Here is a 135,360-nt window from a genome sequence, read left to right as displayed (position 1 = left end):
TAGGTAGCAGGAAGCACTGTGCCCCTCACCCCCCTCCTCTAGCTGCAGCTGTGCCCCATTCACAGTCCTCTGCTGGAGCTGGGTCACCAGGCAGGAAGAGCACTCTGTGGCAGAGAGTGTCAGGGCACGAGGCGGTCCTCCCCAGCCGCCTCCCTGGAGCTGCTGAGAAAGGAGGGACCTGGCCTGAGACTCACGTCCTCCTGTTTCCGGGCCAGCTCCTCCAGCAGGCTCAGCACTTCCTCATCAGCCAGGTCACAGGGACGCTGCCCCTGGGTGGGGGGAGGAGAGGAACAGATGACAAATGAGGGGCAGGCACCTCTCTCCCACCCCACCCGCCACCGCCTGGGCACTGGCCTCACCGCATGGGTCAGAGAGTCCATGCCGCCACCGTGCTCGGCCAGCAGGCGGCAGGCGTCCTCCACGCCCCAGTGGGCCGCCGCGTGCAGAGGAGTCCAGCCATCCCCATCCCGGAGCTCTGGGTCATAGCCTGCCTGCAGGAGCAGCCTGGGGACGGGGAGGTTGGGGTCAAGGACCACAGTGGGATGTCTGGGCTAAGGGCTGACAAGCCAGCTGTGCTGTGGCCATGGTACCAGTCCGTACTATATCCCAGCACTCCTGGATCCACTGGGGAACAGCCACTGCCCAGGCTTCTCCCGCCAAAGGACCCTGGGCCACCCACCCTGGCCAGCCTCTGGAGCCTGGTCCTCATGCCCAGAGAGGAAACTTTTCAGGTCAGCTGGTATGGGATCCAGGGGCAGCCCCAGAGGAGGTGGGTGCAAGGCTCCCCCTTTCAGGCCTCCAGCCTGTGAAGAAGAGACCCCCCCCCCCCAAAGGGGCCATCTTGGGGCCTGAATGCTGGGACCCCGCTGGCTTGGGCAGTGGTGCTCAGTGGTGTGATGCTCACACACCACACGGCTGGAGGCTCCGCTGGATGCCATGGCTTAGGGGTAGGGCAGGACCGCTCATATCCCACCAGGTGCAGGAGACCCCCTGACTGCAGAATAGCCTGGCCCAGCAACTCCTGGCCAAGCCAGCTCACCAGCAAAGGGTCATGTCCCCAACAGCTCAGTCAAGGCCACAGGCAGGATTGTGAGGCCAGAGAATGCCTCAAATTCAAAACAGGGTAGGAGGAGCCTAGTTTGAGTCTGTCGTAAGAAAGGCAGCTGGGGATGACCCCCGGTGGCTGGACTCCAGGCACTCTGTGGGCCCTGCAGACTCTGCCACTTGCCTCCCGCAGGCTGTATTGGACCCCTGGCTTCCGTGTCTCCACGCACCTGTGCCTTGGGCCTGCACTGGCTGTCCGCCCACTTGGTGCCTGTGCCGGGGCCTGCAGCAGGTGACCCCTCTCACCAGCTGCCTCCTGACCACCAAATCCCACGCAGGCCTCTCCCATCGCACTCATCTTCCCTGTCCCTAGTGTACACTTCCAAGTCACGGCCATCAACTGGAATGCTGCCACCCCCAGAGGACATGGGACAGTGTCCAGAGCCACTTCTCACACCTGGGGGATGTGCTTCTGGCATCTCATGGGCCAGGATGCAGCTTAACGTGCTACAGAGCACAGGAAGGCCCCTGAGCAGAAAGGCGGAACCCAGCACGTCTCCCCAGCGGGCCCAGATCTATCCCATCACCGTGCCCCCAGCACCTAACAGGTATCAGAGACGAGCTTACTGCTACTCTCCACTTGTCCTGTGGTTTAGCAACACTGTGCACTGAACCAAGGGCCTCATGCGCGCTAGGCCAGCACTACACCACTGAGCTACACCTTACACCTCAGCCCTTTCTTTCCACTTTGAGACAGAGTCTGGCTAAGTTACAAAGGCTAGCCTCAAATTTGTGATCCTCCTGCCTCAGTCTCCTGGGCAGCTGGGATCACAGGCAAGTGCCACCATGTTTGTCTTGTAGTGAGAAATTGCAACACACCTTTCACAGTGCCTGAGAGAATAAGGGGACACACTTCTGGGACACGGAAGGTCTAACAGCACATTTACATGGCCACCATGAGCCCAGCACAAATGCCACACCTGGTAGTGCAGTTCTTGCCCAGCTTACACACCCTGGTATAATTCAAATACCACAAACAGGACAGCTGGGTCATACAGGGTCCATTTTCTTTTCTCTTTTTTTCTGGTACTGGGAATCGACCTCATGGGCACCTGACCACTGAGCCACATCCCCAGCCCTATTTGTGTGTGTGTGTGTGTATTTTGTATTGAGACAGAGTCTCACTGAGTTGCCCGGCACCTCGCCATTGCTAAGGCTGGCTTTAAACTCGTGATCCTCCTGTCTCAGCCTCCCCAGGAGGTGGGATTACAGGTGTGTGCCACGTGCCTGGCTCGGATTTAGTTTTCTGGCCACATAGTGCAATTAAGCCAGGAGATCAGTAATGAAATGATAATTAGAAACTTCCGCAAACTTGAAAATTAAGGACCCACTTCTAAATCCACAGATCAAAGAAAGATCACAGATGTTAAAGTTCACAGTGAATGACAATGAAAAGACCACGGTGCAGCTCAGCGGTGTTCAGGGGGAACTCGCAGGTGCGGCCTGGAAGTCGCAAAGAAAAGTACAGCAGCACAGGAGCCAGAGACGGCAGAGGGCTGCGGCTGGCTCACCTCATCACCTCGATGTAGCCCTTGGCGGCGGCCACGTGCAGGGCAGAGGCCCCCGTGCGGGGATGCCGGGCCTCGGGCATGGCGCCCCCGTTCAGCCAGCACCTGGTGTCATGGAGCAGCAACTCCTCCTCGGCCCGCTTGGCTGCCTCCACATCCACACCTGGAGCACGAGAAGGGGTAACAGGTGGGCCTGTGCGTGGCCGCAGATCAGCAGGAAGGGCCAGCCCTGTGCGCCCCCAGGGTCTCTGGCAGGCTGCTGAGCGCCTGGCCCTTCTCCCATCCAGTCAGGGAGCCGCCTTCACTCTTTGCAAAGGAAAACCCAGCGCTCATTGAGCAAACCCAGGCTTGGTGGGCACCCACCCTGCATCACCACAACCCAACCCAAGCACAGCGGGTAGGAGTGTGACACCAAGCAGATCGCCACACGCTGGGCACGTGCCCCGCTACTCACCACCCGCAACTGCACTGCCCACCAACAGGTAGAGCAGACAGCTCCGCGGGCTGCTAATACAGGCACAGGCTCCCGAGGCCAGAACACTGAAAAGCTGGCTGCGCATGGCTCCAGGCAGGCTCAAGGGGCCGGCTGACCCACCGTCCGCTGTCAAGAGCACCTCCAGAGATGGGAGGCGAACAGGTATCTTTCTAGGGACTATTTCTTCCCTGGGACGACTATCCTGGCCTATTGTGTGTGGTTGCAGTGTTGGTAAGGAGACCATGCCATTAAGTTTTTCCTTTTTGCAGTACCAGGGATTGAACTTGGCACTCAACCACTGAGCCACATCCCCAGCCCTACTTTGTATTTTATTTAGAGATAGGGTCTCACTGAGATGCTTAGTGCCTCTCTATTGCTGAGGCTGGCTTTGAACTCACTATCCTCCTGCTTCAGCCTCCCAAGCCATTGGGAGGTGTGCACCATCATACCCCGTGGCTCATGAAGTTTTTTTAAAACTGATTACAATATGAAACAATATTTGGGGTATACTGAACTAAATAAGCATTTCTTTATTTAGGCATTTGGGTATGAGCCCAGGGGCACTTAACCACTGAGCCACATTTCCAGCTGTATGTATTTTGTTACCAGGATTAAACCCAGAACACTTAACCACTGAGCCACATCCCCATCCTTTTTTATATTTAGATACTGGGTCTCACTAAGTACTAAAAATGGCTTTGAACTCACCATCCTCCTGCCCCAGCCTCCTGAGCCGCTGGGATTACGGGTGTGTGCCACTGTGCCCAGCTCTTTTTGAGACAGGCTCTCACTAAATTGCTGAGGCTGGTTTTAAACTTTCATTCCTCCCATCTCAACTTCCCAAGTTGCTAGGTTTACAAGTGTGGCTACTGCACCTGGCTTGTTTACTTCTGAAGCAGGGAACCTAGGGTACGATGCATGCTAGGCAAGCAGTCTACCACTCAGTACATCCCTAGCCCTAAGATAAATTATTAAGATTAATGTTTTTTTTTTCTTTGCAGTGCTGGGGATTGAACCACTGAGCTATGTCCTCAAACCTTTTTATATTTTGAGACAGGGTCTTACTAAATTGCCTAGGCTGGCCTTGAATTTGCAATCTTCCTGCCTCGGCCTTCCAAAATCCTGGGATTATAGGTCTGTCCCTCCATGCCTGGCACCCCAGTTTCTTTTTATTGTTAAAAATGCATCAACTTATGTGTAACTGATGTAATTCTGCAATCTGTATATGGGGTAAAAATGGGAGTTCATAACCCACTTGAATCAAAGTGTGAAATATGATATATCAAGAAATTTGTAATGTTTTGAACAACCAACAATAAAAAAATTTAAAAAAATAAATAAAAATGCATCAACTTAAAATTTTAGTCTTTTGGTCACTACATTGCATTTCCCCTGGATGGCAATTGCAAAGAACCCTCATGTACCACCACCAGCTTAAAAAGTAAATATTACAGTGGGGCATGGTGATGCACTCATGTAATCCCAGTGACTCTGGAGGCTGAGGCAGGAGGATCACAAGTCCACAGCCAGTCATGACCCTAAGACCTTGTCTCGAAAAAGAAAAGGAAAAAGAAAACCATTAACACAGAATGTTAATGGTTAAGCACCCCTGGGTTCAATCCCCAGTACCAAAAATATAAATATCACAGAGCCAACATGAGGGCTGTGTGCCTTATCCCAATCTCACTCCACTCCCTCTGGCCCCCGAGTTTGCCACAATGAATATATGCTGTTGCTTGTGCCCTGACTACATATGGCAAACTTCTGCCATAAACCAATAAATGGGATCCAACACATGCAATCCTGGAAACTGTGATACTGTCCTGGTCCTATGGAGGCCAAATCCACCCAGGCTCTAGGTCTCAGCTCCAAGATGGTCAGTCGGGCCTTCTGGGTGACTGCAGGGACAGTGACTTCAGGCCTGTCTCCTTGGCTAGAGCCATCTGGTGCCTGGAGGGTCCTGGAGAACACTGGGGTGACACTGGACACACCCCCTCACCCCACCCCTTCCTCAGTGGAGCCCCCTGTTGGGACACAAGTTCTCCCACAGGGAGGGGAAGGCGGAGTTCACTTTCTACTTGGCCAGCAGCGTGCCAAGCACAAGCATGCACACGTGTGCGTGTGTCGCCTTCTCTAACTCACTCTGCTCCCTCAACCTTTGCTGAGGTGTTGGTGAGGTCTCTTGCTTAGCGTTGGCAAACTGTGGTCTGCAGGCACGGGCACCCGTTTTGTTTTTCGCTTCTCATGGTGGTGGTAAAACAAACAAGACAAAACACACCATTTCCCTATTTGAAAGGGCAGAGTCCTTTGGGGATATCCACCAAGTGTGCAACCAGTGCTACTACCCAGGCCTCAGCGTTCTGGTCATCCCAGATGGAAACCGAGGGCCCACTCGTGCCTCCCGAGACCCCATTGTGCCTCAGCACCTCCACAGCCAGCCTGTTCCAGAGGCCACCTATGTTTGCAGGCGGAGCCTTAGTGGCACACAGCCACCCATGCCTGTTCTTTCTCACATGACCCAGGCCCTCTTCCCTCTGCAGCAGCTGGGAGACCAGTCAAGACATCAGCCCTGGAATGTCTACTGTCCAGCCCTTTTCAGAAAAGGTCTGCTGTCCCCTGCTCAGATCACCCACTGGTAGGTCACTGCTTCATCCATTCTGTCTTTGGAGTGGGCTTGAGCCTCTCGGCACTGCCAAAAATACTAGAATGACTTTTTTAAATGTTTTAATTTTTTGAGATAGGGTCTTGCAAAAGCTGGCCTTGAACTTGTAATCCTCCTGCCTCAGCCTCCCCAGACACTGGGGTTACAGACAGGCATCACCATGCCCAGCTCTGATTTTTCTGGGGAGGGTTTTTGTGGGGTTTTGTTTTTGTTTGTATTAGGGATTGAACCCAGGGACGCTTAACCACTGAGCCAATCAACAGCCCTTTTTACTTTTTGAGAGAGGGTGTCGATAAGTTGATGAGGCTGCTTTTGAACACAGGATCCTCCTGCCTCAACCTCCCTGAGTTTTCAGGGTTATAGGCGTGACCACCACGCCTAGCTGGCAGGGGATTCAAGGTTACCCACAGAAGTGGAAATCACCCGGGACTGTCTGTGGACTGGGCTCATTTTACTGGCTGCCCTCAGGTCAAGAGTTCCCATGGTGTGAATGGGTCGCATTTCATGTATCCACCGTCAGGTCGCTCAGGGCTGTGCTGTGAATGCAGTGTGTGCACCGTTTTTCTGACTTGCACCAGGGTGGAGAACACCCTGCCTGCCTCAGCACTCCACTCCCTGGACCAGGGGCCTGAGGTAAGCTGGCCTAGGCCCCTGCTGTCGGAACCTCCACTGCACAGCAGCCCCAGAAAGGGGAACAGGGAAGGGGACGGCTGCCTAGGACAGAAGGAGCTGTCAGGAGGACCAGTCCCCAGGGGATTCTCCATCTCCTGGATGCTGAGGGCCAGCAGGAGGGACAAAAGCCTCTTTGCAGCTGGGGTGCAGGCTGCAATCCAGGCCTTGCAACTGTCAGCAGAGGCCCTGACACTTGGGGCCGTGGTCTTGGGGTAGCATCCCAGCCCAACCCCGTAGCTGAGGTCCTTCCAGTAGTGCCACTGTCCTTTGTTCCTGGCTAATCCTATAAGCCAACATTTCCCAACCATATATTGTTCCTCAGCCTCTCCTTTGCCCCACAGCAATGGAGTGTGGGCCCCTCTGAGAAGCTGGGGTCAACTACAATTTCTGCCATTTCTTCAGATAACACAGAATGTTGGACGTTCATGCCCCACCCCACCCCCAGGTCTGGGGACTCCAGGTGAAGACCTACAAGGGGTGTGCAGTGACTGTCCTTGTTGGAGACGCCAGCTGCGTATCAGGGGCCAAGAGTTCAATCTGCAGCAGTCTCAAAGTGGCTCAGAAATGGGATGGAGAGAGGGAGGAAAGGAAAAAAAGAAATGCGTTTATGTCTCTATGTATGGGAAGAAGGAAGTGAGAAGGAGGATGGGAAGGGGAGTGTGAGCATGCACACCATCAGAGGACCCTCAACACTGGACCCACCTGGGGATGCCCAAGAGGGGCATCCACTCAGAAAGCAGGCTAGTGGGTGCCTAGGGCTTGGGGTGGAGCTGGGGGAGGGCTAAGGCCTGTGGGGTTCCTCTCATGATACTGACTGCACAACTCTGAATGTAGTAAAAACCACTGAATTGTGCATTTCAAATGGGTAGATTACAGGATATGTGAATTATTTCTTTAAAAACTGCTTTTAAAACAGTGACTATCAGCAGAGGTTACGCGGGCATTCATCACACTACCTCTGTGAGAATTAAGTTTTTCCAAAATAAAGTAAGGAGACGGGAGGGGAGAGCCCAGTTCTGCAGCTGACGGTATGGCCTCCCCCACTGAGCCCCAAGGGCAGCTCCCAACCTCCCATGGCCTCCATCCCACCTGCTCAACATGCCAGCGCCCAGCCCATAGGCCTCTCCACCCCGGCAGAGACGTGCAAGGCAGACGAGCCGGGAATCTGGGCACCACTTCCAGCTTCTGCTCCTCGCCAGCTTCCCTTACCTCCCAAATGGTCCTCCAGACCCACAGGTAGCACTGTGCCCGCACTGGGCCCTGACAAGGTGACAGGTGCATTGTCCCTGCTTTATGAACTAAAGAAGCCGAGCTTCAGGAACACTGGAGTCAAACAGCTGGCCACAGGTGGCACTGGGAACCAAGCCCAGTCAGGCTGCAGAAGCCACACTTGCAACCAGGGCTCCTCCGGGGGCATCCCTCAGGTATCCCCTGCTCCCAGGGACCAAAATGGGCTGCTCAGCATCCCCCACCCAACATGCTCCTGGAAATCCTTGCTTCTATCCCTGAACTGGGGAGCTGTGGCCCCTCAGTTTACACCAACCAGCCCCTGAACACACTTCTCAGGAAGATGAGGTACTCGCACCCTCACCTAGCCCTGGAGAGCCTTTCTAAGCAGGACACCCCCTCCCGAGAGACACAAGTGCTACCACACAGAGACTGAACAGGCTCCTGAACCCCACTGGAAGAACCCAGGGTACACAACCCTCAGACCTCAGGGGAGACCAGTGCCCAAAGACCCCTGTAGGCCTCTGCTCCCCCTCAGAAAACACACCACCTCTGGCTCTCATGCAGCCAACAAGGGGGTGCGCTCTCCCGTGCACAGCAACCTGGGAGACCTCCCCAAGCACAAGCACTAAACCCACCACTTCACAAACAGGAAACAGAAGCACAGAAATGCCAGAGAAGCCTGGAGGTGGGCTGGGCCTGCACCCAGGCAGCCTGATACGGCAGCACTCGACCTGCATGTAACACAGAGGCCCACCTCGGTGGGCGATCTCCGCCTTCAGCAGCCCCTCCATGGCGTCCGACTCGGCCAGGTCCAGGGGCAGGTCACCATCACTGTTGACGGCGGCAATGTTGGCCCCATGGCTCAGAAGGTACCTGGAGGCAAGGGCAGGTCAGGGCTGCCAGGTCTGGGCCCACCACCCAGTCCAGGTCCTGCCCACCCCCTGCCTCACCTAGCAATGTCCAGGTACCCACAGGAGGCAGCCACGTGCAGGGGTGTCCAGCCCTCATTGTCGGCCTGGTTCACAGTGGCACCCTGCTCCACTAGGAAGCGCACCACCTCCAGGTTCTCGTCGATGCAGGCCTGGGGTGGGGACAAACCCATCAGTTGGGCCTCACCTTGTCCTGCATGGAGGCCCAGCAAGGCAGGACTCCTGAAAAAGACCACGAAGCAGACCCAGGGTCCAGTGAGAGTGGCCCTGGAGAAAAGGGCCCTGATGGCCACTAGCACAGGCCCTGAGGCTCCTCTGGTCACCCAGCCGTTTAAGCCAGCTGGGTGTCCAGAGTTCAGTGGAGACAAGAGGACTTCAGCAGCCTGAACAGGACCCAGATAGAGAAGGGACAGGATACCACATCCTGTATGGAACGCCTCGATGGCACTGTGACAGAGCACAATCCACACTCACTACCTGCAAGACAGGGCTTCCCGTGTTCTAAGGGGTGAGGCCCAGCCAGGCTGGAGAACACTTGGCCGCAGACCCCCCAGGGACTATCCTTGAGGGGAGCCAGGACTCTGCCAGGCTGGTAAAGTCACCACATCCCCAAGACAACCAGGTTCGAGGGCAAGATTCCCACAAGGGGCATGTTCCCTGTGCCTAAGGCCCAAGCAGAAGGCCCTCTAGCAGCCAGAGGCCTACTGTGCACTTGGCCATCCTTTCTGATCCTCCTGCCCTGAGCAACTGAAAGCTCAGGGAAACCAGAGCCCGCACCAAGTCAGCACAGCACTGAGGGCCAGAGGAGGGAGTGGGGCTGGAGTCCATGTGGATGTGGGTGAGCACTGGGACCTGAACTGGGTTCAAAGGAAAGGGGATGGGCATGAACTCTTTTGAGTCCTCAGAATAAATTAACCCTCCAACTCCCTCTTCTCCCAAACTACCCATCTGGAGAAAGGGGAGGCAGCTATGAGGGCCAAGAGCATGAAGTCATGGAAACTCAGGCTGCAAGAGGGGGGCCACATGTGCCCTGGGAACGGGATGAACTCTGGGCTCCGTTTATTTCTACGCGGTTGTCATGGTGATGGGAGGGGGGGCAAGGAGGGAGATGGGTCTTTCCCTTTCAAGGACCTGGCCAGGCACAGGCATCCATGTGAAAGATGCCTGAGGCCTGGGCACCAAGGACCTAGAATCAGGCCCAGTTCCTCCTCCCTCAGACCCAGGGGTCCAGGCCCAGCCTCCTCCCTCAGACTCAGGGGTCCAGGCCCAGCCTCCTCCCTCAGACCCAGGGTCCAGGCCCAGTTCCTCCTCCCTCAGACCCGGGATCCAGGCCCCAGTCTCTCCCAGCTCAGACCTAAGAATCCTGGTTCACAGCCCTACTGCTCCAGACCCACTGGTGCACAAGCAGGGAGAAGGGAGGAGAGGACCGGTCTTGCCCACCCTGAGGCAGGACTGAGGCGGGAGCACTCAAGGAACATAGCCGGCCAGGTAGTGGGGGCTTGGGACCAGGCTCAGGGAGGATTCCGCCAGGTGGAAAAACTAGCTCAAACTCTGGAGTCACCAGGTTATTCCTGGTGCTAACACCAGGCCAGTCCCAGGAAGCTGGTCCCCCACACCCAGGCCTGATGGAACCTCAGCTCTCACTGGCCTCCACGCTGAGGGAGACTCCCCTCTCCTCAGACCACCCAACCCTTCAGGCCTCCTGCAAAGCCCGGAGGGTAGGCTCGCCAGGGTTCGCGGCGGAGGAGACTTGTCTAGGAGGCCGCCTGGTGGGAAAGGAAAGAGGGACCCCCTGAGTCCAAGTAAAGGAGGTTGCCTGGGGCCTGGGGGATGCAGAGGAAAGGGGCTAAGGAGCCCTCGCAGGGAAGCTCCAAGAGGAGCCAGGGCACGGGAGACGGAGAAGGAAGGGAGACTCCGGTGCCTGAACCCTTCTCCTGGCCTGGTAAAGAACTCAGACCCAGGGAGGGAGCCTGCTCCAGAGAAGGAAAATGTCCCACACAGCACTGGGGCTTCCGCAGGCAAGGAAGGCGCAGCGTCTCCCCAGGGGACACCTGTGACACGCCAGACACACCAGCCCCAAGAAGGGAGCTCTCCATACATGAGCTGCCCCCACCCTAACCTCCTGGGGAGGGGCTGAGGGAGGCACAGAGAGGAAAGGCTCTAGGGGCTGGATCAGCATCAGGCCTGCGCGCGCGGCTGCTCTGGCTCTTCCTGGGAGTCTGAGAAGGTCTGGCGGAGCCTCCCAGCTCCACGCCCCGCCTCAGCCACGCTTTCTTTCCAGGGTCTCCTCTGCTTTCTTCAGTAACCAAACTACAGGGGGCTTAGCAAGGCGAAAAGGCGAGAAAGGGGAGGAGATGGGCTCTGCCCCCAGAGAAGGAAGCTGCAGCCAGGAGGGGGTGCTGAACAGTTCAGGAGCCCAGAAGGAAGGACTGGGGACGGGGCGTTCTGTGCCAATCCTGCTCCTGGTGGCACCAACCTGATACAGAAGCAAACAGAACCAGAGGAAACCCTGGGAACATAAAGTGGCACTAGCTCTAAGACACAGGCAGCAAGCAGGGTGTCTTTAAGGGGACAAGGGGCTCTGGAGGGGGAGGCTCCAGAACCCCTGGGGAGGTGACTTGACACCAGGGTTCAAAGCCTTCAGAGGGGGAAGCTGCCCAAATGAAGAAAGTGAGAGGTGACCCAAATCCACAGAAGGGGAGGGTGTCTGGGCAAAATGACCAACAGAATAGAGAAGGAGCTCAAAGTCAGAAGTGGGATGCTTTGAGGGTGCCAAGGAAAGGGGAGAATGCAGAGGACAAACACCCCAACAGAAGGCCCAGCTGGGAGGAAAAGGGAGAAGGAAGAGAGAAACTGAGTCCCAGGGTACAGCAGATATGGGAGGTGACCCTACAAGGGAAGATGTGCCTCGAGGAACGAGGTACAGAGCTTAGACGCCGCTGGCCGAGAGGGATGATCCTAGGGCAGCAACAGCCGCGGCAAAGGAAAGGAGGAGTGTGGCATAGGTGCAGCCTGACGGTGGCACTGAAGGATCTGAGCCTAGCCAAGGAGGTGGCCAGGCCAGGCGCCGCAGAAGGAAGGAAGCACAGGCCCACGACAGAGGGGGATGCAGCTCCGTGGAAGTAGGACCTGCCTTGAAAAGGGAAACTAGGCCAGCGTAGGCATGGACGCCAGCAGACCCGCAAAACTAAGCGGTACCCGTAGGAAAGTGATGGCAGACTAGATGGCAGAGAGGTGGCACCGGTGGAGGTGGCACAGACGAGTGAAGGGCGAGCGGGGTCGGGAAGAGGGCTATGGTGCGACCCGCCAGACTGAGCTGTCAGAGATGGCTCACGTCCTGCGGAGGACCGCGCAAGGTGTCAGGGGCCAGGACAGCGAGAGCTGCTCAGCACAGGGACAAGGAAGCTCGAGGCGGGCCGGCGAGGCGGGCTAGCAAAGCGGGCCGGAAGACGGGGCAGCACAAGACTGAAAAGCCAGTGCCGGGAGCAGCGGTGGCTCGGGCCCGGGAGGGAGGACGCCAGGGCGGCGCAGACGAGGGCGGGCGCTGACCTGGTGCAGGGCGCTGATGCCGTCGGCGTTGGTGGAGTCGAGCACTGCGCGGGCGGGCGGCGGGGCGGCAGGGTCGGGCTCGGCGCCGGGGCCCGGGTCCGCCGCGCGCAGCATCAGGCGCGCCTCGTCCAGGTCTCCGCCCGCGCAGGCCGCCAGGAACTCGGCGGCGCGCTCGAAGCGGACGGTGCGGGCGCGCCGCTCCGCAGGGCCCGGCTCGGAGCCCGCCCGCGCCCCCCACTGCCGCAGCTGCTCCTGCCGGCGCTCGCGGGCCGCCGCCGCCGCCCCCGGGCCCGCCGCCGGGCCGTCCTCCCCCGACATCGCGCCGCCCGCCCGCCCAGCGAGCGAGCGAGCGAGCGCTCTGCGCCGAACAGCCGCCGCCGCCACCCGCCCCGGGGGCCGCCGGGAACTGCTGTTCGCCGCGCTCCGCCTGGGGACCGTGGCCCGGCGCGCTGACGTCACGACGCCGTCCCAGGGCGCGCAGGGAAACGGAGTTCGCAGGGCGGAGAAGCCAAACGCCCGATGGGAAGGGGCGGGGCAGAAGCGGGCCGCGGGGATCGCTGGGAAAAGGAGTCCCTGGCGCAAGTTGCTCTGCTTGCTGTACGCGGAGGCACGCTGGGAAGTCGCGGCTCCAAAGCGTCAAACGGGATCCGCCTGGAGGAAGGCGTGCACCGTGGAACGCTGGGAAACGGACTCTACAGGGTGCCCCACGGCATCCTGGGAAGCGTAGTGTGAGATATAAAAGGACAAAGGCCGGGGATTCTCCGCCCACCCCAGCCCCGGCGCGCTGACGGGCTAGCTTTATATTCAACAACTTTATTATGGGCCTTTATTTATGCGGGCCTGGGGGCCGGGGAGATGGCAGCGTCCTGAAAGACAGAACTAGCGTGGACAATCACGACACCGACTTTCCACATACAACTTCCTTAACCTTCCTCCTTCCACTAGAAATACGCTCACGGGGGCAGGGGCTTTTGTCTTGTGTGGGTGCTATTTATTCTCAGTGGCTGGAACTGAGCTCACAGCCCGCGAGGGGAAAAAACTTGAATGAATGGACTCCCTAGGCCGTGGGAAACGCCGGGGCGCATGGGAAATTGAGTCTTCAATCCGGAAATCATTTAAAGGCAAAGCACCCCCAGCTTGCCACAGGGTGGGTTGGGGAGCGCGCCTCGGGCTGCCGGGGAGTAAGACTTCAGGTGTAAAATTACGGCTCTGGGCTAAGAGCCAGGAGGACACTGGGAAATGTAGGCCTCAGGGCCACGCCCCAGAAGTCCCCAGTCCGCACACTAGGCACACTATGCACTGAGGAGCCCCGCAGGTCAGCGACCCCACCAGTGCTCCCAGCCACGGAGCCCTCCGGGGAGTGTAGTCCCAGCTCCCCCGCTCTAGTTGCACGGTGGGATTTGTAGTCCGGAACGAAGTGCTTTCGTGGGCTTGGAAAGCCGGTGGGGTTTTTTGTTGTTGTTGTTTTTTAATATTTTTTTAGATGCTGATGAACGTTTATTTTATTCATTTATTTTATATGTGGAGCTGAGAATTGCACCTAGTGCCTCACACATGCCAGGAAGCGCTCTGTCACTGAGCCACAACCCCAGCCCGGTTTATGGTTTTTGGTTTTGGTTTTGGGTACTGGGGATTGAACTCAAGGACACTAAACCACTGAGCCACATCACCAGCCCTTTGTTAATGTTTTTGTTTTGTTTTGTTTTTGTTTTTGTTTTTTTGAGACAGAGTCTTGCTAATTTGCTGAGGCTGGCCTCGAACTTGTGAACCTACTAACTCAGCCTCGACAGTCTGGATTTATAGGCACAGGCCACTGCACCCGACTTGGGCAGTGGTCTTAATAGTAGACCCAAGACAGAAGCATACCTTGGTGTTAAATATCCCGCACCCAAATCCAAACTAGGAAGGATATGAACACTTTGATATAGGAACACAAAAAAGCTGCCAAAACCTGGACAGAGGTGATAAACTTTTTCCCAAGGACACTGGAGCAGCACGTCCACTATGAAATCCTTTAGCTTATGCAGAGACGCTACTGATGCCATGAAGCTGGGGATGGCAGGCCGTACATATAAAGAGTCAGTCCCATGGATCTTGAGTAGTAGTTGCGGAACCCCATCCTCCTTTCCTCAGGTTAGCAAGAAGTAAATCGTCATGGTGCTGTTCAGTGTGGGGGGTGTGTTTCTGTGGCTCTTCGTAATTGTAATGTGTTGAAATTGTGTGTGTTTATGGTCCTGTCTGTGGTTGGACGTGTCTTGTTTATGAGCACTGCGATTGTGTTTGCAAGGGTTCATGTAAATATGTCTGTGTTCTTGCAACTATTATTATTTATGTGCAGGAAAGACACTTTGGGGCATCTGGTCAACCCACCCAGTGGTCTGTGAGACACATCTCAGCATAAGCGCTGTTAGTAATCTTCACATCAATTGCTAGCTTTATACTTCAACAACTTATTTTTTTATGGACCTTTATTTTTTTTTTTATCTTTATGTGGTGCTGAGAATTGAACCCAGTGCCTCACACATGCTAGGCAAGCACTCTACCACTGAGCCACAACCTCAGCCCTCAACTTCTTTTTTAAAATCCTGTTCTACCACAATGGTTGTGAAATCCAGCTCTGGATTTGACCATCCTGAGTTTGAATCTTGTCTCTACTTGCTTCCTAGCTCTGTGACCTGTGGCTAGTCTGTGCCTCCTGCAGCTGGAGAGATGGTGCCAGCATCATGCACCTTCACCCTCAGGTCCCACAGCATAAATCTCCCTCTGTCTTTGTTTGTTTGTTTGTTTTTGCACCAGAGATTGATCCCAGGGGCTCTTAACCTCTGAGCCATATCCCCAGCCCTTTTTGTTTTTTATTTAGACAGGGACTCACCTTGTTGCTTAGAGTCTGCCTAAAATGCCGAGGCTGACCTCAAACTTGCAATACTCCTGCCTCAGCCTCCAGAGCCCCTGGGATCACAGGTGTGGCCAACATACCCAGCTCTGCCCTTCTCTTTCTGGTGCTGAAGTCTTCACACTTCTCAGGACTGCTGTTTTCTCTCAGCACTAACAGTGGAATTTTGGTGCTTTACCTCAGAACCCCAAGGCCCCCCCAACTGCTAGCAAAAATAAGCTCAGAACGATAAGAAGAAACTTTTCCGTCTTCCCCTGTGATGGCAGAAAAACAAACACTAGTCCGCACAGTAAAGATGGTTGGATAAGCGGGTGAGCTGAGAACACAGAAGTAACAAGCCAACTCCTATAAGGCTCAGAGCAGAGGGGAGACTCTGGTGTCAGCTCCAATCTCTGATTTTAAAACTCTCCTTAGAAGAGTTATTTGCACAGAGAAACAGTTTAAGAGAGATTATATCATCAGGGACATCCAGAGCTGGCCTGCCTGTGACACACTAAGCTGGGTCTCCAAACTCAGCCCAACAGGAAAGAGACTTTGCAACAGGTGTCCCCAGGAACAGTACCCTCCTGAAGGCTGGCTTGGCTCTGGGCCTGGCGGAATCCTCCCAGCACACAGCAGTTGCAGAGAGGGAGTGCGACCTGGGTGGGAAGCCGGCTCTTCCAGGTTGCTATCTGTCCCTGCTCCTGTCCAACCACTGTCCTGTGCTCCCCTCCCCCTTTCCCATAGGTCAGCTCCATGATGATGGCAATGATGACGTTTTCCCTGTTTCTCTTCCACCACTGTAGATTCAGGGAGCAAGAGCCTGTCTTTACGTCTGTAGGATGTCCCTTTATGTCTTTATGTCCCTTCCAGAGACACGACCAAGTCTGACTCATAGGTTTGTTCCCACCCCTAAGAACCTGGGTTATGGTCCTTGGGAAGGAAGTGAATGAGTTCCATGTGCAGGTGCTGAAGTCTAGACACCTGTGTTGGAGTGGAAGGAACTGGCCAGGTCAGAGCTGAATAACACGGCCCTTATTTTGTCTGGTGTGGAAAAGCACCCCCTAACTGAAGACTGAGCCACGGATTCCCACATCCCGGCCTGGCCGGGGATGACGCTGCCCTACACCTTCCCTCGCTGAGGGCCTGCTGGGAGGTATCTGCCTTTGGGAGTGGCGGGAGTGCATAGGGTCTTGGAGGGCACCTATCCAGGGAGGAACTGCTGGGTCATGGGCAGCCCGGTTTCACTTCCTGAGCACAGCTTTGCAGAGTAGCTGTGGGTGTCCACCCCTGGGGGAGTGCCAGGGTCCCACCGCACATCATTTTGGTGCTTCCTGGTGACTCTACCAAGCAATAGCTACTTGTCAAGCACGAGCAGATCGCCCACCCACATTAACACCAGAGCACTGAGAGGTGCCTCGGGGGAGCCTTTATTTCAAGCCACAGACGGGCGGAGCCCTCCAGTGCTCCCAGAACCTCGAGGGGGGCCGTCCGAACTCCTCACTTCCAGAGCTCCTCACTTCCAGCGGCCTCCAACTCGGCCCTTCCCTGCCCCCTTCCGGCTGTGGGACAAGGAGGCAGTATCAGGAGCTGAGGCTTCCCAGCCTCTGAGATGGGCACAGGCCCTTAATTCAGGAATTCCACCAGGGAAACACCCACCCCTGCCCAGAGGAAGAGGTGGGCAGATTGAGGGAGCACGGGAATGGGGGACTGTGGGCGAGTTCAGGGTGACCTGTGGTGCAGAGAAATGCCCATGGGGAAGGGTGGCCTGCGGGTGGGCGACATGCAAGGCAGGGCGGTGGCGGGGGTGGGGGCAGAGAGCGGGAAGCGCAGGACATCTGTAAAGCAGGCTTTCTCCACCAGGCACGGGTGACCAGGCGGCTCACTGTGCATTGTGGGTGTCGCGCAATCTCACCAGGGGCTCCACCCCCTGGACACCAAGTTGTGACAACCTGAGTGTCCCAGCATTGCATATGTCCCCTGCGGATCAAGGTCTCTGCTTCCCCCCACACCCCCCCCACCCCAGGCTACATGGACACAGAAAAGGGACTGAAACCGGAGAGTGGAGACAGGACAGAGAAGGATGCCCTGAGAGCGAGGGACCAGGGAGAAAGCCCGGGATCTGCCAAGAGGCCTGGGTGGGAACCCAGCCTGGCTGCGGCTGGGGACGCAGGGACTGAGCCTCGCACTTACAACTTCTGGGCGTGGCTGATGCGGTTGTAGAGCACGTTGATCTGTGGGGGCAGGAGGCAGAGGCTGGGAAGGCCGAGGGGACACCCGCCTGCCCTGCCCCTCCTGCCAGCCCCGGGCCAGCCCGGCCTCCAGCAGGGGAGGCGCCCACCTCGTATTTCTGCTGCTTCAGCTTCTCCATCAGGTCGAACTTCTCGGACTCCAGCTGGTGTATCCAGTCCGACAGCTCCTGGGCCTTCTCCCTGGAGAGGCAGGAGGGCGCGATGGAGGGGAGCCAGGCCGCAGAGACAGAGAGCCGCTTGGGCCCAGAGAGGCTGACAGCACCGCAGAGTGACACAGCCGGCTCCAAGCTTGGCACTGTCAGTCCTGGAAGCCAAGGACTTTCCATCTGTGCTCACTCTCTCAGCAACCATGGTCAAGAGCTGCGGCCCCAGACACGGGAAGCCCAGGCTCCAGTCCTGGCTCTAGTCTCTCATTTATGACCATGGCCCAGGGACTTCTCTAGAATCTCTAGGATTCCTCCCCTAAAAAATGCAGAAATAAAACTGAAGCCAGGACGGCTGGCTGTCTACCAACCGTGCCCCTATCCATTCTCCCTTTCTTCTTGGGAAACAACCCTGTGCCATAGGCCCAGCGGACAGGCAAACTCTCCACCCTCCTTGCAGGTAGGCGAGGCCAATGGGATCAGAGTAGCTCGCTGGCTTCAGCAAAGGCCTTGTGGCTCTTTCCTTGCAACCTCCTTCTGCTGCTTGGTGCCCCAGCAGCTATACTGGACCATGAGGTGATTTCGAGGATGGGAATGTTGGACTAAGAATGGTAGAACAAGAAGACAGGCGTCTGTGTCTCTGGTGATTACACACCAGCCATGGACTACTTTCCTTCAGATTTCTTCTACATGAGAAACAAACCTCTGTGTTTTAGGCTGCTGTAGGCAGCCTCAGCTACTACAGGCCAAATCTGACCGAGCAAGGTCCAGGGCTCTGAGCCACAGGGGGTGAGGCAAGGCGTGTGAAGTGCCTGGCACACAGGGAGCCCCCGGAGAGCCAGCCCTCCTACATCTGTTCATCATCATTAGCGTTCCTAGTCCCCTTTGGCTTCCCCGGGAGCTCTCCTCCATGGGGTACAGGTGGTCCCCCGCGGGTGCAGGTCCCTGAATTCCCTCCACAGTACCCCACCACTCCAGCTGCAGCACTTCTATTGTGTTAGCAACTGTGTGGGATCCGGCAATCACAGAGCGCAGAGGGTGTGCTCCCTCTAGCAGGTACTACAGTCACATGACAAGGGAGCTCGGTACCTGTGGGGTCCATACAACGTCCTGCTGGATACTGAGGGACACCTGTATTTTATTTAAAAGGCGTATAGCCCCTTATGCCTCAGTTTCTCTCATCCAATACATGAAATTTTGTAATTTGAGATTCTCAAAAAATACGATTGAACTTGAATTATGAGTAGGTGTGTAGCAGGGGGAAGGGGGAAAAGGAAGAAATAGGAAGTATGAACACCATCACCACATTGCTTTACGCCAGGCCCCGTGAGGGTCTTTACGTGAACCATGTGTGGGGAGGGTGCACACACAGCACAAAGGACGTCCAAGCCAACCTGCGCAGCTTGGGAGGCTGAGGCAGGAGGATGGCAAGTTGGAGCCCAACCTCAGCAACTTAGCAAGACCCTGTCTTAAAGTGAATACTAAAAAGGGCTGGGGATGTGGCTCAGTGGTTAAGCGCCCCTGGGTTCAATCCCTGGTATGAAACAAAACAGGATTTCCAGTCCCCCTGCAACACCTGGCCCTGGACTATAAACCCCCAGCGTGCCACAGGAGTGCGGGAGCCGGGACTACTGGGGGCCCAGGCGGGTCGCTGACACCTGGCTGGGCCCCCTGTGCGACCCTGGACTTCTCCGGACTGGCCCTACGGACTACATTTCCCAGCATTCCTGTGCACACTGCCCCAATTCCAGTGAGCTGCTCACCTTGGTAATTTGAAAGTGTTTACACCACGGAAATAGGCAAGCTGAGCCTAGACTCCACCCCAGGACAGCTGACCATACACCTTTACTATCAAATCACTTCACAGCACAGTAGCAAGTACAGACCACTACACCAAACTGCTCGGGTTCAAGGCCCGGCTCTTCCACGTGCTTGCTGTTCAGCCCTGGAAAAGTTGCTTCACTTCTCGGTGCCTCAGGTTCCTCACCATGAACGTGAGGATGCCAACAGCGCCCACCTCATGGCTGTGACTCCCCCACAGGGGACTGCTATTTATTGTCCTCACCACACTGACCCCCTCAGAGCACCTGGAGGGGGAGCATGCAGACTTTGCTCTCATAGAATCGTTGGGCCAATGAGAAGCAGGAGTCGGAAGCTAAAGCTCAGATGACCCAGCCCCTTCAGAACCCAGGCCAGCGCACAACAAGACACAGGGGGCCCAGAGGGACAGGCCTGGGGACTTTACCCCTGTGGGGCAGAGGGAAGAGAAGAGCGTGCAAGGCCACAGGGCTCAGCCAGAAAGTCCCACCAGATGGCGGCTTGAGCGCGGAGGAAAAGGCGCCCCCAGCACCTCAGAAACAGCCGTCCAACCCCAGGCCAGGCCCCAGTCTCCATCCAGGGGCAGCCTGGACGTGGGTCCCCTGGAGCCGCACGATCCAGAGGGCAGCAGGAGCCAGAGGGGCTGCACATGCCGAGGTAAAGCAGCACCCGGCTCAGATCCAGAGCACTGCCCACCCAGGCTGAGCGAGGGTCCCTCACGTCCCCTCCCGCACCCAGGTGCCCCGCCACACACCGGAGCTGGTCCTCGCCCAGGTAGTCGATGTCCAGAGGCTTCTTCCGCTCCGACAGGATGCGCAGTTTCATCTCCCGACCTGTCTGCCGCTTCCCACGCTTCTGCTCTGCCTGGGAGTGGGAGAGAAACTGAGACAGGCCAGGGGTCCAGGCCAGCCTCCTCCCTCAGACCCAGGGTCCAGGCCAGCCTCCTCCCTCAGACCCAGGGGTCCAGGCCCAGCCTCCTCCCTCAGACCCGGGGACCAGGCCAGCCTCCTCCCTCAGACCCGGGGTCCAGGCCCAGCCTCCTCCCTCAGACCCAGGGTCCAGGCCAGCCTCCTCCCTCAGACCCAGGGGTCCAGGCCAGCCTCCTCCCTCAGACCCAGGGTCCAGGCCAGCCTCCTCCCTCAGACCCCGGGACCAGGCCCAGCCTCCTCCCTCAGACCCAGGGTCCAGGCCAGCCTCCTCCCTCAGACCCAGGGTCCAGGCCAGCCTCCTCCCTCAGACCCAGGGTCCAGGCCAGCCTCCTCCCTCAGACCCAGGGTCCAGGCCAGCCTCCTCCCTCAGACCCAGGGGTCCAGGCCAGCCTCCTCCCTCAGACCCAGGGGTCCAGGCCAGCCTCCTCCCTCAGACCCGGGGTCCAGGCCAGCCTCCTCCCTCAGGCCCAGCCTCCTCCCTCAGACCCAGGGTCCAGGCACAGCCTCCTCCCTCAGACCCGGGGTCCAGGCCAGCCTCCTCCCTCAGACCCAGGGGTCCAGGCCCAGCCTCCTCCCTCAGACCCAGGGTCCAGGCCCAGCCTCCTCCCTCAGACCCAGGGTCCAGGCCCAGCCTCCTCCCTCAGACCCAGGGTCCAGGCCCAGCCTCCTCCCTCAGACCCGGGGACCAGGCCAGCCCCCTCCCTCAGACCCAGGGGTCCAGGCCAGCCTCCTCCCTCAGACCCAGGGTCCAGGCCCAGCCTCCTCCCTCAGACCCAGGGTCCAGGCCCAGCCTCCTCCCTCAGACCCGGGGACCAGGCCAGCCCCCTCCCTCACACCCAGGGTCCAGGCCAGCCTCCTCCCTCAGACCCAGGGTCCAGGCCCAGCCTCCTCCCTCAGACCCAGGGTCCAGGCCCAGCCTCCTCCCTCAGACCCAGGGTCCAGGCCCAGCCTCCTCCCTCAGACCCAGGGTCCAGGCCCAGCCTCCTCCCTCAGACCCGGGGACCAGGCCAGCCCCCTCCCTCAGACCCAGGGTCCAGGCCAGCCTCCTCCCTCAGACCCAGGGGTCCAGGCCCAGCCTCCTCCCTCAGACCCAGGGGTCCAGGCCCAGCCTCCTCCCTCAGACCCAGGGTCCAGGCCAGCCTCCTCCCTCAGACCCAGGGTCCAGGCCAGCCTCCTCCCTCAGACCCAGGGTCCAGGCCAGCCTCCTCCCTCAGACCCGGGGTCCAGGCCCAGCCTCCTCCCTCAGACCCAGGGTCCAGGCCAGCCTCCTCCCTCAGACCCAGGGTCCAGGCCAGCCCCCTCCCTCAGACCCAGGGTCCAGGCCAGCCCCCTCCCTCAGACCCAGGGTCCAGGCCCAGCCTCCTCCCTCAGACCCGGGGACCAGGCCAGCCCCCTCCCTCAGACCCAGGGGTCCAGGCCAGCCCCCTCCCTCAGACCCAGGGTCCAGGCCCAGCCTCCTCCCTCAGACCCGGGGTCCAGGCCAGCCTCCTCCCTCAGACCCAGGGGTCCAGGCCAGCCTCCTCCCTCAGACCCAGGGTCCAGGCCAGCCTCCTCCCTCAGACCAGGGGTCCAGGCCAGCCCCCTCCCTCAGACCCAGGGTCCAGGCCAGCCTCCTCCCTCAGACCCGGGGTCCAGGCCAGCCTCCTCCCTCAGACCCAGGGTCCAGGCCAGCCTCCTCCCTCAGTACACAGGGTCCAGGCCAGCCTCCTCCCTCAGACCCGGGGTCCAGGCCAGCCTCCTCCCTCAGACCCGGGGTCCAGGCCAGCCTCCTCCCTCAGACCCGGGGTCCAGGCCCAGCCTCCTCCCTCAGACCCAGGGTCCAGGCCCATCCTCCTCCCTCAGACCCGGGGTCCAGGCCCATCCTCCTCCCTCAGACCCAGGGTCCAGGCCCAGCCTCCTCCCTCAGACCCGGGGTCCAGGCCCAGCCTCCTCCCTCAGACCCAGGGGTCCTGACCAGCCCCCTCCCTCAGACCCAGGGTCCAGGCCCAGCCCCCTCCCTCAGACCCGGGGTCCAGGCCCAGCCTCCTCCCTCAGACCCAGAGGTCCAGGCCCAGCCTCCTCCCTCAGGCCCGGGGTCCAGGCCCAGCCTCCTCCCTCAGGCCCGGGGTCCAGGCCCAGCCTCCTCCCTCAGGCCCGGGGTCCAGGCCCAGCCTCCTCCCTCAGACCCGGGGTCCAGGCCCAGCCTCCTCCCTCAGACCCGGGGTCCAGGCCCAGCCTCCTCCCTCAGGCCCGGGGTCGAGGCCCAGCCTCCTCCCTCAGGCCCGGGGTCCAGGCCCAGCCTCCTCCCTCAGACCCAGGGGTCCAGGCCCAGCCTCCTCCCTCAGACCCGGGGTCCAGGCCCAGCCTCCTCCCTCAGACCCGGGGTCCAGGCCCAGCCTCCTCCCTCAGACCCGGGGTCCAGGCCCAGCCTCCTCCCTCAGGCCCGGGGTCCAGGCCCAGCCTCCTCCCTCAGACCCGGGGTCCAGGCCCAGCCTCCTCCCTCAGACCCGGGGTCCAGGCCCAGCCTCCTCCCTCAGACCCGGGGTCCAGGCCAGCCTCCTCCCTCAGACCCGGGGTCCAGGCCCAGCCTCCTCCCTCAGACCCGGGGTCCAGGCCCAGCCTCCTCCCTCAGACCCGGGGTCCAGGCCCAGCCTCCTCCCCCAGACCCAAGGGGCCAGGCCTAGCCTCCTTCCTCAAAACCAGGGGGCCAGGCCCAGCCTCCTCCATCCAGAACCAGAAGTCTGGGCCCACCATTCCCTCCCCATGGAATATAGACTCCCGGCCCCTGCAGGCTGAACACACCTTGACCAGGTAGCCCCCAAAGTGGGCCCCCATGTTGGACAGAACCTTCTTCTTCTTGGCATCGTCCTCTGCTCTCTTCTTGGCCTCCTCCTCTTCCTTTCGCATCTTCTCCTCCTGTGGGGGTGGGGGGTTCACCCACGGCCTCCCTTTTCCCTTGCAGACTAAGGGGGAGGCCCTGGGATGCAGCAGTATGGAGCATAGGGAGGAAAGTCCTGCCTCCCCTCCTGGCCCGGCTGTGTGGCCACCCACACAGTCCTCCCCGGGGGCTTGAATGTCCTCCCAGCAAACACTGAAGAATGGGGGGGGGGTGCTGGCTTCTCCTGCGGCCTGCAGCCTGAATGGCCCCGTGGGCTCTGCTGTGAGCCTCGCCTCCCTGGTCTTGAGAGGCCAGAGGTGCTAACGCCAAGGTGTGGGGCATACAGAGGCTGGTGGCCGGGGCTGGGCTGGGGTTCAGTGGTGCAGCACTTGCCTAGCATGTATGAGGCCCTGGGTTCCATCCCCAGCACCACAAAAAAGAAAAAGGGCCGGCCGGGCTCCAGGCACCACAGTGCTCCAGCGTCAGCAGGGCACCTTAGAGACCCGGGCTCCTGCAGCTGAGCCCCTCCCCTCTGAGGGGTGGTGGGACCATGGCTTCTGCAGGCCAGCCTTCTCTCCCCATCGCCAGCTGCTGCTGTAATCTGCAAACTTAAAGCAATGCAGTTCCGGGGTTCACCGAGGGGTGAGCTGACCTGGTCCTCCAGGCTCCTGGGAGACGCCCTTCCCACCTTTTCTAGCTCCCAGGGGCAGTGCCCTCCCACCCGGCCTCTGGCTCCCAAGGCAGCAGGCAGCATCTTAAATCTCCCTGGCTCTGGCCTTCCATCCTCCCCCTCCTGAGGACCCTGGCGCAAGGGTGGCGGGAAGATGCAAATCCACAACCACCTTCCAGATCCTGATCTGGTCTCTTCTGCAAAGCCTGTTGGCTGGGCATAGTTGCACAACCCACAGACTGTGGGCCTGGGGTGTGGGCACCTCGGGGGCATATCCTGCCTTCCACTGCACCCTGCTCTCAGCCTTAAACAGTGGGTTGCGTGAGGACCCACTTCTTAATGCCAACACGGTGACATTTCAAACCACCCTACTAGCACCCTCAGGGGTCAGCTGTGGCCAGGGCTCAGCTCTGTGGGGGAAAGAGCAGCTTCAGTGCCTCCCTGGATTTGAGCAGAGTTGAGGCCAGGGCTGCTGGTGGTCACTCCGCAGGGTGATCAGCCATTGCAGTTTGCATGAGACTAACAGGATGTGGAAGTTTCATGGCTAAACCCAGGAAATTACCAGACAAGCCAAGAGGAGAGTTGGTCACCCTAGTATTTACAGAAAGGTGGCCAAGGATTGGACGAAGAAATGCCGTCTGTGGTGTCTGAGTCTCCTGATCCAATCACGCCTGAAGCAACGGCAGTTCTAGGCTTTTTTTTTCTTTTTTTTACCAGGGAGGGAACCAAGGGCACCTCCCCAGCCCTTTTTGTTTTGTTTTGAGACAGGGTCTCACTGAGGCTGGCGTTGAACTTGCAATACTCCTGCCTCCGCCTGCCAAGCGCCTGGGACCACGCGCGTGCACCACCCGCCTTTCCTTTCTGCTGAACCCAGTTAGGGTTGAGTTTCCATCCCTTCCAACAGAAAGAGCCTTAGGTGATACAGCGTAGGGACTTCCGCAGAACCACGGAGAGTGTCAGGAACGGGAAAAGCAGCACCCCACCAGGAGGGAGGGTGCGCCCCAGGGGAGGGGAGGCACCCACCGCCAGCTTGGCCTGCCGCTCCCGCTCCTTCTCGGTTCGGAAGCGCTGCTGCTCGGCTCTCTCCGCCCGGCGCCGCTCCTGGGGGCAGGAGGATGAGAGGGTGGGAGGCGCCCTGCCGTCCCTGCCCAAGCGGGGCCCGAGGGTGGAGAGGAGGCCGGAGCGCCCGTTCCCGCAGCCTCCGCCCCGGCTCCGGACCAAGGGGAGCTCACGTCCCCCAAGATCCGGCGAGGCGCCGCGCGGGGAGGGCGGGCGCCCCAGTGCCCCACTCACAATGCGCTCCTTCAGCGCGATGAGCTCCTCCTCCTCTTTCTTCCGCTGCTCGAAATGCACGTCGATGAGCGTCTGCAGCTCCAGCAGGTCTTTCTCCATGCGCTTCCGGTGGATGTCCTGCGGGGCCAGGGGGACCCGCTGGAGTCGGCCGCAGGCCCCCGGTGTCGGGGTCCCAGCTGACGGCACGGAGGGCCCCCGCAGATGGCGGCAAAGCAGCGTGTGCGCGCGTCCAGCGAAGGCAGTGGGCAGCGCCTCCCTAACCCGCCGGGGCGCCGCTCTGGGGACGGCTGCTACTTACATCGAAGTCCACACGCTCCCCTTCTGGGATCTTCGGGGGGATCAAAGGAGGAACCACCGGACGGCTGCGGGGCAGGTGGGGACAGTGAGCGGACCGACCTCCCAGACGGGGTTTTATACGTGATGGCGTTTGAATATATTAGGTGGAATAAACTGCGCCTGGACAATTCATGTCACCTGCTTTTGCAGACATTTTTAAATGTGGCTAATAAAGCATTTCAATGACACATGTGGCTTGTGTCCTGTGTGTGTGTGGGGGGGGGCTGTCCTGGGAGTCAGCCCAGGCCCTTCTCTGATTCTCTGCCACCCCGCACTCCCCACCTCCTTGGAATGCTCCTTTCCTGATCTGCCTCGACCTCTCCTGCTATCCCTTCCCCAGGAGCCTTCCAAAGAGCCTGCCCTCTTCTTCATTCAAAGGACACTCTGGTGGTCAATGCCAGGGGCTTCCGTGTTCTCCCTGGTGTCTGAGGGGAATTGGTTCCAGGATCCCCAGTGGCTGTCAAACTCCACGGACTCTCGCCTTCCTCATATAAAGTGGTGTAAGGCTGGCATGTGACTTATATGTAAGTCATCCCTAGATAACTTGCAGTACCTACTACAATGTCAGTGCTGCGGGACTGGTGCTGCTTATCGAGAACACTGTATTGTTTAGGGAATGATGTCAAGAGAAAAGCCTCTACGTGTTCAGTAGACACAATTGTTCTAACGTCTCTGATCTGCACCCGTGGAATTCACAATCCCGTGGTTCCCCGAGGAGGCCACTGTGCTGAGGCTGCACCAACTCCATCTCCAGCCCACCTCTCTCCTGAGCCCAGACTCATGTTGATGGACACCTCCCGAACATTCTGTACCTCCCCACCCCGGGCCCCAGCAGAGCTCAGCAACTTCTGCAGGCAGTCCCAGCTCACTGTCCCTTTGTTCCCAGCCCAGAGACCCTTGAGGACTGTCCTTGTCACCTCTCTCCCTTGCCCAACAGCTCATCTAACCCAAGTCCTGTCCCTTTACCTGGATTCTCTCAATCTGCCCCTTCCTTTACATCCCACAGCCCCCTGCCCCAGCACAGTCCTCTTTCCTTCCCACCTGAACCAACCTCCCAGGCTCCTCTCTGGCCTCCCTGCCTCCAGCTTGTGGCTCATCCTCCTTTAAGACTCCAGAGGGACCTTTCTAAACTCCTGATCTGAATCCTTCCTCAACTTGGCCCTACCCTAAATACAAGTCCAAGCAACTGGCCAGGATTCTGACCCTCCCCCATCAGGCCCCTGCCAGCTTCTCCAAACCTCCCCTCCTCTCATCTTCTCATACGCATTCAGCAGTCCATGGTGCCCTGGTTGTGCCCCATGTCTTCACACCCCTGGGCCTTTGCACTTGCTGTGCCCTCTGCCTGATGCTCTTCCCCTGACAAACTCCACCCCCTTCTCCACAGACCTTCTCTGGCAGGGAAACTCATCTGCGTTCTCATGTACTCTCTCCACTAGATCTAGCCTTTCCGTGGCTCCCCAGTGCCCTGGCCTCTACAACTCGGCTCCTTCTTGCACACTGAACTCTAGGTATAATGAAATTTGCACTACTTCCCATCCAGAATTGATGCTTCTGGTTTCCTTCATACTTGGATGGCTGCTTCCTTGCATCTCCAAGCCTTGTCCCCAATGTCACTCTATGAGCTCCCACAGCCTCCACTGATCTGCTTAGATTAGGATGCTCACTATGAGAATGACTATCAGTACCCTGGGCTGGTTTATATGCGGCCACTAGTCTCGGCACACACCCAGCCTTCTCTCCTACAATGTCCCTCCTACCTCCTGTCCACTAGAGGTGACTCCCAGGAGAAGCCTTCCTGGAATGCCCAGAGCAAGAGCAGGGCCCCCTGTCAGGCTCCTCTGGAACCTGGGCTCCCATTACTGTCCCTGGGTCTATTTCACCATTATGGTGGCAAAGAGGGTCTGCCCTTGCACACCCGTGTGAGGTCCTGGAAATGCAAGCTGAGAGGTGTTGGCTTAGGTTGGGGTAGGGTTAGGTTAGTCGCCTCATTCCCATGCCCTGTCTTTTCTACCTTTTTACACCCTACCTCTGGAGGTGGGGGAATGTTTAGGAGCAATGTTGGGTACCCCAGCCCCACCCCATAGAGTCTCACCTTGGTTTGGGGCGCTCTTCTTCTGGGGATAAAGGGGGATACAAAGAGACAATTAGGAAGAGTTATGGGGTGAAGAACCTGATACCCCGTAGGGAACCCCCAAGCTTCTGCCCAGGGCACCAGGGAAAGACTCAGAGTCCAGTTCTGGGGAAGGGGCACAGGGAGAAGAAGGGGGAGAAGGAAGTCGGGTGGCCATAAGAGAGGAAGAGGATCACACGCATCGGATATACATTCAGCACTGGTGTGGGGGTCCCACCCCCTCTCCGGAAACCCCAAGTCCAAAGCCCAGACCCACCTCTCCTTATATGCCCAGAGCTCCTGCCCTCCTCCTTCAAGACCCGGCGTGGCGGGATCCCAATCCCTGTCTTCTTTCAGGGAGTTCTGCTCCCGGCCCCTCCCCCCTTGGGACACCCCATTCTTACTAGGATCCTCGGTTCAGGCCCCAGCCTTTGAATGTATATGGGGAGGGAGAGAACGGGGTGGGCGAGGAGGCGGGGGGCGCGGCGGCGCCTCTCGGCGACCGTCCCACCCTTCCGCAAGCTCCTCTGGCTGGGGAAGAAGGCGGGGGTCGGTCCCTTTAAGGAAGGGAAAGCGCCCAGGCCACAGGCCATTTCCCTTCGCGGCCACCAGGGGGCGCGGGGCCCGCGGGGCTTAAAGGGCCGGGCTGCGGGGCGGGAGCTGGGGCTGCGGGGCGGGAGCTGGGGCTGCGGGGCGGGAGCTGGGGCTGCGGGGCGGGAGCTGGGGCTGCGGGGCGGGAGCTGGGGCTGCCGGGCGGGAGCTGGGGCTGCGGGGGCGGCGGGTGCAGGCGCCGAGGACGTCGCGCGGCCTCGGGAAGCGGGGCAGCCGCGTTACCTCGCTCTGCCACCGGCTCCGGCTCCTCGGCGGCTGGGAGGGGGACAAGCGAGGGCGGGGAGGCCACGCGGGCGGGGGAGAGAGGGGACAGCGGTCAGGCCGGGCGCGGCGGGGCGCCCCTTCCCACCGCGCGGGCTCCGCGCGGGCCTCACCTTCCTCCTCCGCCGCCGCCTCCTCCTCTGCGGGGCGACCACACAGCGTTAGGAGCTCCGGGGCGGCCGCGAGTGCCCAGACCCCGGGCTGCGGTCTCGGGCGCCGGGACGCTGCGCCGTGGCTGCGGGGCGCGGGCGGGCGGGGGCCGGCAGGGCCCGCGGCGTCCCGGGAGCCACATCCGCACCGGCGCCCAGAGGCGGGGGCCGCCGGCGTCCCCACCCCCGGCCGCCGGTGTCGCCTCACCTTCCGCCTGCTCCCTGAGGACCGGGCGGGGGGAGAGAAGAGGGCGCGTTAGCCTCGACTTGGGGCGGGAGAGCCTCTCCGTCGCCGAGCCCGACCCTCCCGCCAGCCACACTCACTCCTCGTATTCCTGCTCTTCGGTGTCCGACATCCTGGTGGGACCTAAGACCAGAGGGAAGCGGCCAGTGGAGCGGGGTCCGCTAGGAAGAGGCTGGGTCTGGGCACCTGGGCCTGGGGCAGGAGCGGGGGTGGGGGCCCGGAATCCTAAATCCTGCTGGAGGACCTAGGGTGGAGGTGTGGCCCCAGCCTGGCACCGAGGCTGCAGGCCGCCCCCCTCACACAGCTGTCTTCTTTTGTCTGGTGACAGGCCCAGGGGAACCCGATAGGAGTGGGGATTAGGAGGTATTGGAAAAGGGACCGTGGCCTGAAGACAATAGCTGCCCCACCTCTAGTGCTATTTTGGAGGGATGTCGTAGTCGGTGAAACTGAGGACATTTCCTAAGAAGGGATTTGAGGAGTGTGGGGGGGGGGCCTTCTGTGACAATTAGTCACACCCGTCCCCTCTCCTACCCTCACCACCCCCTGGGCTGTTTTCTCTCCCACCTGTCTCCTCTTTTCACCTTCGCCCATATCCACTGACCGGGTGCATGCCACCAAGAGCAGCTTCTGTCCTCAGGCCTCATCCTGACCTGAAACACCCAGACCCCCACCCCAGGATCCCCCATGCCCCACAACACCCAGGTTAAGAGATGCCCAAATCCCCAAACCCACAGATTCTGATGCCCCTGGTCAGAAACAGCAAGTCCTGTATCTCCAGATTCTGAGGGATCCAATCCATGATGGTCCCGGCAGTAGCCTGACATCTTAAGACCCCCCAGGCCTTGAGACCTCGAGGTGTGAAAAAAAAAATCGCCATACCCATGCTCAGAGCCCAAGTTCCTGACACCCAAAATTATGGCATCACAGTTCCAAACCTTCCGAATCGGCGGACACAACATCTTTGTATGTGGTGCTGAGGATCGAACCCAGGCCGCACGCATGCCAGGAGAGCTTGAGCCACATCCCCAGCCCCCTGCCCCAGTTTTGATACCCTCAGAGTCTGAGTCCCCAAATTCTGATACCCAGACTGTTTCACCTTCAAGCCCAGATATCCCCAATTTCTGAGATTTTCCTGAACTCTAAGACCTCAGCAGTCCAAAGGAGGGATTCCTAGATTCTAATCCTGTACTTTCCTCTCCATCCCCAGTCCCCCTGAAGTCTGAGCCTCCTGAATTCCCAGACCTCCATACCTCTACCCCTCCCCCAAAGACATGAGCCACGGAGACCACAGAGCACAGACCCCTGTTACCTAAGGCTGGGTCCGCAGATGCTGTAAACCGTAGACTGGGCTGTGCCAGGGCAGGATGCCTCTGGGGGTTTATAGCTGGTGGTTTATAGCTGTGGCTCAGCCCCGCCCCAAGTCAGAGGAGGGGAGAGAATTCCTTTGCTCAAACACATGTCCTTTGGCTCAGAGGCTGCCCTGCCCCCTTAGATTCAGGGTCCAAGCACCCTCTGGCTGCTCCCAAATCCCTTCCCCACCCGACAGCACCCCCCTGGAGACGCTGGCTGGATCAGGCACCCCCCCCAAGCTCCCTTATAGCACCAGCATCCTTTGCTGTCAAATCCCCAGGCTGCAAGTAAGGTCCCTGGAGACTCTACCATACCTCCCTAGTGACAGAGGGGCACGAGCGACGCTTCCTATTTCCATCTCTGTTCCCTCATCCTGTGTCTCTCTGGGCCTCCATTTCTCCATCCTCAACCCCCTGCCTGCGGTCTCTGCCTCTCATCTCTAGCTTTCCATCTGCCATTCTCTGTGTGTGTCTTTCTCCACTCCTGTGTTCCCCTCTGTGTCTGTCCATCTTTCTGACTCCCCCTCCCCACCCCCACCTCTTTGTCTGTCACCCGGATTCCACCCTGGTGACAACAGGCACTAAAGACTGGCAGCAGGTGTGTGGGGGGAGGATGGGGTGTCAGGCTGGTAGGACCTCATGCTCCCAACCCCCACCTCCATCTGACACTGATCTTTTTTGGTGTCCTCTTTCCCCCCTTTCCAGCCAAGCCGTGACCTTGAACTCCGGGGAAGCCAGCCTGGGAGTGCAGGCAGGCTTGGGCACCCCTCCACCCTGCCTGCTGGAGACTGTCCCTCGTGGTCTCCATCTTTGTGGTTTTGTTTGCATGCATTTCTCAGGGTGTCTCTTCAGGTCTCTCTCTTTGGGTCTCTGGCCCCCTCTGTCACTACAGCCTCTCTGTCCCCGCCTCTCCCTCTGGCCTTGTATGTACTGCACCCTCTGCAGAAGAGCTGAGAACACCCATGGTAGAAACCCAGCTTGCCCTGACCTGCTGGTGCCCCCTGCTTTCCATCTTTCTCATGACTCAGCCCCAAGGCAAAAGACACAAGGTCACTTCCAGCTCCCGGAGCAGCTTTTATTCCTCAGGGCCATACTCAGGGCCACAGTGGTGGGTAGGGAGGCTCAGCCCTCAAACTTCTTCTTGCGGCCTTCCATTCCGCTCAGCGCATCGATGTTCTTGCGCCAGTCTCCTACCTCCCGGTTCTCCTGGGGGGGGGGGTCAGAGGTTAGGGTCTCCATCTGCTCCCTGGCTCACTGGGTTACTACCCTCCCACTTCCTGTCTCCCTCCCACACTTCCTGCCTGCTTCCTTTACTTCTCTTCCTGTTACACTCCTGTCTCTTCCTTCTTGTTTCCCTCCTGCTCTTTCCTCTTTCAGGGACTTGCTGTTGCTCTGTGAACTTCCTGGACTCTTGCTACTTCCTGTCTCCCCTCCTCTTCTGTCTTCCACATGCACTTTGTGACTCTCCCATACCTCCTCCCCCTCGGTGCCTCTCACCCCAGCTCCAAGTGCCACCTGCCCTCCAGCGAGGTCCTAGGGTGGTTGGCCTCAGCACCCCCAGCATTGCCCTCCTGGCCCTCACCCACACTCACCTTCTCGGTGTCTTCCTTCTTCACCTGCTTGAGGTGGGCCCGCAGGTCCAAAGATTCCTTAGCGCGGGCCCCCAGCAGTGCCTGCATCATGGCATCCGCAGAGATGCGAACCCTCCGCAGGGTGGGCCGCTTGAACTTGCCACGAAGGTCAAAGATCTTCTGGGTCAGATCTGCAATCTGCAGTGAACATAGGGGGAGTGGAGGTGCCCTGCTTCCTCCTCCCCACACTCTCCCACCCTGTGGTCTCCTCCTCTCCCTGTCCTGCCTCCCAGTACCTCGGTACCTAGGCCTTGCCCACTCTTCCCAGCTCAGACCTCTATTCTGGAACTTAGAGCCCTCAGTGCGATGCACCCTCATCTCTCAAAACTTCTGACACACCACTATCCTGGAGGGACACACGCATTCCCGGGCCTGGCCTGGACTCACTCACCCAAGGGTACCCACCGCTCCACCCTCCCATTCCCAGCCAGACCTCACCCGGCCCTGCAGGTGCTGTCCCAGTGCCAGAGCAGCCTTCCCAGGCAGACTGTTCTCACTCTTCTGCACCCACGCTGCTCACAGCGTTCTCCTGGGTCTCTTGGGACCCACAACCAAAGGCAGCTGCAATAGTCAGGCTGAGACCACAACCCCAGCCTCTCGCCCTACCCGGCAGGTGCCCAGAGTGCTCAGTGCTCCCACCTCCTTAATGTTCTTGGTGACCTTTGCCTCTACGTCATATCTCTCTTCATCCACCTTGTCCACGCGGGCGTGCAGCTGGCGGCACAAGTCCTGAGGGGAGGGCACCGTGTGTGCTGTGGGAGCAAAGCTAGGGACCAGAATTTCTGAGTCTGAGGGAGGAGGGCTGGGATCTGGACTCCCGGGTCTGAGGAGTAGTAGTTGAGGCCTGAACATGTTGTCCAGAAGGAGTAGGCCGCCTTCTGGACAGCCGGGAGTCCAGGGGACTGTCAGCCAAGCGTTCTAGGGGCGCGGAGTCCTGAGAAGCTGACCGGTTCAGGGCTGCAGGGATGATGTCTGGGTTTTGAAATTGCAAGTGACTTCCATCAGGACTTCTGTACCCCCGGGGCAGGGCAGGGGTCCCTGCCTCGTGTGAGCAGTACCTGTAGCTCCGCGAAGCCCAGCCCGGCCAGCTCCAGAGGCTGGCAGCGGGTGCTCAGAGCGCGTGTCTTCTCTCCCCGCCGCTCTTCGGCCTCCCGATCCAGCTCCTGCTTGGCAATCTGCAGCATCAGGGTCTGCAGAGGGGCGGGAGGGACCGCGGTCCCCCGAGCACGGGGATCAAACTTTGTCCTGCGTGTCCCAGCCACCTGGCCATCCAAGGTTGGTCTCCTTCCTTCAAAAGCTCCTCCCCTCCCGCAGAGGGATTCCCCAAATCAAGGCAGCCCCTAAGGTAAAGCCCCCCACCCGCCCACGTACCCGGAACCCCGCCCCCCACCCCCAGCACATTCACACCTTGAGCTGCAGTTTTCTTGAGGCGGAGATCTTAGACTTTTTCTGCCAGGGGGACATGTTGAAGGGAAGATGGAGAGGATAGATCCGAAGATGGGTGGTGGGAGGGAGACACCCCCCACACCTTCAAATTTCAGATGTGGGCCCATCTCCTAATTGAACTGGAAGCCGTGCCCCTCGGACCCACCGATCTCGGGCTCTGGCTCAAGCTAGGCACCGTCCACTCGCCTCCTAAGCCGTGCTGTGGACACGGGAGCTCCGCCCACAGGTGGGTCTCGCCAATCCGAACCTGACCCTTCTGGAAACTCCGCCCCACCCTCCTGGGCGTTCACTCAGCCCCAGAGATGGAGCGGGAATTTCAGATTCCATTTCGGGGATTCTAAGTTCCATCCCTAGAATCCTACGTGACCAGAGTCTCCCGGGTCGGAGGACCGGCCCCGCCCCTCTCCCGTAAGGAGTGGGCCCCGGGGGATTCCGAACCCGCGAAGCCCCGCCCCGTGGAGGACCCACCCACCTTGGCGTGCGGTTCGGTGGCGTAGGCTCGGTAGTTGGCGGAGGAGCGTCGTCGCACCGGGGCGGGCGCGGGGCGCGGGTCCCCGGCCTGGGGGTGGGGGAGCGGGCCGCGTCACCACGGAGACCCTGCAGCCTTCCACGTACCCGCTCCCTCATGCCCCAGCCCCTCCCCGCAGCGCCCACCCGGACCGCAAGGTCCCCGCCCATGCCCAGGACGCGCGGGTCTCACCGCATCGCTGCTGCTGGAAGGAGAGAAACAGGAGCGGGATTAGCGGTGGCGCGTGTCTGTCCCCGAAGTTCCATCTCCTAAGGCCTCGCAGACCAAGAGACCCAGGCAAGCAGCTCCCCCTTGCTGGGTCCCAGGAGTCGGATTCCCACATTCTCACGCATTTCCACCCAGGAGCCCACCCTGACCCCTGCTCAGGCCGGGTGTTGAGCCTCGCTGCTCCTACCCTCTCAGGCACGCTGGCGGGCGCCCACCTCCCCTGCCCTCGGGCCTCAGGGTCCAGGTTGTCCAGCTTCACTCACTCAGCCATGCAGAGACAGACGGGGGTCTCAGGAGACGGAGAAGGGGTACCGGGGCTCTATGAGGAGGGTCGACCCTGTCCCGGTGACCTTGGAGGTCCCAGACGTTTGTCTCCTCCGGCTGCTCAGGCCTCACGGAGGACACTGAGATAACAGGCGAGGGCAGACTAAATATACTGCTGTCTCCTCCCTCTGCTCAGCATGGGAGGGAGATAACGGGGCGCGTGAGGGGTGGGGCTGGCCACCCTCCAGCAGAACCACCAGGTCACCTTGGTGGCCGGGGAACCCAGACCCCTTTCTGCCCCCCCCAACTCTGGAGATTCTGACTCCTTCCCACCCAGACTCAGAAAAAGTCCTGGCTCCATGCCACTCCTCCCTCAAACCCCCCTCCAGAGACCAGTCCAGGCCCCAGCCCCTCACTCAACTGCAGTCTCCAAGTGTGCTAGAACTTTAACCCTTTCACTGTCTAGTCAGTTCAGGAGCCCCAACCTGTTGGCCCCTCCACACGTGTTTATTAGTCCCAGGAGCAGGTGTGGGCCCCATTTTCAGGCTACAGCATTGAGAAATGCATCCCTAGTGCACTTGGAAACCTAGGGTGTCCGGTCTCCTTGGCTCTGCCCTCTCCCAACCCTGAAGACAGACTGTTGACAGGAAAGACACTAGAACACACAGTGAAGAGGACCCAATACTCTTTACTTGAACCACCTGTGAGGTGACCAGCCCCAGGGGGAAGGTACCCCCAGGCTAGTGAGGAATGGGGCTTCTGGAGAGAAGGCAGGGAAGGCCGGGGCCTGACATCCAGGGTGCAATCAGGAGCCTGGGTTTAGTCTGGGGGTGGAATCCGGGATTCTGAGAGAACAATGTAGGTTTCTAGGGATCGAACTTAGCATCCCGAAATGGAATTTGAAATTCCCCGCTCCATCTCTGGGGCTGAGTGAACGTGAAGGTCGAGCTGCGAAGCCCCCGCAGAGGTTTAGAATTGTCGGAGCGGCTCCAATTCCAGGGTCTGACTTTGAGTTAGGGATGGGGCGCTTGATCCGGGGTCGGGGCAGACTCTAGGTTCTGGGCTGGACTCTCGGTGGTCAGCGCCTCCTGGGGCGGGGCTGGGACCTCTGCGCTGGAATCCTGAGGCTGGGAGGACAGCCGGGGAGACCCCGTCGCTGGGGCTGGGTCCGCCCTGGGCACGCTCACTACTTCCAGGGGGCAGGCCAGGACTTCGCCGGGTGCAGGTTCGGATTCCACAGCTGGGTCCTGGCCGCTGGGGGCAGAGTCCCCGGACTTGCAGAAGCGCGCGAAGGTTTCAGAGGGGCTGGCCCCAGTCTGCGGGGCGAAGCCGGCCTCTCGAGCTAGCTCCGAGACCCGGGCGGAGAACGCCTGCAGCTGCTCGGGCCGCAGGTCCACTAGGTACCTGGAGCGGGCAGCCGCATGAGGGAACCGGCCCGGGAACCCGCCCGGCCCAGACGTTCCCACCCTCGCTCGCTCGGCTGGCTCACCGGGCTAATTCCACAACCAGGTTCCCACCGGGGGACACGCAGGCCCCGAGCTCAGGGCCGAGGAGATGGACCATCCTGCGGAGAGGAGAGGGGAGAGGCTGGGGACGCAGACCCGGAGGGAGGAGGCGGCTGCTCAAGTCCTGGGTCCTGGGAGAAGAGGGGCTGGGCCTGGGCCTGGGCCTGGGTCCTAGTGACCGTAGCTGCCTTCCCCTTACCCGCAGGCCACGTAGAGAAGCTGGAACCGGCCCTGGTAGCAGCGCTTGTGGTGGAGAGTCTGTGCAGAACCGAGGGCCAGGAAGTGGACCGTGAAGGATTCCCGGGCAGATGCTGCTGGGAAAGGGCCAAAAGGGGTCACTTCTGGAGGGTGCAACCCTGAGGACAGAAACCCAGACAGACACAGAGACACGCTCAACTGGGCAGACACAAGCCTGAAGATGACATCTGTAAATTTTCACCCTTTCTCTGAGGTGCATTTCTGTAAAAGTCTGGAAAGGTTGGCTTGGCCGAGAGAGACGCATTTCACAGACCAAGCAACTGAAACTCAAGGGAGAAGAGTGGGTGACCCAGAGCCACAAGGGGCATCCCCTGTAGAAGGGGACAAACATCCAGGGAGAGGATGGTTAGAAGGGACAGCCAGAATCCAGGAGGGAGCTGGGCAGCTCCCTGTTGGGTCTCTACAGGTAGCTGAGAATGCTCCTGGGCAGACACGCAACCCAAGGCCTTAGAAGAGAGCCAAACAAGGAGAGAGAAAAAGAGACGCAAAATCAAGGAGGAGAGGTCACCTGCCTAGGTGTGCCAAACCAGCTCAGGCCACGCTCGGATGCGCAGTAGCTGGAGCTGAATCAGCCTGCGGTTTACCTGAAGTCCACGGCTGCGGCTCGAGGCGCAGCTCCTCTTCCTTGTCCCCCTGGGCGGCTCTCGGTCGCCCCCAGGCGGCCACTTCGCGGAACAGCTCTGTCACGTTGTGCTGAGTGATCTCCCCAGCGGTCTGTTGGGAGAGGGGTCGTGGCCAGACCCTGGGGCTAGGACCGCGAGGGCAGAGCCAGGACGCGGGGCGGGACTTGAAGTGCTTGGCGTAAGCTAGCCTGGGCCTAGAATTTCGGGCGCGCTAGTACGCCCAGGTTTGAACTAGCACTGCGCAGGGACCCGACAGAGCCCGCAAAGGCTTGCGTGCGCAAAGTCGTTGGGGGCAGGTCCTTGGAGGGAGTCGCCTCACTCACACTAGGACCCTGTTAGCCAGGGGTGGGGCCTGGCAGGAAGAGGCGGAGCTTGGGAGGAGTCCAAAGCCTTGAGCGTTGGTCCCCATTCAGCGACCCCCTCCCACACCTTGACCGGCTGTCCATTGCTGGTCCGCAGCAAGCTCTGGTCATCTGCCTCAATGCCGAAGGCCACGAAGGGTCCGGTGGCAATGTCCCCCCAGTACCCACGCGCTGCCACGCGCTCTCCGCGCTGGAAAAGCAGGGAGAGAGGAGGCAGGTGAGGTCCACGTTGGGGACCCTGACTACTCCTGGGTCCATGAAAAGAAGAAGACCACACCAGATGTGGATACACACGTGACTCAGGAGGCGACCAGATGCCAGAGTCCTGTTGGGCACGTGGTAGGCGCTGGAGTCTCTGAGTTCAAAGGCCACACCTGTGTCCCTCCAGCGTCGGAATTCGTGGGGGTGGATAACTTGGGCCTGGGGTAGTGGCAGAGAAGGGAGGCCTGAGTGAACCTGGCCTAGGGTGTCCTGGGCCGTCCCCCTCAGACCCAGCCCTCCTCCTTCACACCCCGGTCCCCGGCACCTCACCCCGCGGTCGTGCAGCTTCATACGCAGGTCCCAGTCGCTGACTCCGCGCCGGGCGTCGTAGCGGGAGCCCAGGTAGTGGCGCAGCCGCGAGTCCCAGAGGCGGCTCATGGGGAAGGCCTCGGGCCCCCTCTCCCCTCCGGACCAGAAGCGGAACACTGCCTCCAGGGCATCCCGCTCGCGGAACTGCGCGGCCAGGCACGCGTGCGGAGGAAGCGGGGAGCGCGGGATGCAGGAGGGCAGCTTCTCCTGCCTGGCCCTCCCTTCCTTCCCCGGAGGTGGGATAAAGAACCGGGGCTCCGAGAGCAGAAGCCGGCCGGACCCCTAGGGTAAACCCTACATGGGAGCAGGGAGCTGCAATTCGAAATTCGAAGCTCCCATCCCGCTCCATCAACGCAGATCCATCAGGACTGCCCATTTCCACACTTCCCGAAGCTACTGGATCCCAGGCAATGACCGGGAGATTGGGGCAGCGGCAGCACCTTGAGCGCGCGAAGGCTGAGCCAGGGCAGCTGCTCCGCCAGGCGGTCGGGCTCCGGGACCAGGTTCGCTAGGCGCTCCGCCTGGGCACGCACCAAGGCGGCCACCGGGGGGCGCAGCAGCGCGTTCCCCCACACCTCCAGGAAGGCCTCGCTCCGCTCTGGGGGAAGGCCGAAACAACAGGGAGCCAAGTGAACCCAGAGATCAGGCCCCTGACATCTATTACTGCACTGTCACACCGTGAGCACGAGGATTCCCGGCAGACCTCGCACCGTCCCCGGACCTACTCCTTGAAGGACAATCACTTCTAAACTAGGGCTCGAGCCTATTCTTCCCTTCCCCCAAAGGGAACCCCAAGCCTGAGTTTCATGTTTAAACTCCTTATCTTTAAAATAGAGAAAGTGATCTGCACATATAGATGGAGATATGCGCGTTTTAAAATGTAGAGTTAAATTGTTTGACTTTAGTTTAAGAATTTTATAGGATAAAACCATACCTTTAGTTGTACACGAGATATACACATATATCATGTTGTATGTGCAACACAAAATAGAGATATATAGAGGTGAAAATATAGTTTCATTTTACTTAAGAATCTTATAGAAGAGAACTATAGATCTTTAGGTGGTTAATTAGATTAGTTCTAGTTGTTTAAAAACCTTTTAAAAGGATTATTGTGCAATGTATTCTAAATGCTCTGGGCTTTTAATGACAATGACTATCTATAATAATGTTAAAAATAGTAACCTCCTGGGGGTGGGGTTGAGGCTCAGTGGTAGAGCCCTTGCCTCACACGTGTGAGGCCCTGGGTTGGATCCTCAGCACCGCATAAAAATAAAAAAAATAAAAATAAAGGGTATTGTGTTCATCTACAACTAAAAATAAAAAAAAAATTTTTAAATAGTAATCCCTCAAGAGTACTGAGTTGATGTCCTAAACTAAGCACTTTATGCACTTTCTTCTCAATCCCCACAAGAATCCTATGGGTGGAGAAACTTTTAGGAGCCCTAGCTTATAAATGGAAGAGTGAGGTCCAGAAAAGGGTAGACTCCAGCCCCAGGTCACACAGCAAATCAAGCAGGAATTTGAATGCAGCCTGATTCTAGAGACTTTAGACACTAGGCTGAAGATATTACCAAGAATGACCATTTTCTGCTTCTCGATGTCCTGGACACTTGATACCTCTCTGACATTCCTGATCTCTTGCGGCCCTCACCCTCCTTTTTCTGTAGGTTTTTCTCCTAAAATTCTCTGTGGCTCCAGGAGGTAATATACTTAGTCCCATTATACAGTTGGGAACTAAGTTTCTAAGACTGCAAATGATGAAGTAAGGGAGAATGACTATAGTGTTTAATTATACCACTGAAAGGGCAGAATCCCTGTAGGGAGAGGAGACTAGGGTCAAAATGCCTGGGTCTTAGCAACTGACCTCGAAGCCCCATCTTCTCCGGCTCCTCCAGGGCTAGGCTGAAGATCAGCATGTGACGTGCCACAGCTTCCAGATTATTCTCTAGCACGTAGAACTGGAAGGGTGGACAGGGCAGGACAATTCTGAGACTCTCATCTCTAACCCTTAGAGGCCAGGAGAACAGGCCCTCAGCCCCCTTCTTCCACCAACCTAGGAGTCCTGATCAGGTCCCGTCCTTCACACACAGGAGCCTAGGCCTCTCGAATGCTGCCCTCACCACTACTGGAGACCTGATCTTTAAACTTCACCAAGAAACTGAACCCTTAACCTTTGAGCCACATTCCCAGCCTTTTAAAATATTTTATTTAGAGATAAGGCCTTGCTGAGTTGCTTTGGGCCTCACCAAGTTGCTGCCACTGGCTTTGAACTCATGAACTCTTGCCTCAGCCTCAGCCTCCCAAGCTGATGGGATTACAGACATGCATGGGCCTGATCCCTAAATTCTTCCTCCCTCTGACTCAGCAGTACCATATGCCAGCGGCTTCCGTCCCCAGGAAAATGGATCTGGCTCCCACCTTCTATCTCCTTCAGATTTGGGACTCCGGCCTCCAACCCCTTTTTTTGAACCAAGCATTTTTGAACGCAATTCCCTCTTCTCAAAGACTCGGGAATCTGAGCTCTCATCTTCAACCTTCTTCCATGACCCCCAAACCCAACTCACATTAAATCTCCTTCGAGGCCACAGCGCTGCCCGTGCCAGGGTCCTCAGAAGATGCCGCCCATCAACCGAGCCCAGCAGCAGCACATCTAGCTCAGGGGTCTTGTGCGCCGTATCTGCCTGCGAGTCTGGGTCCACAGGAGGACCTGGCAAGACGACGGGCTCGGGCTGATGGCCATCAGGGCGGCTCCTGCAGTTGCCCCTAGAGCTCAACTACCAATCTAGCAGGCCTCACGCGGGGCCTGGGTTCCCAGGGGAGCTGAGCCTCTATGCATTCTGGGATTCGAAGTCCGCGGAGAGGAAGGACACTGGAGCGCCCGCGCCCCTTGCCGTTGAGCCGTGGGGACATTGGGCGACCCTGCCAAGGACTCCCGGACTACAGGTCCTAAAAAAAGTCTGCGCATGCTAGGAAGGCACCGCTGTCTCAGGCCCTATGTGGTCCCAGGGTAAGGACTCACTTTCAGCCTGCAGGTCCAGCGCCGGGGACAGCCCCCACCAGCACACCGAGCCGAAGCCAGCGCCGGAGCCCGCCGGTGTGGTCATGGCTCTGCGGGACAGACATTCTGGGAACCCCACACTCGTACAGCCCATCCCCTTCTCACCGCCCTTCACTCCTCGCCCCTTTGATCCCACGGGACCCCCTCACCTTTGTCTTTCCAAGTATGCGGACCTCCCCTTCCCGGTGTCAGGTGCTGTGCGGCAGTCCAGCGCACCGGATCGACCGCTGCGCAGAGCCCCGCCCTCTTCTTTCAATCAGCCAATGGGAGCATGCGGGCTTGCACCGCCGCTATCAACCGACCAATACCCATGCGTGAGGTCTGCCCATTATGAACTTTTGACCAATAGGAGAGTTGAGGAACCGTCTCCGCGAGAACAGGGGAGGAGGGCGTGTGGACGCGGTTGTCAAGACGATAGCGCGCGCGGAGTGGGGACAAGGCTGCAGGTTGCTGGGGAAGGGGCCGGGCGGTCCAAATTTGTGGGAAGGAGAAGGCCCGGACTGCGGCTTCAAATTAAGGCAAAACGGAACAGATCTTAATAAATGAACTAAACAGGTGGCCTCTACTGCAGACTGCAAACCTCTGGGTCCCCTTTTCCCCTCACACACTGGGACTGCCTTCACACAGGCCTTCTAACAAGGTAGGCATCAGGGCAGCTGCTCGTATATTTTTGGAATTTCATAGTGAATTGCTACTCACATTTATTATTTAAAATTATATTAAAGGTAAAAATGCTCAAAACTCATCATTTAAAAAATGTTATTATACTTTACTATTATGATGCCCTAGAGGTTACTTACGTCTAATTATATCCATAGAGAAGAAATGTTATTTTAGGGTTGGTGGTATGCCTCAGTGGTACAGCGCTTGCCTAGCTTGTGGGAAATATCCTGGGTTCCATCCTGAAGGCTGCCAACACATACAGTATGTGTATATATAATATATATGTAAAATAACTTTAAAAAAACAGCCTGTTAAATATAGGTGTCACCAGCACCTGTCTATATAAATAAAGTTCTCTTAGAACTGGAACCAGGAAGCCAGGGCTGGTGATGCATGCCTGTAATCTCAGCGATTTGGGAGGCTAAACCAGGAGGATTTTAAGTTCAAATCCAGCCTGGGCAACTTATCCAGGCACTGTCTCAAAATAAAAAAATAATAAATTTTTTTTTTAAAAACCCAGGGCCCAAGACTAGAGGAGGTTGGCATGTCTAAGTGCAAGGTTGTTTTATTTATTTTTTAAAGTGCAAAGTTGTATCCTGTGTTCACATTTTTAAAATTTTCCATTGTGGATTTTCTTTTTGATGTTATTTTTATTTTAAACAACTTTGCATTAAAGTACCATTTATTTGACTGCTTTGCTTGATTCATCTTAAATTTGGGGAGGCTCATCCAGGCCCTAGGAAATACTGTGATACTGTATTAGTAGGCTTTTTTTTTTTTTTTGTACTGGGGGTTGAACCCAGGGGCACTTTACCACTGAGCCATACCCCAAGTCCTTCTCATACTTTATTTATTTTTTTAAAAATATTTATTTGTTTATTTATTTTTTTAGTTCTCGGCTGACACAACATCTCTGTATGTGGTGCTGAGGATCCGCATGCCAGGCGAGCGCGCTACCGCTTGAGCCACATCCCCAGCCCTCTCATACTTTATTTTGAGACAGGGTCTCACTAAGTTGCTGAGGGCCTCATTAAGTTGCTGAGGCTGGCCTTGAACATGTAATCCTCCTATCTCAGCCTCCTGAGTCAGTGGGATTAAGGCATGAGCCATCCTTCTTGGCTAGGCATCTCTTCTTAATTCCATATTTAGTGACTTTACATTGGCTGCTTGAAATCAACTATGGTGGGGATATTTTCTTTTCTTTTTTTTTTTTAAAGAGAGAGTGAGAGAGAGAGAGAATTTTTTTTTAATATTTATTTTTTAGTTTTCGGTGGACACAACATCTTTGTTTGTATGTGGTGCTGAGGATCGAACCTGGGCCGCACTCATTCCAGGCAAGCGCACTACCACTTGAGCCACATCCCCAGCCCCAGGTGGGGATATTTTCAGCATGGAAAGAGCACACCTCACTCCAGCATGGAAGAAGTTGGTAACAGCACTGGAAGCATACAAGCCCCTCTTGCCTCCAAATCTGGATTTTTTGCAGGGTTCCCTCTGTCAATTATCTTCCCTCCTTTGCCCGACAAAAGTCCTGCTCATCCTTCCAACTCCAGCAGGGAATCTTCTCCCCGAGTTCTGCTTCTGCCTTTCCACAGAATGGACACAGTCCTCTACCCGTGACTTCCCACTGCTTGGTCTTCAGGGGACCACACACAGAGCCCTTAGGGGAGGGGGTGGCCCTCGGTGTCAGGCAAGCCTGGATTTGCATCTCACCTAGTCTCTTGATGGCTGAGCAGCCTTGGTCACATGACTTCACCTGCCTGAGTGGCAGGAGCTAGCAATACCTACCAATATCAGAGTAATACTATGTCATAATATCTATCGATATCATGGTAATATTGTATGTAACATTATCTGCCAGTGTCACAGAACTGATAAGGAGACCTGGTGCTTGTAAATGCATTCACCTAGGCACACGGCAGGAACTCAGGGCTGGAGCGGCTGTGGGCTTAGCTGGTCCTGGGCCCCACCTGGGAAGGGGGCACGGCAGCCCTCAGCCCAGGCAGCCTCTGCCTGGCGCCCCCCAGGGAGGCCTGATGCCACCTCCCTACTGAAAACTCACCCACTTATGAAAATTCCCACCCACATATCGTTGATTATCCCTCCAACAAATGGATTAAGAGAGACACAACATTTTAAGAAACCTATCCTTTAGGGGACTTTCCAGCATTACCTACTGACCAGATAATGGAGGCCACATCGGCCTGAGGAGCTCAGAGACTGACCAGAGATGTCATCTCCATGCCCCTCCCCAAGCCCGCCCCTCCCCATGCCCTCCCAAGAGGTCCTGGAACCCCAGTGGGCTTCTCCCTCTCCACCTGACTACCCTGTGCCTTCAGTGTGGGTCCTTCGTTTTCCTAAGCAAACCTCCACGCTGAAACACTCTCCATCCCCCACGTCCAGGACCATCCTCAGGAGGGCATTAGCAGCACTCAGGGCATCTGGAGACACTTCCAGTGACCTCTCTCTAGTGACAGCGTGGCTTTTCACAGCATCTGCAACTAGGAGTGACATTTCCAGGTCCATCCACACTGAAGCACAGATGAGCGTTTCATTCCTTCCTGATGAGACAATATTCCAGGTATTTCATGCTGTTGGCAAACTTCGTCCTTCTCCTCATTCACCTCTCAGCTGAAACCTCCCTCCTCAGGAAGAATGTCCCCCATCCCCCTTTCCAAACCATAGCCACCTTCGCTGGTTGCCTTCCCGACCTGGAGGGCCATGTAATGGATTTATTCTTCTCATTAATCTGTTTTCTTGTTGGGAAAGAACCAGGGACCCCAACGTTATCATCTAAATTGGAACATTCAACCTCAGGACTCAGAGACTGTATGATTCTGAGCAAGTCACGTTGATTCTCCATCCCTCACTTGTCATGTGGGAATTAAAATTGTGGGATTTTGTTGTTTGATTTTTGGTACTTGGGCTTGAACCCAGGGTGCTTAGTCACTGAGCTATATCCCCAGCCCTTTTCATTTTTTATTTTGAGACAGAGTCTTGCTAAGTTGCTGTGCTGTGAGAATTATTGTTGGCAGTGGTAGCAAGTAACAGTTAAAACACAGTGCTGTCTTCATAAAGACACACGGGAGAGATTACTGCGTTCCTTTAGGGAAATTTTTAAATCACACAGACATCATAATGCATGGAATGGATCTGATTCTCTTTTCCCACTGGCTACTAGGAACCTCAGGGATAAGTTTTTACTCTGACTCTCTCCTTAGCACTTGGGGGTACTTTTGGCCCCGTTTTCCATTCAACTTGTTGCTCAGAAACTCCCTTGCCAGATTTCACAGCCCTTTGTCCACCACCCAAAACCCTGTCTGGTGAGGGGGAAGTCAATGAATCCATCATCTTCCCAGAAACAAACTGGGAAATAGAATTTGTTGAAAGAAGAATGAGGTGGAGACGAATCACTCTTCTAAATAAGTCCTTTCTCCCAGGCTTGGAGATTTTGTGGGAGACTGTTACTCCTTCCTGGATGAGTCAGCGGCTTGGGGTGGGTCTGGGTTTGTATCTGTTCTGGGTCCACAGCATCCAGTGGAATCGGGCACACAGGAGATGGTGGGCGATGCCGGGAGGACAGAGGGCGGGAGGGGAGGCGCAAGGCTGGGTAGTGGGGGGCTCTCCTGCTGCAGCAAACGCTGAAGGTATTATCATCCCATCTTTTCAGATGAGGAAAGCGAGGCTGAGGGTGGTGAATGAAAAAGAGAGAAAGGCCGAGTGGGTGGGCGCTGGCGATCCCACTCGGGGAGTGGGCCGCCCCAGGGCTGCCCAATGCCAGAGCGCGCTGCGTGGAGGTGGCGTTCCCTCTTGGCCCCCAGCCCTGCCCACCCCTCAAGGAGCACTGGGGCCAGGCCACCAGAGCTGCTGAGTATTTATTCCGCCGGGAGAGCAGTGCAGGAGTCAAGCTGTGGGAAAAGGGCGCTGGGAGCAAGGGGATCCCAGACGGAGGCTGATTGTCAGAGCAGAGGGTGGGGGCCTGGGGCAGGCCGGCCAGGCTGCTCTCCCTCCCCGGGGTTCCTGGGACTTCTGGGTATGCTGCTGGGGTTGGGAAGCTGTCCTGGTGCATGGTGGGGTGGGAGGCAGGCAAGGACCCGACGGTTGGGGCCGCCAGGGCGAGAGGCCGAGGCCAAAGGTAGGGCTGAGAGTCTGGGGTCAGTGCCAGAATCCAGGTTTGGTGGGGTCTTGGGAGTGGAGATCAGGGCGCTGGCAGCAGCCTCACTCGGTCAGGGGGCCGCAGCGAGTGCCACTGCGCTACGGGCCTCCGGGGATTGGCCAGCATGTCGGCCCAGTGCCGCAGGCCAGCCCCGCCCACGGCCGCGCCCACAGCCACCCTCCCGATGGCCTCGTTCTTGCCCAGCTTGTCGTAGTCCAGCACGGTCAGCTCCACCTGGACCTTCTGAAATGGGCGGGGTGGAAGAGAAGACACGAGGTGAGGGAAGGAGGCACCAGGAGGCGCTCAGCTCTCATTGCTAAGGGCGCCTCTCCATGTGATCCCAGAAATCAACGTGCCCTTTCCAGAGGGCACAGAGAGGGGCAGGTGGGAGGGAGGGAGGCCTGTGGTGAAAAGATGCCCTGAAGCCCGTCTTACTTCAATAACAGATTGGGGGAGGTGGGAAGGTAGCCCATGCCTGTAATTCCAATGACTTGAGAGGCTGAGAATGGAGGATCACAAGTTTGAGGCCAGGCTCAGCAATTTAGCAGGGCCTCTCAAAAACAAAACAAAAGGACTGGGGATGTGGTTCAGTGCCAAGTGTCCCTGGGTTCAATCCCTGGTAAAACAAAACAAAACAAAACAAAACAAAAAAAAAAACGGATTCTTAAGTAAGGTATGGATTGCTAAGTAAGGTGTGGTCAGGAACCTCCTAGGGGTGCAGTCCCCCCAGAGTGGCAAACCTTCAGAACTGCTACAGGCAGGCAAGGGCCAAGCCAAGGGCCCTGTCCCTAAAGAGGTGGGGTGGAATCCTAGTAGCCAGGACCCTAAGGGGTGGAAAAAGCTGGTCTGGTTTAGGTGGAGCATCTTGGAGGTGGGGAGAGAATGCCAAGCCCAGGTTTTAGAAGACTCTTCCTCAGTGGGCTGGGCCTCCAGACCCTCACGGGAGGAAACAGATCCATAACACACCTCAGCCCCAGGACCTGGTTTCTGTGGGGATGCGGAGTGCCTCCCTTCCTCTTGCAACAGTGGCTCCCAAGACCTGGGCCCTTGGGCAGGGGCTGCTGCGGCAGAGGCAGGTCTGGGCTCACCTGGACTTGGTCACAGGGCACCTCGAAGCTGAAGGCCTCGTTGTAATAGGGGTTGAGAGTGTTCTTCTTAATGGTAGTTTTCTTCTTCCGCACTTTTTTGCCGCCCTGCAGCAGGTGGACCTTGACGTAGGGATCTGGGAGAGGGAGGAGGGTCTTATAGCGCCCCCACCCCGCACTACTGAGCTCAGGGGTTCTGGAGAATGGATGACCCTTTGGACCATCACAGATACTCCGACCATACGCCCGGGTCTCCCTCTCTCCGCCAAAATGTAATCTGAATGTCCCATAGCACCGGGAGCTCCACTTCCCAGACACCCCGCCCTCCGGCTGCGGCTGCGGAGCCAGAGCCCTGGTGCACGGCCACAGACACTATTTTCTTGTTTCCTGCACACCTGATAGTCCGCCCACATCCATCTTCTTCAAGTTTTTAGCCTCCAGGACAATAACGGTGAGCTTCCCGGCGGTGGGGACATAACGGAGAGAGAAGCAGATGTCCCCGAGTTTCTCCTGCTAAAGGAGGAAAGGGATGCGTCACCAGAGCCCCAGCTCCATATCCATCTTCTCTCAGCTTTCTTTCCTCCCCCATGGGAAAGGGCCGGAGTTAAGCGCCCGGGTCCACTGGTTCTAGGGTCTAACCCTCTGGCTCCGTGGGGTGTGCTCTGAAAACCTACCCGCTGATTGGCCCAAGGTAGGAGTGGGCGGGTGCCAGGGCGTGGCCCCGAGTGCTCACCTCCTCCCTCGGGGCCGCCTGCAGTTCCAGCCAGGCCTGCACAGGTCGTCCCAGATCCACAGAGCTCATAGGAACCCGCGCCTCCCCAATGGCGTCGTTGCGGGAGAAGCGGTCGAAGTCATATACCGCCATGACCAGCACCCTGCCCCCCAGCTCCACATAGGGGACCTGGGTGGGGAGGGAGCACGGAGAAAATAAAAGTGGAGGGGAGAAAGGAAGAGGAAGTGGAGTACAGTATGTTCCAGTGAAGGGCGCCCAGCAGCAGTGAGGGAGGGCGCCGAGGGAACAGTGGGGACATTAATGGAACCAGGTGGGGGAGTACCGGGATCCACAGGAACAGAACCACGGGCCAACAGAACCCAAGTGGAGGGCCTAAGGGCCAAGGCAACAGCCCAGGTGTCCTAGTGCCATCCCCCCAACACAGGGTCCAGTGAACAGCCCCCAGGTGGTCGCTGCCATCTGAGCTGTGATTGCCTCCCAGAAAGGCTGAAGAGGGTGGGTCCCCAGCATTCCAGCTCCTGGAACGTTCCACAGCCTGCCTCCACAGCCTGCCTCCGCAAGGAAGACAGGAGCTCACCTTGAAAGCGAAGGTCTCCCCAAAGTGTGGGTTCAGCGTCTGCCGATGCACCTTGGTCTCATATCGCCTCCGCTTGTCTGGCAGCAGGTAGACCCGCACATATGGGTCCGAAGAACCTCCCAGGTCCAAGGCAGCCAATCCTTCAGCTTCCAGGATACCCACCAGCAGCTGTAGGGGCCCAGCAGAGGAAACCCAAGTCTTAGTGTCCCTTCCAGGGCATCCTCTGGGGGGGGGGCTGAGCTCCCCTGGGAGGCATCCCCCTCCTCCACACCCACCTGGCCACTCTGGAAGTCATAATCCAGGGAGTACTGCAGTCGTCCTAGCGCGGGCTTCTCTGCTGCTTGATGCCCAGGCCCCGACAGTGAGGGTTCCAGCTCCTCGACTTCTGGCTGCACCTTGGGGAGCCAGGGGCAAGGCAGGTGAGGTCTTCCCCTGATAGCAGAATCAGAAGTCACAGGACACTCACAGATCCCCTAGACTACGCCTGATCCCTTGCAGGCTAAGCAAAGTCAGGGTTTGATTATTGATGTCTGTCACAGGCGGGAACTAAACAGATCCTTCTCTGACTCTCTAGGCGGTGGGGTGCTTTCTCTGTGACACTCAAGTGCCCTACTCTCCCTTGCAGGTGACACATACCATCCAGTTTTGTATCTGACTCCCCTACCAGACTGGAAAGTTCTCATGAACAGTGACCAGATCTGGTCCATCTCTGGGTCCCCAGAGTCCAGGGAGCTGGACACACAGGGAAGAATGCCCCAGATTTAGGAGGGAAGGGACTAGTGATGGAGATCCACTGGACCACAGAGAGGAGCAGGGTGGAGAAGGGCAGATTGAGGGATGGGGCCAGGCCACACCTTATCTATGTAACTCCGGCCCAGTTCCTTCACTTCCTGAAGGTGGACCTGGGCTTGGGCCTGACTCTTCTTGCCCAGCCGCCTGCGACAGCGCTTCCGGTAGAAACAGAAACAGCAGCTGAAGACAAGGAGGCCTGAGACCAGCACGATGGTGGCCAGAGCCCAGGGGGGCACTGTAGAGGAGTGGAGAGAACACACAGTGACACAGGGAAAGCAGCCGGGCTGATTCCGTTTGGAGCCTTCGTGGAAGGTATAATCCTGGCCTCATTTTCCTTCCAGCCACTTCCATTCCATTCCCTCCCATGTTTTCCTTCCAGCTAGTTGATGCCCCTACCAGGATGACACCATCCAGATTGGCTTGCTTATTAGTTCCACCATCTTTTCTGCCCAACCCCTGATGCTTGCCCGTGCCAGGTCCTCAGTAGAGGCAACTTAAGAGACAAGTGGACTTTCCAGACCGGTCACCAATCCGGGATCCTAGTCCATGCCCCACCCCTTGGTCCACTTCTGGTCTTTCTTGCAAACCTGTTAGCTCCTGCCCTCGACACGCCCCGTTCCATTCCGTTTCCAGTCCTGGACGCCGATCACAGCCCTAGCCTCGCAGCCAGCCAGCCGGCCCGGGCGGGGCTCCCATCCCGCCCGCGATGATCCCGCTGGGCTGTCAGTCAGCTCCCGCCCCGGGTCTCCTCACCTGCGCCGTGGCGGATGCGGCTGGAATCCGGGGGCGCGTCGGGAGCTGCAGGCCCCGGGGTCGGGGGCTCCAGCAACATAGCGGCGGGGTCCTGCGGTCCTTGCTGCAGAGGCACCCAAGCGCCCTAGCCCCCCACTCCCACCCAAGGCATCCATTGAGTTCTCCGCTGAGTCCTCCGCACCACCGAGAACTCTCGCTGTCGCGGCTTTCTGTGTATGCTGGGAGTTGTAGTCTCAGCCCTCCCGCGACCGCGGGCAGGCTTGGGGGGCCTGGTTCCATCCCAAAGGGACGCCCCTCCCTCGAAGGCACCCGCCCCCAGGTTTCTAGCCCTTCCTGGCCCCGACCCTTGGCCCGAACTGGCTGTGGGCGAGGCGGGCGTGGGAACCCGCGGACTGTGTTGCCCAGAGCAACTGCGCGGCTTCACTCGGATGGGGTGGGAGCAAAGCTGGTTGCCTGGCAACAGCCTGTTGCCAGGACAACGGGCGGGGCTGACGCACGGAAGCAGAGTCCGGGCGGGGCGTGCTGGCTCCGGGCCTAGCTGAAGCCTGAGACCCCGCAACTGAGATTCCCTGGCCGCGGAGAGTGGCTAGGGGCTGCCCGGCCTCCGCGCGCACAGCGGCTCCTCCATGCGCATGTGGCCCTCTCCGCTCTTGCTGGGGTGGGGGCTGCCCAGTATTTCTGAAGGACCCCACATCCTTCTCTGGCCTGTCGGTCTCTCCCGTGCATCCCACAATGCCTTCACACCTGTTCTCCCAACCCGCTTCTCTCTGGCCCCAGCAGGCGTTCCCCATTGTGTCTGCCTTCCATTTGCCTGAGCTCCAGTCTCCCCAGCCCCTGCCTGTGATCCGGCCTCTGTCCCCAGGGGTTCCTCCCCTCCCCCTCTGACTGGCCCCTATCCCGCCCTCTGGCATCTTGTCTCCACACCTGTGTCGCCTCTCAATTGATTCAGGCTCCAACCTCCTGCTCCCTTCTGTTGGTCCTTCCCAGTGTCCCTCCATCCACCGCCCACCCCACCCCTCCCACACATGCCGTCCCTTAAGCGATGGCACTGAGGATGGGGGCTCAGGCAAGGGTCCCAGCAGCTCCTACCTGCCGAGCGGCGGGACTGGACCCTCCTGCACACACTGAGACGCAGGCGGGCCAGGACCCCGCCCAGCTCGTGGGCGGCCCGCGCTGTCCCGGGTGCTGATCGCGGGGCTGGGCAGGGCGGGGGCGCGGTTGAGAGGAGCCCCGCCGTGCCCGCGCGTGCGCGCCTATGTGTATGTCTACATGTCTTTGTGTGTGTGTGTGTGTGTCTGTGTGTGTGTGTGTGTCTGTGTCTGCGTGTGAGAGAGAGAGACAGAGAGAGAAGGAGGGACAGAAAGAGGGAGAGAGAGGAAGCAGCGCGTGGTCAGGCCGGTAAGAGAGAAGGACCCGCCCCTCGGCCCGCCCCACCCGGGAACCACTATGGCGCCCACTGATGTGGATCCCGGAGCCCTACAAGTTTCTATCTTCTGGTCCAGCCGTTTGACATCCACACTGATCCCCGACTCCACAATACACACACAAAACACCTGGCACAACCAAAAGATCTGAGTCCAGGACATACTGACCCAGGACCCAAGAGAACCTCCTCTGGAGACCCACCTCGTGGAGTCCCCAGACCACACAGTCAGGGCATCAAAGCCGCCAGCATATGGGCTCCCAGAGCTTTCCTCCCTCTAAAGCAAACCCCAAGCCCTGAGCTCAAAACAACGGCTCACAGGCTGACCTTGGACACAGGTCCAGATCCACAGCCCTCTCTGAGACTGGACCAGCAAAACTAAGGATCCCAAGAGTTTCCTCCCACGGACAGTTTGCTTAGGACCTTAGATCAGGAGCCCACTCCGCACTCCCACCCTAAAATTATCTCTGGACCCAGAAATCCAAGGAGCAGCTCTGGGGAGAACATTGTTTAATAAGGCCTGGGATAGAAGGGAGTGTGTGCAGAGCCTGGGGTGCCCAGACGCCCAGACAGAGGGAGCCCTGTGGCCTCTGGTCACAAAGACCCAGCTGGCTTCTGAGGTAAACGAAGGGCAGGATCCTGCCTGCCCTTGCTCCTCAGGTCACCAGAAGTCCACACTTAGAATCCAGGTTCCAGCCAGGTTCCTTGAAAGCCTGCACTCATGGCCACAGCCTCCTCCTCCCTTAAAGAACTAGGAAATCTAAACCTGGCTGGAGACACACACCTGTATCCCCGCCACCCGGAGGATGAGGCAAGAGGATGGCAAGTTCAGACTAGCCTGGGCAATATAGTTAGACCCTGTCTTAAAATAAAATAAAAAGTGCTGGGATGTAGCTCAGTGGTAAAGCACTTAGCATGCCTAAGGCCTTGGGTTCCATCCCTAGTACCAAAAAAAAAAAAAAAATGCAACGAAACACTAGGAAATCCTCTACCACCTCTCTCCTCCTGCAAGGGCCAGGAATCCAGGTCCTGGCTCCCACCGGATCTGTGAGTTGAAGACCCATAACCCCTCTCCTCTTTGAAACAGGACTGTGGCTTCCCAGGGCACTCCTCCAGCAGGGCTTGGGAGTCCCGGGTCACAGCCCGCTGTCTCCCCAGGGTCCAGGAATCTGGCTGCAGTGGGGATTCAGATCTGAGTCTTGCTGGGCTGCAGGACCAGCTGCCTGTGTGACTTAAACTTCCAGCTCCTGGGCCTGGATGGCAGCCACATTCTCATAGATGAGACTTGCCACGTTCTCGTAGGTGGCCTCCGGCTGGGCTGGGGCCGAGGCCGACTGCTGGAGGAACCGCAGGATGCATTGGTGCAGGAATACGTACTGGGCCTGGGGAGAAGGCATGGAGCATGAGGGGTGCCTCCCCAGGCCCCACATCCCCGCCCCACCCCGCCCCACACCCCCATCACCTCGGTCTGCACCATCAATGGCCGGCTCTCTCTCATCTTCCTCACGAAGCTGAAGGGCCCCAAGAGACCCTCGCACTCCAACTGCCGAAGCAGGACATCAAGAGCGATGAGGGTGCCTGTGCGACCCACGCCAGCACTAGGCAGAGACAAGGCCAGGAGGGGAGGCAAGTCAGGTGTGGAGGCTGACTCCAGGGAGCTGCTGCTGGAGCAGCCAGGATCGCAGTGCTCAGGTGGGGCTGCTTACTGGGTAGACAGTGACAGTGACTGCCGGGCTCTTTCCTCTGCCGGGCCCTGTTCTCAGTGCTGCACACCCTCCCGTCCTTCCCAAGCCTAAGGAGCATGGCTGTTTTACAGATGGAGACTGGGGAGAGGACCCCATATCTCTCAGGCCATGTAACTTATGGATGACAAGCTGGGGTCCAGGCCCAGGAAGATGAACTCCCGATCTAATCATTTCTAAACTTCTTTAAACGCAAAACCAACCATTTTAATGTGACCAATCCAGTGGCGTTCATACACATACAGCTGTTCAACTGTTACCTCTTTCCAGTCACAAAACTTACTCCATCCCCAGCAGAGACCCCACGCCCCATTCCAAGACCCTCCTCCTCCAGCCCCTGAAAACCACTGGCCTGCTTTCTATCTCTGTGGATTTTATCTGTTCTGGGCTGTTTGTGTTAATAGAGTCAGACAAGGTGTCTTTTTTCTGACTTTCACTGAATGCAGGGATTCCGGAGTTCATCCATGCTGTCACATGTTAGTGCTTCATTGCTTTTTGTGGCTCCAGTTAATCCTCTTAACTAACCAGCTATGCAGCTGCACTTGGAGGGAAGGGACCATGTGAAACTGGGGACATCTCCTGGGGACACCACCTGGCGACAGGGTCTGTCTCTGGACACAGTGCAGAGAGTGGTTAGGGCCCCCCCAGGGGCCAGGCAGAAAGGAATCCCAGCCTGGCCTTGAAGACAATAAGTCAGACTTTAAACGGGAGGAAGGCCCCTTGTGAGGTTCTGCTGAGGACCAGCATGACTGGCTGTGTCTCATGTCAACTGTCATCGGAAGGACACCCCAATTCAGAGACTGTCATGGTGGAGCCATCCCCTTTCCTCATCCCCTAAGTGTTCATGCAGATGGATCTCCTCTGTGCAGGCTTCAGCACACTCCCCAGGAACACAGGGAACAGGGAGGCGCAGCAGGGGAGCCCAGGGTATGTCACATGTTCCTCAAAAGCGTGCTGCTCCCTGCTCCCCTGCCGTCCACACCTGCTCTTCCTTCAGGCTTTCTTTCCCATCCTCATCTTCAGTGTCTTCCTCTCCCCCTCCCCTCCCCTCCCCCTCTCCCTCCCCTCCCTCTCCCTCCCCCTCCCTCCCCTCCTTCTCCCTCTCCGTCTCCCTCTCCCTCTCCCTCTCCCTCTCCCTCTCCCTCCCCCTCTCCCTCCCCCTCCTTCTCCCTCTCCCTCTCCCTCTCTTCTCCTTCTCCCTCTCCCTGTCTCCTCTTCCTTGCCTTCCTCGATCCTGTTTTCATTGCTGGAGAGCAAACTGAACTATACCCCCAGATTTCATCATCATCTAAATCTGCTTTATAACCCTCATCACTCTGCATTCACCTCCTCCTCCTCTTCCACCTCTCTACAAGTCCCCAGGGACCCATCTAACACCCTTCCCTGAGTCCCAATGGGGGCTCTCTCCAAGAGAGGGTGCCAGGGTGATGTGTACCTGCAGTGCACAATGGGGGGGCCTCCCTCCGAGGTCTGGTCCAGCCACTGCCGGAGCACCTTCCAGAAAGCCAGCAAGGGGTCTGGTTGGGGGACACCGTGGTCCGGCCAGGCCAGGTAGTGGAACTGACGCACAGAGAGGGTCTTCCGCTCCTCCATCTGGAAGGAGGAAGGGTTGGTGGGAGAGCGTGCCGTGCCTGCAGGGCGCCCTGCAGTCTGACTTCATGGAGAGCTCTGCGCACACAGGCTGGAGGGACTCACATGCAGCAGCTGCAGATCCCTGACGGTCCAGTTCTCCATCACCTCCTCACCCACCAGAGCCACCTGCAGGTCCCCATGAGTACAGGGTTGAGCATCCAGAGGCCAGTAATGCTCACACTTCACCTGGTGGAGGACAGGACAGTCAGTGGGAAAGCCTCTGCATGTGGCTCTTCTGCTCAAGGTGGGACCCATAGGCAGCCAGGTACAGAGGCATGCCAGCCAGGAGTCCCTCCAGCCCAAGGTCAGAGGGGTCAGCTCCACTCCCTGCTGAGGTTTGAACCTGTCCCCCAAACAGTTGAAAACCTCGTCCCCAAATTCACACGGTAATGGCGTTTGGAGGTGGAGCCTTGGGAGGTGATTAGGGCTGGAGGGGGTCTTGAGGGTGGGGCCTAGCTAGCCTGCTGCTCTGTGATGCCCTCCACCACCCTAGGACCAGCAAGAATGTGCTCTCCAGATGCCTGCTCCGTGTTCCTCAGCCTCCAGCCTCCAGACTTTATAAATTACCCAGTCTATGGTACTCAGTTATAGCAACAGAAAAAGGACTAAGACCCTTCCACAAGTCATCTGGTGGACAGCCGAGAGAGCGGGGAGGAGGGTCCACACTGGGGTCATAGTGGAGGAATCAGAGAGGTGTGTGTCAGGATCTACATTGAGTAAATGTCTAGGACAGAGGTCCTCTTACCCGGCCAGACTCCATGCAGTTGGTCAGCATAACCAGGGTGTGGCTCTGTTGTTCCCACACCATGCGCCAGAAGTCACCCACAGTTTGGGGCAGAGGGCCCTGGGCTGCAATGAACTCCCTGGGGCTCCAGAGTCCCTGGTTGAGGAAAACATGCATATCAAGGGTCATCTGATGATTCAGCTTTTACCAGTGAGCCTCCCTGAGCATCCTTCTGGCCCCAGCCACCACCTTACAGGCATGAAGCTGGCATTGATGTAGTCAGAGCCTGGTTCTTCATGGATGAGTTCCAGGGGCACCCGGGACCAGTCATCTAGGAGAAGAAATCAGCATTAGCAAAAATACACACAGACCCAGAGAGGCAGAGAGAAGCCTGAGACCCAGGGACTGAAGACACACCCAGATGCAGACCGACACTGGGAGCTATGTAGGGATTGAGAGGGGCAGAGGGACCCCAGGTGGCAGAGTGGGCTAGGAGCCCACCAAGGGGAGGAGCTTTGTCTTTCATAAGGATAGAGAAGGGGACCAGGAATGGAGTGTGGACAACATCAGGGCTGGGGATGAAGATAGCAGAAATGAAAAACTCACAGGGCAGCACATTTCTGTAGCGGTTCTTGGCCTTGTTCTCAGGAGCTAAAGCCACCATCTGAGACTGGCCATGACCTTCCAGGGCCAGTTGCTGGGGACAGAGGAAAAGGGGGTGCATGGTGTTACACTATCCCTACCTCCCCAAGAACCCCAGGGCTCCCCGTCCCTCTTCAGCGTCACCTCCTGTTTTTCCCTTACACCCTGGGATTCTGTGTCACCCACAAAAATAGAAGAGATGTGCTACCCACCCTGTGGGGCAGTTGAGAGGATGTGGGGAGAAGTTAGGGACAGGCATTAGGGGAAAGACAGAGCACCCCAGTGGGAGTGGGGGAATTGCCGTAAGGTTGACCTGGAGCTCATCATTGTTTAAGATGTCAACGTGTTGAGCCAGGCGCAGGGGCGCACACCTGTAATCCTAGTGACTCAGGAGGCTGAGGCAGGAGGATGGTGAGTTCAAAGCCAGCCTTAGCAAAAGCAAGGCATTAAACAACTCAGTGAGACCCTGTCTCTAAATAAAATATAAAATAGGGCTGGGGATGTGGCTTAGTAGCTGAGTGCCCCTGAGTTCAATCCCTGGTACCCCCCCCCCGCCGGCCAAAAAAAAAAAGATGTCAACATGTTGGAAAGATGACCACTCCTGATAGTATCTGCACAACTGAACAAGGTCTGTGTTGCTGCTCAAAACCCAAAGGGTGCGAGAAGGTCTGGATAGGGTGGAGGCACAGGGAACTGAGCGTGGACCCTGTGCCCAGCCCACCTGGTACTCCTCTGCAAACCCACAGTTGCTGTCCTTCTCGTTTCTCCTAACATGATCAGCAAAGTCTTGAGCCAGGATATCCTCTGGAAATCTGTGTCGGGAAGGAAAGGAGAAATGTTTTTTAACCTCCTTTAATCTTGTGCTCTGGGAATTAAAGATAAAGTTTTGATCCAATAATGCCACTTCTGGGTGTAGACCCCCAAGGAAATGAGACCAGGGACTCAAAGAGATGTTTGTACACCCACGGCCACGGTGGCAGTAGGCACATTTGCCCAAAGGTGGAAGCAACGCAGATGCCCACTGGTGGATGAGTGGATCAACACGACACAGTTCCGCACACACAGGGAAACTCTCTTCACCGCAGGACAGAAGAGATGCTGGCATGGGCTACAGTGCTGATGACCCTCACGACCGTGTGCAAGACAGAGTCTGCAGTGGACCACCCACAGGAGTCAAGCCCAAACTGGGCGCCAGGGACTAGGAGGCCGGTGGGGAGTTACTGTTCAGTGGGTCAGAGTTTCAGTTTTGTAAGATGAAAAGAGCTGCCAGGTGGGCGCCTTGGCGCACACCTGTAATCCCAGCAGCTTGGGAGGCTGAGACAGGAGGATCGCAAGTTCAAAGCCAGCCTCTGGTCACTAAGCAACTCAGTGAGACCCTGTTTCTAGATAAAATACAAAATAGGGCTGGGGACGTGGCTCAGTGGTGGAATGCCCCTGAGTTCAACCCCCAGTACAAAGAAAAATAAAAAAAGATGAAGAGAGCTCCGGAGCTGGACAGCAGGCTACAACCACAGCCACGGAGTGCTGCTGCACTACAGGCACAAAACTGGGGAAAGCGGTAACTTGCTTGCCACGGTTGAAATTTTAAGAAATATTCTTAAAGGAGCCGGTGTTTCTCCTGTCTTTCAGGACTACTCCCCTATTCCCTTTTCCGGGGTTCTTTTCCTATGTCTCAGAGCCTGCAGCCATGGCTTCCCCTGTTCTGTGTCTGCTACCATCCCTTCTTTCTCTTTGGCTTGTACACCTGTTTGCCCCTGTGAGTGTGAAGCTCCTCGACTTTCTGAGATTCCAGTGGTTTCTGTCTGCTCCCACGGAGCACAGTTTTTATTGGTGCATTGTGATCATGCACAATAGGGAACTGATCACGACATATTCATGCACACACACGAGCTCCCTCGACCAGCTTCATTCCCCAGTGCTCCCGCCCTGCCTATCCCTGGTCCCCTTCCTCTACTGTACGGGTCTCCACTGCTCTGCCTTCTATTTCCATGAGGTCATTTAGAAAAATTTTTTTTCTATCTTCCATATATTAGAAAAAACATTCCATTTAACACAATGGCATCCAGTTTTCTACATTTTCCTGCAAATGACACAATTTCATTTTTTGTGGCCAAATATAACTCTGTGTATGTATAACTCTATGGTGTACGTATGACACATTCTCTTTATCCATTCATCTTTTGATGGACATCTAGGCTGGTTCCATAGTTTGGCTATTGTGAGTGTTGCTGCTGTAAACATGGGTGTGTATGTATCACTGTAGCAAGATGACTTCAGTTCTCCAAGATAAATACCAAGGAGTGGGTAGCTGAGTCATATGGTGGTTCCATGCCTAGTCTTTCTTTCTTTTTTCTTTTTTTTTTGGGGGGGGGAGGTATCAAGGAATGAACCCAGTGCATAACCACTGAGCCATACCCTCAGCCTTTTTTTTTGTATTTTATTTAGAGACAGGAACTCACTTAGTTGCTTAGCGGCTTGCTAAGTTGCTAAGGCTGGCTTTGAACTTGAGATGCTCCTGCCTCAGCCTCCCAAGCTGCTGGGATTACAGCATGTGCCATAGCACCCAGCCATGCCTAGACTTTTGAGGAACCTCCATTCTGATTTCCATAGTCTTTATACTAATTTACAACCCCATCAAGAGTGTAAAAGTATTCCTTTTCCCCTACATTCTCACCTGCATTTATTATTATTTGTATCTTTGATTATTGCCATTTTAACTGGAGTGGAGTGAAATCTTAATGCCATTTTTATTTCCCTGATGCTGTAGGTGTTGAACATTTTTTGATGTATTTGTTGGACATTTGTATTTCTCCTTTTAAATGTCTATTTAGTTCATTTGCTCATTTATTGGTTGGATTGTTTAGGGTTTTGTGTGTATATGTTAAATGCTTTGAGTTCTTTATGTTTTCTGGATGTCAACCCTCTGTTGGAAGAGCAGATGGCAAAGATTTTCTCTCATTCTGCGGGCCATCTTCACACTCTTGTTTCCTTTGCTGTGCCCAAGCTTTTAAGTTTGAGGCCACCTACTTATTAATTCTCTGAGTTGCTTCCTGGGCTCCAGGAGTCCTGTTGAGGAAGCTCCGTATTGGACTGTTAGCCCTAGGCTTTCTTCCAGCACTTGCAGACTGGTCTTATTCCCAGGTCTTTGACCCATTTTTTGGTTGACTTTTGTGCAGAGTGAGAGACAGTGATCTAATCTCATTCTTCTACGTATGGATATCCAGTTTGCCCAGCACCATTTACTAAAAGGAGTCTTTTCTCCAACGAATGTTTATGGCACATTTGTCAAGGATCAGAGGACTGTGTCTGTGGGGGTTTGTCTCTGTGTCTTCTAGTCTTTTCCATCGATCTACATGTCAACACCGGGCTGCTTCTGTTACTGCAGCTCTGTAGTATAATTTGAAATCAGGTATTGTGATGCCTCTAGCATCTTTTTTTTTTTTAAATATTTTTAAATTGTAGTTGGAAACAATACCTTTATTTATTTATTTATTTTTTAGTTGTAGTTGGACACAATTCCTTTATTTTACTTATTTATTTTTATGTGGTGCTGAGGATTGAACCCGGGGTCTCACGTGTGCTACGCGAGCGCCCTAACGCTGAGCCACAACCCCAGCCCCCCTGCCCCGCCCCCCAGCATCTTTTTTACTCAAAATTTCTTTGGCTATCCTGGGTCTTTTAATTCTTGTATATGAATCTTAGGACTTCTTTTTTCTAGTTCTGTGAAGACTATCAGTGGTAATTTGATGGGGATTGGCAGATTCTATAGATCATTTTTGGTAATATGATCATTTTTAAATACTCTATTTATCCGTAAACCTGGTAGGTCTTTGTACCTCTGGTGTCCCCTCTGTTTCCTTCCTTGGTGTTCTGTCACGTTGTTGTCTTGGTGTTGTCCCCTCTGTGGCTTCATCTGTCTTCACACATGCATCCTAATCTATATTCTCTCACTCAATGTCTCCCGTGCTAGAGGGCAAACTGCACAGGAGGAACCGTTCCTAGAAGAGTGTCCAACACGCTTCCCATACTTGGTGGTATTTGAGGAACGCAGGATGTCCTGGACCTGACCCAGGAAGTGCTTAGGAAGTGCCTGGGCCCCGTTGCAGAGGGTACTAGTCCTCTCTGAGGCTGCTCTGGGTGGATTCGCTGGTCCCGCCTTCTGATCTGACCAGTTACCAGCAAGCACCCCTTGATATGATCTGACAGCGATCCTTTTAGATGGTCCCCCAAGCCCTCTACTCACCCGAACACCAGATCCCTGGGCACTGCCTTCTCCTGGTGCTTCTTATTCCTGGGGAAAGAATGTTGGGATGTACGGCTCAGCACTAGGCTGGGACCAGGGATCCTCACCCTTCCTTGCCTTGTCCCCACCCCCTAGGTGGTCAGTCCTGCACTGAGTCTCACCTCTTCTTCAGGAAAAAGATCAGCAGGCCCACCAGGATGAGAAACAGGAGGACACCCACAATGGCTCCAGCAATGACCCCTGGGGGAGGAGGCAAGGGGAGCCTTCAGAGCCCAAGTCTCGTCTGTTGACCTACCTCTGGCCGCACCCAGCTGTGCTCAGAGGCCTAGGGTGGAGAAGCTCAGGCAGAGGAGGGAAAGGGCCACCTCCTTCAAAGCTGCCTTGATCCGACCTCCCTTCTCATGTCCTTAGGTCCCCATCCAAAGACACCCTGTTCTGAGCAGAGCTGGTAGCCAAACAGGGACCCCCTTGCTGTCCCAACCAGTGGCTCTCACAGGGCAAGGTTGCCCCTTAGGGACTCTGTACACTGTTTGGAGACATCTTTGGGTGTCACAGCCTGGTAGTGGGGGTGCTTCTGGCATCTGATGGGTGGAGGTGGACAGCCTGCCATGACAACAGAGGCCAAAGCCAAGGCTGAGGGGACTCCCTGACACACACTTCCCCCCAGCCCAAGGCTTGGACTTCCAGAGGTCCTGTTTGCTGAGGGAAGGGCTCCCCGCAGGGGACCATCGAGGTCTGGTGGGGCCTAAGGCCTTGGCTGGTTCCAGGCTCTGATGGGCACAGCTACCCGACATCTATCCTTAAATGCCTGGCCTCAGGGGGACACAAGCCCCCGCCCATCTTCATCACCATGGAGACCCCAGCTGCAGTTGCTCAATAGTCCTGGGCAGGCTGCTGCACAGGCTCCAGCAGGACACACAGCCTCCACGGGCACTGTTTCCCTATGCACTTGGACCTACCACACCGCAGCAGAGCACCTGTCCTCTGAGGGACCCTTGCTGCTACGAGGAGGACAGTGCTGAGCAATGGAATCTGGCAAAGCCCAGTCTGGAGTGGCATCCATGTATCATCATGTCACTCTCTCTCCAGACTGGAGGCCCACTGTTAGAAGACACCCTGACTCTAGGAAGGGATGAACAGGGCAAAGGGAGGTCTACAGCCACAGTTATGACACGCGATCAGACTTTTCAAAGTCTAAGCTGCAAACATCTTCAAGTACCATTGCTAAATGTAAAATGGTGCAGTCACTTTGGGTAAAAATGTGAAAGTTAAATATAGAGTACAACACCAGGGTGGCAGCACACGCCTGTAATCATAGCAACTTGGGAGGCTGAGGCAGGAGGGTCGCAAGTTTGAGACCAGCCTTGGTGACTTAGCAAGACCCTGTCTCAAAATAAAAAATAAAAAGGGCTAAGGATGTGGCTCGGTGTTAAGTGTTCACCAAGTTTTATCCCCAGTACCACAAAGAACAAAATAAAACAAAAAACATAGTTGCCATATGACCCACCAATTCCACTCCTGGGCATATACCCAACAAAAATAAAAACATGTCCACACAAAAACCTGTACACAAATGTCATAGCAATACTGATCACAGAGGCCAAAAGGTATAAATGGCACAAAGGATCCATCAGCTGATGAATGAATAAAACAACATGGTATATACATCCACGAGTATTATTCTGCAATAAAAAGATAGTACTGATGCATGCTCATGCACAAATGACCCTCAAACACATTATGCTCAGTGGAGGTCCCAAGGATCACGTAATGGATGATTTTGTTTTTATAAAACATCCAGGGAAGCAAATCTATAGAGATAGGAAACATATTGGAGATGGAGATCTATGGAGATAGAAGTGAGAGGCTGTCTAGGGCTCAGTGGTTGAGAACGGGGATCTAGGAGGTGATGGCTAAGGGGACAGAGCGTCCTCCTCAGGGCATGGCAGTGTTCGGGGATGAATGCATGATGTTTGCACGATGTTACCAACGCACTGAAAGCCACTGAATTGCCTCGTACTGGGAGAACTGTGTGTTCTGTGAATAATATCTCAATAAAGCTCTTTTAGAGAAATCAGGAAGCAAAAGACAAACAGACAAACCAAAGAGCCCTGTGTGTACCCTCACAGCAGGGCCTGGAAGCCACCCCACTCCCACTCACCTGCGCTCTCGGTGCTGCAGGTCTCGGGGACAGACGATGCCCTCATTCCATTTGAGATAGTTGTGACGGTGGCCGGGTAGGACTGAGCCGGCCCAAGACCGAGCACAGACACGTCCTTGCCACATGAAGATCCATCCTGGGAGCCACGCTGCCCGCCCACCTCCCATTCAAAGGCCTCATAGCCCCCGGAGGGGCAGGACCAGGTCAGGATGACCCCATACCCCCCAGAGGTGCTGACGCAGGAGGTGATGGTGACAGGGTCTGGGGCTGGTGAAGGGAAGGAGAGGAGTCAGTGGGGGCCACCCGCCATGCCTTCCAAGCCACCCCACCAGTCATACCTGTCCCCAGAACTAGCCACAGGCTCGAATGCCTCATCTCCCCTCAGTTTCTATTCTCCCCAAATGGACGTGAGTCCCCTCAAACTAAACCCCAAACCCTGGACTTGGTGTCACTGCAGCCTTAGAAAGACATGACACCAGGGCCTAAAGGACCTATAGGCCACGCTCCTCTCCTGGCCCTTGCCTCTCCACAGTGAGGGTGGGCAGGGCAAGTCACCTGTGTGCCCAGAGGCTGTGTGTGGAGCTGGTATATTCTCCCTCTCCTACGCACTGAAGCTGAACAGAATATCAGGCTCGAGGGCTGCCCCCTCATACCAAGTCTCATTTGTCCTGCCCATTGATTTGGTCTAGTCTCAGGCGGGATCCTGCTCCCTCGGGGGATGCTCCTCCCTAGCCCACTGCACCCAGTATGTGTAGAGCCCAGAATGAGGGTCTGCGGGGGCCTGCCACCTCAGGGTCTCTGAGTTGCTGGTCTGACTTGCATTCTTCAGATGTAGGACCTCACTGGAAGCTGAGAAGTGAGGTCGGAGCCTCAAGTGGGTGTATCCTCAAAGAACCTTCTCCCTGAATCCCTGAATCTGCTTGCCTCCTGCTCACAGCCAAGCTGAGATGCCCTGGTTATCCGTGGCTCTAGAGACCACAGAAAAGAACTCAGAAACTTGTGGCCTGGTGAGGACCCGCGTCATCTGAGCTCTTGCTGTCCCCTGGTTACGCCCCTGGGTCTTCTCCATCCTTTTTTCTTCTCCCCAAAGGAAAACACATCCCTTAAAACTACAACTCCCATGAGCCCTTGGACTCTATCATGGTAGTTTATGAAGTCTTGACCCCACGGCATGATGGGATTTGAGGTCCACTCACCTCAGCCCACAAAATCTAAACCTCTCACTCCTGGACATACCAGGTTGCTAGTGGGAGCTTCCAACTTTAGTTTTGTTAGCCCAAAGGGCCAACCCAGGGTTTAATGCTCCCAGATTCCATCCATCAACAATGAACCCAGTCTCTGGAGTCAGTAATTTTGATTCTTCTGACTTGAGAGTCTCCATGTGCAAGCTGAGAGCCCTTTGTTCATCAAATTCACCGGAACCATCTGCTGGCTATAGTCCAGCTGATGACTCTTGGTTCCCAGGAGGTGGTACTGGCTCCCCCCATCCAAAAGAGCTTATTTCCCAAAGGCAGGAAAGACAGGCTCCATGGCTTCAAAATCCCTGGTTGCTGGACTCCTAGAATGGCCCTATAAGTCCAAGCTGCCGTGAGACTGCATAGCTGTTGAGCTCTCTTTACCTCCTAGAAGCTTTCAAAGTCCCCCCATGATTTCCCGTCCCCCATCGCAGTCAGGCTGGGACCAGAACTGGACCCTGTCTCACCAGTGGCCTCCATGAGGGTACTGGCATAACCTCTGACTTCATTCCTGTCAGCCCACACGGTGACGTGGTACAGGCTCCCAGCTTCCAGCGCGGTCAGTGTGATTCTGGTATCAGAGGTGTTGCGGGACGCAGCAGTACTGCCCGTCTTGACCCATGAGACGCAGTAGGTGTACGGGGGATGAGTGGGGCCCACAGGAGCTGTCCAGCTCAAGGTGATGGAGTTGTTGGTCTGATCCTGTTTTCCGAGACTTGCCACAGCATTAGGGACTGGTGGGAGGAGCAGAGAGTCAGGACTTCCACAGTCTTAGTCCTGGGGGGCGCAGAGCCCACTCACACCCAAGCCTGTGCAGCTCAGCTGGTCAAGGGACGCTTCTTAGCCATGGAGCCTGCAGTGGCCTGGGCTCCTGCAGCCCGGCAACCAGTGGCAGGGGACAGCTATACAAGCGCTCCTCTTCTTTAGGACAGAGCCATTCCCCAGGTGTGGTCACATCTCTCCCATAGTCCTGGCTCCGTGGGGCCAAGGAGACCAGGGATCAAAGAGCTGGAGCCCAGGCCCAGAGGAGGAGCCGTCTTTGCCAGTTCCCCATCGCTCACCAGAACAGGGAGTGGGCGGTGGGGGTCCTCACCTGTGGCCATCCTGAGATTCTGCCTGGAGCTGGGTACTCCATTCTTTTCTGCCCACACGGAGAACTGGTACAAGGTTCCAGGTTCCAGTGCCTCAGCCGTGACACTGGTGCTTGTCGTGTATTGGGTCTCATTCTTGTCACTATCTCCAGTGCACTGCACCCAGTATGTATAGTCCTGAAGCTCGGGGCCACTGGGGGCCTCCCAGCTCAGGGTGATGGAGCTGTTGGTCTGACCCTCCAAAGACAGGCTTCGAATTGGGTTAGGGGCTAAAAAATTAGGAAGAGTCCAAATTGAGTAGGGGTGTAGATTACAGAGTGGCCGTCAGTGGCACTCTTGACCCCCAAAGTGCCCAGTTCTGCATTAATTGCTTGTCCTGGTAGATAAGGGGGTGTGGTCTCGACCAGAGCTTCTAGAACTTTCGAGTACATACACCACTGAGGGATTGCTACAATGCAATTTCTGAATCAGATCTAGCAGGAGACAGATTCTGCATTTCTAGCCAACTCTGTGGATACTGAACTGCCAACACATGGGCCACCATCTAAGTAGTACTGTGACCAGAACAGCTGTGCTCCCCTGAAATTCCTATGTTGAAACCTAATCCTCCACATGACACTCACAAGAGGTGGGGCCTCCAGGAGGTGACTAGTTCCTAAGTCTGGGCCCTCATGTGGAGAATCAGTGCCCCTAAAGAGGCACAGGGGGTGTTTCCTAGTGTCCATCAAGGTAGGCACACTGGTGGAAGATGAAGGGATTCCTGGGAGCCCTTCACCAGGGCTGAATCTGTAACTTTATGCAACTTAATTACGTGTAGGTAGCCACGACAGCCAGGAGCTACGCTATTGGACAATGTAGATCTACAGAGTGGGAGCTGTCCACATCAAGCTGGTGTCCCTGATCATCTGAATGTCCATCCTCCATGTGTGACACAATTGGGAGGAATGGAGTGATCCGGCTGGCAGTATGTAAGCCCCACAGAGCTCAGGTGGCAGGCCTTGGCCGCTCACATCCTTGTGGGTGCAGGAAGATACACACCCTGGTGTTTGGGACGGCCTTCGGGAGCCTTAGACCTTGACCAACTCCTATTGGAAGCAGAAGGCGCTATGGACAATCTTTTTTCATCACCTGAGACCGGAACACCCCTGGATGTGATGCTCACTAGTATCTGGCTCACGAGGGCCCCAACGCAGTGTGTTCCAGGCAGCCCCCATAGTCTCCTGTCACTCCAAGACCATCACACACCACCTCTCTCAGCAAATGGAAGGACAGTGATGCACTCCCGCTGGCAGCAATTAGTCTCTGGGGAGCTACTAACCCACTTCTTCTCCACCCACAACCCAAATGCATACACAGACCCAGAGTCTCTTGTGTTTTGGATCTCGTTTCTGCCACTGGCTCGAGGCTGGTCTTGAACTTGCCATCCTCCTGCCTCAGCCTCCTAAACCCCAGGGATCACAACCATGTGCAACACACACTACCTGTGTGGCTTTGTCATTCTACTGGCTCCCCTCCTCTTGCCAGTTCCCAACCATCCTTCCACCTCCCTGTAACAAAGAAATGATTAAAGCACCTTCCTCTCACCTGTGGCAGTATTGAGGGCCTCCCTGGAGCCGGACGCTCGGTCCTTCTCGGCCCACACTGAGAGTGTGTACTGGGACGCCGCGTCAAGTCCGTGCACTGTGACGCTGGTGTCTGTCGTGTTTTGGGTCTCGTTTCTGCCACCATCTCCAGTGCACTGGACCCAGTAGGTGAGGCTCTGGGAGTCCGGGCCCTGGGGGACCTCCCAGTGCAGGGTGAGGGAGCTGTTGCTTTGAGCGTCCACTCTCAGGTTTCTCACTGGGTTGGGGGCTGGAAATAGGAAGAGAAATCAGTTGTGGCTTCTGGTCCTCAGAATTTCCAGCTCTTCTATAACCCTTGGACCCAGCAGGTGAGAGGGGTGGCTTGGACCCGCATTGTCCCACATGATAGCACAAGCCCCACGTGGCTATCCTATGTGATGTGCCTTGTCCCGGTGGAGATGTACCATGAGAGTGACATAAAGAATGAAACACTGGTGTGAAATTAAGGACAACCTCGTGGGTCCTTCTTATACCGATCACAGGTGGAGATGATACTGTTTGGGATCTGCTGAGCCCCATGAAACAGCTCCTGGTGACTCATCTCACCAGCCTCTTTTTCTTTATTGTGATATGGCTGACAGAAAATGGAAGTCAATATGTGTCTTTTTGCGGAGGTGAGGGGACTGGGGATTGAACCTAGGGTGCTTAACCACTGAAACACATTCCCAGCCCTCTTTATTGTTTATTTTAGACGGGGTCTCACTAAGTTGCCGAGGCTGGTCTCAAACTTACCATCCTCCTGCCTCAGCCTCCTAAACCTGGGATCACAACCACGTGCACCACACACTGCCTGTGTGGCCTTGTCATTCTACTGGCTCCCCTCCTCTTGCCAGTTCCCAACCATCCTTCCACCTCCCTGTAACAAAGAAATGATTAAAGCACCTTCCTCTCACCTGTGGCAGTATTGAGGGCCTCCCTGGAGCCGGACGCTCCGTCCTTCTCGGCCCACACTGAGAGTGTGTACCGGGACGCGGCATCAAGTCCGTGCACTGTGACGCTGGTGTCTGTCGTGTTTTGGGTCTCGTTTCTGCCACCATCTCCAGTGCACTGGACCCAGTAGGTGAGGCTCTGGGAGTCCGGGCCCTGGGGGACCTCCCAGTGCAGGGTGAGGGAGCTGTTGCTTCGAGCGTCCACTCTCAGGTTTCTCACTGGGTTGGGGGCTGAGGGATTAACAAGAAGGATCCAACGTGAGCAGAGGAGCAGCACAAGGGACGGGGACCCAGGGACACTGGGCCCTTAGCATTCCTAGCTCTCCTTCCTTGCGGTCCCAGTGGACTGGGGCATGGTCTGGACCCGAGCTTCTCAGACGGAGCCTGCATGTACATCCCGGGAGCTCTTGAGGCAGATTCAGAAGGTCTGGGCTGGAGCTGAGGTCCTGCGTCTCCCATCAGCCCCCAGGAGGTGCTAGAGCTGCCCACACATGACCTCACCTGAGTAGCAAGGACCCAGACCAGGGCTTTCCCAAGGGACGTCTGACGAAGGCTGTGCTTCCCCACTGCTCAGTATGGCAGGCACTGGCCCCATGAGGACAGAGCTGGGACTGGAGTCTTTCAACAGGACTCCTGAGTCCATGTTTATTGTTGTTTTTGTTTGGTTGGGGGGTACTGGGGATGGAACTCAGGGCACTCCACCACTGAGCCCCACCCCCAGCCCTCCTTTTCATTTTATGTACAGACAGGGTCTTGCTGAGTTGCTTAGAGCCTCGCTAAGTTGCTGAGGCTGACTTTGAACTGGAGATCCTCCTGCCTCAGCCTCCCAAGTCACTGGGATTACAGGAGAGCACCATGGCACCCATCTCCTCTTGACTACATGAAACGTGGACCTGACTCTATAATGTTAGTGGACTTACAGTTCAAAAGCCAGACGTAGCCAGGCATGGTGGCACGGGCCTGTCATCAGCACTTAGATGGCTGAGTCAGGAGGATCACTTGGGACAAGGAGTTCACGGCCAGCTTGGCCAACATGAAGAGACTCAGCTCAAAAACTAGAAATAAGAAGCCTCCTGTGGTGGTGCCTACCATATCAGATAGCAAGGCCTAGACAAGGACACTGTCCATCAGGGGATGGTTGCTGGGTCTGAGCTTCCAGGACGTGGCCCAGTGGGAGACTGGGGAAGAGTCAGGGGACCAGAGTGTCCCCACAGCACAGCTCTGGTCTCCTGCCCTGGCTCCTTCCGAGCCGTGGTTGCTAAGACGCCCTGGCATTATGGTCTGGAAGGCCTGCTCACCCCCTACTCAGAGGCAGGAGAGCCCAAGCACACCTTCCCTGTCTCCTGAAGAAAGGTGACCCTGGATGCGGCCAGTCTCTCCTGCAGGTCACCAAGGGTCCAGTCCGATGCATCCCAAGTCTGGACAAGCGTCCAGTGTGCAGGACGAGGAGCTGACCCCCCTTGGAGCTTCTCCATGCCCTCTGCCACCCATCTTCATGGAGATGACAGGATAGGACTGGGACTTGGTGCCTCTCACCTGTGGTTGCGTTGAGGACCTCCCTGGAGCCAGACGCTCCGTCCTTCTCAGCCCACACTGAGAGTGTGTACCGGGACGCCGCGTCAAGTCCTTGCACTGTGACACTGGTGTCTGTCGTGTTTTGGGTCTCGTTTCTGCCACCATCTCCAGTGCACTGGACCCAGTAGGTGAGGCTCTGGGAGTCCGGGCCCTGGGGGACCTCCCAGTGCAGGGTGAGGGAGCTGTTGCTTTGAGCGTCCACTCTCAGGTTTCTCACTGGGTTGGGGGCTGGAAATAGGAAGAGAAATCAGTTGTGGCTTCTGGTCCTCAGAATTTCCAGCTCTTCTATAACCTTGGACCCAGCAGGTGAGAGGGGTGGCTTGGACCCGCATTGTCCCACATGATAGCACAAGCCCCAAGTGGCTATCCTATGTGATGTGCCTTGTCCCGGTGGAGATGTACCATGAGAGTGACAAAAAGAATGAAACACTGGTGTGAAATTAAGGACAACCTCGTGGGTCCTTCTTATACCGATCACAGGTGGAGATGATACTGTTTGGGATCTGCTGAGCCCCATGAAACAGCTCCTGGTGACTCATCTCACCAGCCTCTTTTTCTTTATTGTGATATGGCTGACAGAAAATGGAAGTCAATATGTGTCTTTTTGCGGAGGTGAGGGGACTGGGGATTGAACCTAGGGTGCTTAACCACTGAAACACATTCCCAGCCCTCTTTATTGTTTATTTTAGACGGGGTCTCACTAAGTTGCAGAGGTTGGTCTCAAACTTGCCATCCTCCTGCCTCAGCCTCCTAAACCCCTGGGATCACAACCACGTGCACCACACACTGCCTGTGTGGCCTTGTCATTCTACTGGCTCCCCTCCTCTTGCCAGTTCCCAACCATCCTTCCACCTCCCTGTAACAAAGAAATGATTAAAGCACCTTCCTCTCACCTGTGGCAGTATTGAGGGTCACCTGGGAGCCGGACGCTCCGTCCTTCTCGGCCCACACTGAGAGTGTGTACCGGGACGCGGCATCAAGTCCGTGCACTGTGACGCTGGTGTCTGTCGTGTTTTGGGTCTCGTTTCTGCCACCATCTCCAGTGCACTGGACCCAGTAGGTGAGGCTCTGGGAGTCCGGGCCCTGGGGGACCTCCCAGTGCAGGGTGAGGGAGCTGTTGCTTCGAGCGTCCACTCTCAGGTTTCTCACTGGGTTGGGGGCTGAGGGATTAACAAGAAGGATCCAACGTGAGCAGAGGAGCAGCACAAGGGACGGGGACCCAGGGACACTGGGCCCTTAGCATTCCTAGCTCTCCTTCCTTGCGGTCCCAGTGGACTGGGGCATGGTCTGGACCCGAGCTTCTCAGACGGAGCCTGCATGTACATCCCGGGAGCTCTTGAGGCAGATTCAGAAGGTCTGGGCTGGAGCTGAGGTCCTGCGTCTCCCATCAGCCCCCAGGAGGTGCTAGAGCTGCCCACACATGACCTCACCTGAGTAGCAAGGACCCAGACCAGGGCTTTCCCAAGGGACGTCTGACGAAGGCTGTGCTTCCCCACTGCTCAGTATGGCAGGCACTGGCCCCATGAGGACAGAGCTGGGACTGGAGTCTTTCAACAGGACTCCTGAGTCCATGTTTATTGTTGTTTTTGTTTGGTTGGGGGGTACTGGGGATGGAACTCAGGGCACTCCACCACTGAGCCCCACCCCCAGCCCTCCTTTTCATTTTATGTACAGACAGGGTCTTGCTGAGTTGCTTAGAGCCTCGCTAAGTTGCTGAGGCTGACTTTGAACTGGAGATCCTCCTGCCTCAGCCTCCCAAGTCACTGGGATTACAGGAGAGCACCATGGCACCCATCTCCTCTTGACTACATGAAACGTGGACCTGACTCTATAATGTTAGTGGACTTACAGTTCAAAAGCCAGACGTAGCCAGGCATGGTGGCACGGGCCTGTCATCAGCACTTAGATGGCTGAGTCAGGAGGATCACTTGAGACAAGGAGTTCACAGCCAGCTTGGCCAACATGAAGAGACTCAGCTCAAAAACTAGAAATAAGAAGCCTCCTGTGGTGGTGCCTACCATATCAGATAGCAAGGCCTAGACAAGGACACTGTCCATCAGGGGATGGTTTCTGGGTCTGAGCTTCCAGGACGTGGCCCAGTGGGAGACTGGGGAAGAGTCAGGGGACCAGAGTGTCCCCACAGCACAGCTCTGGTCTCCTGTCCTGGCTCCTTCCGAGCCGTGGTTGCTAAGACGCCCTGGCATTATGGTCTGGAAGGCCTGCTCACCCCCTACTCAGAGGCAGGAGAGCCCAAGCACACCTTCCCTGTCTCCTGAAGAAAGGTGACCCTGGATGCGGCCAGTCTCTCCTGCAGGTCACCAAGGGTCCAGTCCGATGCATCCCAAGTCTGGACAAGCGTCCAGTGTGCAGGACGAGGAGCTGACCCCCCTTGGAGCTTCTCCATGCCCTCTGCCACCCATCTTCATGGAGATGACAGAATAGGACTGGGACTTGGTGCCTCTCACCTGTGGTTGCGTTGAGGACCTCCCTGGAGCCAGACGCTCCGTCCTTCTCGGCCCACACTGAGAGTGTGTACCGGGACGCGGCATCAAGTCCTTGCACTGTGACGCTGGTGTCTGTCGTGTTTTGGGTCTCGTTTCTGCCACCATCTCCAGTGCACTGGACCCAGTAGGTGAGGCTCTGGGAGTCCGGGCCCTGGGGGACCTCCCAGTGCAGGGTGAGGGAGCTGTTGCTTCGAGCGTCCACTCTCAGGTTTCTCACTGGGTTGGGGGCTGAGGAGGGAGAAGAGAACCACGTGGACCGAGGAGCAGAGGACTGCCATCCCTCCCACTCCCCAAGGTCTGCTCCAAGCTCAGAAACAACCCCGTTCACCAGGACCTCCATGAAGACTCTAGGAGGGTAATGGGAGTTGAAGTCCTGGTTGTTTTTTTGTTTTGGTTTTGTGGACAGTGAATTTGGATGGGCTCACTCACCGGCTGCCTTGGACCCTGTCCAGCTGCACAGAATCTGTGGGAAGCCCAGGGAGAACACCATCAGACACAGCCCCACTTCCCTGTGGGAGTAACCCACCCCGCCCCCATGAGTCACCAAGCCCCAGGAGAGGAGCAAAGGTCACCCTAGCATTCAAGTGCTCTGGGCAGGGAGAGCATGCCAGGGTGGGGCTCCAGGGCGCAGGAGCTAAGGTTGGCGCCCCGCTGAGGACAAGACATAAACTTAATGGTTTCACTTTCAGAAAAATATAACCCTGTAATACTGGGAACAGGGAAGCAATCAACACATACAGAAGAGGTGGGAAAAAAGGGAAATTGAAGCCCAGTGCAGTGGCGCAGGCTTGTGATCCCAGTGGCTCAGGAGGCTGAGGCAGGAGAATTGCAAGTTCAAAGCCAGCCTCAGCAAAAGTGAAGCCCCAAGTGAAGACCCTGTCTCTAAAAAGACAATACAAAATAGAGCTGGGGACGGGGCTCAGTGGCTAAGAGCCCCTGAGTTCAATCCCTAGTACTAAAAAAATTTTAAAAAGAGGAAACTGAAGTCTATAGCTCACACACCACACCAGGGAGGAGGCTGGGCCTGAACCCTGGGTCTGGGGGAGGAGGCTGGAAATGGACCCCTGGGTCTGAGGGAGGGGGCTGGGCCTGGACCCCTGAGTCTGAGGGAGGAGGCTGGGCCTGGACCCTGGGTCTGAGGGAGGAGGCTGGGCCTGGACCCCTGGGTCTCAGGGAGGAGGGCTGGGCTTAGACCCCTGAGTCTGAGGGAGGAGGCTGGGCCTGGACCCCTGGGTCTGAGGGAAGAGGCTGGGCCTGGACCCCTGGGTCTGAGGGAGGAGGCTGGGCCTGGACCCTGGGTCTGAGGGAGGAGGCTGGGCCTGGACCCTGGGTCTGAGGGAGGAGGCTGGGCCTGGACCCTGGGTCTGAGGGAGGGGGCTGGGCCTGGACCCTGGGTCTGAGGGAGGGGGCTGGGCCTGGACCCTGGGTCTGAGGGAGGGGGCTGGGCCTGGACCCTGGGTCTGAGGGAGGAGGCTGGGCCTGGACCCTGGGTCTGGGGGAGGAGGCTGGCCTGGACCCCTGGGTCTGAGGGAGGAGGCTGGGACTGGACCCTGGGTCTGAGGGAGGAGGCTGGGCCTGGACCCTGGGTCTGAGGGAGGAGGCTGGTCAGGACCCCTGGGTCTGAGGGAGGAGGCTGGTCAGGACCCCTGGGTCTGAGGGAGGAGGCTGGGCCTGGACCCTGGGTCTGAGGGAAGAGGCTGGGCCTATGCCCCTGGGTCTGAGGGAAGAGGCTGGGCTTGGACCCCTGGGTCTGAGGGAGGAGGCTGGGCCTGGACCCTGGGTCTGAGGGAGGAGGCTGGGCCTGGATCCCTGGGTCTGAGGGAGGAGGCTGGGCCTGGACCCTGGGTCTGAGGGAGGAGGCTGGTCAGGACCCCTGGGTCTGAGGGAGGAGGCTGGGACTGGACCCTGGGTCTGAGGGAGGAGGCTGGTCAGGACCCCTGGGTCTGAGGGAGGAGGCTGGTCAGGACCCCTGGGTCTGAGGGAGGAGGCTGGGCCTGGACCCTGGGTCTGAGGGAAGAGGCTGGGCCTATGCCCCTGGGTCTGAGGGAAGAGGCTGGGCTTGGACCCCTGGGTCTGAGGGAGGAGGCTGGGCCTGGATCCCTGGGTCTGAGGGAGGAGGCTGGGCCTGGACCCTGGGTCTGAGGGAGGAGGCTGGCCTGGACCCTGGGTCTGAGGGAGGAGGCTGGGACTGGACCCTGGGTCTGAGGGAGGAGGCTGGGCCTGGACCCTGGGTCTGAGGGAGGAGGCTGGAAATGGACCCCTGGGTCTGAGGGAGGGGGCTGGGCCTGGACCCCTGAGTCTGAGGGAGGAGGCTGGGCCTGGACCCTGGGTCTGAGGGAGGAGGCTGGGCCTGGACCCCTGGGTCTGAGGGAGGAGGCTGGGCCTGGACCCCTGGGTCTGAGGGAGGAGGCTGGGCTTAGACCCCTGAGTCTGAGGGAGGAGGCTGGGCCTGGACCCCTGGGTCTGAGGGAAGAGGCTGGGCCTGGACCCCTGGGTCTGAGGGAGGAGGCTGGGCCTGGACCCTGGGTCTGAGGGAGGAGGCTGGGCCTGGACCCTGGGTCTGAGGGAGGGGGCTGGGCCTGGACCCTGGGTCTGAGGGAGGGGGCTGGGCCTGGACCCTGGGTCTGAGGGAGGAGGCTGGGCCTGGACCCTGGGTCTGAGGGAGGAGGCTGGCCTGGACCCCTGGGTCTGAGGGAGGAGGCTGGGACTGGACCCTGGGTCTGAGGGAGGAGGCTGGGCCTGGACCCTGGGTCTGAGGGAGGAGGCTGGGCCTGGACCCTGGGTCTGAGGGAGGGGGCTGGGCCTGGACCCTGGGTCTGAGGGAGGAGGCTGGGCCTGGACCCTGGGTCTGAGGGAGGAGGCTGGTCAGGACCCCTGGGTCTGAGGGAGGAGGCTGGGCCTGGACCCTGGGTCTGAGGGAAGAGGCTGGGCCTATGCCCCTGGGTCTGAGGGAAGAGGCTGGGCCTGGATCCCTGGGTCTGAGGGAGGAGGCTGGGCCTGGACCCTGGGTCTGAGGGAGGAGGCTGGTCAGGACCCCTGGGTCTGAGGGAGGAGGCTGGGACTGGACCCTGGGTCTGAGGGAGGAGGCTGGTCAGGACCCCTGGGTCTGAGGGAGGAGGCTGGTCAGGACCCCTGGGTCTGAGGGAGGGGGCTGGGCCTGGACCCTGGGTCTGAGGGAGGAGGCTGGGCCTGGACGCTGGGTCTGAGGGAAGAGGCTGGGCCTATGCCCCTGGGTCTGAGGGAAGAGGCTGGGCTTGGACCCCTGGGTCTGAGGGAGGAGGCTGGGCCTGGATCCCTGGGTCTGAGGGAGGAGGCTGGGCCTGGACCCTGGGTCTGAGGGAGGAGGCTGGGCCTGGACCCTGGGTCTGAGGGAGGGGGCTGGGCCTGGACCCTGGGTCTGGGGGAGGGGGCTGGGCCTGGACCCTGGGTCTGAGGGAGGAGGCTGGGCCTGGACCCTGGGTCTGAGGGAGGGGGCTGGGCCTGGACCCCTGGGTCTGGGGGAGGGGGCTGGGCCTGGACCCTGGGTCTGAGGGAGGGGTCTGGGTCTGAGTCAGCAATGATCTTGGAGCTCTGTGTGCACTGCAGCAACTGGGAGTCAGCCTCTGGGCTCCCTGTGTGCCCTGCACCCTAGGTGTAAGACTCGCCTGTCTCCCCCAACCTTAATCTGCCTTCCTTCTCCAGGAGACCAGTCCCTCCTCCTCAGGTCCCAGGCCAAGTACCCAGCTCCCTCACACCAGTCTCCCCTTCCTTGTGACCCAAGCTCTTTCCTGAGAAGGGGAGGACTTACCAGTATCACCAAGCTCCCCCGGACCCTGAGGGCCCCGCCAGTGCTGGCCATGTGTCCAGACACTGGAGGAACACAGGAGTCCCAGACCTGGTTCTTCCACCTGCTGGACTTTCAACTCAAGAGTTCCCCCTTTCCCAGTCCAGTGGTGAGGCCAGAGGCGAGGGCAGGAAGGGGAGGAGGAGGAAGTAGAGGTTTCCAGCCCGTGAACTGGGCTCGCCCTGCACTGGCCTCACCTCTGCTCCGTACCCTGTGGCAGGCTCCTGCTCCGTCTCTCCGGATCCCCTCAGGATCCTGGGCCCCAGCCCCATCTGCTCGGTCCCTCCACTCAGGCGAAGGAACACCTGGAGGGGGCACTGCTCCAGCTGTTGTAAGAAGGCAGTGGGCAGATTCTGTGGTCAGAGCAGGACAGTCCAGGAGACTGACGGACTCCCTCTCCTCCCAGGGAATGGCAGCAAGTGGAGGCCAGCCCAGGAAGAGCTTGTGTCCCCAGGCCCTTTCGCGTCTCCTGCCCCACAAAGCCTGGCGCTCTGACAGAGGAACCAGGAGGTCCCACCTCCCGCCTTTGCACATGCCTCCTCCCCCAGGGGCATCTTCCCACTCTGTGGGGACATCTCATTCCATCTCTCCCTTGGGATCAGTTCAGAAACCACATGCTCTGGGTCACCCTGGGCTGCATCTGTGCCTACACCATGATTCGCTTTTGCATTATCCATTTTCCACGGTCCACCTGTGACCTCAAGCAAACGACCAGCTCATGGTAACTCAGATGCCTCTAAAACCACGGGCACAGCCCTTTGTAAACACACGGTGAGGAGCGAGTGAGACGAGCGTGGAAGTGTACACTAGTTAGCACCGTGCCTGCTCCCTGAAGCTCCCAGCGTCTCAGCCACACTCACTTTGGGTTCCATGCCCAGAAGCGGCCTTTGGGTGTCTCCTGGACTTGCTGCTGGCCTGCCCCACGGGTGCCTGCACTGCACACAGTTGCAGGGGACAAGGGTGAGCACTGGAGCCGTCACCTGTGTTTGCATTCTTGCCGGTCACCTGTGCCACCTGGAGTGATTCATTCCATCTCCCTGTCTGTTTCCTCATTTATAAATTGAATTTTGAATACTAGTTTCCTCAGATACAAAGCAGCTACCCACTTCTGGCCAGCTCCAGAGAGTGGCTATCTCAGTGTCCCTGTTTGGATAAAAGGGCTGCCCACTGGTCATCTTGACGGAGCCTGATGGAAGAGGCAGGTGCGTATCTGGCCCCACCCATCGACTTGGGAAGCATCTTCCTTGGTTGATAAAGAGTACCTCAGTTAATGCTTACTCACTTCTTCTAGAAGGTCATTAAGTGTCTTATGTGGCATTCATTATAAAAAATAAAATAAAAAAGGGAAAAAGTCTTACCTGCCTGAAAACATGGTGAATTATGCTAAGGTATACGGGCGTGTTAGTGGTCTCCACGGGGTGACACGTCACTCCGAGACTCGCTGGCATTCATTATCTGTCCACTCCTGGGTCTGGGAGTCCAGTGGCATCCTGGCTGGGCAGTTCCTGCTCTGGGTTCCTCCTGAGGCTGCCGTCAAGGTGTGGGCTGAGCTGCATTCATCAGCAGGCTCCGTTGGCTTGGGGACGGGGAGCCTCTCGGCTCTTGGTGTGAGGCCTCAGCAGCCTGGATGTGGGCCAGAGCCATGGCTCCTCACCACGCACACCTCCCCACGGCACCTCCTGGGGGTCCTCACACGCAGATGCCAGCCTCCCCCAGAGTAGATGGTCCAGGAGAGATGGCCAGGCCGAAGGCCCTCCGGAGGCCCCCTGCCATTCTGGAGCGTCCTGTCCCTGACTCATCACCCTACTCACTGCATGGGGGTGTAAGAGGGCATGAGCGCCGGGGGCATCTTGGATGGCGCTGGCCTCCACCACGTTGGCACACAGGAGTCCTTCAATAAAGACTTGCCGTTCTCATTTTCTATGATGTCAACCCCTTTGGACAAGCAGGGTCACAAGAGGGAAGGGAGGAGAGGGAACTAGCACTATTGCAATCCCCCGGAGCCTCTCCGCCCGACTCTGCTCTTGAGCAAAGGAGGAAGGGGGCCCAGGGAACGGACACCTCCAGGGCTGGACATGGCTTCTGTCCCTCCCCCTCTTGCATCCTCCCAGGTGTGGAACACTGACCTTCACACTGTGCCCCAGGGGTATTTCTGAATATCCTAACTGCAGTGATAGGAATTGTTGTTGTTATCATTGGGACCAAGGACTGAACCCAGGGTGCTGTACCACTGAGCCACATCCCCAGCCCTTGTCATTTCTTATTTTGAAGTAGGGTCTCTGACCTCCAACTTTCCATCCTCTTGCTTCAGCCCAAGTCATTGGAATTACAGGGGTGTGCCGCCACACCCAGCCACAAGCACAGTTTATCCTCAAGCATGTGCTGTTGAAAGAGACATCCAATGGTACTCCAGTGTCACACCCTGCTCACAGGAAGTCACTCAGAGCCTCTTCTGTGTCACCAAGGGATAAGTGGCAGTATTTCCTTTTGGTGGGCAGTGGCCCCACCGTACCAGCCAGGGTTTCTTCCCGTTTCTCTCCTACACCTTTCATCTTTGGCTCTCTCTCTTCCTCTCCCACCCCCTCCGCATCCTTCTGGATTGTCCCCAACTTGTAAGATGCCCATGTTCCTTGTCTAAAAGCAAAAGTGGCCTCTGTGGGTGCCACGCCTACCCAGCCCATCAGCTTGTACTTGGTGTTCTTCAAAGCCCACCCTAGAGCCTTGCCTACCCTCCCTGGCTCTGAACTGCCACAGGAAGGCACAGCCTCACGGGACACCAGGTCTTTCTTCTCCTTTCCCACAAGTCCCTGGGTGACCACAGTCACCCATGGAGCCAGCTCTAAAGTTCCCCACAGCTGGACTTCCTTCCAGCCCCTTTCAGCAAAGTGTGACTTGGTTCATGTGATCACAGTTTCCCTGTGGGGTGACAGGGACCAGGTGTAAGCCACCACAGGGGGCACCAGGGTGCCGAGCTGGTGTCCCTGGGAGCAGAGGCTGAGGCCTAGAGTCAGCAGCTCACAAAGGCTGGGCTGGGGGCCTGTCACCCCACAACTCAGGAGGCTGAGGCAGGAGGATACAAATTCAAGGTCAGCCTGGACAACTTAGTGAGACCCTGTCTCAAAATAAAAAATAAAAAGGGTTGGGGGCTGGGGTGGTGGCTCAGTGGTAGAGCGTTTGCCTAGCACATGTGGGGCACTGGGTTCGATCCTCAGCACCACATAAAAATAAAGGCATTGTGTTGTGTCCATCTACACCTAAAAAATAAATATTTTTTAAAAAGGGCTGGGGATGTGGCTTAGTGGCAAAGCACCCTGGGGGTTCAATTTGTAGTACCTCAAAAATAAATACTAGGAAAAATGTTAAAAGCCTACCAGAAGCTCATGGGTTTTAGAGGGCATGCTTGTAGAAGAAAAGGTGTGAGGGAAGCGACATGGGGCAGGGGAAAGAGCTGAGAGTGTGGCCTCCCATGTTGGGGACAAGGCCCTGAGCTGTGTGCCCCAGATCTTTGCCTATGGCCTCCTCCAGGGGGAGAGTTCCTGCACCTCCCCCTACACCATCTTCCTGTTGGGCCAACAGAGTCCTCTCAGGAATGCAGCATCCGTGAGCCGCCTCAACTCCAGGGGGCTGGGGCCTGCTCTGGGCCTGTGATGGAGATGTGTGTAGCTCAGCACAGCCCACACAGTTCCCACAGCCCCCAGACCCAGAGCCCTGTGCAGGAAGGACTTGCTGACACTGCCCGAGCCTGCTTGGCCTTCTTCCTGGCTTTCCCTAGCACCTGTTTCCAGGATGATGGGGGCCTGAGAGGGAGGGACCCTAGAATCACTAGAACGAAGGTCTTGGTGGACCCTGATCTGGTGGTGCTTGGGGCATCAGGTGACCAGTGGAGACCTGGCCTAAGACCACCACACAGTGGGCAGCAGATGCACCCAGCCCTGTGTGGCTCCTGCCTGAGCTTGGGAGAGTGCTGGGAAAACAGACGGCTCATAAAGTGGCACAGGCCACACTTCGGTGTCCCTGATGGCAGGAAGGAGAAATGGAAGTCCCTGGGACTTCATTTGTCCCAAGTGGGAAATCCAAGAGACTTGGTGCCACCACGAGCCTGGGATGACTGATAACATTTTCCTCTGATGCCATGATGATCCCACAGCTGATGGAACATGGACGTTGACAACTGCCTAGTGATTCAGCCTAATCAGCTGGTGCCTTCAATGGCAGTTAGTGACCTCAGTGTGGGATCTTCTAGCAAATTAGCAAAGAGTTTGTTCCTAATCAACTCCCCGCAAGTTCCTCCCTGAGACCTTGGTAACCTATCAAGCTGAGAGGCATCACTGGTCCCCTGATTGGAAGAGGCACTTACAGGAACTCACTGATTCTCAGTGTTTGTTGACTGAATGTATGAACTGCTTACCTTGACAGAGAAACTCTTTCTGGGTCTGCTGCCAGCCACGTCTCCTCCTCCTGACTTCACTCGGGCTGCACAGAAGCCCCACGCCTTTTCGCAGCACTCCAGCTGTTTCAGACCCCAGGATCCCTGCATGTGCTGTTACCCTGCCTGGTAGGTTCTTTCTCCAGCAGCCAGTGCCTGCTTCCCCTTCCACTCCTGGTGGACCCGGATACAGCGGGCCGCTCCCTCCCATGCTTGGAGTGTAATTAAGCAATCCTCTTTATCTAATGTTGCCTGTGCGTTGCCTATTTTTCCTTTCTTTTATCACAGGGGGCACCTTTGTGTGTGAGAGTGTGCTGGGGATTGAACCCAGGGGTCTCTACCACGGAGCTACACCCTTTTTATTTTCAAGACAGGGTCTTGTTAAGCTGCTCAGGCTGGACTCACACTTGCCTCCTCCCAGGGGGGTTCCCAAGTCACAGGATCACAGGTGCGTGCCGAGCTTTTTTTAAAATTTAATATTCTATTATTTAAAAATTTTTTTTTCTTAGTTGTAGTTGGACACAATACCTTTATTTTATTTTTAGGGCGTGCTAAGGATTGAACCCAGCCCCAGTACGAAGCTTCTTAAAGGCAGAGACAAGCCTACTTGTCCTGGGGCAGGGCCAGCTCCCCACCTAGGAGCCAATGAAGGCTCAGGAAATGCTATCAGTCTGATGTCAGAGTGCCCGAGACCTCAGTGTCCACCATGGAGATGCACCTGTCCTACCCCCACCTCCCCGTCCCCTGGCACTGTGCCATGAGCCGCTCCTTCCAGGCTGCCCACCCCTCACCTCAGCCATGGTTTCCCTTTCCTATCTGGGGGAACCAGGTTGGAAAGACCCAGGAAGTAGTGGGGTCTGCCTCCGGACACTGAAGAAGTCAGGTGCTCTGGGCTCCCAGGACTGAAGAGAGGAGGCGGCCGTGGGGACAGAGCCCCCTGGTGGCAGCTGGACACAGTGTGCCGGGAGGGTGGGTTTTCTCTGCGTCCTGGGGATGTATGGTGCGAATGTGAGCCTGGATGCAGAAGACCCGCACCTGCGCTGAGGCTGCTGCCTCCGAAGCAGAATCTCGAGGTTTCTCCACGCGCTCAAGGCACGGGACGCGGTGCACACTGGGCATCCAGTTGGAGCTTGGACGTCTGGGACCACAGTGAACAAGAAGCCACAGCATGAAGGCTGCCCCCCTCAGCCACACCTGAGAGGAGCCCAGTGCTGTCTTTGGTACTGATGAGAGACGGAAGTTTCGGGATGGCCACATGGCTCCTGATGGGAAAGCCAGGCCAGACCCACCGGGCTACTCTAACTAGTGAGCAGAGCACACAGGGAGTGGGATGGGTGTGGCGACAGGAGTCAGGGAGGGGTGGCCTATTCTCATTTAGATTTCCCTAAGTGGGGCCGGCCACATCCCAACAGGCCATCGGCTGTGCCCACAGTCCTGGGGATGCCTTTGGTCCTCTCCTCCTCAGGCCTTGGCCAGGGTGCTGTGACGCAGGAACACACAGGCATGTGGGGGAAGCAGAGAGGAGAGGAGAGGGGGCTCCACTGATGGGAACCCCACAAGAGAAGCGGGGCCATGGCTCCCGGTCTCCAGGATCAGCTGCTGCCTGACAGGCATGTGGGGTGATGGTGAGATTCCCCCATGATCCCCAGCCCCCGCCCCTTACCCAGAGGGAGGTTGGGTAAGAGCAGGGACTGACAGAATTAATTAAACACAGAGGTGGGGAGCGGGGAGGGTGCGTGGGATGGGGAATGTGTGGCAGGTCCCCAGGCATTCTCGTCCTCGCACCCCTCACCTGGTACTCCTAGGCAAAGCCCTTGGCCAAGAGGCGTCCCTGTGTGCTGTGGTACACAGAATGGCAAAGGTCCTGTGCTTCTGAAGTCTTTTCTACCTCTACCAGCTCTGGAGGGGTGCCAAGGAGGGACATGGGAGGGCCGCGGTGGTTAAGACCTTCTTGTTGTTCAAAGTACACCACACCCAGAGCCCTGAGCCAGGGCCCAGGATCCACCCCTGAAGAGTGCCCCCTCCAGCACAAAGTCCTCTGCTCTCTGGCCTGGCCCCACAGCCAGCATCCACCCTGAAAGGCCAGGGCCTACCTGCTGTGCTCTGCAGGCCTGTATTCCCCCCAAATTCAGAGGCTGGGAGCAAAGCCCCAGATAATGGTCTTGATAGATGGGGCTCTGGGGAGGTGATTAGGTCCTGTAGCCTCCTAAATGGACTGGTGCCCTTGTACAAGAGGCCTGAGGGAGCACGCCCATTCACCCCCACCACGGGGGACACAGATAACACGCCATCTATGGGGGATGGACCTCATGGACACCAGACTTCCTGGCACCTCAATCCTGGACTTCCCATCCTCTAGAACTGTGAGCAACACATTTCTTTCGTTTATAAGCTACCCGTCTAACAGCAGCCTGGACAGACTAAGGTCCCGTGCCAGACTGGTTGTTCAGCACTTTCAGTACAGTCCTGATTTAAGCCAGGATGCAAAAAGCCAGTGGAGACCAGGAAGGTGGGAGAAGGGTGGCACAGAACCAGCTGCACCAGCAGCAGGTGAGGTGAGACCCAGGGAGGGTGGCCAAGGAGGGAGTGGTCAAGCCGGGGTGTGGAGTGAACAGGACACTCAGGAGGAAGAGTGAGCAGTTTTCAGATTGAGATCTCAAAGGACATGGGAACAAACATAAGGGAAAATCAGCATCACATAAAAATAAATAAATAAAATAAATTGTGTCCATCTACAACTAAACAAATAAATATTAGAAAGAAAGAAAGGAAGGACCTGCCCTTGACTCTTTGGGTGCACGCCAGGATTTCCATGTAGAGGAAACTCTACACATGGATCATGAGGTGGGCACGGGCTACATGCCTATGACCCCAGCTCAGCTCCTGCTGGTGGGACCGTGCACTGGAGTCACTTGGAGAATTGACCGTTTTTTATCAAGTTACTCATGTATCTAATCTATGAGCCGGGATTTACACCTCTATGTATTTACAGGAAAATAAAAACATAAGCCCACAAAGACCAGCAGGAGAATGTCCACAGCACATTCTCCTTCATAAAAGCCCCGAGCAACTGAATGCCTGGCAAGGGGAGGAGGGATCAGCAGCTGGGTCTGCTCGGCAACCAGAAGGAATGAAGCACTGTGCCCTCCACAGTGCATGTAAGGGTGCAGGAGAAATAAATTGATTAGAAATGTGTCTGTTACAATGGCCAACTACAAGGCTTCCCAGTAAGATTGGGAAAAGACTAAAATCTTCTAATGAATATTTGGCAGAGCCATAATAATAACCTGGATCTTTTGAGTTACATCACCATATCCAGGGTGTTCAAAAAGGTGAAATTGATCTTTTGGATCCTATCTCTCTAGCTGGTCAAATACTTCAGGAATTAAATGGCTTTAATCCCACAAACGTTGAAACATCCTACAAGGTATGTTATTGAGATGATATGTTTTCTACTAATTCTTTTTATGTCATAAGAGTAGATCATGACATCATGACCAAGAATCCAGGACTGGAAGTTATAACCCCTCAATTGTGTTCATAAATTAAGAAAGGGAGAGATGTCACGAGCCATCCATGGGCTCTGTGTGAGCTATGCGCATTTGAGCATATGAGGGGAGGGGTCTGGCGTGGTGCGCTGATTGGGCTGTGCGACCCAAGTGTGCCTTTCTTTTCACTCTGCCTGTGATCCCACACATCACCTGTGACTTGCCAAGGTGTCAGTCTGCTGGCCACAAGCCATCACCAAGCAAGACTCCAACTTTCGAAACCCCTTGCCTCTTGTGGGTAGAATACTTTATCAAATGTCTTTTCTCCAATAAATAGGGGGTTCCAGGTGCGCGCTTTTCTTGCTTCTTCCAGCTGCCCAGTGTGGAGCTGACCCTCGGGGTCCCAGAGAAGACCCACCCTTGAAACTTAGGTTTGTTTGTTGCATAGTTTCTTTGCCATTTTCTTAGTTTGTGGTTGCAGCCAGCTCCTTTGAACCCAGTTCATCTTGTCAGCCAAGCCAGCTGGCGACACCCAGCGGCTCAGGAGGCTGAGACAGGAGGATCATGAGTTCAAAGTCAGTCTCAGCAAAAGCGAGACCCTAAGCAACTCAGTGAGACCCTGTGTCTAAATAAAACATAAAATAGAGCTAGGGATGTGGCTCAGTGATTGAGTGCTCTCGAGTTCAATCCCTGGTACCAGAAAAAAAAGTTGAGTGAAGAAATCGGTGATAGATTAAACAGATACAGATAGACATCAGTTGGACAAATGACACATGGTTGATTGGCAGCAGATGGATATAAAGACAATAGGCAGGTAGGTAGATGGCACAGAGGTGATACATAAGATCAGACAAGAATAGCCGGGGAGGGGCTGGGGGTGTGGCTCAAGCGGTAGCGCGCTCTCCTGGCACGCGTGCGTCCCGGGTTCGATCCTCAGCACCACATACAAACGAAGATGTTGTGTCCGCCGAAAACTGAAAAATAGATATTGAAATTCTCTCTCTCTCTCTGTTTAAAAAAAAAAAAAAAAGAATAGCCGGGGATGTGGTTCGGGGGTAAATGGGGGTAAATGGGGGTAAAGCGGGGATGTGACTCACTCCTGGCATGCTTGAAGCATGGGTTCAATCCCTAGCACTGCCCATTTTTTAAAAAATTTTTTTAGTTGTAGATGGACCTTTATTTTTTTTTTATTTGTATGTGGTGCTGAGAATTGAACCCAATGCCTCACACATGCTAGTCAAGCGCTCTACCACTGAGCCACAACCCCAGCCCCTGCCCATTTTTTTTAAAGCTCATTCAAGATTACACAGGTACCTAGATAGGTGATAGATAACTGATAGTGTATGGACAGATGACGGATGGAAGAAAACCTGAGTACTGCAGGAGGGAATGAGGCACTGCTTAGCAAAAATCCAGACAGCAGTAAGCCCAGGAGAAGCTCCAGAGAAGGAAAGACAGGAGACCACAGAGAAGTGTGAAGCAGAAAGAAACAGAAAACAGAACACAGAACTCCTGAGCAAACAGAAATGATCCAAGTCCAGTAGAGAACTTCAGAGAAAAAACTGTGATATGCTCAGAGAGGTACTTCTACAGAAAGGAAACGAGCTGCTGTGGAACCACCAGAGACCAGGAAGAGACTCTGGGAAATTCAGAATATGAAAAGATAGAATGAAATCCAGTGGAAGGTTTGGTAGAGGGTTTGTAAAAGAAGTCTCCAACAGAACACAGCAACACAAAACAAAAAGGGGTCCACGCCCAGGATGAAGGCTGCAGATCTGGAAAGCCACCGTCCAGCTGACAGGAGTTTTAGAGAACCAGCCAGACAGCTGCAGAGAGGAAGCTACTCGGGCAACAACTGCTAGGGCCCAGAGCCACAGACAGCAACTGCCCGGGGCTGCAGACACTGACCCAGCCCTGCATGCCTCTCTGTGATCTCCAATGAGCCAGGTGTAAGAACAGCTCAAGACCCGGTGTCTAGCCAGGAAGAGCAGGCTACCCGCAGGGAGCACCAGGGCTGACCCTCCATGCGCCCCAGGAGGCCTACCTCTAGTCACAGCACAGCCCTAGGGGTCAGCTCAAGGGGCAGATGTGTTCAGACTTGCCAAGCCTCTGGTACTGCTGCAGAGGAGGGGGCAAGGTGACAACAGCAAAGAGGCCTGCAAGCCCCCTGGGTGGGCTGTGCTGGAGACACAGCCCTGAGACTTTGCCCAGAGAGCTGGGGAACTGTTCGGACTCCCACTTCGGCAAACGAGGCTGTGGAGGCGCTGCTGCTCTTCTGGGCAGTAAGTGGGAGGGGAGGCCATGCTGCATAAGCCCAGGCCTCAGATTTTGGCTAAGGACATGCTTCATGACCTCCAAGAAGGCGGGCTGAGATATTAGTTTTATATTTGCTGCTGTAAAAAAATCTGTACAAATTTAGTCATTTAAGACTACATCAGGACTGAGGCTGGGCTCCGTGGCAGAGCACTTGCTTAGCATGTGTGAGGCACTGGGTTCCATTCCTAGCACCACATAGAAATAAACAAAGGCCCGTGTCCATCTACAACTCAAAAAAAAAAAAAGAGTACATCAATTTACTGTCTTACAGGACTGAAGCGCAGATGTCTGAAATGGGTCTCACTGACTTGAGGTGGAGACGGAGCAAGGCTGCTCCCCCTGAGCTGCAGGGCAGAATGTGGCTCCCCTCTAACCTTCAAAGCCAGCAGCCAGGCTTCTTCCAACCTGCCTCCCTCTCCTTTCCAAAGGACTCCTGAGATGACAGGGGCCACCCAGACAAGCAGGACAATTTGTCTTCAGGCCAGCTGACCAGTAACCTCTACTCCATTGGTGACCTTCGACAACATTCCCCACAGAAGGGGACACATTCACAGACTTTGGGGATCAGGACACAGCTAACTTGGAGCCCATTCTGCCTGCTGCAGATGTCACAATCACACACAGCCCTGGTGGCTGAGGAACAGTCCAGGACACTCTGTGCACACGTGTCCACATGCACTCACTCACACAGGAACACAGGTTTCTGGGCAGTGATGTGGGCCTCCCTCAGTCTGAGCACACTTAAGACATCCCTGCAGCCTCTCTTCCCTGCCCAAACAAAGGCGGTAGGAATCCCAGGCCTAGCCCTCATCCCAAGCCAGTCCCAAGCCACAATGTGTGGTACATGTGCTCCTGTTGACCACGCCTGCACTGGGCCACACAGCTCAGGGAGAGAGAGAGGGAGAGGGAGCCAGTAAAACCTCTCCCTCCAGACCCAGGGTCCAGGCCCAGCCTCCTCCCTCAGACCCAGGGTCCAGGCCCAGCCTCCTCCCTCAGACCCAGGGGTCCAGGCCCAGCCTCCTCCCTCAGACCCAGGGGTCCAGGGCCAGCCCCCTCCCTCAGTCCCAGGAATCCGAGGCTTCAGCTCTTTTTCCTCCAACACAGGCTCCCTAGCCGCCTTTCCCCTCCCAAGCAAGCTGCGGTTCTTGGGTTCTTCACACAGCAGGGCTTCCCACCCTCCATGTCTGCAAGTCAGGAGCCCTGTGTACTTCCCTCTGGGGCTCTTCTAAAGAGAGGGAGGGAGGGCAGGAACCAAGGAGGAAGAGTTTCACCTCCTGTCTTCCCTTTGCTCGAGGGAATCCCTCTGCTGCCACCTCCTCCACTGCAGATCTGGTCCCCACCCTCACTGCTAGGGCCCGCTTCCCCCACCCAGCCCTCACTTCCCACTGAGAGCTGTTCACCCTCCTCCTCTGCTGTAGGAGCTCCTTAAACCACACAAGGACGCAACGCATGGTCTCACGTGCACACTGTGGGTGCAGACGTCACGTCGGGAGGGAGCGCCCACCCGGTCATGGCCTCAGTCGCAGAGGTCACACTGCTGTGGTCACTCCTTCCTGCTCTATCCCATCTCCCGGTCACCTGTGCCCTCCTCACCTCAACTCCTGATACCGTGATTATAGTGGGTTGTGTCCTCTAAGATATGTCCTTCCTGGCTTCCATGCTATAGCTCCCCTATAACAAGGGGAGGATGGACACCCCCACCTAAGGGCTCCAGGGGGTCCATGGGCACCAGGCTGCCTCTTGGGCTCTTATGGACTGTGATCATCCCTCCCCGACGTGTTCCCAAAATAACAGGGCTGCTCTGTTTCAATTCCCACTTTACTTGGCAACGAGAAGACAGATGGGAGCCGTGGGAAGGGGCAGATGGTGGGGAGACAGGGGAAGGCAGAATACGGGTCTGGCCGAGAGGCCCAGAGTCCAGAGCCAGAACCCAGGGAAGGAAGCTTGAACCCAGCGGCAGGCTTGGAATGCCAAGAGCACACAGGCGTCTCGAGACAGACAGCACTGCAGCTGCACCCGAGGCTTGGCCGTGAGGGTGTTTCTCAGGCTGGGTCCGTCTCTGGGGGAGGGGAGGGAGGGGACTGGGCATCTGGCTCCTGGTCAGTCGTTCTTGAGCTCTAGGCTCTTGACTGACAGGGTGATGAGCAGCTGGGCTAAGTAGTAGGTGGACATGGTCACCAGGCGGGCGTAGGGCAGGGGTGGACAAAGACATCCCAGGCCAGCATGGCATCAGAAAGCGCGAGGAGCAGAACGCCCCAGCCTGCACTCCCACCCTGGGCCAGGCCACGCCATAGCATGGCGGACACCACCAGCATGTAGCCTGCCACTGGCAGGAACATGTCCGGCTCAAGGTGCAGCAGAAGCAGGCCGTAGTACACCACAGAGGCCAGGATGGTGAGCAGCAGCAGGGCCGGCTGCAGCGGGGAGAGCCCGAAGGCACAGAAATACAGGAAGTGGGCAGCAGCAAAGGCGGTCACACCTGAGGAGGGAGGTGGGTGCCCAGAGAGCTGCTCACCCTCCTCCTCTGCTGTTCTCAGAACCACCCAAGTCCTTCTGTTCTCCCTTGGCCCCACCCAGGTCTGAGAGGATGGTCCCAGGACCAGCTCCCACCCTGGCCATGCCGTGGCTGCCTGCTGGGATGACAGGGCCACCTCCTCGGTGGCTCCCCAACTTCTCCCTGCCTTGGCTACTCTGTCAGTTCTCAAAGCAGCAGGAGCCACCTTCACTCTTGAATGTAGCCTGGGCTGCATCCTTGCTGTCTCACTGTCCACCACCTCCCCATTCTGCTCTGGAATACCGACACCCTCTGCCCATCACTGCTCTGCTCATCACCCTGGCCCACGTGGACAAAGGGCCTGGTGTGCCACTGCCCCAGGGCCTTTGCACCAGCTAGTTCCTTGCTCAGAACATGTTCCCCAACACATGCCTGGGGCACCTCCTTCGAGAATGCCTACTGGTCACTCCCTCAGTAAAACCTTCTTCAACCACCTTTTTCCTCCACGCCACTTCCGCCTTCTAAGTGCGCACTGTCTGACCCCACCCCTCCAGAGCTGCACCCTCCTGTTCCCGTCTGACCCTGTGTGCAGGGTCCTCGCAGCCTTGCTGCACTGCAAGGTGGCGTCCCCCCCAAGGGCCCCAGATACAGCGTCACCAGGTCCCCGCTCACCATGCAGGAAGGCCTCGGGCCACATGAGGCAGGCGTTCCCCACAGCCGAGCACACAAGGCCTCCCTGGAGAAGCCAGGCGTAGCTCCCGCCAGAGGCCAGGGCCCACGGGTACGCCACCAGGGAGAGCACAGGCAGGCTCCTGACCAGGGCGCTGACCCAGGTCGACTGGCTCTCAGGAATCCAGAGGAGGAAGTAGATGGAACAGGTGACGATGAAGGGGCTCAGCCATCTGCGGGCCTGTTGGTGCTGCAGAGAGGACAAGCACCGAACTCTCATTCAGCACTCAGTCCAGCTCTAGCCCTCAGAGGGGCCAGGCCTGACCAGGCTGAGACTCACATCTCCCAGCTTCCCCACTTCACCCCCACCCCAGGCCAGAGCTGTCCCAGCAGGACCTATTCGGGGACCAGGATTTTCTGTCTCCTGGGCAGGCAGAGGACCCCAGGCCCTGCCCCAGGCCCTGCCCCAGGCCCGTGCCTCTGCAGGCCCTCACTTGGACTAGGAGCGTCTTCAGGAGCAGCACTTCCTTCCCACTCTCCATGCTGGTACGATGCCAGAGTGGCCTGTACCTGGAAGCTGGTGAGTCAGGATGAGGAGGAAAGAGGTCATGGTCACACATTAACCCAAAGAGCGTCCTGTGGATGCTGGGACTGATAACAGCACCCAGAGAGAAACTGCCCCCCCCCTCAGGAGTTGCCCTTGCTTGATGCCCTCTAATAAGGTGCCCATCTGGACCCAAGGGACCCTCCATCCCCACAGCCCCTGCCCAGCACACACGAACCTGGCCTGGTTTCTTCTGCCTGGGGGGTGAGGCCCACAAGTGCCCTTCCCATTGTCCTGTGCCCAGCCAATCAGAAGGGGCAGCTCAGGATTCCAATGGAGTGGGCCAGCCGGGGAGGGTGGGAAGGGTGGGAAGGTGGTGGGAAGGGGCCTTCCTGCCCCATTCCCTGCCAAGCACTGGCTGAATGAGGGTGCAGTGAGGATGCTGTCCTTGTCCCAGTGCAGGGGTCACTGCAGCAGTTTGTCAGGATACTTACCCCCTGCATGCAGCGCTCACTCTTCAGCCTTCCCATCTGGAAGATGGGGACTGCCACAGGGACCGCGGGGCTCAGGGAATTGCGGTGTTGGGGGGTGTCATGTGCCTCGTTGGAAACCCACTCATCCGTAATGTGGCTCACTGCTTCTCACCAGGGATGAGCGCAGGATTCCAACTTCCCTCCTTCCACCAGCAAGAACCTGAGGCCTCCAGAGCCCAGGGCTCCCAGCTGCCCCAAGTCCCCAGCAGAGCAGGGATGGTGGATCTGGCTGGGAGGCAGACTCAGCAGTGCCCCACCCGAGCCTGCACATGCAGGCCAGGGACACTTCGGGATGTCAAATGCAGATGTGCTGTGAGGGTGTGGATCCGTGTAGATTGGGGACAGGGCAGATTTCCTCCTGGAAATCTCTGCCTCAGCTGGGCATGGGTCACTGCCCCACCCAGGACCATGTCCCACAAGGGTCACAGCCTCAGAGGGGAAGCTGCTCTCCACCCCACATTCCAGAACTCAAGGTCTGACCATCAAGAATCGTAAACAGTCTTCCTTTATTTATATTTGCAATATGAAATAGAAGCTCAGCACGAACACTCGCACACTCACGCCAGGCTGGGGGAGGGGGGACAAGGCCACATGGCAGCAGGGCTGGGACCCCAGGCCCCTGGGCAAGGGGGCCCAGCCAAACTGATTCAGGGCCCCTGGGGATGTTGCCAGGGAGGCCCCACTCCCCAGGGCCAGGCGCCTGGGTGAAAGTGCAGGGTCTGAGCGAAGGCACAGCCCCACTCGGGCCCGACACCCTCGCAGGCTTTCCCCCAAGGTGGACCTGAGCTGAAAGGCTGGATGTGGGCATGGGCACGGGCATCGGCACCGGAACCACAGAACACAGAACTGGGGCACGGCAGCAGCCTCAGGACCCCAGAGCCAGCCCCCACCAGGATAGACAGGGAGGGTGTGCTTCGGAGCCACGGACCCTACGCGGCATCCCAGCTTCTTCTCTCCTTCTCAGTATATATATAATATATAATATATGTCTCTCTTTCTTCCTTCTTTCCACATGACTCTCTATCTTTATTCTGGGAGACAAAGCTCCGTAATTTCTCTTCTCAGTGCAAATGGGGGTGGGTGGGGGCTTGTCTCCCTGGCACCAGCCTCCTGGGAATCCAGAGGAGAGAATGTGAAGGAAGGGGGTGACAGGAGCAGGGGGCATCTTGGGACCCACCCTGCCCCACTGGGGTCCACGGAAAGGACGGAGGATCTGGCCGCCGCCACCACCACCAGGCAGCTACCTGGGAGGAGAGGGAGACAGAACATGAGGGTCCAGGAGCCCTGTCCCTCCCACCTGCCCCAGGCTGTGGCCACACTCACTGGGAGCCCGGGGAGATGGGCCCTCCAGGGGCAGAGCCGTTGGGCACTGGAGGAGGCTCAAGGGCCTGGGCACTGTCAGAGAAGAGAAGGGACCCAGAGGTCACTGCCTGCCTCCCAGCTTGCCCCACTCCAGTCCCTCCTCCAAGGGAGGCCTTCTCACTGCTCACCTCTGGCCTGGGGGGAGCTCCATGGGCCCTGGGCTCTTCTCCCACTCTGTGGTCTTGGGGGACTGGTGGGCCCCGGAGGCTGGGATGGAGGTAGAGGGGTCTCTGGTGGCACTGTAAACAAGACCAATGAGGCAGTCAGCGGACAGCCTCACTTGTTACCATAATCCACCCTAGACTGCCCATCACTCCTAGAGGGGCCTTACTGAGCATCATGGCCGGACACCAGCTAGATGCTTGGTAGCTTCGTGGATGCCCATGAGGATACAGATGGCAGAGTAAAGTGGGACCAAACAGCCCAGGCAGGGGAAGGGGCAGGCAAGCGGTGCCCACTTTGTACCCCACATCAGCTGCACCAGATACCCTGTGCAGGAGGTGCTTCCCACCCACATAGGTCCTCTGCACATCGGCTTCTGAAGACCCCTTACACCCTCCAGGAAGCCTTTCTCTGCCCCTGGGGCTACAAGGACCCTCAAGCCTACTCCTGCCCTATGCGTATTTACTTAGGAAAAATAAAAAAAGCCACAGGGAATGCAAGGAAAGGCTCAGCAACCAGGAGCAGCCCGAGACAAGACAGCCACACCCATCTCTACAGGAACATAAGGCTGCCCCTGCCCCCCAGCAACCCGGACTAACGCCCCTTTACCTGTCCAAGTTGCTGGGGGTGGAGCGCATCCCATGCAGGGTGGCCTGGAGGCCCTCGGTGCTAACCAAGGCCTGGCAAGGGGCTGTGAAGGAGACAGAGCAGGTATCAGCTGCTGCCTCCCAGCAGCTTCAGACACAGCCAGGCTGAGACCCCAGGACCCCAGTGGGCAGGGCACAGGCAGGCTCACCAGAGGACTCTGTCACTTTGCTATCATCTGTGACTTCCTGAGGTGCTGAGGTGGGCGTGGGGTCCTGAGACCTAGGAGGTAAGAGAAGAGCCCGAAGGTGTGGCTGGGGTCAGCACCCAAGCCTAGGGAGAGGACCCAGGAATGTCAGTCTCATGTCCACTTGCCCCACCTGCCCTCACCTGAGCTGCAGGGCACTGAGGGCTGAAGGACTGGTCAGGCTCTGGGTGGGCGGCATGTCAAGGGGCCCCGCAGGTGCTGGAGGCCCAGAGTGTAGCTCCTCCTCCCCGGAGACTTGGGGGTCCATTGGGGCATCCATAGGCACTGGGTCAAAGGTGGCGGTCCAGCTTGGGCCTGGGGCAGGGGCCAGGGAATGGAGACAAAGGTGAGCTAGCAGCACACACCCCATGTGTACCCGATCACCCACCACCTAACACTCACCAGGAGGCAGAGAGCCAGCTGTGGGGTAAGAAGTGGGGTCAACCCGAACACGGGCTGCCCTGCCATCAGCCTCCTCCTCGTCTTCCTCCTCTTCCTCCTCGTCCTCGCTGTCTGTGCTGCCTCCACTCCTGCCCCCGACACCATTTCATCAGGTGGCCATGCAGGGACAGCCCACTGACCCACTTCCCCCACTGCAGCCCAGGGCCACAGGGTAGACAGATGTTGACAAAAGAAAACAGGCAGAGGAGGACTTTGGGAAGCCACTGACAAGGAGGTCCTAGAGCCTAGGGACAGGGATTCCTGCATGTGCTGAACAGAGCAGTAAAGACGGTCATCCCCATCTGTCCTCCAAGGCAGGACAGACATCCAGGAAATACAGACTCAGACACAGCAGAAGGTCACACAGACAGATGCCAGCTCCTGAGTGCCCACTGGACATCACCAGCATCATCATCCCCTAGCAGGCCTCCCCACCCAGAGCCTCCACTCGATAGAACGGTCCACTCTCTTCCTCTACTGGCCCCAGGCACATTAGACACAGGATGTTCAACCTGCACCAGAGTCACATAGTGGTCTACAGCAGGACATCAAGGTCAGTGGCCAGCAGAGGGTACCCCAGGAAATGAAAGGCCCAGCTCCCAGATCAGGTACTGACAAAGGGGAGTCCATGTAGCTGTACTCTTGGGGTGCTACACTTATCTATATGCATGACACACATATCGTTAAAAAGGTAACATCATTAAAAAGGTGTGGTAGCACCTGGAAGGTGAGGGAAGCTGAGCAGGGAGACACCAAGTTCAAGGCCAACCAGGGCAACTTAGGGAGACCCTGTCTCAAATGAAAAGGACTAGGAATGTGTCTCAATGGTAGCATGCCCCTGGGTTCAAGCCCCATTACTACCAAAAAAAAAAAAAAAGTTAATATAAAACACACTAATCTGCAAATCAAGTCATCAGGCAGCCCACAGAGTCACAGCCCATTGACCTGGTGTTCATGCTGGCAAAATATACACAGCATGAATCCATTTAATCAAAGAACAAAAAATTAACACAATATTCACACAAGGCTGATCACAACCTAATTCCAGCTTTGTGGAATTAGGAAAAAGGGACCCTTTACCCCTGTACGGGAAACGTGCCTAAGAGCTCATATGGGAGCAGCCATGTGATGGAGGGAGGACCCATCTGCACTCCTAGTCTGTCCTTTTCCTTCTGTAGCTCAACTCATTTGGTCTGGGTTTCTATCACTCAAAATTCAAAGTGCCCCAACTAGTACACACACTACTACTCCTTCCTGAGTTCTCACTCAGCCAGGAACTCACCGGACTCCAGGGGGTTGGCCCAAGCGGGCTGTCCTCACCAGCTGGCTGCCCTGCCAAGCACCATACTCTCCATCCGACTCCCCAGAACCCGGGCCCTCCTCCTCATCCTCTTCCTCCTCATCATCATCATCAAACTGCTGGATGCGGTCCTTATAGCATATCTCGAGCAGGTTGGCATTGGGCTAGAGGTACAGGGTGGGAAGATGACTCCTCTGCCCACAGTGCCCTCACATCCCTCCACCCCACTGTCCAGGACAGGCAAGCACTCACGTTCTCGTCATCCGCATGGAGGGAGAAGGTGATGTTGGCTGTCTTGTCAAAAGGCGCGCTAGGAAAGGAGGCAGGGGTGGGTGAGAGGGCACCTTGGGATCCACGTTCCCTTCACTCACTGAAGTGGTGAGCCCACCCCCACAACTACGACTCCCGTCTGCTCCCCAAAGACCTGCAGCACGTGACAGTCGGCTGAGAGAGTGGGGACAAACCAAGCCACCTGACACACGCACATTCCCAGCAGGTCCATAAGCTATGCTGGGCCATCACCAGCCCTGTGCCACATGTTGCTCACATACTGGCCATAGCCACCCTACAAGGGAGTGTCCCGATCTCCTCTCAAAGCACAAGGCAACAAGCTAAGGCACACAGTGGGCCCAGAGTGGGGCAGCCCAGATGTCCACTCTGCACCGGCCACCTCTTAGCTGATCTGACATCTCCTGCAACAGGAACCCTGCAGGGTAGCATATTCATCCCCCAAATTCTGTATCCATTCATTTTTCCCCCCTAGAACACTTCGTGGGTTTGTTCTTCACTTTTTTCATGTAATTCATCTTGGTAGAGGAGAAGGTAACAGCTTTGTTGCCCTTTATTTACTTTTTTTTTTTTTGAGAAAGGGTATGAGGTGCCCAGGTTGGCCTCGGACTTGAGATCCTCCTGCCTCAGCCTCCTAAGTCATAGGGATTAAGGTGTGCACCAGAATGCCTGGCTCATAGCTTCGTCTCACAGGGAAGCTGGTCATTCAATGTCATCCACTGAGTAGTCAGTCCATCCTCCCACCACGGTGGAGTCAGATCTGTACTTGGGTGTTTTTCCCAGGGGTCTCAGCACAGGCCTCTGATCAATAAGACCAATAAGCACAACACACAGCCCAGGATCTCATAGCCACATCTAAGGCCACACAGGGCCACAGCTGAGTGGAGCCTATCAAGGTGCCCCTCACACAGTGCTGCACAGGGGCCCTAGGGTGGCTGCTACAATCCCCTCCCATACTCTCCAGCTATGTTCTGGAGCCTTGGTCCCCTGGCTATCCATGGGCTCAGAAGCCCTGCTCGAAGGCAACTGCGGGTGTTATCCCAAAATGGGTCGACATCCACAAGGCTTCCAGAGCACCGTCAGTGGTGATGGCGATGCTGACCCAGCCTCCCTCATGCCACCCCTCTCCATCTGCACCCCATGTATGACAGCAGGGAGCCTCTTGTCCTGCCCTCTGGGGCAGTGCCCTTCTACTTTTCCCAGTGTTGTGGTGAACTCGCTCTTCATAAACTTCTCACTGAGACAAGGCATCAGCCTCCGTGCTGGCCCAGGGGTGGGGACCTCACCTGCTGGCCTTCAGCACGGGGAGGGGAGACTGCAGAGCCTCAGTCTAATAGGAGATGCGGTGGCCAGAGGCTGGGAGGACGCACACTGTGCGTGTGTGCTGCCAAGACAGGACGGCACTGGGCCTCTCCTCACCCACACAGAGGAACGGCACCCACCACCCTGAGGTGAGGCCTGCCCCACCCTCACAGATACACTTACTTCACACTCTCCTCCTGCTCCCCAAATTCCTCATCATTGAAGCCAAAGTGGTCGATGAAGGCCGAGGTCATGCGCTGCATCTGGAAGTCCATGAAGGCCTGTGGGGGCATGGAGGCGGGGCTGGAGGGAAGCTGAGCAGGGAGAGCCCCGCCCCGTTCCTGCGGCACAGCCCTAGGCCCACCTGCTGCAGCACAGCCTCCTCGGGGAAGTTGAACTCCTTGAGCCGGTCGTCCTCGTCGTCACTGGAGGAATGCAGATGGTGGGTGTTCACCTGGCCAGGACAGGAACAACGGTCAAGGGCCAAGGGTCAAGAGAGAGAGAAGCACATTCCTGCCAGAAACCTGGGCCTCACCAGGTCCACAGTGTTCCTCTTGTTGGTCTCTGCCAGAGGTCCTGACACAAATGCCTCCCACCGCTCCCGCTGTTCACCTGGCAGTTCTAGACACATGGGACGGGAGGAGATGGAAGGAAGGACGTAAGCAGCCACTCAGACTCCAGCACCCTCCCGCCCCACCGGCTGTCCTGGCCAGCCCGCCTCACCCTTCAGCAGCTGCCCCAGCTGCTCGGCATTGGGCCCCTGCTCTGCATTCTGCACCAGTGCGTTGGCCACCCGTGTCAGGTGGCCCATGTAGCCTTTCCTTGGGCCCCCCCCAGACCTGGATGAGAGCAGAGGACACAGCTGGAGGGTGGGGTGGATGCCAGGGCTGCCGAGCCCGGGGCCTGTCCTCCCCTGCCCCATCCACCCTGCAGGGCAGCAGGAGCTCACTGTACACGGTCGTTTTCCTCCCAGGAGGTCAAGATGCGCTCCACCAGGCGGCAGTGTTGCAGCAGCTGTGAGCAGTGGGGATATGGAGCAGTCAGGGTGGAGTCTTCAGCAAGCACACTCCACCAGGCCCCAGGCTCGCATCAGACTGTGAGGGACAGAGGGACAGAGGCAGGCCCTGCCTCCTCGGCCTGCCATCCTCTGGCTTTCTCCACGGAGCACAAGACACACATGCACACACTTGTGGACATGCACATACCCTCAGCCAACCTGGTCATAGGCCTGCCAAGCAGCCTACCCTTGATGACTGCTGCAGCCGGGCACTCACAAACAGGCAGAAGAAGGGACGGGGCAGGCCTCTGAGGGTGCACCCTTAGGGATAGGCCCCCAGAGAGAGGGAAGCAGGGACCCCGACTCACATGTTTCACCACAGGGTTTGGAGCAGGTGTCTCAGAGCTGCTGTCAGGAGGGGCCCCCGAGCTCAGCATGGCGCTCACACACACCTCCACTTGAGCATGCAGGAAGTTGTTGAAGACATAGTGGAAAAAGAGGTCCTGAGGGGGGGGGGGGCACATGCTGGCACCAGAGATGTGTGACCTGCGACCTGGCACTCCCCTGCCCCTAGCCCCCAACCCCCTGGCTCCTGTACCAGCATGGTGTTAGGCACATCCAGCAACAGGAGCTCCTGTGTCAGGGCAGCATCATTGGCACTCAGGGCGCTGGCCAGGAGCTTGACTACATGCAAACGTGTGTTGCCCAGTGGTGGGGCCAGGCTTCCCCATGTCATCCGCAGTGGCTCCAGCTGCAGGAGCAAGAGGGCACTCAGATCCTGAAGGCCACCTTCCCTGCCATCCCATCACCCCTGGAGACACGAAAACCCTCACATCCCCCACCTCGGGAGGCTCAAGTAGGAGCTGGTGGAAGCAGCCGAGTCGCGGGCGCAGGGCGTGCAAGGCACCCACACTGGATGCCATGCTGTCCAGGGCACCCTGGGCCAGGAGCTCTAGCTGGCCATCCACACTGCTGAAGAAGTTGTTCATGGTCACAGCATCCGTCCTGCAGCAGGGGCAGGATCAAGAGCAGAGTGAGCCAGAGGAGCCTGTGCACTCTACACAGGAGAGGGCTCAAAGTCCATGTCTGGGAAGGGAGCCAGCCATCATGTGCCCCAGAGGTTGCTCGTCTGGAGCCCTCCTGACAGGCTGGAGAAGATTGTGAGCCCCAGTCCAGCCACAGTGTCCACAGTTCACTGGGCACAAGTAAGGGGAACTGGATGAGGCCGAGCCTGGCAGGTGGAATACAAGCCCCAAGGCAGCCTGAGGACTGGTCTAGGCGCAGACAGCCATTGAAAACTGCCCCTCCCACCAACCAGCTTTGAACAGTGAGCCCGGCCTCAGTTCCTCCTCCTCTTTTTTTTTTTTTAATGTGGAGCTGGGGATTGAACCCAGGCCTTGTGCATGCAAGGCAAGCACCCTACCAACTGAGCCACATCCCCAGCCCAGTTTCCTCCTTCTTAATGAAATAAGATGTGGCACATCAAACTGGCATACAGGAACACAACCAGCCACTAAGCCGTGGGGCAGCCGGGCGCTGCTGCTTCGCCCCACAGACAACAAAGCGTGCCATCTCTGGACAGCACCTTCACCTTGGCCTCCTGGGCTCCAAAAGGGTCAGCAGCACCTGGATCCCACTGACAATGACTGACTGGTTCTGCTCTCCCTCAAACATGTTGCTCAGGAGCTGCTCGATGGTCTCCTGCCTGGGAAGCAGGAGTAGGTCAGAGTGAAGGCCCAGGGCAGGGACCCAAGATGGCTCCCCTCCCTGGGCTTCAACTCCCATTCTGCAAACCCACTTCTCCAGGGTGGCCAACAGCTGGTCAGGCTCCGGGCTGTCCTGGCCTTGGATCATCAGGTCCCGGCTCAGGCGGATGATGTCGCACAGGGACTGGGATGCGTTGGAATGTTGCTGGGGAGGGGGAAATGAGTGAGGACCCTACATAAGCTGACCATCTGTGGCCTCTAGCCACTTTGGGATACAGAAGGTCACACAGACACAGGGAAATATGCTACAAAAGGAGGGAACAAAGAAGTACCAAATGCTTCCAGAAAAGACACACACACACACACACACACACACACTCTCTCTCTCATACACACACACACACAAACCACTGCTCACAACACCAGATGCCCAAAAGCTGGTGGAGGGAAAGCAGATTATGACCTCTCTACACCATGGAGTATTACTATGCCACCAAAAGAAATGAGGCATTGACCCATGCTACAACAAGGATGATGCTTGTGTGTGATGCTGGGACAGAAACAGGGCCTGTAAAGGTGCTCTGCCACTGAGCCACACCCCAGCCTGAGGATGGTCCTGAAAACACTGTCAAGGGACAGAAGCCAGACACAGAATATCATCTAGTATGAGATTCCATTTTTATTAAACATGACAGAATGTAGCTCAGTGGTAGAGCACTTGCCTAGCATGTGTGAGGCCATGGGTTCAATCTCTAGTACTAAACAAATAAAAAAGACAAAACCCCAAATTGTTTGTATAAAATGTACAGAAAGGGCTTGGTTGCCAGGAAGAGGGACAGGCAAGATTGGGAAAGTGCTAATGGCCACAGGGTTTCGAGTATGAAAAATACTCTTTGAGTTACCCACAATACTGTGGATGTACTAGAACCCACTGAACTATAACCTTAAATTGGTATAATATACAACATGCCATTTATATCTCAGTAAAGCTGTTAAGAAAGGAGAGCGCCGGGGGTGGTGGCACACGCCTATAATCCCAGCAACTTGGGAGGCATAGACAGAAAGATCACAAGTTCAAAGTCAGCCTCAGCAAACAAGCAAGACCTTGCTTCAAAATAAAAAGGGCTGGAGAGGTGGCTCAGTGGTTAACGGCCCCTGGGTTCAAAATAAAAGGGGGTTAAGCAGGGAGTGAAACACAAGCAGAGCATTGGGTCTAACCGAGCAGGCAGGCAGCCACAGCTCAGTCTTGTGCCCCTGTCCCTCGAGGACACCAGGGCTATACCTCCAGGCCCTCATGGACCCTCCACAGCCCACAGCCTGTGTGAACCTTATGCTGTGCTCCCTTTCTCAAGGGGCAGGACCTGACGTAAGAGGCCTGAAGAACACCAGGGCACTCACATTGTCATCCTTGGATGGGTGGATCTGCTCGATCAGCCGCTGGACAATCTTCTCCTCATTGAGCCACTGAGGGTGAGAAGCCAGGGCTGCTTTAGGTTCCCTGGGTTTTTTTGTTTTTTTTTTTTTTTTTACTGGGGATTGAACCCAGGTCCTCCTCACCTCCTATGTCCTCCCCAGGCCTCCCTGAGAACTCCCTAAGGCCACCCCTGAGCTACAACCCCAGCCTTTTTGTTTTTGTTGTTTTAGAGACGGGGTCTCGCCAAACTGAGGAATCTGGCCTCACAGTGTCCACCACAGTGTCACCACTGCATCTGGATGATTTCTAACCCTGACTGAGTGGGGCCCTCCTCACATTGAAGACATCCTGCCGCAGCTGGGGCCGCTCCACACAGGTAAGCAGGCGCAAGAGGAGGTCCATGATGGCCGAGGTGCCAATGTGCCGCAACAGCAGGTCCACAAAGTCATCCTTCTTGCGTAGGAAGGACACGAGCTGGAGGCACAGGGCCACGTCATGTCCCAGGTTCCTTGATCCCAAGCAACCCCCCAACCCCAGTGTGGAAGGGAAGCAGGCACCTGGTCTGTCTTGCGGTTGATGAGGATGCCCATGACCTTGCTAAAAAAGCTAGCGAGCAGCGGGTTAAGGCTGTCACTGCTCTGCAGGAAGCCATAGAGCCGGCTCAGGAGGGACTCATCTGCACCCAGGGCATCGTTGATCTGGGGCACGTCCGAGGTGAGAATCTCGCAGGCCACACTGGGGTACCTAGGAGACAAGCATGGGAATTAGGGGAACTCAGAGAACGTTGGGCTCATGAGTCCAGGAAAGGGAAGCAAAAGGAACACTTTTAAGATCCTCCTCACTGCCCACGTCCTCCCCAGGCCTTTCTGAGAACTGCGGAGGCTCTCCAACACCCCAAGAAAACATCTGACCTGAGTATGGTTCTGAAGCCCCTTCACTTCCTTACCCTGCCACCACCACCAACTCCATTCCTCCCAAGGACACACAAGCAGCCCATACACTGTCCCAGTCAAGGCTGGCTCCCTCTAGGTCACCACCTGAGTGTCCCTCCTGGCCCCTGACCCAGGCAACTTTTCTGAACCTCTAACCCCATCTCCTGCTTCGCTTCTTCAGACACATGCACAGTGTTGGGCAGCTCCAGGAAAAGAGCTATTCTGCCCAGGCTACCACCCAAAGCCCCTGGAGACCACAATCTGCTCTGGTCTAATCCATAAATTGTGGAGGATATCACAGGTGCCCCTCCCCTGGAAAGCAGACTCCCTGGGAAGGGGCAGGCACCCTGGGCCAAGCAAGGTGCAAGTGTGGAGATGGAGGCTGCCTTGCTATAAACAGCCTGGTTCACAGCCTGCTGTACACCGGTGGAGTATAGGTGAACAGAGGCCCTTGGAGAGAGAAGCCAGAGCAAAGAAAAAAGAGAAGGCACACATGTGGGGTGTGTATGTGTGTGTGCGGCAGCTGACAGACATCAGGGAGCGAGAGGGACACTCTGCTGGCACACCAGAGGTGCTATCAGCAGCAGCAGCAGGGGACCCACCAGTCCTCAAGCTCCCAGTCTGGTGCCCTTGTCGGCTCTGCTTTACCAAGTCCCCACTACAAAAGGCCAACGGAGCAGCAGCCCTCATCCCCTCTGTCTGGCTCAGGACTCCAAACTGAAAACTTAAGAGTGAGGCAGAGAGTGGCACCAGTGGACTAGGAGCAGGGACAAGAAGGGTACAGACATGGAAGCCATTGGGAGAAGAGTGCAAGGGCCCAGGAAGGGCAGTATGAGGGCGAATGCAGCCCAAACCCCTGACAGGGCCTGCTGCCCGGTCCTGCCTCCCTCCCTACAGAGGTTGTGGGCGCCTCCACCCACAGCACTCTGCATGCCACGGAGTACACTGCACCAAGGACAGAAGCCAGCTGCTGCCCTCTCAAGTAAGACAACAGAGTCACAGGTGTTAAAGATGTGATCCAGAACCAGGGGATTTGCTTTAACCCCCCAGGGAGCCCTCTAGAGGTTTAAAGCACGTGGGTCCAAATCACATAAGCCAAGGCCCATCAAGTAGACCTCAACGACAACAAAAAGACACTCATCTTTCCCACTGCAGCCTGAGTCTCCAGAGAACTCACCCTGAGGGAAAAAGCCCAACATGTCACCTATCAGATGATGCACTTGATCATACTTTCCAAATGACAAAACTCCATAAATGGGGCTGAGATATGGCTCAGTGGTAAAGCATTTGCCTAACATGCAGAAGGCCCTGGACTTGACCCTCAGCACGCGCCCCCACCTCCAAAAAAATTGTTAAGTAGAGACAACTAGTGGTTGCCAAGGGTCAGGGACAGGATAGGAGAAAGTGGGTGTGGTTATAAATGGGCATATGAGGGGTCCTTGTGGTGACAGAAGTGTTCAGGATGTGGTACAGACACACAAACCTATAGGATGATAAGCTTAGTACCTGTGCACACGAGTAGGCACAAGTAAATCCAGGGAACCTCATTTCAACAGGTGGGAATACAGCATCCTTGTGACCATCCCAGCTGTGATACCACTAGGGGCAATGTGGCAATAGATACTCAGGAATTCTCTATCATTTCTACAACTGTATTTCATTCTACAATTACCCCAATAAAGATCTAAGCTGGAAAAAAAGATCAGGAAAAAAAGTAGGCACTGGGTAAATGAAATACTGGCAAAACAGCACTTCTTGTCAGGGCTGGGTGAAGTGGGACTTACTCATTCCACCAGGCCCTGCATTATGGGTAGGTCTGGAAAATCCCACCATATAAAGCAATCTGCAGCAGGGCAGAGTCTGCACCCAGGTGAGCTGTGTGACCCTGGAAGGGACCCAGCCCTCTCTGCCTCAGTTCCTTATCTCCAAACCCAAGTTACTGAATGTTGGGGTGGTGTGGGGGACTTACTTGTAGCGCAGCCGCTCCTCACCACTGGCTGGTGGCTCCTGGGTGACCCAGGACACCATGGCCTGCAGGTGTGGTGGCTGCAGCAAGAAGTCCAGCAGCTTGCGGTTGACGACCTTGCACTCCTGCAACACGTCCTCCTCATCCAGCAGCTCGGACAGGCTCAGGTCCTCCCGCTCCAGCAGTGTATCCAGGTGCGAGCTTGTGTGCAGGTCAAACTTCCAAAACATGGCGCCCTGTGGGCAACAGGACACAATCTGCATGTTACGGTCCCAGCCAAGGTAGTCGCCAGCCATACTAGCCAAGTGCCCCCTTCCTGACTGCAGACCCAGGTCTGCATCCTCAGGTGGAACCTGTCCCCAGGGATGTGCCCCAGCTCAGCCTTCCCATCGCACAAGCTGGACGCTCCCAGTGAGCATCAGGCTCTGCCAGTGACCCTCCAACCCACCATTTCCAGCAGGCCAGTCATTTCCCCTACATTCCACAGGGTCATTTCACATCCAAGGCCCACTGCCCCATCCACCCTCAGCCCTAGGCCTGGTGAAGTGCTCTATGCAGACCACACAAGACCAGCAAGGAGAGGCCAGACACTGCAGAGTGACTTCAGTTCCTCTCCCCACAAGTGTTCACTGTCTACATATCTAGGCAGGGACACCCTAAGGACATGACTTGAAATTCTGGCTTCAGACTCACTTCTACCTATCTGCTGAACAAATTCAAATGCCCCATGACCTCTAGTACACAGCTGATGCCCAGCCCAGCAAATCACCCAAGGCTGCCTGCGAGGTGCGGGCGGTGGCAAGGAGCGAGGAGGAAGTCTGCTCATCTGGAGGCTGTGGCTGTTGCTTGGACACCACACACACAAACACACCCCAACCATCTCCTCACCACCCCTCATGAAGGCCTGGGACAGGGAAGGGGAAAGTTGCCGGGTGGGGCTGGGAGGCTCCCAAAATAGACACTGCCCAGTGCCCAAATGAACCCAGGACAGAATGAACCCAGCTTCAGAGGGATAAGAATAATAAAATGAGCTACCAACACCTAGCTCCTCACCACCCAGGGCACAGGTAACTAACAGGCAACGAGAGCAACTCACCAGAGGCAAGGCAGTTCTGTTCTGAGCCACTGACATTACCTGACACATGCTCCTCATAAGGACCTCTTAGGCTCCAGAGCCTGTGGGAGGCAGAGCCAACCTGTGCTCCTGGTCACTGGTTCATCAGCATACACCGCACACAACATCCAGACCACAACCACCCCACACAGGCTGCCAATACCTCATCACACAGGATTGGAGGAACCAAGGCCCAGGTACATGGATGGCTTCCTGGACCCTGCAGACCATCTGGCCCGAAAGACAGCATCTACGGAGCTCCTGCCAAAGGCAAGGCACCAACCACATTTCCTGCTCCTTACCTCCCTCTTCCGAGCCTCACAATCATGGAAGCAGAGGCCACTGTTGCCACAGGCCACCATTGGAGGCAGGATACCTCCTCCTAGGCAAACAGATGCTGGTGCCTCTCTAACAATGCCTTCTGCACTCTCTCTCTGCCCAACCCTTCCTTCTGAGTTCTCTACATAGCCCTCCACTATATCCCTAAACCCTCTGACCTGCAACCTGAGTGACTGTAACTGTGAGGTAGGGGACCAGGAAGAAGATGGAGCCCCATGGCAGAGCAGGACAGTTGCAGCCGACTCCCTTACCTCCTTGCTATCTGCCCACTCCAACAAGGGGACCACCCTAGGCTCAGTACAGGAGGCATGGCTGGGATGTACCTTGGGGAACTGACAATCCTGATGCGATATGCTGTCAGTTCCTACACCCAGGCCTACGAAGGTGGAATAAAGGAAAGGGTTGTGATCGGTGGCAGCCATTATGGAAAGGTGGGGGCAGGAAGAGGCAGAAGCAGGCTCCAAGACTGCCACAGAGCAGGGGCAACTGAAGAGCCCCACTCCTCTATGGCCTCCAGGTCCTAGTCCACAACTCACTGGGACTTGCCCCTGAGCCCCTGACCCCAGACTGCTTTTCCAATAACCGTTCTAAAATACTAACTTGAACACCTCATGTTTGTTCCCACTAGAATTTTGCACTAAGGGCCCTGAGGACCAGGCCCCCATCTCCCGTCCCCTCTGCTAAGCCCACCCTCAACATGCTCAGTGACATACTGCTCCCACCCCTACAAGGCTACACACGAGGCTCTGAGCCCCCGTCACCCAGTCCCAGTTCACTTGGCTAACTGACTGACCTCCACCGTCCACAGAGCTCCAATCCTACTCCCCGGGAGGCAGGGTGCAGGCAGGGGGCATGCCTGATATCACCTCCACCAGAGAGGGCTCCAGGCACCCTGTGCTCAGCTATCTCAGAGGTGTCTCCTTCACAGCCCACAGACCCCAGGAAGACCCCTCCAGTGCGTGTAGCCCCCAGCACTGTGCTGGACACCCCGAAGGCCTTAAGGGTCTTTGTGGATAGAGGCACTGTCATATTATCATCTGAAAAGGACAACTTTGACCAATGCACCTAGCACCTCCATTGTACCATCATTCTAAGAACTTCACAGTCATAACTCAACCAGCTCTCTTGACTATCCTCCAAAGGAGGAACTGCTGGCACCATTTTTTTTTTAATATTTGTTTTTTAGTTGTAATTGGACGCAATACCTCCATTTCACTTACTTTTATGTGGTGCTGAGGACCGAACCCAGGGTCTCGCACGTGCGAGGCAAGCGCTCTACTGCTGAGCCACAACCCCAGCCCCTGCTGGCCCCATTTTACAGGTGAGGAAATTGAGACACACCAAGGTAACTGGCCAAGCCTAGATCTGAGAGGCAAACAGTAGAATTAGCACTCAGACCTGAAGGTGAATTCTCAGAGCATTACAGCCTTGTGCCAGCACTGGGCCTTCCTGGATGAATGAGTGAGCTCCAGAAGGCTGCTTCCAGCACTTGCCCTGCATCAGGACAGCTGGCCATGGCATCTGAGCTGGCTATCCCCACGAGGAGCTTGGCATTTCCAGGCCAACATTCCTGCTCCTGAGGGGGAGGTGGCTGGACACTAAGCTCCACATCTACCTCATCCCAACACTTACTCAACAGACACCTTCTGGATTGAGGGTGGGGGAAGCTGGGGATATGGTTCAGTGGTCCAGCACTTAACTGGCATACATGAGGCCCTGTGTTCAATCCCTAGCAATACGCACACACACACACAGAAGGCAATGGTCCTCATGTCCCCTGTGGACCAGCTGTGATAGCATAGCTCACCCCTGCCCATCAGTGGGACACTGTCATTCAGACACCTCATTTGTTCTCCAACCTCGCACCATCAGAAATCCAGGGGCTTAGCAAGGCTTCCCAGTCCAGATCCAGCCCCTGCTGATCCTCCATCTCCTCTCTCCCTGCATATCCACCAGCCCAAACCAGGTGCTCACTGCCTCATCCTCCTCAGCCAGCCAGCCAGCCAGCAGGAGCTTGCTCAGATGACAGACCCTTAGTGGCCTCCTGTTGCTCTCATATACCACCTTGAACTAGATCTTCCAGCCTCTCTCACGCCATGTTCTACAACTTCCCCGGGGATACGGGTCTTCTTTCTGCCCCCAGAATATGCTACAGCCAGGCACAGTGGTGCACACCTGAAATCCCAGATACTAGGGAGGCTGAGAGTCTGAGGCAGGAGGGTCACAAGTTTGAGGCCAGCCTTGGCAACTTATTAAGACCCTACCTCAAAACAAAAAATAAAAAAGGCTAGGGATGTAGCTCAGTGGTAGAGTGCCCCTGAGTTCAATCCCCAGCCCCCAAAAAGAAAACAATAAGAACAAAAACAGAACATGCTATGCCTGGATCACCTCAAGGACTCCCCCAATAACGGGTTGCTTATGCTTTTGTTTCACAGAACAGGGAGCCCACATTTGGGCTTTCCCCACCTAGCCTAGCAGAACCAGCCCCCAGCCCCACTTTCGTCCACTGTTCTGTTGTGTCTCCCTGGGACAAGCATTCTGACCCACACAGCATTGAGTGTTGTCTGGAAGCAACATGACCACACAGTAATGGTGTACTTGCAGTATATACACATAAACTGCCTCTGAGGATACTTCTTCAAAATCTTCCTCACTAGGTTACCAGGAGCACCTGGAGCAGCACCTCACACAGAACCCGGCACTGTGGCAGTAACTGCTCACAAACACTAGTTGAAAGACAGCCCCATCTCCAAACTAGTGGTCACAAGGTTCCTGCCCTGTGACGGGATGCTGCTGTACCACTCCCACCCCTGGCCTGGGCCCCTCCTAGCCACAAAGGCAACTGGGCTGGCTGGGAGGGACAGGCTGGCCTCCACAGATGGAGTGCTGGGTGTATTCTCCCCCAGTGTGAGAGAACATAAAAGCACCCTGCTGCACAGGAAACATGCCTGCACCGTGGGACTCCCCGTTCTGCTCAGATGCCAGACCTGAGTCCTCAGGGACCTGTCCCTAGTTTCTACTCCACTTGATGATGAGGAATGCAACAGGCTGACCTAGCGCCTGCCACCAATGAGAAAACGGAGGACCATTGAAAGGGACACCAATCCAAAGCACACTGGAGCAGGATGCATTTCCTGATCTGGGTGTACCTAGGACCAGCATTATCTCAAGGGACAACCACCAAATTAATCATGACTCTAATTTCCGGCTGAAGCCCATGCAGTGGGAACCAACAAGAAGTTCAACGTGGTGAACACACAGCCTCTCTACATGGAGCAGCAAGGAGGCCAGGCAGGTCAGAAAGTGGCCCAGACACGCAGAGCCACACGCTGTACAGCCCCACTGACGGGAGTGTCCCGAATGGGCAAGTCCACAGACACAGAAAGTGGATTAGTTTTCAGGAATCGGGGTAGGGTGGACAAGTGGGGATAGTTTCCTTTGGGGGTTAATTTTTTTCTTTTTATTTTCTAAAATCAACTGTAAGAGTAAGAAAAAGGAAAAAAATAAATTATGGCAATGGTTCCACAAGGTTGTGAACACATTAGGAACCATGGGTTGGTCACTTCAAACAGACAAACTACATGGCATATGAATGGTATCTCAAAACCGTTACCAAAGGAACAGAAGCTGCTGAGGCGACCTCACTGAGGCCAGGCACGGGCTTATGCTACATCCCAGCCAGCCCAGAACTGACAGGGGCCCACTGGCCTGGCCACCATGGCTCTGCTCTGGGGAGCCAATCCAGGTTGCCCCTGCCCCATCTCTCAACACCAACACCCCCTGTCCCAGCCAAGGGGCAGGACAGGGCCATGCCATGACAGCAGCTGTAGAGAATCCAGGCACTTGCCCTCACAGCACCTCCTCTCTCCACACTAATAATAGGAAGAATTCTCACTGTCCCTAATGGAAAGGGGTCCAGAAGGACAGAGACACTCAGCTACCATGAGGCAGAGCTAGGATTCTCCCCTTCCAATGTACCCTGGTCCCTTGACAGACAGCACTCACTCACTTCTAAGGCACTGGTTAAAGGGCACAGGGTACAGCCCCTCAAACCCAAAACTTGTCTCACCCCTGCTCCAAACTCAGCACCTGCTTCAGGGAATAGGCCAGGCTTCACTCCCAAAGTTGGATACCCAGAGAACTGGCTCTAGGGAGAGGGCTGGCTGGCATGGGGTGTGGTATTCAGGGGCCTCTGTGAGCCCCAAGAACCCAGGCAGCCCTTAAATTCTCAATCTCAGGTCATTCCTCCAAAAATCAGAAGTAGGGGGAAAGACTCAAATTCAACTGAATAATAATTGAGGCCCTCCAAACACTGGTTCTGACTGAAGATACAAATACAGCAGAACTTTAAAAAGAGAGAAAAAGAAACTTTTCCCACCACAAAATCAATCCACTCTGGCTTCAAACCCTGACTCTCAGCACCCATCTTTCAATTTAATGAAAACTGCTGGAAACCTGGGAGTTGGCAAGACAGCAAAGCTTCGCATTCACTCTCTAACCTGTCACTTGGCTTCTCTGAGCATGAGTCCTCGGCTATGAAATGGGGGACAAAACCCAGGAGGGAGGGCTGTTATGAAAATGAGCTGAGCTGCCCCTAAAATCACATCCAAATACTGGAGCGGGATGGGTAGGAGACAGTCACCAAATGGCACTCAAAATAGAAAAGCAGGAGACAAACAACCTTTCCTCAAGTGACTCAAGCACTTTTCCTCAGATCATTCAAACACTCAGGCATGCACCACACACACCGCCACCCCCACACTCTGCGACTTTCAGCAACTTCAAGAAAACGGAAGTTGACTACCACTAGTTTTGAGAGACCTTAGAGACCGTTTGAAAACCATGGCTCTGACTGCAAACGGAAGAAGGGGAAATTGTAAATGAGAAAGGAAGCCCTTAAAAACGAAAACTACCTCTGCTTCTCCTGCTAGCCCTAAACCACTGCCTCTGTTTTCTTGTTTCGCTGTGTTCTTCTAAGGCCTTCAACACCAGCTGCCCGTCAAAAGACCTCCAGCCCCTTCCCTGGAGCAGACAAGGCCTCACTGCGGCTCCCACAGCAGCAGCCACATCCCCAAACACAGATGTGCCTACCAGGAAACCCATGGCCAGTCCTTTATCTGCCAAATCTTCCTAGCCCTGGCCCCCCAGCACCTGGAAATGGAGGAGGTTGAGGGCATGAGGCCTCTCAGAACCTCTGAGGACAGCCACCTGGCTACCAAGGCTCAACAGAGGCTCCAGCTCAGGACAGGCCCATAGTCCAGCAGACTGTCTTAGGAGGGGAGAGAACCAGCCGCAGGCCTGCCAACATCCAGCTCCTTAAAAGGCTAGGTGGTTCAGAGTCAGCAAAACCTCTAACTTCACAGCACTGAACCGAATCTGGAAAGGGGGTTTGTGACACTGAATTCCAAGGACAGAGAAAGGACAACAACCTTACTGCCTCTGAGCAGGACCCACAGCTGCAGAACTGAACACCACCATGGCAGGATAGGCACTGCAGACAAACATTTGGGAGAAGGGACCACTGACAGAAGGGGAGAGGGGCCTGGCTAAGGCTACAAGGTACAACGACATGGGACTTTCCAGGGGGTGGGAAAGCCTGGGGGAAGGTCCCCAGTTAGAGGGCAAACCAGGCACCTCCCCCTCTGATAGCAGACCCCACTCCCAGGGGAAGTGGCAGCTGTGGCCCAACCTAAGGGATGTAGTACTTCAGAACAGTCTAGGGACACTTGGTCAAGGACTGGGGAGGAGACTCACATGATCCATTCTCCTGGACTTGTCACAGGTTTAAAGGAAAAGAACAGTGGACAGATTTCAAATAACCCGTGCATAAACAAAAGGAGCAAGTTAATATCACAGGTGATTTGGGTTCAAATCTTATCTTTCTAACTGAAATCTCTGCGGCCTAGACCAAGGACTTAACCCCAGTGAGCCCGTTTTCTCCTCTGGGAAATGGCTTACAGATGGGGGTCATTCTAAGGTAGCACTTCCTAGAAGAATCCATAAACCCACTGTTCAAAGGAAATTCCTGGTCTGGCAACGGTAGGAGGGCTTATCACCAACAAGCCATGGTACGCAAATCAGGGAAGAGGAAGACATCTCTGGCTCACCAGAGCGTCCAGGCCTTTCACCTCACCTCTTGCTACAAGAATGGCACAGCACCCAACAATTGGTGCACCTCACCTGACTGCGCTCAGCTCCAGCTGAGCAGTTCCTTCTACCTTCCCTTCCATTCTGCAGGTCTGACTAGCTCACACTGGGTGCTTGAGATCTCCACACAGCAGTACTTCCTCCAGGAAGCTTCTCCATGCCTCCTTCTATATCATCCCCTGGTTATCTTAAGACAGCATCTGAGCCCCCTGGAAAAAATGCCAATTTCTCAGGATCTAGCATAAGGCAAGGTTCAGAGCTAAAGGTACTTGCTGGATTTAAAAAAAAAAAAAAAAAAACTGAAGGCAGTGGGGGAAGCTAACAGTCAAAGATCCTTTAAAAGGTCATCCTCTTGGGCTGGGGATATAGCTCATTTGTAAAGTGCTTGCCTTGCATGCACAAGGCCCTGGGTTTGATCCCTAGCACCAAAAGAAAAGAAAAGTCATCCTCTAATGGAAAGAAACAGTGTATGATCCAACAAAAGCAAACCACCAAAACGATGAAAGTAATCAAAATACACTTAACACACTGCCACTCACAAATTTAACAGAGGAGATAAGCCCATATAATACCCAATGCTCAAGCAATAAAGCTAGGTTTCTCTCTATCAGCACTATTGACATCTGGGGCTGAAGTGGTTTCTGTGGTGAGGGGACTGTCATGTGTATTCTATGACATTGAGCAGCATCCCTGGCCTCCACACATACCCACTAGATGCTGGTAGCATTCCCTCTTCCAGTTGTAACAACCAAAAAGGTCTCCAGACATTATCAAATGTTTCCTGCCCAGTTGAAGGGCATAAACTGCAATATATATCCCAAACCAAATAGTAATTTACAGAGCTATTGGTTCAGGTACACTTACTGGGCCTTATATTCTGCTATGGGAATCTACAAATATCCATGCTTAATCCCCAGAACCACCTATGAGGAAAGTTCTCGTGTTAACCCCACTTAAATGAGGAGGAGGCACAGATCACTTAGTAACTTGCCAGAGGTCCCACCAATTAGAAAAGCACAGCCAGGACTGGCACCTAGGTCTGACAATCCATACTTGCCTTCACTACCTCTTCATGATCCTAATCCCAAAATTAGAGTCATTGAACATAGACAAAATGACACTCAGGGTTGGGGTGGTGGCTCAGCGGCAGAGCACTTGCCTAGCATGTGTGAGGCACTGGGTTCGAATCTCAGCACCACATATAAATAAATGAATAAAATAAAGGTCCATCAACAACTTAAAAAAAAAAAAAAAGGAACTGCCTTCAGGATCATTTAAAAAAAAAAATGATACTCAATAGGCAAAAGTTTTATTCTGCTCAGTGGCAAAACACCTCCCTAGCATGTGCAGGGCCCTGGGTTCAATCCCCAGCACCACAAACAAACAAGAAAAACAGAGCACACAGCATTTTAACAGCATAAGCCAACGCCAACCACCATTCCAACACCAGTAAGTGGATGCGGCAGGGTGTGGTGAGCGTTTCCATGTGTGCAGTACACGTTAATACAGGGGTATGTATACAAACCACTCCAAATGTGCTCTTCGGGCAATCTCAAATCTCTGGGGCATTTGCCCTGGTGCTGAGTTAGAACCTTGCCCTCAGGCTAGAAGTGACCCCACTGCAGGTTTCTTTACAACGCTGAACCTAGTATCACATCTGTCAGAAAATGCAGCTTCCTTTCCAGAAACATCATCTTACTTTTTAGGCGGGTTAACAGAAACGCCTGCATCCTCAGTGCAGACAAGGGTGTCTGTGTATAAGGGAGCAAGACCCTAACCAGAGGTCACACTCAAAGCCCTGGACAGGCATCCCAGCCATGCCACTCTGTCCCTCTGCCCCTCAACGCTTCTTCACTCAACCACACAGAGGACTCAGGTTCCTCCAATGTTCCCACCTTTACATATTTGCAGGTGCTGTTCCTTCCACTCGGAAGGCTCTTCTTTCCACTTTCCATCTGTCAACTCCTACTCATCCTTCCTAGACAGAAAAAGCCACCTGTCTGGCCAGTCTCACCAGTCTCTCCCACTCTGTGGCCTCCTGCAGCAGTGCCCTGAGTTACCTCATCACAAGACAGTAATTGTGACTGTCCAGTGGTGCCTTTGTCTCCCCAGGGGGCAGCTCCCCCACTCTGGGCCCAGCCCCAAGTTCCCAAGCCTGGCCTCAGCAGGCCTCGCAGCACAGAAGCAGGCCAGATCTCCCCAGCCTTCTGCCCCAGGCAGCCAGACACCAGGACAGGAGCCTCGCTCAGGTGAAGGGAAGCCACTATTCTGGGAGTCAGGAGGCCAAGGAATCCAAGAAGGCTGGCAAGAGGAAAGGGCAAGTGTGTGGGAAGAAAGGAGGATCTGAGGAGGAAAAGAAGTAGCACCCAAGGGGAGTAAGACTGAGGGGATGGGCAGTGGCAGAGGAGCCCAAGGAGGCTGAACTCAGGGGGTGAGGAGGTAATGAGAGTCCCAGCAGAAGGGACCCTGATGTTAGCTGGGGGAAGAGGGTGGGCCAGGGCCCAGGCAAGAACCTTAAGATCATAGGGGCTCCCAAAGGAAAAAAGTAAGGGGATGGGAGTGGGCAGGGGACATGAGACTAAGGAACTTGGGACACTGAGAGGAGGCGGGCGGGTTAAGGGTGCGACGCAATTCAGGGGAAGAGACAGAGACTCGGGGAGAGGCGGGTGTGCAGAAAGTTAGAGACAGACACACACTGGCTGAGGAAAGAGAGACTCGGGAGTGAAGGGGAAGGGACAGAGACTGGGGGACAGAGGGGAAGACAGAGACTCAGGAGTGAAGGGTAAAGGACAGAGACTGGGGGACAGAGGGGAAGACAGAGACTCAGGAGTGAAGCGGAAGGGACAGAGACTGGGCGACAGGGGAAGACAGAGACTCAGGAGTGAAGGGGAAGGGACAGAGACTGGGGGACTGGGGAAGACAGACTTAGGAGTGAAGGGGAAGGGACAGAGACTCAGGGGGCAAGGAGGAGACAGCGCGAGGGCGCGCGCGTGTGTACCAGGGCAAGGGCCGGGAAGGGACTGAGCCTAAGGCAGAGAGGAGGCAACGGGAAGGACTCAGACTCGCGCCAAGGGAAGGGAGAGGAAGGGACGTGAATGGACAAGAAGCGACGGGGACTCGGGACGAGGTAAGGGACGGGAAGGAACCGAGACTCAGGCACAGAGGAAGGGGCGGAAAGGACAGCAGGGCGACAGCAGCGGAAGAGCGGCCGGGAGCGGCGCCGGGCTCACCTGCGCGGCGGGGCGGCGGCTCCTCGCACTCGGGGCTCATCGGGGCGCACCCCCTCGCCCCGCCGCCGGCGGCTCGGCCCCGCCGCGGGCCCGGACCGTGGGGCGGGGGCGGCGGCTCGCGCAGGCGCCGCGACGGGCTCGGGGCGCGCACGCGCCCTCGGTCAGGCCGCGCGGGGCCGCGTCGAACTTTGGGACCACGGCGAGGGCGGCGTCGGGTGGCGAGGCCCGCGAGGCGCCTCCGCGCGCAGGGACGGGGAATTCGGCTGGGTTCCCGGCCGAGCCGGCGCCCGCGAGAGGAGAATACGTCCTCCTCCGCAGCCCGAGTAGACCGCAGAGCTGCACAGCGGCCAACGGAGGCCGACGCCCGCTTCCTCAGCCGACGCCTCCCCTGAAGCGGCTGGGTCTCGGGCTGCAGTCCGCCTAAGCACCTCCGACGCCCGACTCGCTCCGCCACTATCCCATAATGCCCCGAGCGCGAGCGGCTGCGGAAGCCCCGCCCTCCCGCCGCCGCCTCGCTGCGCAGGTGCGCTGGAGCTACTCTCCTGATGCACGCAGTGCGCATGCGCTTGTCCGGACGTCCGACCCCACCCTCCGGGTACTCAGCCTCCGCCTGTGCGCCTGCGCTAGGCGTGTTCTCGTTCTGTGTGAATAAGCGCAGAAGGCCAGTGTGCAGGCCCCGCCGTCGCCGGGGACCTTTGCACCGCCCTGCCGGGAAGCCACTAAGCCCAGTGATCTTGCTACTCCATGGCGTCTCTCCCCGATCGGTCTTCCATCCGCGGTGCCGCTCCTCGCGGCCCAGTTCTGCTTGGGCTGTAGGGTCGGGTCCCGAAGCGTCCATCCCGGCGTGACCCTACCCTAGTCCCCCTGGCCCCGCTTCTCTGGCGCCGCCTTCTCTCTGGCTGTGGCTGACTTCTGTCCTGCTCCTGGGCCGTGGCCACTTCTCTAGCCCAGAGCTGCACAGGGTCCTCCCACACCTTGTGTTCACGCAGGTCCATCTGGCTCTGTGCCTCAGCTCCCCCGACTTCATAACTCCCTCCCTGCCCATCTTAGAGGCCTCGTGTGCGGGTTAGAAGTGCGTTAAAGAACATAATTTGCTTTTAAACCTGCAGATGGATGTTTTTTCATTTTAGGGACATTTTGTTGAATCATGTATCTGAGTATGTTCTTTTCTGTATTTCAAGAAGGCCAGTTATACATGCACATCTGCCAACTTCTAATGGCTTTAATCTTTGTCGTATTCCCCAGCATCCACTGATTAACACCTGTCAGTAATTTGATTTTTTCAGCCATGTCTTTTCTGGTCCCTGCTAGAAATATCTAGTGTGTATGTTATGCTCAGTTTTGCTTGGTCCTTGTATCTGGCAGCTTGTTCTGCAGGACAGATTATCTCAATGGCATGGCATGTGCCATGTGCCATGTGCCATGTTCACAGCTTGAACCTGCACATATGCAGGCTGGCAAGACTGTACTCCCCATGTCTCATCGCTCAGATGCCAGAGAGCCTGGGCCCAGCTGCATTAGTGTATTTTAAGTCCACTGTCTCACATCAGCCACCATCTTTTGGTTAAAGGAAGCCACATGGTCAAGTCCATCATGGTGGCAGGAGGTGCATATGCTGTACCCACCATGGGACAGGAAAGTCCTCTTGTCTCATCGATGTGGAATGGAAGGGAGAGAACATTCACTGCACAATGTAGTTTACCACAATTCTCAATTTGTTTCCCCGGGTTTGCCAATCCTCATTTTTCATCTTTGACATCTCATTTTAAAGTAGTCTCAGGTTCCTGACATAAACCTTGCAGCAATTATGAGCATATTAGGGTTCTCCAGAGAATCAGAACCAATAGGATGCTTATCAATATATAAAAGCAGCCGAGTGCAGTGACACATGCCTATAATCCCTGCAGCTTGGGAAGCTGAGGCACAAGGATCACAAGTTCAAAGCCAGCCTCAGCAACTTATCTAACCTAATCTAAATAAAGTGCAAAAAAGGGCTGGGGATGTGGCTCAGTGGTTAAGTGCCCCTGAGTTCAATCTCCAGTACCAAAAAATATACATATAGAAAGTGATTTATATGGGCTGGGGTTGTGGCTCAATGCACTTGCCTAGCATGTGCAAGGTCCCAAGTTTGATCCCTAGCATCACATGCACAAAACGTGGTTATGAGAGATTGACCTACATGATTTTGGAGGCGGCCCAGGAATGCTGGAGGTATGGTACCAGACCAAGTCTGAAGACTGGAAAATCAGGGGAGCCAATAGTCTAAGTCCCAGTCTGAGTCTGAGTCCAAAACCGGCCAGCATGATGTCCAAAGGCATTAGACAGATGGTCCAGCTAACAGTAAATGGATTATGTGATGTCCCCTCACACTGGTGAGAAGTCTTCTTTACTTAGTTTACTGTTCAAACACTAATGTCTTCCAGAAACACCCTCTAAGTCACATCCAGAAATTGTTATATGAGCTGGGAATCCCGTAGCCCAGTCACGTTGGCATTTAAAGTCAACCATCACAGGGAGGCATTCCTGCTGCTGCTTTTCTTCTATGTTGGCATCCTGTCTTTGACCCAGCAACCCAGAATTTGGCTCCTTTTTTCCCCCCACAATATGGCATAGTTGTCACACTGTTTCAACACAGTGTCAGGAACTGACGGGCAGGAGAACCATCATATTCAACCACCAAATAGATGGTGAGAAGCACACAGTCCTCAAGAATCTCAAGAGCTGCAATGGCTAGGGACTGAATCTGTCTCTACCTGGGCAGAAATCACAGATGATGCTGTTGTGGTAATAGGATTGGAACATCTTCGAGTGCACGGTGGACACACTCGTTTCCCACAGTTCACATATCCACACAAAGGAACTTACTTAGTATCGTCTCTCTCTGACCTCTCCACCCCTTTGGAGGATGCGGAATGATTCACCTGATCCCATGGGCATCATTGCTCAGCCCTGGGCTCCTCCCACATGCAGCCAGTTTGCCCACAGCACAGCACGCTGTGCTCTGGCCTGGTCCTGATCACCCAAGAGGAGACCCCCTGCAGGAAGCTGGGGATGCTTGTCTAATGAGGTGAAGGAACAGCAAGACTGAGACCAATTTTTCAAATGGTTCTAACAGTCATAAAGGTGACATTTGACCCTCAGTTCTCAGATCCTGCAGCTACCTCTCCATCCTGAATTTGGCAAAAGAGGTGAAAATAATTGCCCCAAATCCAAAATTGACTAAAAAATTCCTGATGTACAGGTACAATCTATATGAGAGCAATGAGTCACATGGAGCAGGGAAACCCGGACACAGAGAAGCACCACAGCCTTGGGATAAACCCAGGTTTGATTCCTGCCTGCTGAACTTATCTGAGGATTAACCGCCCTGGGCTCAACTGACTTTATTGAAAAACAGCATCAGTCAAGAACTCTTGGTTGCAAATGACAAATCTTCCTTTAGCTAAATAGAAAAGGAACTGATTAAAGGGGATAAAGAGGTTCCCCTCAAATCTCTGAGAGGCTCCAGAGACAGGCGTTGTGAGTTGCAGTCAAATCAAAGCCTGTGTCCAAGCTCAAGCCTGCTCCTGGGATGCAGCAGCCACTGTTACCAGCATCCAGCTCAGATACTAGGGGCACAACCTCTGCTCACCCTCTCTCAAGCCAGGTGCCTCTACTCACTGTGGCCAGCATGTACCCTGGGCAGGGCCTCCTCCATCGCTAGCTCCCACTGCGAGACTTCCCATGGGTTCTGACTGGAGGAGGTGAGGTCCCATGACTGGCCTACGGCAAGGCATGCTGAGAAAGAGTGGCTTCTACCTTAGAACCTCTAATCTCACTAAGGAGACCAGAGATGTTGGTAACCCCAAAACACAGATGTTCCCCACGTTCTCTCCGAAGAGACGCCAGAGATGGAAAGACAACAGCCAGCTCTGCAGGTCAAACAGCAACACCTTTATTATCTCTCCAGTGGCTCCCCAAGTCTCCCCAAGCTCATGCCTCTCCTGCCCTCCCCCAAGCACCCTTTAAAGGAGGTGACAAAGGTGGCAGTGAAGGGGGAGGAGGAGAAACACCTTTATTGGAAGAATAGTGCAGACATGAGAAAGGGGCTGAGGGTGAGCAAGCACGGGAGGTGGGGGTCCCAGGAGCCAAAGCCTTTCTTGGACCCCTCCAGGGGGCAGCCCAGAGACAGCCTGGCATGCCCCAGGCCCAGGCTCGACAAGGCTACAGTGCCTCGGGTGGGAGGGAGGGAGGCAGGAGGCCTGGGGCTCCCGCGGAGAAGGGTGAGAAGCCACCTCCTTTCACCGATCCATGCTGTCATCGGTAGGGCTGGAGAAACAGGTCTGTATCAGCTTTTCACAGAACTCCAGCTCCTCCTGCATGGCGGGGGAGAAGGGAGACCTGAGCAGAGGCCAGGCCCTGCCCAGCATGCATGGTAGCAGGGGCAGGTCCTCTCCACTCCTGCCCACCCGAGAAGCCACCCAGGCTTTGCTGACCACAGCTCAGATCCACGATTCGCTTTCTTTCCTCACTGGTTTCTGAACTACTGAGCTAGAACCTGGGATCTCCCCACACCGGTCGGTTCTCAGACCAGCACCCTTAGGCCGCTCTGACTCCCCAGAGTGATTGACCCCATCACTCCATACCCAAAATCCCTTCCCTAGATACAAACCCCAGACACCAGGAAAAAAGATAAAAGACCTCCATGGCAGATAAACTACAGATAAAAAAATGAAAGAAAATAAGTTGGGGAGAAAGTGTTTGTGATTTATATGACAAAGTTCTGGCATACTTAATGCTTAAACACTTTTAAAAACTCGACATAGGGCTGAGATTGTGGCTCAGTGGCAGAGTGCTTGCCTCACATGTGTGAGGCACTGAGTTCAATCCTCAGCACCACATAAAAATAATAAATGAATGAATGAATGAATAAATAAAAAGTATTGTGTCCATCTACAACTAAAAAAATATTTAAAATAAAATATCGAATGAAAACTCCACTCCCCAGCTGGGTGCAGTGCCTTGCCCTTGTAGTCTCAGTGCCTTGGGAGGCTGAGGCAGGAGGATGGCAAGTTGGAGGCCAGCCTCAGTAACTTAGCAAGACCCTCAGTAACTCAGTGAGACCCTGTCTCAAATAAAAAATAAAGCTGAGGGCAGCGGCCCACAACTGTAATCCCCCCCAACTCAGGAGATTGAGGCAAGAGAATCACAAGTTCCAGGCCAGCCTAGGCAGTTAAGCAAGGCCCTAAGAAACTTAGAAAGATTGTCTCAAAAAAAATAAAAAGGGATGGGGATGTGGCTCAGTGGTTAAGTGCCTCTGGGTTCAACCCGTGGTACCAAAAAATTAATAATTAGTTAATTTAATAAAATTAAAAGGGTTAAGGATGTAGCTCAATGGTGGATAAATGGACAATAAATAAATGAACAAAGGATATGAATAATTATTGTTCACAAGAAAAAAAATGCCTAATTTCACTCCTGGGAGAAATGCAAGCTGGAAGGAAAAATCACTTTGCGCAGTTAGCCTGAGGCGGGCCACACGGGCGGGCGGGGAGCCGAGTGCCTGGCCGGGGACAACCTGGCAGCAGCCAACAGCACGGCCTGCACCCCCATCCTTGAAGCACACCCGCAGCCACTGTCCTCCTTTTTTGTCAGGGGCCGGGGCGGGCTGTTCTGGGCAGCGCTACACCACCGCGCTGCACCCCCAGCACTCCTGGGTTCTGACTTTGAGGCAGCCTTTTCCCTTCTTGAAACGCGTTCTGCAGACGTACAAGATAACGTATATAAAAGATGATTCTTATAGCAGCGTTGGTAGCAGGAGCGAGAAGAACCCGCACACCCCTTAGGGGACAGCTACCCCAGAGGAGCCAGGCAGAGCCTGCAGCTGTCACCAGCGAGGAAAGAACCCAAGCGCAATGCATGCTGGGAGGCGTTAGGGAAGAGAACAGGACAGGAAGCAACTGCAGTCATGAGGAGCTAATTGTGCACAAAAGAGAGGAAAAGAAGAACTATGTGCACCTCTGCTTAGATGCGAGCCTAGTATCTTAGGGAGGGTACACAAGGACCTGGAGGAGGCCCAGGCAGCTGAGGATGTGGGTAAGAGCCTCTCACTGTCTACCCTCCTCTGGTTTTGATGTTTGGAATCATGTAACTACAGATTCTGTTCAAAAACCATTACCAGGAGCCTAGCACAGTGGCGCACACCTGTAATCCCAGTGACATGGGAGGCTAAGGCAGGAGGGTCACAAGTTTGAGGCCAGCCTCAGCAAAATAGCAAGACATTGTCTCAAAATAAAAAATAAAAAAGTGAATAGAGTACCCCTGTATTCATTCCACCTGCAATACAAAAAACTTTTAAACATCAGCAGGGAGGGGTTCACTCAATGGCACAGCTTATATTCAGCATGTGTGAGGCCCTGGGTTCCATACTCAGCACAGCCCCCCCCCCCAAAAAGGACTGACTGATAGTCAACTAGAGAATGTTGAATGACAGAATTACATTAAAATCAGATTTATATCTAGAAATCTGGAAAGATGTTCAGAACCCCCAGGAAAGAAGGCCACTGAAGACAGAGGAGAGCGGGATTGATACGTCCACCACGAGGGACTCTCTGAGTGCCAGCAACAACCAAGAGCTGGCCAGCAAGGAAGAATGCGGTCCGGCCCCAGAGAAAGCGCAGCGCTGCGGGCACCGTGGCTTTAGACTCCGAGCCGCCAGAGCCCCTGAGAAAGTGAACTTATTTTAAGACATTCCGCTGACTGGGCACAGTGGTGCACACCTGCAATCCCAGGGACTGAGGAGGCTGAGGCAGGAGGATGGGAAGTCTGAGGCCAGCCTGGGCAATGTGTCTCAAAATAAGAAAAAAAGAGATGGGATGCTACAGCTCAGTGACAAGTGTCCCTGGGTTCAGTCACCAGGACCAAAAACAGAAAGAGAAAAGACACCCCGTGGGCTAGGAATGTAGCTCAGGGGACGCCTGCCTGCCTAGCACTCGTGAGACCCGGGTTCCACCCCCAGCACCACAAAAGGAATAACCAAGACGCTACGGCCGCTTGCTATGGCAGCGACGGCAGCCGGACATCTGACCGCTGCACACAGCAGTCTCTGCCCTCAGTGGTTTGGTTTTCTTCACTGTTCTTCTAGCTCTGATGTCACATCACATAGAACAGTTCATATTAAACCCTATGGTGCATCACACACCCATATACACACAGTGTCTGTGACGACCTGTCCCCTGCCGCCCCTTATGCCCCATGACATGGACCAGCGTCTGTCCAGGTCTGGCACACAGGCTCCCTATCACCTAACCAGTGGAAGATGGAGAAGGAAGGTCAGCCCAGCAGTACACTCTCGATACGTGCATTTATTATACACCAACTATCTCTTGATATCTATTAAAAGTAGGCAGGTGTTGTGATAACACCTGAATCCCAGTGGCTTGGGAGGTTGAGGCAGGAGGATCAAAGTTCAAGGCCAGCCTTAGCAACATAGCAAGGCCCTAAGCAAACTTAGTGAGACCCCATCTCAAAATAAAACATAAAAAGAGCTGGGGATGTGGCTCAATGGTTAGGCACCCCTGAGCTCAATCTCTAGTACCAAAATAAAGAAAGAAAGCTATTGAAAATCTTTAAAAAGAGGGCTGGGGATATGGCTCAGTTGGTAGAGCGCTTGCCTCGCATGCACAAAGCCCTGGGTTCAATCCCCAGCACCACAAAAAAAAAAAAAAAAAAAAAAAAAAAAAACCTTTAAAAAGAAAGTAAAAGGGGGCTGGGGTTCACACTGGAAATCCAGGCCCAGCCAGGCAGGTCTCCGGCTTCCTGTGACAAGGTCAGGGTAAAGAGCCAGGGTGAGTATCGGGCCTCTCCTGGTCACTCCTATTCCATGCCCAGCAGAGGAATGGACAACCCAGGGGCGGGCAGGCTGCTGAAGCACCATCAGTAAGCATGAATCCATCACCTACCAATCAGGTCCCTGAATTAATCACTAAAATTATTAAATGACTTAAATTATTAAATGACCCATCGTTTATCTACTGAATTATTACTTCTTATCTGTTAATTAAGTATCTAATGGGTTACTTATCACTTTTTAATTACACTATCTAATCAATAATACAATTATTCATCGTTCACTTGTTTCTTATCAATTTAATGAAAATCTTTAACCCACCATCCCTCCTCCTCGCTGCCCTGCACGGACACAGGGTGCCCGTGACCACCACAGAATGGCTGAGGAGGGACGCACGCAGGTGGACGGGGAGGGAGGGAGCCAAGCCAGCAGCGGAGCGCTGCCCACCCCACGCACCTGGTACTCCTCGTGCTGCTGCAGCAGCTGGCAGCGGTGACGGAGGAGCTCCTCCAGACCCAGCTCGGGCTCCCGGCACTCACGCACTCCCTGCGGGAAGTCTGTCACCAGGCTACAGGGGACAAGGGAGCAGCTTTCAGGAACAGCCCTCTGCCACTCAGACCAGGTTCCCCACGCACGCTGCCCACCCCCCACCCCCCCAGGGGAGCCCAGGCAGGTGGCTGCCCTACAAGGCACTTGGTCCCACATCGTCTCAGAGGCTAGGTGACTAGAGACACTCCCCCGTCACCCCGAACCCCTCACATGGCTCCCCTCCTCCATTCTGCAGACGCTTGGCAGCTCTGCCGCAGCTGTTGGGAGCAGGCAGGGAAGACTTCCCTCTCCCAGGGTGAGGAAATTAGGGCTCTCTGACCCCAAATTCCTGGCACCCCCTCAGGAAAGGTTCCAAGTCCTGGGTCCCAGGTGGGGAGGAAGCTGGATGCCCAAGGTGCTCCATGGGGAACCACGTGGCCTGTCTCCCAGGGCCCCACACACCTGCACAGGGCTCCAAGCACGTGCTCATGGAAGGGGCTGTGCTCTGTCCGCACGAGGGCCACCAGCTGCTGGACCATCCCCATGGAGCACAGGGTGCCTAGGGAAGGGCTGCGGGGTGAGAAGGACAGTCCCCACATCACCCTGCACCCTCCCCAGAATGTCCGCTCCCTTGAGGAGGCCACCCACCTTTGTGTTCAGGGTGGCCCACCAGCAGGTTCTGCAGCAGGAATGCCGACTTGACCTTGAGCTTCTGCACTTGCTGCTGCATGGCCCGCATCAGCACAGAGAAGCCATCCAGGCGGAGGAACTGCAGCAGCCCAGCCTCCTGCTCCCGGACGAGGCCTGCGGGACGGCCCTGAGGTCAGAGTCACCCCTCCACCACCATCACCACCACCACCACCACCACCATCACCCTCCCCTCCACCACCTCCACCATCCCCACTACCACCATCTCCACCATCACCACCACCACCACCTCCACCATCACCCTCCCCACCACCCTCCCCACCATCACCCTCCCCCCCACCATCCCCACTACCACCATCTCCACCATCACCCTCCCACCATTGAAGCCAGATTTAAAGTTAGGTAGTCAGTGTAGTTAGATAAATCGGGTCTAATGCCTAGTGAAATCTAAAATGGAGGCCATGCTGGCAATGATTCTGGGAAACGCAGAACAACTCATGGAATGTTAATGAAGTCCCGAAAAGGCCCTAGGCCAAAGTCCACCTCAAAGAAATGTTAATGAACAGCCCCCAGCAAAAAGGTGCTGACTCAGAAGTCCTTCCTGACCAGATTACTTCTTTGGCCCACCTGTGTCCCACCCCTCGGGCCTTCCCACCTACATTCCATCACTGAAAGAACTATAAAAAGGGGAGACAACATCCCTTCCACGGATTCCACCTCTTGGGTCCCCTTCTTCCTCCGGGAGAAGTCTTTTCTGCTGTCCTTTAATAAACTTCTAATTTCTACTCTGACCTTGCCTCGGCGTGCTTCTTTGGTGTTATTCTTCAACATTGGGGAAGCAAGAACTCGTCACCGGTCAACAGCGGTAACACCATCACCCTCCCCTCCACCATCACCACCACCACCACCTCCACCATCACCCTCCCCACCACCATTACCACCATCACCCTCCCCTCCACCACCTCCACCATCACCACTACCACCATCTCCACCATCACCACCATCATCACCCTCCTATCACCACCTCCATCACCCTCCCCACCACCATTCTCCACTATCAACCTCCCCACCACCATCTCCACCATCACCACTACCACCATCTCCACATCACCCTCCCCTCCACCACCTCCACCATCACCACTACCACCATCTCCACCATCACCACCACTACCACCACCACCATCAACCTCCCCACCACCATCTCCACCATCACCCTCCCCACCATCACCCTCCCCTCCACCATCTCCACCATTACCATTACCACCATCTCCACCGTCCCCATCCATCTCATCTACCTTTCTTTGAAGTACCTTTGAAGGTATAATTCCTAACCCACACAGTTCCCTGTTTCAAAGCCTACAGCTCAGTGGTTCCTGCAGACTCACCAGGTTGTGCCACCAGGCCCACCTCCTAACCCAGAACACTTTCAACACGCCGCCCCATGAACAGTCATTCCCAATTTCCCCTCCCCAAGCCTGCAACCACGCATCCCCTTCCGTCTCCCTTCTGTCTCCATGGTCTGCCCAACCTGGACACTCTACACACTGTGACCTCTGTGTCTGCCTTCTATCCCGCAGCACGTTTTCAGGCCCATGTGCACCTCCTTTCCTCTCGTAGCTGCATGACATCCCCTGTATGGACTCGCCTTTTGCTATCCATTCACCCGCTGGCGCTGGTAGAAGCACGACTTCCTCACTCCCGCCACTGTCCCACAGCCTGGTGTGCCCATTACCCCCAAGCCACTCGGTTGGACACAGCACTTCCAGAGGCTGTCGTGGGGTACACGAACCAAAGCTGCACAGCTGCCTTTCCCTGAGCATGGGCACCGCCTCGGGGGTCTCACTCCACACTTAAGTGGACTGAAATGCAGGGCTGTGCTCCTCACTGACACCCCGTGTGCAGGTACCTGGTGGCCTGACTGTGGCTCCTGTCCCTGCAGGCCTAGAACCTGCCAGAAGCTGACTCCCTGGAGGCCAGACTGCCCCCTCTTGCTCAGAGGCCTCCAGAGCTCTCTCTGTCCTCAGGATAAAGGCCATGCGTGCTCTACAGACTGGCTCTCTGGGCCTCACTCTCCTCATCTGTAAAACGGAAATCCCAGAGCTACTACTTCTGAGGCAGTCGTGAGAATCAAAAGGAGGTACTGCTAGCCTGGTACAGTGGCACACGCCTGCAATTCCAGCAACTCAGGAGGATCCCAAGTTTGAACCCAGATGCCCCTGGGTTCAAGCTACAGCACCAAAAGTTCTTTACAAGTCGCACTTATCAGCACTGAAGAGAAAGGAGCTACTGGGCCGCGGAGGAGCCTAAGTGAGCACTACCCAGCAGGGAGGGTGGGAGCTGCGCGCTGCAGGGGGCCAGCTACAGGACATTCGCAGGCATGCTGGCCATGAGGGAGGCCAAGAGGGAGACGGGCCTGGGAACTCAGATCCTTCCACTCCATTTTGCTGTGAGCCTGCAGCTACTTGAGGCCAGCCCCAGCAATTTAGCAAGACCTTGACTTACAACTTAAAAAAGGGGCTGGGGTTGTGGCTCAAGAGGTAGAGCACTCGCCTAGCCTGCATGAGGCAACAGGTTCGATCCTTAGCACCACATAAAAACAAAATAAAGACATTGTGTCCACCTACAACAACAAAAATATATATATTAAAAAAATAAAAAGAGCTGGGGATGCAACTCAATCCCCAGCACAAAGCTCCCCACCCTTCCCCGGCCCCATAGGCACACCCCCACCTGGCCCCCAGGTGGGGCTAATACTGCAAGGCCACCACCGTGGACAGCAGGAGGGCCCACGTGAGGAGCCCCCAGCAGAGAAGCCAACCATGTAGGCACACCCTAAAGCCACCAAAGAAAGGGCAGGCCCCATGGACTGCACACTTCAAAATGGGTATGTCAATTCCTTCCAAAACAAATGGCAGCGTAACTCCTGACAGGACAACCTTCTCGGGACGCAGCCACGCTGTGAGGCCACTCAGCAGCCTTCACCAAACCTCTGCCCACCAGGGCCACGTGCAGGCTGGCCTCCAGCACTTGGTCTCAGAGGGCACTGTGGCCTGGAATGAGGCACCACCCGCCCAGAGCTCAGCAGGGTGCTCGGTGACTCCCTGCTCCCCACAACCAAAAAGCAAGGAGGACTGGAGGGGGCTGCGCCCCAGGCTTCCCCTGCCCCCCGGACTGGGCAAAGATGCGAAGCCCCTGCTGCTGAGTGACTCAAGGTCCAGACAGTGGGGACAACGCTCCACCCGGTACATGCCAACGGGCGGGAGGAAAACAGGCGTGTGTGCGTCTGTGTGCTCTGAGCTCTGTGCTCACACACCTCACGCCACACACCATACAGGTTCACCTGACACACAACCTGCACCCCACAAACACAAACCCCACCCCACTCACCCAACACACAACACACCCTCACTCACACAGCAACCCCCACACAGCCCACACCCCACGCAGCACACAGCACCCCCCACAGCCCACACCCCATGCAGCACACATCCCCCACAGCCCCCCCACAGCCCACACCCCATGCAGCCCACACCCCACACAGCCCACACCCCACACAGCCCACACCCCACACAGCCCACACCCCACACAGCCCACACCCCACACAGCCCACACCCCACGAAGCACACACCCCACACCCCACAGCACACCCTCATTCACACAGCACACATCTCACACACATGTGCTCACAGATCCACTAAGATCTCTGGGAGCAGAAACGTGTGCCAGTGTCCTCTGAGAAAGGGACCAGGTGGCTTGGGGCAGGGACTTTCCTGTGTATTCTTTCAAGCTTATTGAACCATGAGCCACGTGACTATCCCACAGACTTCTAAATACTGAATTAATGACTTCTTTTTTGGTACCAGTGATTGAACTCAGGGCACTCGGCCCCTAAGCCACACCCCCAGACGTATTGTGTATTTTATTTAGAGACAGGGTCTCACTGAGCTGCTTAGTGCTTCGCTTTTGCGAAGGCTGGCTTTGAATTTGCGATCCTCCTGCCTCGGCCTCCCAAGCCGCTCAGATTACAGGTGTGCCACCAGACCCAGCCTCCCCAGCCCTTTGTTATTTTGAGACAAGGCTTTGCTAAATTGCTTTAGGGCCTCACTAAGTTGCTGGCTGGCCTTGAACTTGCAATCCTCCTGCCTCAGCCTTTGGAGTCTATGAATACAGGGGTAACCACCACAGCTAGCTAAGACGTGTCTGTCGCTCACCTCCCTAGTCTATGCCATGACATTCCAAGTGCCCCTCCGTGTGACTCCTCCCCAGCTAGAATGCTTCCTTCCCACCCCCACCACAGCCATCCTTCCTACAGACCCTCCAGCTCCTCTCCCTGGTCTCTTTGCCCACCTGGTCTCTTTGCCCAGCGCCATCTGCCCATGTCACAGGAACAGACAGGAGACCAGGGCTCAGGAACAGGGGTGGGGGGCCCTCCCCACGCCCCACTTCCATAATCACGTGCGGCTGCCAGAGTTAAGAAACAGCCGACCAGGAGCAGAAAAACACGGAGTCACCACGTGACCTAGCAAGCCCACTCCCACCGACGTCCCCAGTGGGAAAAAACTTACGTCCAGACTGGTACACCCACGTTCACGCTCACAACAGCCAAGGACTCAAACGCCTCAGACACCCATCAGCAGTTGGGTGGGCAGCAGACGTGCTGCACCCACACAGGGCACGTCACTCAGCCATAAAAAGGAAAGCGGCGTGGCACACACTACAGCAGGGATGGCCATGTGCCCAAAGACCCCAACACAAAAGGCCGCTCAATTCTGTGCACACAGAAAGCCCAGGAGACGCAAGGCCATGAGAGTAAGGCAGACAGACGTGGACACGGGCTGGGGGGAGATGGACAGGGCTGGGGGGAGGTGGACAGGGCTGGGGGGAGGTGGACAGGGCTGGGGGGAGATGGACAGGGCTGGGGGAGATGGACAGGGCTGGGGGAGATGGACAGGGCTGTTTGACACCTACAGGATCGCACTTGGTGACGAGAAGGATCTGGAAATGGACAGGGCTGCACGACCGTGTGAACACACTGGGAGGGACTAAACTGTACACCGTAACAGGACAGCGTGTGGCATGTGACTTATATCCCAATAAAACTATTAAAAACACAAGGCCGTCCACGGGGGTCCTGGAGCAGCCCGCAGGCCCCGAAACACAAGAGCAATGCCGCTGGGCTCTGCCCTGCTCCCCGTGTCCTCCCAGGGCCTCCCTGCCCTGGACCCTCCTCTGTGCAGAGCGGAGGGGACACTGTGGTCCCTAACTCAGGGGGTGAGTGTGGGGCCTGAGCAGTCACCCCGGCCTGGAACAAGCACCCCACAACATGTCACCCAGGAGCTGGGGCCAGTAGGAGCTGCACAAACCCTGGGCAAGCCTCCATCCGCACCACAGTTCCTGGGAAACAGCCCGTCAGGGTCAAAGGCAGAGCTGCCGTGGGTCTCCACCCAGGGACTCTGCAGTGCCACACTGGGTGGTGGCCGGGGACATGGCTCAACACCCCATGGCACACAGGATGGTCCCAGGGAGAGTGAACTGGCCCCAGGCATGGACAGAGCAGGGCTGAGACCGTGGGTGCAAGGCACTCAACTGGAATAGAGCACTGTCCACTAGCACCATCCCGCATGGCTGGCGTCACCTAGGAGAGGTCGATGCTCCCAACAGACACGAAGTAAAGGAAAAAGGAGATGCCCCTCCCTCTGCCCCTGGTGGGGACCCCGCCTGGACAGCACTGGCCCCAGCCCTACCCCACACCCAGACACTTGGGACACTCACAGGAAATGGCGAAGAGGGCCTTGACGCGTACCGTGTCGCAGGCATCCCGGTCCAGCAGCCGCAGCAGCTTGCGAAGGGCCCCGAGGCCCAGCACCTGCTCTTGGATGGCCGCCACATTCTGACTGCATGTGCCGATGAGCTGAGCCGCCCTCCACCGCAGCCCTGCAGCCCCCGCCTCCAGGTACCGGCCCACCAGCAGGTGCATGCCTGACAGCTGGCAGAAATCTGTGCCACAGACAGGAAGGCAGAAGTCAGGGTTGGGCTGAGTGGCAGCCCAGAACTCACAGGTTGTGTGCTAACCCCGACACCTCAGCATACAGGGACGGGACATGGGCATGGGGTCTCGTTTGGAGGTGATGGCCTGACACTGTGAGCACACTACACACCATGCAGTCGTACTGCTTGCCAATGGCCACTTCGGTCCTGTGGATTTTGCCTCAATGGAAGTAAGGCCAAGGAATATGGGAGAGGACACTCTGCACAGCCCACCCTCACCAGCACTGCATGGTTTTACCCAGGAAACAGCCAGCCACATCAAGGAAGAGAAAAGCTGGCCAGAAACAATGGCCACACCTGTGGTCCCAGGGGTTCAGGAGGCTGGGGCAGGAGGACCACAAATCAGGGCCAGCCTCAGCAACTCAGTGAAGCCCAACTCAGCAAGACCCTGTCTCCAAATAAAAAATAAAAAGGGCTGGGGATGTGGCTCAGTGGTAGAGTGCTTACCTGGCAGCTATGAGGCCCTGGTTCAATCCCCAGTATCAGTAATAAAAGGAAAAGGAAAAAAGAGAGTTCACATGCACACACACACGTGCAGAGCAGACCAGGAGGAAAGGGGACGGCAGCTCTATTTCTCCCTTGGTTACTGGTCACTGCTGCTGTGCCTGGAGACTCGCACACTTAGCACGCGGCAGCTGCCCAAGAGATTTCCCAATCAAGTGGAAGACGAATCAGACAAAAGTCACAAAAGCCGTCCTGTGGACTGGGGGCACAGTGTTCACTGCCCAGTTATGCCTGGGAAACAGGAAACCCAGAGCACCGAATGTGCTCCCACACCTGGAGTAGGGAGGCCTTCCCAAACCTCATCTTCCCACATCCAAAGTAAGACACCTGAACCCCCTGCCCTGCACGTTTGCCAGACCTGCAGCAAGGCAAATGGAGTCCCATGCAGCTCCCACCTCCCATCCTCACGAGCCCATGGACACAGGAGGTACCCAGGGCTTCAAGAGCTCTCAGGACCAAACTCACATGCCGCGAAGCAGCACAGTCTGCACTAAGCAGCCGTGGAAGTGAAGTCCAACCCAAACCCTGACTCGGCACCCACCAGCTCGGGCTTACGGGCTCAGCCATATTAGGACAAGACCAGAGCATGCACCTCAGTCTGCAAGGCCTCATGCCCATGTCATTCCCGACCCCTTCCTAAGTCTCTGAACAGGAGATGCACATTCCCACCTCATGACCTTTGCCCTGGCTGTCCCTGCCACTGGAATGCTCTTTCCAGATAATCCCACAACTCACCTTCTCAGGTCTCCGATCAAACATGGCCCCTCAAGGAGGCCTTACCTGACCACTCCACCCAAAACCACCTTCCCACTCATACTCTGGGAAGTAGCCGTGGATGCCCAGCATACAACAGAGAAATGACGAGTCTCAGGACTCATTAGGCAAGTAGTGGACAGAAGCCACCACCAGGCTGACTTAATAGGGTCCAAGAAGGGCCTTGCTCCTGGTGGCTGGAAGGGGAGGCTAGAGGCTGGGGTGGGGCTGGTGGTGCGGTCCTCAAGAGAAATGGTGACGAGGCTGAGCTGTCTGAGATGTGGACAGAGGCAACAGGCACTGGTAGGGGATGAGGGGTTACCTGCAGCATTGTCCATGTTCTCACACAGGTCAGCCAGCAGCTCCAGGGCCCCCTCGCGCTCCTGCTGGTCATTAGCCATTTCAGCTTCACCAGCCATGGGCGGCGTGGGCTGGGACAACACTCGGAGACAGCTCTTCATCTGCTCCACCTCCTCTCGCTGGCCTCGGAAGGCGGCTGACATGGCCTCCTGCAGCCATTGACGACGCTGGAGGACAAGGATGAAGAGGGAAACAGCCATAGCTAGTTAGGGAGTGACGGTATTAGGAACAGCCAACTGGGAGGCTGACTGCCCTCTGTGACAAATATCTGTGGAGCATCGTTTTATTCCTAGGCTCTTTTCTGGGCACTAGGAACTTGGTCCTGAGCCAGCAGACAGACACTCCTGCAGGGGAAACAACCACCACGCAGCGCGCGGCCCAGTGACACAGACAAGCACCGCTCGCTGGTGAGGTGAGCAGAGGGAGGTGGGCCACTGGGGGGGTGCAGACTGGATGTGACGGTTAGGCAGGCCGTGGTGCATAAGGCTGGCGACAGAAGAGCCAGGCAGATACCAGAGATGAACACTCCAGGCAGAGGGAGTGGCCAGGAGCCAACAGAGCGGGCAGATGCAGAAGACGCGGGGGGGGGGGGGGGGGAACCCCAGGAGCAGGTCAAGCCTCGCCCTGTGGCTGTCCGTGAAGACCTGGGGTCTGAGAACAAGGTCAGGGAGGCTCTGGGCAGAGGGAGTAGAAAGACAGAGTGAGGCAGAAGGGCAGGGCGGGGAGATTCTCAGGAGGCTAAGGTAGAGATCCAGGCAGTGGTGAGAAACAGGCCCCAGACTTATTATAAAAAAAGAAAACCGGAAGGAGCCGAGATGTGGGGTGAGAGAAGGGAGTCAGGATGACCCCAAGGTTTTGTGTTTTGTTTTTTATTTTTATTCACAGATGAACGTGGTATCTATATTTATTTTTTTTAGGTGGTGCTGAGGATCAAGCCCATTGCCTCAAACATGCTAGGCAAGCACTCTACCACTGAGCCCCAGCCCAGCCCAGGGCTTTTGTCCTAAGGAATTAGGAGGAGACAGCCAGCCTGCAGAACAGCAGACTCAGAGTGGGTGCAGCACCGACAGAGCCCCCTTTCCAGCCTGGTGGGTCTGGCTGTGGTCTATACACCCAGGTGGAACACAGAAAAGGCTGCCTGAAGTTCAGATCGGAGACCTGGCTCCGATGACTTTCTCCACTTGGCTCTACTGACGATGAGCGTGATCATTCTGTGTGTGTGTGGGGGGGGGGGGGGGGGACTGTTCTGCACACTGGCATCCCTGACCTGCAACCACTAGATGCCAGCAGCACCCTCCTTCCAGCTCTAACAACCAAGAACGTTTCTACTCACTGCCAATTGTCCCCTGGGGGGATAAAACTGCTCCTAGTGGAGGGCCACTGCTTTGAGACATAAATTTGAGACTTGTCATAGTTATGGCTCAACACAAGCAGGAAGAGAGTATGGATAAGAAAAGAGATCTCAGGACTGGTCCTGGTGCATTCCATTATTAAGAAGTGGGAAACAAGGAAGAATCAACAAGGGAGAGGATGGGTGGGGGCCAGTGATGGACACCAGGAGACTACATCGTCCTAAAGAACAATTGTTGGAGGCAGTGTGATCAAACCTGCCGCTAGGTCAAAGGAGCAAGAGCTGAGAGTTAACAACGGAAACTTTTTTTTTCTTTTTTTGCCAGGCCCCGTGTTAAGTCCTCATAAGAGGGCTCTGTAGTCACAGTTCTAGATAAACTTGAGCAAACTAACCTTTCTGTGCTTGTTTCCTACTTCATTGTTTTAAGGGTTTGATGACATGATATATATAAGTGGATTAGCACCATTCAGTAATTGCCAATTAAATACTACATCCAATAAATGTTGCTATCAATCTTCAAAACAACTCTATGAGGTATTACCATTATTCCCAATCCACAGATAAGAAAACAGAAGCACAGAGAAGTTGTGACTTATATAAGGCAAGGTCACACCATTGGCAACTGGTACAGTCTGACTGAAGTCAAGCTGATGTGCTGCCTAAGCACAGGGCATGATGTGCAGGCAACTGATACTGGACTCTGAGCCCCCCTAAGGAGTATGGTTATAGCCAAGCACCATGCTGTGATCTCAGAGACCCAGGACACTGAGGCAGGAGGATACCAAGTTCCATGTCAACCTCAGCAACTTAGCAAGGCCTTGTCTCAAAATAAAAATTAAGAAAGGGCTGAGGACCTTTTGGGGGATGTAGCTCAGTGGTTAAGCACCCGTGGGGTCAATCCCCAGTATCAAAAGAAAAAGAATGAGAAGTCCTTTTCTCCTTATCAACACTGCAAATAAATGAAGATCTGGAGACTCAGAAAGATTAAATAAAATACCCAAGGTCACACAGCCCGACAAGGTTGAATCCAGGTTTGTCTGGTTCTAAAGGGCCTTTTTGTTGGTTTGTTTGTGTTTGTTTGAACCCAGAAAGCTATTCTGCCTCCCAGAACAGTGCTGGAATAGAAGCATCTGTTCCCTAAGACACTTGACATCTGACCTCTACAATGACTCTATGCAGCACAAATACAGCCTACCATGCTTCCATGTCTGGGATCCTGCCCCCATCCAGGAAACCCCAAGCTACTAGTTCCCCAAGCCACACTTTCCAAGACACCTCTGTTCCCAGGCCCCCCACCCCAGCTTCTTGGGTCCCAATACTTTACCTCCGCACTCATGGGTTCTGGAGGGGGATCTGGCTCCTCAGAGCCCGCCGTGATGGCCATCTGCAGCAAGCCTTGGAGGTTGCGTGGGGGCCGGGGATTGCCCGAGCCCCCTGCTGAAGAGCCGCTGCCCCCTGAGGAACAACCCTGAGATGCTGCGGGCAGCGCCAGGGGGAGGCGACTGCCCCCGGAGCCTTTGTCTGCCATGGACCGTTTGTGAAGGAGGGAAGAATATGTTGTGGGAGAGAAGGTGGTCACCGCTGAGGCAGCTCGGTCGTCCTGATGGGTCGATTCCTGGGGGTCTGCAGAGAAGGCGGCACTTTAGGGGAGCTCGGCGTCCCCCCATGACCTCAAACCTCTCTGCCCACACCTGGGTTAACCACAGCCCCCTTCCCTTCCTTCATACCAACTGGACCCTTCCCCAAAGTCATAAGCCCTTCCTTCTTCCATAGCAACAAGCCCCACCCACTCTCCCTAACAACAAATCCCCTCCCCCATCTCCACTACGTGCGTCCCCGTCTCTTAGCAACCCAACTATCCCGCCTCCATTGCAATAAGCTGCTCCTCCGTTCTCCTTAGCAACAGGACTCTTCCCTCCTCTCCGAGGAGGGTCGCCGTAGCGGGGCAGATCTCACCTTCCCGAGCCTCGAGCCCCCGCGGCGCCTAAAGACACAGTCGCCCGCACCTGACTCTGCTGGGCGCCGCCATCTTGGCCGGAAATACGCACGGTTCCTCCCGGAAGTGCCTGAGTCACCCACCCAACCCAACCTCGCGCGGTAGGTGAGGCTGAAGCCGCCTGCCCTTGGCTCAGAGCCAGTGCTGGGGGCGGATACCGCACTCGGCCCCGCCCCCCGAATGGCCCCTCCTCCCACTAGCCCCACCTCTTCTACTCAGCTCGCTCGCCTTAGCGAGCCCCGCCTCCTCATCGCAAACTCCACCCACGCCGGCGTGAGCCCAGCCCCCATCCATGTTCCCCCTCCCCTGTTCTAGGCCTTTCGGCCTCTCCCAGTTAAGCCCCGCCTCAGCTCCTGGCGCTTCAGCTGCTCCGGTTGGGCCGCCCCCCTAGTAGGCCACGCCCCCTCTCGCTGCTTGCGCTGCCTAGTCCCTCCCCCTCAGGAGCGTGGGTGCCTAGACTTTTTTTTTTTTTTTTCCTTAGGTACTGGGGATCGAACCATGAACCATGTGCATGGTAGTCAAGCGCTCTACCACTGAACCACATTCCCAATCCTTTCTATTTATTTTGAGACAAGGCCTTCTCTAAATAGCTGGGGCTGACCTCAAACTTGGCAGTCTTCTGGCCTCCGCCTTCTGGGTTGCTGGGATACAGGCATGCACCACTGCATGCCCAAATCTGATTTTATCCCCACTACTGTAGCCCTGGGATCTCAGCCCTAATATACAACTTGTGCAGCCTTAGGCCTCTCTCCTGGACTCAGTCTCTCCATTTGTCAAATGAGGCTGCAGTGAGGACCTCGCTTATCATCCCTCATGCACTCATCTGAGTCCTGCCAAGCAGAGAGGAGGAAATTCTGGAGGCCACCAGAACCTCCGTCAGGATTCAGAGAGCCAAGGGAGCCAGGGTGAAGGGAGGCCCTAGGCCTCCGTGCAGCAAATTTGGGGCTTAGGTCTGCAGGGTGTTTGCCTGGGGCTGGGCTTAAAGAAACCGCATCTTGGTCTGCATAGAAGGCCCTCCCCATCCAGAAGGGTGTGCTCAACTTCAGGTGAGGCCACCAGCTAGGAGATACCGGAGACCTGCTGGCCTCGGTTGTGCAAAGGATTACTTGGAGCAAAGATAGGAAGGACTGTGGGTATTGGGAGCTCTGTGATGTGGATAGGATCTGGGTTTTGAGTATTCCACTGTATTAGTTTATATTGCTGCTGTTAACAAACTCCCAAAAGCTTGGTGTCTTAAAACAATACACATTTATTATCCTGATGATCTGGAGGGCAGAAGTCCAAAGTGAGTGTCAGTGGGCTGAAATCAAGGGGTCAGCAGGATTCCTTCTGAAGGCTCCTGGGGAGACTGTTTCCCTTGCCTTTTCCATTTTCTAGAAGGCACCCTTCTCCCTTAGCTTGTGGCCATGTCACTCTGACCTCTGCTGCCTTCTCCTCATCTCCCTGTCTGACTCTGACCCTCCTTTGTCCTGTGATGACATTGGGCCACCCAGATAACTAGGACACTCTCCCCAGCTCAAGATCCTTAATCACATCTGCAACATTACTTTTGTCACATGACATATTTACAGGTCTGGGAATTAGGGTGTAGACATCTGTGTACATGTGACTATGCATAATACCTGTAGTATAATGTGACATACATAGAGCATGTCACATTATATGATGTAATGTTGCATATATGAGTGCATAAATAATACCCTTGTAGTCTAGATGAAAAAACACATGTGCCTATAAAACCTCAGGCTTTAAAATGACCTATAAAGAATGTGATCATACAACTTTCCCTCTGTAGTGACACTTCAGAGAGAAAGGAGGCCCAATTGATGTTTACATAGGTATAACCCAGGACATATGGCCACTGTGCTTCTAAGACTGCGTAAATCTGCTCCTTGGCGTCCCTTTCCTCTCTCTGCCTTGCTCATTCTTTTCTGGCCACACTGGCCCCTTCAGTGTTGCTGCAGCACCCAGGCACACTTCTGCCTCAGGACTTTAGAATTTGCTGTTTCCTCTTCCTGGACTGCCCTATTTGTCTGCATAGTTCATTTTGCTTCCTGGCCACTGTATCTAAAAATCATGTGCCATACAGCAGACGTACCTAACCCCTTTCCCACATTAGTAACCTCTTCAGCATGGACCATGACTGTCTGACATGTCTAATGATGATGTTGCTTGTTTACCTTGTTAATCAGCTGTCTCTCCCATTATTGTGGAAGGTCCATAGGGCAGGCATTTGTGCAGACCCAGTTCCCTGCCGTATCCTTACCATTGGAACAGTGCCTGGCTCACTTTTGGCACTCAGTAAAGATTCATGGAACGAGGGTAGTTGCATAGACATGAGCATCTCATAGGAGCCTAAAGGATCATGGCACACTCTGTAGGGGACTTGGAGATGAAAAGGGTGCCAACACCTCTGAGTATCTCAAACAGTCTATATTATGTGGAAATCTAATGGAGCATGTGAATTACCCACAGATTGAACACACATATGTGGATGGATGTGTCCAGTGGAGATGTATGGATTATAGTGGAGCTTGTATAATGAGTTCCGGGACCTATGACAAGCACAGAATGCATAGGAATCTAATATATATATCATATATAATATATATATATATATGATATATATGATATATATATATATGATATATATATGTGTGTGTGTGTATGTGTGTGTGTGTGTGTATATATATATATACATATATATATATATATATATATATATATATATATATATATATATATATATATATTGGA

General features: G+C 56.0%; 9 protein-coding genes and 1 long non-coding RNA gene across 23 annotated transcripts in view; 1 reads left to right on the top strand and 9 right to left on the bottom strand.

Moving 5' to 3' along the window:
* Ppp1r12c (protein phosphatase 1 regulatory subunit 12C) overlaps positions 1-12,462 on the bottom strand; it is a 17,578-nt gene extending 5,116 nt beyond the window's left edge. For all 5 annotated transcript variants that reach the window (XR_006849012.2, XM_046430861.2, XM_046430862.2 and 2 more), the window contains exons 1-6: positions 12,130-12,462; positions 8,602-8,732; positions 8,406-8,524; positions 2,616-2,775; positions 360-504; positions 195-269 (exon numbers count right to left, since the gene is read on the bottom strand). Coding sequence is in view for 4 of the 5 variants with exons in the window: in XM_046430861.2 (XP_046286817.1) it covers positions 195-269; positions 360-504; positions 2,616-2,775; positions 8,406-8,524; positions 8,602-8,732; positions 12,130-12,447 (948 nt within the window). In the remaining variant the exon portion in view is untranslated. The remainder of the gene's footprint in view (positions 1-194; positions 270-359; positions 505-2,615; positions 2,776-8,405; positions 8,525-8,601; positions 8,733-12,129) is intronic.
* Positions 12,463-16,415: 3,953 nt separating this feature from the next.
* Positions 16,416-28,456, bottom strand: Tnnt1 (troponin T1, slow skeletal type). 2 transcript variants are annotated; one of them, XM_046430860.2, is made up of 11 exons: positions 28,396-28,456; positions 28,244-28,276; positions 27,392-27,410; positions 25,262-25,325; positions 24,964-25,080; positions 24,694-24,771; positions 22,925-23,038; positions 19,969-20,078; positions 17,343-17,433; positions 17,195-17,235; positions 16,416-16,563 (listed from the first exon to the last, which is right to left on the bottom strand). In XM_046430860.2, the coding sequence occupies exons 5-11, from the start codon at positions 25,060-25,062 to the stop codon at positions 16,518-16,520; spliced, it is 579 nt and encodes a 192-aa protein (XP_046286816.2). In that variant the 5' UTR covers positions 25,063-25,080; positions 25,262-25,325; positions 27,392-27,410; positions 28,244-28,276; positions 28,396-28,456; the 3' UTR covers positions 16,416-16,517. The 2 variants fall into 2 exon arrangements, with proteins under 2 accessions (XP_046286816.2, XP_046286815.2); XM_046430859.2 differs by having other exon boundaries at positions 27,392-27,413; positions 28,396-28,446.
* A 2,622-nt stretch (positions 28,457-31,078) lies between these two features.
* On the bottom strand, positions 31,079-34,248 carry Tnni3 (troponin I3, cardiac type). The gene is made up of 8 exons (XM_046430855.2): positions 34,101-34,248; positions 33,802-33,814; positions 33,574-33,660; positions 33,063-33,104; positions 32,714-32,845; positions 32,295-32,384; positions 31,617-31,793; positions 31,079-31,230 (listed from the first exon to the last, which is right to left on the bottom strand). The coding sequence occupies exons 1-8, from the start codon at positions 34,106-34,108 to the stop codon at positions 31,147-31,149; spliced, it is 633 nt and encodes a 210-aa protein (XP_046286811.1). The 5' UTR covers positions 34,109-34,248; the 3' UTR covers positions 31,079-31,146.
* Positions 34,249-34,769: 521 nt separating this feature from the next.
* Positions 34,770-40,716, bottom strand: Dnaaf3 (dynein axonemal assembly factor 3). Of its 5 annotated transcripts, none has more exons than XM_046430853.2 (12): positions 40,630-40,716; positions 40,442-40,530; positions 39,987-40,129; positions 39,287-39,380; positions 37,860-38,017; positions 37,381-37,563; positions 37,144-37,269; positions 36,917-37,039; positions 36,449-36,578; positions 35,806-35,920; positions 35,591-35,665; positions 34,770-35,505 (listed from the first exon to the last, which is right to left on the bottom strand). In XM_046430853.2, exons 2-12 carry the CDS (start codon positions 40,524-40,526, stop codon positions 35,115-35,117), a joined length of 1,623 nt encoding a protein of 540 aa, XP_046286809.1. In that variant the 5' UTR covers positions 40,527-40,530; positions 40,630-40,716; the 3' UTR covers positions 34,770-35,114. The 5 variants fall into 5 exon arrangements, with proteins under 5 accessions (XP_046286809.1, XP_046286810.1, XP_058430648.1 ...); XM_046430854.2 differs by having other exon boundaries at positions 35,806-35,917; XM_058574665.1 differs by having other exon boundaries at positions 37,144-37,563.
* LOC131423691 (uncharacterized) lies at positions 40,659-44,051 on the top strand. Its single transcript, XR_009225574.1, has 2 exons — positions 40,659-41,120; positions 42,408-44,051. It is a non-coding gene; the product is annotated as an uncharacterized LOC131423691 (long non-coding RNA).
* A 954-nt stretch (positions 44,052-45,005) lies between these two features.
* Syt5 (synaptotagmin 5) lies at positions 45,006-50,595 on the bottom strand. 2 transcript variants are annotated; one of them, XM_046430852.2, is made up of 9 exons: positions 50,329-50,595; positions 49,240-49,374; positions 48,549-48,721; positions 47,970-48,089; positions 47,695-47,862; positions 47,118-47,285; positions 46,780-46,894; positions 46,388-46,521; positions 45,006-45,542 (listed from the first exon to the last, which is right to left on the bottom strand). In XM_046430852.2, the coding sequence occupies exons 2-9, from the start codon at positions 49,316-49,318 to the stop codon at positions 45,342-45,344; spliced, it is 1,158 nt and encodes a 385-aa protein (XP_046286808.1). In that variant the 5' UTR covers positions 49,319-49,374; positions 50,329-50,595; the 3' UTR covers positions 45,006-45,341. The 2 variants fall into 2 exon arrangements, with proteins under 2 accessions (XP_046286808.1, XP_046286807.1); XM_046430851.2 differs by having other exon boundaries at positions 46,780-46,897; positions 50,329-50,591.
* A 560-nt stretch (positions 50,596-51,155) lies between these two features.
* On the bottom strand, positions 51,156-74,679 carry Ptprh (protein tyrosine phosphatase receptor type H). Its single transcript, XM_046431204.2, has 20 exons — positions 74,550-74,679; positions 71,192-71,225; positions 70,724-70,990; positions 69,152-69,418; positions 68,220-68,486; positions 66,648-66,914; positions 65,717-65,983; positions 64,135-64,401; positions 63,509-63,775; positions 61,807-62,073; positions 59,807-59,885; positions 59,646-59,693; positions 56,124-56,214; positions 55,367-55,457; positions 55,015-55,091; positions 54,782-54,916; positions 54,100-54,222; positions 53,840-53,997; positions 52,125-52,260; positions 51,156-52,044 (listed from the first exon to the last, which is right to left on the bottom strand). The coding sequence occupies exons 1-20, from the start codon at positions 74,598-74,600 to the stop codon at positions 51,895-51,897; spliced, it is 3,309 nt and encodes a 1,102-aa protein (XP_046287160.1). The 5' UTR covers positions 74,601-74,679; the 3' UTR covers positions 51,156-51,894.
* An 11,938-nt stretch (positions 74,680-86,617) lies between these two features.
* Positions 86,618-89,401, bottom strand: Tmem86b (transmembrane protein 86B). Its single transcript, XM_058574770.1, is given in 4 exon segments — positions 86,618-87,013; positions 87,016-87,294; positions 87,982-88,228; positions 88,473-89,401. Coding segments are annotated over 4 exon segments (882 nt in total). The 5' UTR covers positions 88,731-89,401; the 3' UTR covers positions 86,618-86,915.
* Positions 89,402-89,542: 141 nt separating this feature from the next.
* Positions 89,543-112,716, bottom strand: Ppp6r1 (protein phosphatase 6 regulatory subunit 1). 3 transcript variants are annotated; one of them, XM_046431077.2, is made up of 24 exons: positions 112,588-112,716; positions 101,761-101,993; positions 99,417-99,603; positions 99,196-99,333; positions 98,844-98,909; positions 97,538-97,650; positions 97,331-97,444; positions 96,582-96,744; positions 96,338-96,490; positions 96,108-96,242; positions 95,692-95,756; positions 95,466-95,581; positions 95,278-95,363; positions 95,107-95,196; positions 94,926-95,023; positions 93,405-93,462; positions 93,135-93,316; positions 91,814-91,941; positions 91,555-91,726; positions 91,376-91,446; positions 91,189-91,270; positions 90,546-90,656; positions 90,379-90,450; positions 89,543-90,299 (listed from the first exon to the last, which is right to left on the bottom strand). In XM_046431077.2, the coding sequence occupies exons 2-24, from the start codon at positions 101,985-101,987 to the stop codon at positions 90,296-90,298; spliced, it is 2,631 nt and encodes an 876-aa protein (XP_046287033.1). In that variant the 5' UTR covers positions 101,988-101,993; positions 112,588-112,716; the 3' UTR covers positions 89,543-90,295. The 3 variants fall into 3 exon arrangements, with proteins under 3 accessions (XP_046287033.1, XP_046287034.1, XP_046287032.1); XM_046431078.1 differs by lacking the exons at positions 90,379-90,450; positions 112,588-112,716; XM_046431076.1 differs by lacking the exons at positions 89,543-90,299; positions 112,588-112,716 and having other exon boundaries at positions 90,375-90,450.
* Positions 112,717-116,499: 3,783 nt separating this feature from the next.
* On the bottom strand, positions 116,500-132,832 carry Hspbp1 (HSPA (Hsp70) binding protein 1). 2 transcript variants are annotated; one of them, XM_058574769.1, is made up of 8 exons: positions 132,810-132,832; positions 131,932-132,230; positions 129,219-129,423; positions 127,364-127,588; positions 121,592-121,747; positions 121,406-121,502; positions 120,872-120,983; positions 116,500-116,942 (listed from the first exon to the last, which is right to left on the bottom strand). In XM_058574769.1, the coding sequence occupies exons 2-8, from the start codon at positions 132,133-132,135 to the stop codon at positions 116,868-116,870; spliced, it is 1,074 nt and encodes a 357-aa protein (XP_058430752.1). In that variant the 5' UTR covers positions 132,136-132,230; positions 132,810-132,832; the 3' UTR covers positions 116,500-116,867. The 2 variants fall into 2 exon arrangements, with proteins under 2 accessions (XP_058430752.1, XP_046287045.1); XM_046431089.2 differs by lacking the exon at positions 132,810-132,832 and adding an exon at positions 132,564-132,716.
* Positions 132,833-135,360: the final 2,528 nt, after the last annotated feature.

This window comes from Marmota monax, unplaced genomic scaffold, assembly GCF_021218885.2.
Source record: "Marmota monax isolate L192 unplaced genomic scaffold, Marmota_monax_Labrador192_F-V1.1 WCK01_AAM20220418_F8-fsc00215, whole genome shotgun sequence".
In the NCBI taxonomy this organism is placed as follows: Eukaryota; Metazoa; Chordata; class Mammalia; order Rodentia; family Sciuridae; genus Marmota; species Marmota monax.
This window is presented reverse-complemented; position numbering and strand designations above follow the sequence as displayed.

Bases quoted from the DNA above. Each gene is read 5' to 3' on its own strand.
- Hspbp1 (XM_058574769.1), bottom strand. From the start codon at position 132,135: ATGGCAGACAAAGGCTCCGGGGGCAGTCGCCTCCCCCTGGCGCTGCCC. The intron at 129,424-131,931 runs GTAAAGTATTGG...CTTGTCCTCCAG, and splicing joins CAGAACCCATGAGTGCGGAG to CGTCGTCAATGGCTGCAGGA. The intron at 127,589-129,218 runs GTAACCCCTCAT...TCTGTGGCACAG, and splicing joins GAACATGGACAATGCTGCAG to ATTTCTGCCAGCTGTCAGGC.
- Ptprh (XM_046431204.2), bottom strand. From the start codon at position 74,600: ATGGCCAGCACTGGCGGGGCCCTCAGGGTCCGGGGGAGCTTGGTGATA. The intron at 54,917-55,014 runs GTAAGGTGGTGG...TTCCTCAACCAG, and splicing joins TCAATGCCAGCTTCATGCCT to GGACTCTGGAGCCCCAGGGA. The intron at 53,998-54,099 runs GTGAGTCCCTCC...TCCTCCTTCCAG, and splicing joins GGGATCTGCAGCTGCTGCAT to ATGGAGGAGCGGAAGACCCT.
- Tnni3 (XM_046430855.2), bottom strand. The intron at 32,385-32,713 runs GTACTGCTCACA...CCCTCCCCTCAG, and splicing joins TGGGCTTCGCGGAGCTACAG to GACTTGTGCCGCCAGCTGCA. The intron at 31,231-31,616 runs GTGAGTGTGGGT...CCCCCCCCCCAG, and splicing joins AGAAGGAAGACACCGAGAAG to GAGAACCGGGAGGTAGGAGA.
- Tnnt1 (XM_046430860.2), bottom strand. From the start codon at position 25,062: ATGGAGAAAGACCTGCTGGAGCTGCAGACGCTCATCGACGTGCATTTC. The intron at 24,772-24,963 runs GTGAGTGGGGCA...TCCTGCCCCCAG, and splicing joins TCGCGCTGAAGGAGCGCATT to GAGCGGCGCCGGGCGGAGAG. The intron at 20,079-22,924 runs GTGTGTTCAGCC...TCCCACTCCCAG, and splicing joins TTGGGGGCTACCTGGTCAAG to GCAGAGCAGAAGCGTGGGAA.
- Dnaaf3 (XM_058574665.1), bottom strand. From the start codon at position 40,526: ATGACCACACCGGCGGGCTCCGGCGCTGGCTTCGGCTCGGTGTGCTGG. The intron at 37,040-37,143 runs GTGTGTATCCAC...CTGCTTTTCCAG, and splicing joins CTGGTCGCCTCCTGAGTCAC to CGCGGAGAGCGCGTGGCAGC. The intron at 35,506-35,590 runs GTGAGCCAGCCG...TGCCCGCTCCAG, and splicing joins CTGGTTGTGGAATTAGCCCG to GTACCTAGTGGACCTGCGGC.
- Ppp6r1 (XM_046431077.2), bottom strand. From the start codon at position 101,987: ATGTTTTGGAAGTTTGACCTGCACACAAGCTCGCACCTGGATACACTG. The intron at 99,604-101,760 runs GTAAGTCCCCCA...CTTGTCTCCTAG, and splicing joins GAGGAGCGGCTGCGCTACAA to GTACCCCAGTGTGGCCTGCG. The intron at 91,727-91,813 runs GTGAGTGTTAGG...CCCCTGCCCCAG, and splicing joins AGCTGGCTCTCTGCCTCCTG to GCCCAAGCTGGACCGCCACC.
- Syt5 (XM_046430851.2), bottom strand. From the start codon at position 49,318: ATGTTGCTGGAGCCCCCGACCCCGGGGCCTGCAGCTCCCGACGCGCCC. The intron at 46,522-46,779 runs GTGTGCAGGAAA...TCCCTCTCCCAG, and splicing joins GGATGTGGGCGGACTATCAG to ATCCCTACGTCAAGGTCCAC. The intron at 45,543-46,387 runs GTGAGCCCAGAC...CGCCCATTTCAG, and splicing joins TGCCCTGTGACCAAGTCCAG to AAGGTCCAGGTGGAGCTGAC.